Source organism: Anoplopoma fimbria, chromosome 21, assembly GCF_027596085.1.
Source record: "Anoplopoma fimbria isolate UVic2021 breed Golden Eagle Sablefish chromosome 21, Afim_UVic_2022, whole genome shotgun sequence".
NCBI lineage: Eukaryota > Metazoa > Chordata > Actinopteri > Perciformes > Anoplopomatidae > Anoplopoma > Anoplopoma fimbria.
The window spans coordinates 16,295,035-16,439,213 of NC_072469.1; the positions used below are offsets into that span (position 1 = coordinate 16,295,035).

At 39.5% G+C, this 144,179-nt stretch overlaps 2 protein-coding genes and 1 long non-coding RNA gene across 5 annotated transcripts; 2 read left to right on the forward strand and 1 right to left on the reverse strand.

Moving 5' to 3' along the window:
• Positions 1-313: 313 nt before the first annotated feature.
• col11a1a (collagen, type XI, alpha 1a) lies at positions 314-77,754 on the reverse strand. Its single transcript, XM_054623281.1, has 67 exons — positions 77,640-77,754; positions 72,504-72,665; positions 71,996-72,209; positions 69,468-69,630; positions 61,889-62,014; positions 60,436-60,528; positions 59,087-59,182; positions 56,866-57,147; positions 55,406-55,471; positions 55,113-55,154; positions 54,931-54,993; positions 53,334-53,408; positions 53,101-53,184; positions 51,669-51,725; positions 50,379-50,432; positions 50,208-50,261; positions 49,478-49,531; positions 49,255-49,308; positions 48,235-48,288; positions 47,760-47,804; positions 47,495-47,548; positions 47,348-47,392; positions 46,723-46,776; positions 45,586-45,630; positions 44,979-45,032; positions 43,304-43,348; positions 43,074-43,127; positions 42,867-42,911; positions 41,171-41,224; positions 40,943-41,050; positions 40,747-40,800; positions 39,384-39,437; positions 38,349-38,393; positions 38,097-38,150; positions 37,868-37,912; positions 34,950-35,003; positions 34,317-34,370; positions 29,312-29,365; positions 28,760-28,867; positions 26,061-26,150; positions 24,829-24,882; positions 21,853-21,960; positions 21,613-21,720; positions 21,027-21,080; positions 20,753-20,806; positions 20,396-20,503; positions 16,953-17,006; positions 16,818-16,871; positions 16,552-16,605; positions 15,938-15,991; positions 13,848-13,955; positions 13,503-13,556; positions 13,292-13,345; positions 12,207-12,260; positions 9,478-9,531; positions 7,978-8,085; positions 7,611-7,664; positions 7,248-7,301; positions 6,333-6,440; positions 5,240-5,293; positions 5,124-5,159; positions 4,978-5,031; positions 4,595-4,835; positions 3,823-3,935; positions 3,299-3,367; positions 1,010-1,243; positions 314-460 (listed from the first exon to the last, which is right to left on the reverse strand). The coding sequence occupies exons 1-67, from the start codon at positions 77,752-77,754 to the stop codon at positions 314-316; spliced, it is 5,421 nt and encodes a 1,806-aa protein (XP_054479256.1).
• A 19,511-nt stretch (positions 77,755-97,265) lies between these two features.
• Positions 97,266-111,998, forward strand: rnpc3 (RNA-binding region (RNP1, RRM) containing 3). 3 transcript variants are annotated; one of them, XM_054622810.1, is made up of 16 exons: positions 97,266-97,656; positions 97,949-98,105; positions 98,200-98,247; positions 98,356-98,465; positions 98,905-98,994; positions 100,906-101,017; positions 101,671-101,739; positions 102,508-102,650; positions 102,900-103,025; positions 103,419-103,558; positions 105,763-105,948; positions 108,117-108,211; positions 108,439-108,497; positions 109,159-109,291; positions 111,397-111,474; positions 111,956-111,998. In XM_054622810.1, the coding sequence occupies exons 2-15, from the start codon at positions 97,953-97,955 to the stop codon at positions 111,463-111,465; spliced, it is 1,533 nt and encodes a 510-aa protein (XP_054478785.1). In that variant the 5' UTR covers positions 97,266-97,656; positions 97,949-97,952; the 3' UTR covers positions 111,466-111,474; positions 111,956-111,998. The 3 variants fall into 3 exon arrangements, with proteins under 3 accessions (XP_054478785.1, XP_054478784.1, XP_054478786.1); XM_054622809.1 differs by having other exon boundaries at positions 111,650-111,994; XM_054622811.1 differs by having other exon boundaries at positions 97,266-97,410; positions 111,650-111,994.
• Positions 111,999-135,101: 23,103 nt separating this feature from the next.
• On the forward strand, positions 135,102-138,195 carry LOC129110446 (uncharacterized). Its single transcript, XR_008532269.1, has 3 exons — positions 135,102-135,154; positions 135,558-135,659; positions 138,122-138,195. It is a non-coding gene; the product is annotated as an uncharacterized LOC129110446 (long non-coding RNA).
• Positions 138,196-144,179: the final 5,984 nt, after the last annotated feature.

The window sequence follows — 144,179 nt, forward strand, 5'->3', positions numbered from 1 at the left end:
TGTCCCCTTCTGTCGCCTGACCTCCTCTTGGTTACCTCCGATTCACCCTCCTCTGCCACGCGTTCAAATGTCCTTCACATTTGCTCCATAACGTGGTTAAGTCATGTGGTTCGAGCCCTACAAGGGCAACAAGTATTTTCCTGGGTTACACGTACATACATGGAAAGACATGTTTGCTACACCATCTCTTATTCAAAACTTGCATGTGGCATAGAAAAGGGTGGGGGGCTAGAAATGGGGTTGGGTGGTGCCCAAAACGTCTCAACTTGACTTTCTTTGCTGGCCCCATCAAGTCCTTTTTTTTCATTTTAATTTAGCCAAGGAAGCAGATGGGCCCAACTTCAAACCCAAACTTCTGGTTGGGATCCCCAAAGTCAGTCAACATGACATCGATGATGGGAACCTGATCGATTTTGGGAGTGTTAATCTCCATCACAGTCTTTCCATAGCCCTTCCTCGTCTGAAACAAGAGAGACACAATCACAGAGATTAGACAGGCAAATGTAAAAGCACACACACTGTCACATGTTTCTGACTGAACAAAACCTTTTACTGTGTTCATGCTGATCATGAGTTCAGTCCACTACCTTTAGACCTGAGCTACTGGGAAAACTTTGTTAATATGTGTCTGAGAAGAGTCAGGATTTTCACAGGCATTAGCTGTCATCAGCTTCAATAATAGCTTCCCACTCTTCCTTGTTTCACCACTAATGTGATACCATTTCAGCAAGAATCGTTCCGTTTAGCAAGTGTCAAATGGATGAGAAAGTGAATCAAACCATTCAAGGCTTTGCAATTCTTCCACTTCTATTTGAGACCCCACAGGAGTATAAAACCTGCTGGATTTTTACTGCAAAAAAGTTTTTAGCAGCTAAACTAATCCAAAAAAATCAAACTTCAAAAACAAATTTAGAGCAGAAAAAATTGCGTATTAAGTGTTGCCTGAAACAGACTGTCTTCCTCTACTCTCTGCTCTTTTAGACAAACAGTATCTCTAGATAGGGCTTACCGCACAACTGTCAGAGAGGGCCTTGATGTAAGGGTTATTGTCATAGGACATCTCCTCATCGTTGGCGCCAAGGAAGCGCAGCGCCTTGTCGTAGCTGTCGCTGGTGGCGTCGTGCCACGCTACAGACTGGTGGCAGCTGTATGTGAAGTTTTGCCTGGCAGAGGCTGTCAGTAGTCTGAGGAAGGTCATCTGTACCATGTTTATAGAGTTTCCATCCGCGTCAACATAGGAAAACTGTTGGATGGCAAAGAGAGAGTAGGAGGTCAAAGGAAGGATGACCTGCTGGTGACCCCACAGATGTTTTTTTGTTTTTGTTGCAATTGTGACACGCAACACATTCAATAATATTAATAAACTCAATTTTGTCTCGCTGGCAGCTTAAGCGGGCCCGGCCCATGAGTCTGTGAGTCCTTTAGCTGTGTTCAATATTTTAAGTATGATTTTACCAACAGCGACAGGCCGATTTCAAGGCACCAAGTAGTGGCTCTCAAATCTCCTAAACTTTCTCGCATGAAAACATATTAAAACATTATTTAAAATGTTTTATTAACAGTCAGATTTTTAAAGCTATTAACTTTTAATAGCAAAACTCCTAATACTGCACAGTAAAAGTAAAAACATCATATTTGAATTGTTATATTTTTTCAGTCAATTTGAATCTGCAAAGTAACGAGTAACATTTCTCTGTCACGTACATGTAGTACTACAATGTTGTCCTCTGAAATAGAATTACCGGTACACACCAACTAGTATTCAGTTGAGTTGCATATTTTTTTAGTGCCTAAAGTTATTTGGGTGTACAATGAGATAGAAAAATAACATATTTCAATATTTGACACATCTAAAAATCATTAGACACATTAATATTAACATCACCACAGGCAGTTGCTTACCTTGCCTAATTGTAATGTCTGAACCAGTGTGTATTCCACTGATGTTTCTGACCGTGAGTGGCTACCTTGGTCATATTAGGTATATTGCTGAGGACCGAAGGAAGAGCAGTGTCGAGTGTGAGGTTGTTTGTATGAGCGCTTCTCGAGAAAGTTGCAAACAACAACACTACAGGCCAAGCATTGAGCCCGTTCTGAACACGCATGTCTTAAACGGGAACTGCACTAGTTTTTTTCATTTTTAAAAATAATAGACAATGCATTTGTTAGATCTCCAAAAGCCAGCTTTGTATCTATATAACCATTCGGCCTCATTACTGAAAGATAAAACAAGGTGAAGATACTTAGAATGTCTGGTAGGGTTTATGTGAATAACTGAAATTGTGTAAATAAATTCTGAAGGATTTTGGGTGCCAGGGAGAATTTAAATATAAATTTGTAAATACGATTAAGTCTTCAGTTTATTAATGCTGAAGGCAATTAAAAGATTACAACGTTATTTATATGAGAAGAAGCAGAAGGCTGTGAAAAGTTGCGCACAATACACAGCAAGCTAGATACATTTATGCATCATTACAACAGTTCAATAAATGTCAACGTCTTTTCATCTCTTTTAACAAAGTTTAAGTCTAGAGTAACATGAGGTCAACAGATCACATGTGATCCTGACTGAACATTAACTTTGTGTGAACCTTGTCTGAATGTTTACATTGAAAGAGCTACAAGGAGATGTACTGTACTGTGTAACGATCTGTCACAGTCATTCTTTTAAAGTCTTCTCTCTGGTGAAATACATCAGCATGACACCAGTTTGATGGAGCAGGGTAAACTTGTTTCTTTCATTTCTGACTACAAGAAATAGCAGCTGATGTTTACTGAGATGGTTTTAACTGTTCAAGGGCAGACAGAGGGCTACTGGAATGTTAAAATACTGAGGCATTCTGCTTAAATCCTCTGTAATGTTTTATTGATGCTCTCTCCTTTATATAGAACAGGCTAAGAATTGTAATGAGTTGTCATGACAATTACTGAAAATGAGGCACTAGTTCAAAAGGATGTAGATTATTTCTACTAAAAGCCAATCCTGTTCATGGTAAAAGCTTATCCCCTGCACTATGAATTCTCTCTGCTCTGGCTTTGCCTAAAATATGGACACACTCTAACCATTAGGCAGTTTGGGATTTCTTTATAGGGAGCAACTTTGGGTCACTGCCTCACAATTTCATGGGTTGTGCTGCTATTTGAGCCTATTAGCAGCTGCTTGCCATTTTGCAGTGTCCCTGCACAGGTACATAAGAGAGATGAAGCAATCCATTAAGTTTAGCAGAGAGTGAAGGAGCTTCTGTTTTGTGCGGTAAACTGAAGGATGTGGATGAAAGAAGAGGAAAAAGAGACTTACTATTTTACCACGCTTAAATTCACTGAACCATGCCCCAGGGACTTCCTTGGGCCATGAAGATATTCTGACCTGTGGAAAACAAAACCAGACAGATTAATACCATTATCCCTAATATAATCATGGGGTTCATATTTTGTTTATGAATTATGATGTGAACATTCAAATGTGGTAGAAAGCTAAGCCTAAAGGGAAGTATCAAAGTATGTCATCTGGGAGCAGAAGATAAACCTGTATGTTATTTTAATATCTTTGAAATATCGTTTTCAAAAACTTCATAGAGTCAAATCATTCTATAGTATTTGCCTTTTGGTGTTTTTTATGTTGTTTGCACAAAAACTGAATATCAGATGTGTACAAGCTTAGCCCTGAAGCAAATCAAAGTGGCTGCCTTTGACAACTTCAGCCTCGTGCTGTGCCATTTGTTGATGTGTTGGTTGAACATGATGGTTTAATATTTGATGAGAAATTATGATTAGAAAACAGGCAGTTATGAATCTTGTGGGTACAAATCCAAAGTCACTTACTCCATTAGACTTCTTATCTGGATAGATGCAGGTTTCGCCCCCGGCGGTGAAGTTACAGTAGACTTTGAAGGAATCCCCAGAGCAGCCTTGGTTTGGATCAATCCAGTATTCGCCTACGGAGAACCAAGCACACTCAAACAGCCTGTTCTACTAGCGTCCACAGAAAATGGATTAAAGCTCCTTTTCAGAATAAAGTGTGATAGAATTTATTTAGCCTATGTGAAATTCTGCTTTAAAGTAATTTACTGATGATTGTTATGGCTTATATACAGCTAGATAAAATGTCAATTTTTTTCTCAACTGAAGTGATATCCATACTGCTGTAAATGAAAACCTTTTATCAGTCTCATTTATCCATTTTGCATGTTGATTGCCCTTAATGGTACTGAGAAAACTGTCAAATTACAATCAATTTGCAAACAGTAGGCACATATTTACCAAAATAGACAAACCAAAAGGCATCAAAGGTAAAACGGTTAAAGTTCTAACAATGATGAATCCAATCTTCTATAAGCATTGTTCTCACTCACTGTTTTCAACAAAAGTTAGTTATTTCACTTGAGTATCAGTTAGAAAAACAGGTGTCTTGCCGAGAACAAACTGTGCCAAAAATGGAGGGAATCTCAAGTGTCTCAATTACAGAGGGTTATGACGCCAGGCTATAGCCTGACTTTTTGATTTACACTGACAAGAGGGTTGTGTTTTTATATAAAATTATCTTTCAGCATGTCTATACTTTAACCTCTAACACTCCGGCTTAGATTGATCTTACCATCAGGGAACTCTGGGTGGGAGAGCTGCAGATCTTTGCATGTCCTGGCAGGGTTGTTTTGTGTGCCCATGGGGTATTTCATGCGTTCAATGTCCTGTTTGAGGTTGTTGAGTGAGCCGAAGATGTCCTCCATGCCCTCGCCGTAGTCCATCATTCCAGCGTCTGACTGCATGTCACTGGAGCGCTTTGTCTTCTTTGGTGACTGGATGGGCAGGGGCTGGATTACTTCACCTGGTGGGCCCTGTAGGGTGTGATGGGAAAAGCTGTTTAAGATTTCATACCAAAAGACTGACCTAGACCTTAGATCTTGTACATTGCTACAGTATATTGACAATTTTAACTTAGTGGTAAAATAGGCATCAGTAGTGGTCTTGAATACTCACAGGAGGACCAGGAGGACCAATTGAACCAGTGTCTCCTTTTGTACCAGCAGGCCCCTGGGAGAAACATGAATAGAAACATGTCATCTCAGATAAATCTAACATACACACAGTGACAAAATGCCTTTTAAAACACGGATAGTACTCACACTTGAACCCTTGGATCCTTTGGGACCTTGAGGACCCTACATGGGATAGGACATAATTTGTCATTCAACCATCAGTGTAGAATCTGAATGAATGACTGAATCAGTAAAAGACTTACAGGCAGACCAGGGGGACCTGCGGGACCGAGAGGACCAGAGGATCCACTGATACCCTGTGAAAAGATGAGATGTCGGATATATATCAAAGAGTCATCGGAGACAAAAGTGTTATTCTGAGGCTTGAATAATGAGTGAAATGAAAAAGCTAGACTAAACTGTCAAAGGACCAGTGATGTGTATACATAGTGTATGAGCTGAACAAATGAATAATGAGCTTTCATATGGATGTCTTTATTTTAGCCATCAAGAAAAGGCCAAACACTGTGCCTGTGTTATGCCTTTTCGTTGAACCCAGCAATTCACAATCTTATGGCTCAATTTTGTGAGGAAATGAAGACAAACAATATGAGGCCTATTTTCAGTCCTTAAATTAGAAATGGTACACTGAGTCAAAACTTTTTTGTAGCCCTTGTGCTCAGAGGAAAGGGGATGTTACGATTTCATTAGGCTTAATGTCCAGATACTTAATCTAACCCATCATCTTAAATCACTAAGCCAGGGCAGAACAAGGGCCAGAGCAGGACAGATAGCACATTTAGTCGTTCTGCAGTGTTTATTTAAAATGGATGAAGGCTGTCATAAGTCCTTAATTGAGACTGAGCTTCAACCGTCTGTCAGTACTGATTCCTGTTTTAGTGGAGGGCTCAATTGTTGAGAAATTTTAATCAAAAGAAAACTCTTTTCAGTGTATTCCACAATGCAGGTATACTATCACAGCAGGCATCAGATACACAGACATGGATCACAATGAAACAGAGTTTTAAAATTAAACTCTGTGTTAACAGTGAAGGGGAGACCAAAAGTTCAACAAGATGCCACAAAGCCTTGGTAATATTTTGATTTCTAACCACCCTTTTAGCAATATGAACGAGTAATCCAATCAAAAGCTACAACCAACAGAATGTTTGCTCTTTGTGGATATTGTGGGGAAGAGATGGGCATTTCTGAGCAGGTGGGTTCTGCACTGCATTGCCTTTTTCAGTGGGTTTTAGTCAACAGCAAGTGGCTGTGCTAAGACTGTTGGCCACAGTGGAAGGGCAGGATGTGGAGGGCAAATGGCCAATGTGGGAATGGAGCATATAAATGACTTACACCGTCGCCTTTGCCACCGGGAGAACCTTGGGGCCCGGGCAAACCTCGGTCTCCCTTCTCTCCTTGCTCACCAGAGGGTCCGATTAGGCCAATCAAACCTGGATGACCCTGTAGGACAAAAACAGTTAAAGATAACAGCAATGTCCCTTTGTTTACTCAAACTTTAAAGCTATTTCCCACATGTCTGACAAACTCCAATGGTTTTCTTCCCAAAAATGTCATGCACATGGGAGGCTGTGAAGAGTGAAGTTTCATTACAATACAAATCCTCAGGCTTTATAATTGAAATGTCTCTCCTGAAAGAGACACACAAAAAGAAAATACTCACAAACAATTCACAACACAAAGATGATGACTTCGAAAGAGGCAAGCTCTCTAACCAGGGCCAATGATTTGACAGTATTAGAAACGCACAACTTGCAACACGGTACCTCTATTGTGTGCTTTTAAAATGCTCTCTCTCAAGCCATCATGTCAGTGTGTGGGAGGCAATTTAGATAGAGTAATGTGTGCTGTCTGAATATCCTTTGCAGTTATATTTCACCAGCGAATTTGACAGTGGCAGCAAAGAAAAGAGCAAGATTAGACAGATGAGAGTGATACATCACATTTAGCTGCATATTCAATCCTATTGAGAGTTTTTCTCTTACAGCAGCTATGGCAAAAACATGTTTCCTAAATGTTAACATAAGCGCTATTAGAAACGCTGCTTTGTAATTCTAAAAGGTGTCTTGCTTTTGATCAATTGCAGCCTACGAGGCTTTGTGCTTGTGGTGGGCAGCCTTGACTGGAGTCTGAACCTAGATCACCATCTCAAGGTTCCTTTCACTGCTTTCATGTTTGTCTTCCAGCCTATTTGGAAAGTGGGAAATGAAACTGCTTGCAGTCAGACACAATAAAACAGTCTACGCTCACCTTTTCTCCTTTAGAACCGGGGTCACCTTTCAGGCCAGGAAGACCAGGAGGACCCTAAACAACGATACCAGAAGGTCAAAATCAATTTTGCGAAATAAAATAAAAAACGTAGTTAGGACAGGGTGCTAAAAATAAGGATAGGAGAATAAAGGCAGAGAAAAATGATAAGGAAAATGATAAGAGGCATGAAAATCTGAAATGATATAGTGATAAACAGATGAAAACCATTCATGTATTACAGATATGACTTATAGTGACAGTCCAGCTTTCTTTGTTTAACCTGACTGAAAGTACTCCAACTCTAGCTGGATGGGTAAATGTGAGAAAGAGGGAGAGAGGCAGATATATATTACAAATACTAACCATGGGACCGGGTGGGCCATCTTGTCCTGGGGCACCGGGCAGTCCTTGTTCACCCTGTGGAAAATCATTCAATTGCAGTGAGCATTATAGCCAGCTGTATTTTCTCTGGCCTGCCATTGATTTGCTGTGCTCAGCATGATGATTAATAGCCCAAAGAGGGAAAAAAACAGTGCTGGAATAAACAAGCGAAACTAATGTATAAGCCAAATGGGTGTATTGATTATTCCATGAAGTCTATCATCATACCTTTTTATGTCTGTACACTGTGGGTGTGTGTACGTGTTGGAGCATGCATGTGTGTGGGAGTGGAGCTGCATGCATATGCAGTGTATCACAGGGATAGATCATTGTTCTAGCTCAGACTTACGACAGGACCAGGGATTCCTCGCAGACCCTCTGGACCGGGCTTTCCTGAAGGTCCCTGGGGTCCAACCGGTCCGGTTCTTCCCGCAGGACCCTCGGAACCTGCCTCCCCCTGTATACAAATGTGGTTAAAGCATGACTCAGGCTGAAAAACATACATTTTTAAGCTTACTCTATCCTGCTGAAAGTATTGTTCACACAATTATAATATTATAATATAATAATATTATTATTATAATATACTTGTTTCAAAGCTGATTTATTTTGAGTAGCATTGAAATACATATCTAGTGATAAATTTCATTTTGTAAGACATTACGAAATTGAAACAAAACATCAATCAAATAAACAAGCTAAACACCTAAACATTCTAGAGGTAGATGCGGTATATCTGGTTCTTTACAAAAATCTAGATAATAAAATAATTTGTAAAGTTTGTAGTAAGTCTGTATCACATAAAGAACGCTTAATATGTTGTTGTGAGGTTTTCTTTGGAGCCTATGTTGGTATCTTAGAGTATTCGTATCAGAATTCAGCTGCAGGCTGCTTTTAGTTTTAAGTTATGCTGAGACAGTATGCAGTGTGTAGATCGGGGACAAGTAAACAAGTAAACAAGAGTCTGAGTTATCAAATGTGCAAAAATGCTCCTGTTCCTCAAAATAAGGTTCGGAACAGGCACAACAGTATACGCGCTACATCCTGCTAAGTTTTCATTCGATGTTCATGATAAAATGAATATGGCTTCAAGATCATAGTGTGCCACGGCTGAATGTTATCAGAAATACGTCAACATCCACAGACTAGACAGAGCTCATGAAAATAAGTTTTTTACAGGGAACATGATTTTTGCAAAGAGGTCAGAACTACTTTACTGAGATTATTACAACCGCAGCTGTAATTCTTTCTTTTGTAATTTCAAGATTCTGATTTTAAAGCACAAGTTCAAGGCTGTTTCATTAAGGTAAATGGTTCATAATACTAATATACCATAGCAGTATAGTGTACTGAAAAATTAAGTTATTATATAAAATTAACCAGATTTGTGAAAAGAGAGGTAGGTTTTTGTAGTATATGTCATTTATATTCAGCGTGCACATGCTGAAGGTGATTGATTCCACCCATCCACAAAGCAACAGATCATATGTATAGATTTAGACACTGATGAAACAAGGTGATTGGTGTAAAATAAGTGCTAACTCAGAGAAATTCAATTTGGGTCTTATTCAGACTAAAGAAAAAAGCATGATGACTCTGAATACCTGGGAACATGGTTGTTTTTGTCTGTCTGTAAATTATGCCACAGCCCAATGCAAGAAACAAGTAAATGTTATTTTTACTCAAATGATCTGCATCCATACATTTCCATCTCATTTAGTGTGGAAATTGAATTACTTCTGCTTTTTTTCCCTTTTAATTCAAAGGTAGGAACAACGGGGGTATGTTGAGCATCCAAAGGACTTGCTTAGAGGACTCTTCTGAGAATAGGATGATGTGATTTTGTTACCTTTGCGCCCTTCTCTCCTTGCCTGCCCTCTGCACCAGCAGCCCCAGGAGGTCCCTGAGGAAGATGAGAGGACACTGCTTTAGCATTTCAACACAGCATCAACACACACTAGCTGTACAACAACACTGTACACACAAAACAAAAGTCAATGTTCCTCGTTGATCTTCCACAGTATTTCAGAGGCTAACATTAACAGCACTAATGAAGCACCTTGGTACCCCAGTGGTTACAGGGCATGCTATAAAACCGCAACTTCCTTCGTTCAATTCCGGCCTTGGGACCTTTGTTGCCTGTTATACCCCTCTCTCTCCCCAATATCTAAACTGTCCTCTGTCAAATTAAGGTGGAAATGTCCAAAAAATCACTCAAGCGCCTCTTGGCATTTCAGTTAAATTTTTATTAGATTTCATATTGAACAATTGTCTTGCCTGATAAGTACTCGGTAATCCGCTGCCCTTGAATCTGCAGTACTTCAGTTATTAAGATCTGTTTGAGTGACTTGGACATCGTGCAGTGTAGTAATGTGCTAATACACACAGAAAACACACAGTTTTTTGTTTTTTTTCAGTCATGCCAAGGGTGGGAGGTCATCTTTTCTGACTGGTCAGGAGCTCTCAGGCCCTCAACGATTTTTTTTCAACTCCACCTCCAGTCGTCCCTCTTCAAAACCATTCTCCATCCAAATTCCACTCTCATGTTAGCTGATGGAAGCCTGAGTGCTATTGACTGAGAGGCTATGATGTGAGCTTGCCCCCTTGCTTGGAGCTTTCATCTTCTCCTGATGTGTGCCTCTTACTGGTGGGGAAGAGGCAGGCTCTTGATCAGCACAAAGAGCCATTTCAATTGAAGCACGATATACAGCAGCTAGAGTCAATGTGTAGGTGTGTTCATCGTGTTCAGGTTGCCACGGCACCTTTTGTTGGTCCTGCATCACCAGGTGTATGAGACACACTTTATTGCTCTTCTTAATGGCATAAAATGACCAGTTTCTTAGATCAGATAAAAGGTAAAAAATTAAGTAGTGACCTTAACCGCCCAAAATAATTAAAGCCAAATGAGGTTAATAACTTTTAGACATTTATTTTTTCAAGAAGGAAAGTTGAATGCATATCCAGAATTCAGATTAATATAAAAGGTGCCTGCCATGCTTAATGGACTTATTCAGCATCAGAGGCTGTGCAGGAGAGATTTAAGGATTGTTGCAATTTTCTACAGGCAAAATGATGAGAAGACACAAAAAAGGGCCAACAGATCCTAAACAGCTCTTGCTGCGGAAATATGTATTCAAAAGAGCAACCTGTTGGGTAGCAGCCGGGATCATCTTAGGTCCCTTTCTTTCTCACAGCGTTTAAAGACCTATGAGTGATGAAATAGCCCTTTTCCTAACCATAATCCCTAGGCCATTTGGTGCACCAGATGCTGATAACATGCTAAATACTCAGAATGTAAATTTCATTGGGCACATTAGAAAAAGCAATCAACCCTGGTTTAAAAATGCACGACATGTCGCTCTTTGAAATGCAGTCAGTCACTTGAGATTGTGACTTTTCTTTCAAATTCAGGAGAATAGCTGCTCATTTTCATGTGGACTTTGAGCTTCACATCATATTGGAAATATGTTAATGTTCCACATCAGATGTGTGCATTCAAAGAGTAGCTTACTGGCTTTGATATTTCACTCAGTTATCTCAGCCTCATACTGTAGGATTCTAGATTGAGGGAGAACGGACATCATAGAAACATTGCTGTGTCCAAAAACAGTATGCGTTCACGCTGCTGTTGTCAATTTGGGGCAAATTTTCCCAAATGAATAATTCCAAAATATTTTGTGGCTGTTTGTGTTGTGATGCTCTGCTCACATTAAATATATTGTTTTCGCTATAAGAGAAAATCTTTGTATTCAGATTCATAACCTTGACAAGTTTACCCAGTTCCTCTGGTAGGGGCAGACACAAACTCAGTGATGATAATCACATCACAATCGACACATTAAATGTTTTATTTTATTTCATTCTCTTTTTGGTGGGCACTGCTAAAGCCCAACCTTCTGCTCTCATAACCTCTTAACAACTTTACCACGTCCATGTTATGCCTTTGTTTTGCTCTGACTGTCAGTGAAGCAGCCATGGATCAATAATGTGTCAGACTTGCTATATCTCTATCGCTTTCTTCCCTGCCGTCAATGAGTTTGGAACCCATGGCTCCTTTTTCCAGCTATTTTTCGGTAAGCCTTTTCAATTTCTTGCTATAAAACTAAAAAAAGACTCATGATTTTCACATCCTGCCATTCATTTCTCAATAGGCTTTGAGGGAGATTTATTTGCAGACAGCACAACGGCTTGACCCCTGAAATCTCTCACTTTGTTTTCCCCATTCTACTTTTAATGAAAATGAATCTCTCCTGCTTTACTGCCAAGATTGAGTTGTTGAGGAGGAGTCGTTGCAAAGCGAGGGCGGGATACTGGTCTGTTGGCTATGATGCCAGAGTACAAGGCCAACAGATGCACACTCCCTTCATCTATTTTGAAATAGGTCTGAGACATTTCACATGGGCTTGTTGAGTAATGATTTTAACACTAACAAAAGCTTTGGTCAGTAAGCGATTTCATATCAAAACAGATCACTCTTGCATGATAAAATGCCAATAATGGGGACCATCAGACTTGCTGATCTTGGGATGTACAAATAAAATGCTGCAGTACTCCTAGTTTTAATGGACACAGACTTACTCTCTTGCCAGGTGGTCCGGGTGGGCCAGCTTCTCCTGATGGACCTGGAGGTCCCTGAAAACAAGCAAGGAGACAGGAGATGCAGGATGCTATTATAGACAATAAAATAAGTTGTATTAACAAATGAGTCCGTGCTGGTAAGAATTTTGATGAGAGAGCAGCATGCTTCACTAAATCTCTCATTATGTCTGCCAAAAGGACAATAACGCAGAGAGCATATTGACATTTAGGGAACATTCAACCCTGGGATAGTCCAGAAGAGTTAAGCCAAAACCCAAAGTTGGCTGAGTCACTGCACCGCCTGTAATAATTCTGACACACTCTCATCCAATCATTTCTGAGTTAATTGCAAGCAATCAAACCATTTTTTTTATCATTTGCATTGGTAAATATTTGGCAGTACTGAAAAGTGAAGGTAGAGTTATTGAGCTGTTTTATAGGTTGATTACACAGATACAAGGAAATATGAATAACGGGAGGAAAGATATGTTTTCCTTTCAAACAACACTGAGCTATTGTATAAAGTTAAACATATTTTAATATACCTTCCAAGCAAAATTTTCAACTGTACGTTTCAGCATGCAATCATAAACATTCATTCATTCATTCAAAATTCAAATATGCAACTTTCATCTAGATTCTTTGGTATTCTTTGGCAATGGCAAAGGCTCATTTACATTCATAAATGTTAATAAGATGTGATTCATTGAGCTCCACACAGGGCTAGAACATTATTGTTTGGCTTTTATTTCTTATCAAACTTAATGAATCTACAAAGCAGATAAGTCCATTTACCCTACATCTAAGAGTATGGAGTAAATAGAATGAATTACAATGCTGCAGTGTAAATAATTTACTGACTAGATGTAATTACAGCTTTTACTGCAGGCGACTACTATTATATAAAATAAACGTTAAGAAGACAAATTCATACTAATTTGTAAAATCAGCTGATTGTTATGCTAATTACACTTTATTAGGTGCTTGGAAAATGTCCCTCAAGTGAACCGTATAGGGCACATAAAATATACTTTATATGGAGTCATTTGTTCCGTCCGAAATAATGGGAAAATACAACCACTCACCGCCTGACCGGATTCACCATCCTCTCCTTTCTCTCCTGATTCTCCATCAGTGCCCTGTAAACAACGGATGTGCTGGTTAGATAATGTCTGCCACTTAAAATATTTATCCTATACTTTAACGATCATACTGTTTAATTTATGGATGATTTACAATACAAAAACCTAAACAGGCCTATATGGAGTGAATATTGCTTAAAGATTTCATACTTACAGCAACACCCGGCTCGCCAGGAGGACCAGGGTCCCCAGGGAATCCAACAGGTCCCTTTAAGAGAGATAAATTACATGTTTCAGTGTAGCAAAAGAAACAGGATACAGGTATTAAAAACAGGTGTACCTGGTAACAAGCGTTGAAGGCAATTTGATGGACTTAATGATGATGTTGCAAATCCATGAGAAAAAGCATCACTGCGTGCCATTACCACGCAGGCATAAAATATAATCCCCTTCAATAAAAAGGCTTTCAAGTTCTTGAATATTTGCTAGGATAAAATTGCCTGCCTAACCACCGGTGGGAGACATTTCCTTTAAAGCAGTACATTTGAGCCAGACTTACAGGGTTGCCCTTTGGACCGTCATCTCCAGGTGGTCCTTTGGCACCCGCAGGTCCAGCAGCTCCAGGGGGGCCACCTTCTCCTTTCTCTCCTCTCTCGCCTTTAGGTCCCTATAGTGTCGGGGGATGGGCATTTATTACAACAGTACAGTACAACAGGGTGCAGCCATAACTGTCTACATTGAACTGAATGGGGGATAAACATTGATGTGTGGACAAATGCTGCTGAGACCAATTGGATCCAAAGCTGATCTCAGTGTGTGTAACAAAGGACAACTCTGGATGGTCAACAGTGCTGATGTGGAAAAGTTATTCCCAGCACCATGAGCCCTTGGATATGATGTTAATCTCTACTTTTTATTTACTTATGATAAAGAATCTTTCTTTGTGGCATGATGAATTCAGTCAATTCTCTGATATGTGATTTGGAGGAAAATCATCAGATGGTTTGAAAAAGAGATTGTCCTTATGTCACCATTTCCTGCCCTTATTTTAGGCTGTTAGCGTATTCTGTTCCACTTGTTAGAAACTCCTTACAGGATGACAAACACAGCTGCAGTTTTTCTACTGTATTGCTTTCCAAACACATTAAATATCTGGCTAAAAGCAACATTTAATCACTGTTTAAGCATTGTATTTTAAGTTTTTTTACGACACAAACACTTTGAAACAGTGTTTTATCACTTATTGTATAATTATCATGTATGTTGCTTAATGCATGTTTCATGTCTGTTTGTTTAGTGTTTTTCAGTATTGTGTGCAGTTTTCAAATGGACAATGGATGACAATAAACATCAACTTTTAGCTATATTAAATGAAAAAGAACCATTTTTGCGCAATTGTGCTGAATATTTAACATGGTGCCTTACAAAATAAAGTAAAAGATATTTAACTCAATTATTGTTTTTGTTAATTCGTTTTATTTTTGTAAGTAGTAAGTAATACAAAAAGATGTCTCCACTGTATTGTAGTAATTAGTTATTATTGAGTTTGTATTGTCCCAATGCTATCAGTACTAAATGTAAAACTTGTAAAAAGACAAAAGAATAACTGAAAGGCACTGGCTTCAAATGGGCTTATGATGACGGGCTTAAGCTGCACATTGACTTTGGAAATAGCAATGACACCAGCAGTTTGATGGGAATTAGCAGGGGACATTATGAATGCTTGTAATAACGCTGCTCCCACTGGAGATGGGCCATCTTTTCAATCTGCTGTTGTACCTCGATCATGATAAATGAGGCAACAGAGCTAATAGAGCTATCAATGATGGGTGTTTGGTAAATGTTAAAAAAGCTAATCAAACTGTCATAAATCTCTCTGGCAATGACACCGGAAAGCTTATGGATATGGTAAATTTACATAAAATCTTTCAGAATCTTTGAAAATGAAGCTTGACATTCATCATAACAAACACTATAGTATATCAGAACAATCTTTATGCCTGGTATTAAAGAGGAGTTACAAAACTTTTAAAGTCTTTCACTTCTGCACCTTTGTAGCCATCAAAACAGAGCAAATCACAGCTAAAAGCTGTACTCAGCAAAGTGGGTTTCTGGTGTTTTGATGCCAACTTGCTTGATGGTGGCTGCAATGATTGCTCTTTAGGACAGAAGCACCATGCCGTATCCTCTGTGTAATTATGTCTTAAGAGTCCTGGGAGAAACTCAATTTGGCAGACCATGTGGACATGGGGTGCAAAGCAGAAGAGCCATGCTGAGATGAACTACCAGCCTCAATGTGAGGGGCAATTACTTCCAGTGTGATGAATACAAAGTGTCACACTGAAGAAAAAAGACATTTTTTTCCACTATATTGGCCTTAAGCTATCCATTAAGCAACTGTTTTCCTGGCAATAATCTACAAAAATAAATTGCTGATTCCTTATACTATCACCTACCTTGCATTGCAACAAGGTTTTCACGTGAGGCCCTACGAATATTAATGTTAAGGCTGTGTGGTATGCTAAACACATATGTAATGTGTGTTGATAAGCAAGATGTGCTGCACACACAAACGTGACAATTCTGCAACACATATTTAGTTGCCAAACATTAGACAAACATGCAAAAACAAAATCAGAGCTCACTTACCCCGGTTCCAGCCTCTCCGGGTGGTCCTGGGTTTCCAGCCTCACCTTGTTCACCCTGCGGTTAGACAAATGTCAGTGTCCGGACAGATAAACCTTCACCCTCACACATGGAGGGCCTGCAAATTTAGATGCAGCATTTAAAAAAAACCACACCTCCTAAAGCAAAATAGTTCTTACATACTAACACTTAATGATGTTGTCAACAAAAGTCAGACAAGTAACTTAACTAAGTCTATAACTCTAGTTGATACAAGGGGGTTTAAAGTTACTGTATAACAAGTGCCCCACTAAAGAGTTGGTAGCCCTTCATTTTTCATACATTTCATAGTCTTTTAACTGCCGTGGTACAGCATTAAGCATTTATAGTGCAGCCGTCTGCCAAATGGCAGTAAAATGGGAGAATCTTGTTGGAAGCGTTGTAAAACAGACATTAATAGTGTCAAGGCACTAACTCAGACAAAAAGCCTTGGCATATGAATGAATGGACTGCATGTGGTAACAAAAGGGGGCAGCTGGATGGTCTGGAGTGGGCTAGACCAGCAATGTCTCAGTCCTTATACCCAACATCATGAAATGCAGGCAGAACACCCTGTGGTGCCAAGTTGTGACTCTTACCTTCTCACCCACGGATCCCATGGGGCCCACACCACCTGGAGGGCCTTGTGGACCCTGCATAGCGAAATAAAGAAAGAGATGAGTCATCATCCATCACCTTAGGAGAGGACACCTGATGGTGTCCAGACATTGCATTGTAAGATAGATAAGATAATGCCACTAAAGATGAAGTTAACTTGATGTTACAGTCTTACATTGACCAGGTCCTTTTTATTTCATGCAGGTTATTAGATTTGTGTAAACACATTGTCATTAGCCATACGTACATCAGCTCCACTAGGACCCTGAGGACCTCTGGGACCAGGAGGACCAGGAGGGCCCTGTACAAAAGAAACACAGTGTTGTTAAAGTGCATTAAACTTATTATAAGAGTGCTTACAAGAAGTAGGTGTGTCTCTTACCATGGGGCCCACATCACCGTTCTCTCCCTTCTCACCAGGAGGTCCAGGAAGCCCCTGAGGAAAACAAAAATGAATAAATAAGTATATTATCAGAAAAGAAAATAATTATGTTAAAAGCACAAGGTGTTTTCGAATTAATAAGTAATGGTGTTTTTCATTATTTTAATTTGTTTGTGCTGTTAAATGCATTCCCAACAGCTGTTCCTGCTTGATACTTAATTTTTCAATTTGATTTGACTGCTGGGATACATTGCAGTGAAGCACTGAAATATTAAACATATCTGTGGGCCAGAACATGCATCAATGAATCACTTGAATCCATGTTTTAAGTGCAGTCTAGTCCTACTCTCTGTTAAATGAAATAGTCAATGAATATGCTGAGCAAGTTAAGAACAAGTATTCTACCAGATTAACCACATACCTTAAATAACAGTTAGTCTTATGCAAACAAACTGAATAGAGAACTAACAGAATCACATGCAATTTAGTGGAATCATTTCAACTCTTATCCATAGATATTATACCAAATATTTCAAACTGCTCTTTGAATGAGGTAGGCAACATGGTAGGGCAAGTATGCCATACATTGAAAACACCTAGCTTAGCTTGCCTTTCTGAAATAGCTATTGGTAGTGAAGATCTCAATGCTGTATCAGATATCTCCACACAACAGGGCTTTAAAATTCATGATAAATACTCAGGCAAAGGGGAGATGATTTTGTCCTACAACTCTGTCCCTGGATCCACTAACATGTAAGACAAGACTCCCCTCTTGTTTGCTGTCCCCTTTGTAGTCCGTGACAGCTTCATCTGAACTCAAAGGTACAGACATAGATCCAGCTCACTCATGCATGGTAAATGAGCAGTGTGGTCAAGACCTTGTATGTGCGTTTGATCCCTGACATTTCTACTGGTAATTGCTGTGATTAAATTGCTGTACCCTGCTTCGCCTTCTGCGTGCGTGTCTGCTCTTGATTCAGAGGCAGTTTGTCATCAGTATAAGGTGTAAGGTTGCAAGGGAGGGGATCAAAGAATGCATTCTTCTACATGTTCTTACACCATGAGCTGATTATTTGTGTATGTATACAGCGCCCTACATCTAAGCTTCTGTCTGTATATGTCCTTGTTTGCAAGAATTTTCTTTGGGTCCTAAAAAGTGTGTGTCGCTGCATGCTGATTCCTGCCGTGCTGAGAAATCTCATCTGTGTAAAGGTCTCCTCCAGTCTGAGATCATTAGCGGTGCTACTAATTATGCAGCATGGTAAATGTGCTCGATGAGGAACCGACTATCAAGCAGGTCAGTCCACGCAATTAATGGAATGGAGATGGGAAGTGAATTACTCCCAATTAAAAGTCCATTGAATACAATCCTGCAGAGATAGGATAGTACCTTGGAACGATGAGTAGTAGTCTGTGTAATTTCATCAAGACAATGACCCCAATCTCTGCAGTAAACTCTTAACTTGTTTATCTTAAGGAGTTGATTACTAATAAAAAAAAAGATCATTACTAACAAATAGGCTACTACAGAGGGGAAGGTCCTATCTCATTAAATTATTATCCTGGTGGTACAAAACATAATTATGCCTGGTTGTAGTATAGATTGGTTTATGTTCATTTGTATCAAGCTGATCTGGATTTTTTTTACCTTAATAGTCACCCTTTTATTTTCAGTCTGGCTTAAACTATGTCCTTGGATGGGTAGAGTCTTTACTACATGCCTATGAATAACATAAATTGCTGCATATTAAAAAGCTAAATGTAGCACAGATTATAAAGTATTTTTCTAAAGTGGTGATGGAGAATGGATGTTGCCATGGAATAAAGGTGAAAGGTGTTAATATTGCAGGTCACAGCTTGGTCACCATACAATACCCACCACAAATCCAATTTAAGCCGTGTATACTGCAGAGGCCACTGTGTGAGTGTGAGTTGGTGTGTCTTCTTTTGTTTGTACTGTAGCATGTTGTGAAATGCATGTTACACTGTGTTGTAGCCCCCCACAGTTTAGTACGGTAGTTGAGGGATTCCACAATGTCATCACTAGACACTGCTACTACTACTACAGGCAGAATTGGTGAGTAAATTATAACTCATTTTATTGCAGACTCTTTGTAAATAGCAATAAAATATAAGAGAAGTATGAGAGAAAATAATAAATAAATACAGTGAGTGGTTATTCCTACTCTAAATACTAAAACAAACAAAAAAAGATGAATTCCTAATTGTTTTAAATTCAGCTTGTTGTAGTCCTCTCTATTTTTCCTCTTCCCAACCCTTATGCATGCTTAATCAGCTCTTACTTGCCCAGCTATAGGGGATTATTGTACAGAAAGGTATTGCGAAGCAGTTAATAGAATGTCCCTAAAAACTCTCTTATGTCTTCAGAAAAAGAGTTTAGACAATGTTACTTAAGAGTTTAAAACACACCGCCATGTCCTATGACACATGTCATGTGTCACTCATAGCACAAAACAAATGCATGGCATATCATGTCAACAGGACCAAACTGAATTTGACCCACAAAAAAAAGCATGTAAAATGAATATGCCCTGCATTCAGGATTCTGCAATACGATATTTCAAGGTAATTCCTCACCTGAGGAGCCAATCTCTCCAGCCATGCATGGCTAAACAGAAAATGCATTTTCTAATACTATCTTTATGAAGCCAGGGCTGAGGCTCATAGAGGAATAGATATTTTTATACCACAACGATGAGTTTTTGTGAGGGATACAAGACCGCAGAAAACAGTGCTATCACCAAACTATCAAGGTACACTGGCAGTACAGTTGGGATCAGGTCTGAGTCACAGGGGTAAGAAGTCCACCCGGGCCAATGTCTGCTAAACCTTTGTGTATGTGTTGGACTAAATATGACAGAAAATATTGAGTACAGACTAAATGTATCAACGTTGTAGCTTTCACTGATGCTCATTCTAGAATGAAACTTCATCAGAAACAAGTGGCATTACCAAAGCTAGATAGCAGAACTTATATTCATGACTTTTAACTTATAATATACTCTATATTGTAGAGTAAGTCTTAAGAACTGAATATGGCACTAAAAGCTTTGGGAAGACATGTTTTTTAAAGTGTTTTCATCAGCACAGAGCTAATGGGGTTGTTAACAGTGCTGCCTTTCTGTTCATACTGTGTGACTTAACACAATGACTTTAATCCTTATCTGAAACTATTGAAATTCCTACAGTAAATTAATTATTTCATTTTCATTGACTGAAGGCCTTAATGTACCCATAACATTTACACAAATAGCACTACTGCAAAAGAAATACTTGTAGAAAATATGAACTCTATTATGACTTTGTATTAACAGCATGCTATGTAAAATACAGAATAGCAATACTTAGAGAGTTGTTCACGATAGCCGTTTACATGACACAAACAGGATTACTGTTAAATGTCATGTGTGAATGGTACTAACCTGCAGACCGATGGGACCAGGGGGTCCAGGGAAACCTCTGGAGCCTTCATCTCCCTTCTGTCCAAACATACCCTGCTGACCTCTGGGACCAGGCTCTCCATCCGCTCCCTGTGAAGACACACACACGCAGCATATTTTAATAATGAATTTATGTCCGCCCAGAGAAGAACGTAGAAAGGACAAAAATATTAAAAGTGCCGTTGAATACATTCATGAAATCATGGACCAGTGACATAGATCTTCACAAAATAAAACATCGTAGGCTTCAAGGATATAAACAGCAGCTATAGACATCACATATTCGCAAGTGGTCCATGTAAATCTGTTTCAATAGTCTTTTAAGGCAATTGTACTCACAGCAGGGCCTGGGGCACCTATGGGACCTTGGAGACCAGCTGGGCCAGGAGGACCCTAAACACAAACAGGAAAAAGTTACACACATGTAAAAGTATCGCTTTGTGATTTGAAAAATTAAAAAAAACGACCACTGTTGTTTTTTTAATGATGTTAATGTGTGGTTCTGTAAATGAGAAAATAAATTATGCACAGTAACATAACCAACTCCTAAATGAATGTGAAAAAAATATATATATGCGCGTGCAATGAATGGACTTGGATTCCTATAGTGTACCTGTTCTCCCTTGTCGGCTTTGCTTCCTTTCTGGCCAGGCTCGCCAACCTCTCCCTGGGAAAGAGAAACACACACACACACACAAAAAACATCTCAGCTTTGCTTCACTTCTCTCAATATCAACAGTATATGAAAAGATCTTTGGCAATCTTCCCCCTTACATTAACATAAACCAGCATTATCTGCATTTATACTCTGTATGGATGCTGAAATATGGGGATGCAAGTTTTTTACTCTCTTCTTTGTTGCATTGTAAACCTCTGCAGGGACAAATGTTTGGCTGCTCGATAGAATGCCTGATAGTCACCTCAAGGGGCATAATGATTGCAGGAAGTGGAACAAGCAAACGTTTTTCACTTTTACATCTCCTCTAATTGCGTTTGCTGGTGCATTTGGTTATGAAGATGGATAAGCAACAGTGATGGAAAGAGAGACATATTTTCCATGCAGATGGCCTAAGTGTGAACATGGGGAGGAAGATTGATTTGCAATCTGGTTCAAACCCAAAACATCCATCCCAGTTTGGGAATGGAAAAGCAGTTGTAACTGGGCCAACGGGATGAGATGGTGAGTGTGGATGACTGACCTTGTCACCATCCTCTCCAGGTGGACCCTGAGGTCCAGCAGGCCCGGGCAGACCAACAGGACCCTGGACCCCGTCACGACCAGCAGGACCTTGAGGTCCTTTCTCACCCTAGAAGAGGTAAGACATTAGTTTTAATTATATTTAGAAAACTAGAAACAGCAGAAGTGAAGGTCAAAGTAAGGAAAAGGAAGAAATAAACTATTTAGGTAACAGATAGATTGAAAAGAATGAAATACTTACAGGTGCTCCCTTCTCTCCAGAGGGACCTGGGGGACCCTGAGGGCCAGGTCTACCAGACAGGCCTATTGGACCAGCTGAGCCAGCAGAACCTCTTTCACCAGGTGAACCCTGAGAGTGTGAAAAGGAGAAGGAGATGATGAGTGAAAAATAAAAGACAGAAGCCATGTTGTGTTTGTTGTGAAGAGAAGGAACCATATTTCATAGTTTTGTTAGCCTAAACCTAAAAATAACCAAGTATGCTGAACAATAACCGTTGCCATTAAGACATCTACAAAGCAAGACCCAACAGAGTCCCACTGCTAATGGATCAACACACACAAACACACCTACACACATAAAAAACCCTTTCAGAGGAAAAGTAAGAAAACATCAGGAGCAACACACAGTAACAGGTGGCTTTTAAGTTCTCACAAAGCAGTGCTGCACCTTGTGAGCAGCCAGCATTATCTGCTGTCGGAGAGCTGACGTCTCGGCTCCGAGCAGCTCTACCCTGCTGCTGAAAATGCTTTCATGAGTGAAAGAGGCCTCGCTGTGTATCAGTGCTCATATACAAGAAACTAGTGTTCACCTTAATCGATATTGACATTTTGATATATCTTTGCTGCACAGAATTAATTCAATGTGTCTTTACAGATACACATACACACATTTGTACATCCATGTCAATGTATTGAAAATACTCTTAATTGTTTGCATTTATTTAATTATTCATCATAATAAATACATTTTCCTCACAATAAGTCTGTGATGTATTGTTATCATTAATAATGAGTCCCACTGCTATCCTATAACAGTTTAAGTTTTAGTGTCCCATGTTAATTGTTGGAGGCTTTTCTATTGTGTTAAGAATATAAATCCTGTAGGAAATACAATAAATGTTAATGTTGAACATGAAAACAGCCATCCAAAATCAATGCTGGTGGAACCCTGTGTTTTTCTATTCTACAGTGTGAAGTAAGTAATGCTTAAATCATAATATCTGCTGACATTTTTTATAATCCTTCTCACCACTTCTGAAAAAGTAATGAAAACAATTGTTGTTGGTAAACATTGTCATGGAGGAGAGTGATGGGGGTAAGGAACACGATGTCTCAATAACACCACATCTAGAACTTTGACAGTTTCAGACCATTATGCAACCTTAAAGCTTGATAAGGTAAAGTGTGCAGACATAAGGCAACTTGAATTTGTGTTCACTGCAGGTTGCAATATTATACATTTTTGGCCTTGAGTAGGAAGTTACAAATGTATCCATTTTCCAGGGCTGTAATTACTGTGACAGAGTCACATTGCTGCTCGATAATTGTAAACAATTTCAATCAACATGTCCATGCTTACATACGTAATCATAGGTATCTCCTGAGCAGAACATTATATTCATGAGGAAAAGCAGTGGCACAACTCACATTGTTTCCCATGAGCATGACTTTAAACTGCAATCAATAACAAAACATGTGCAACTTCCACAGTGTATGTCAAATGTCTTGAGAGACAATGATAAGGGCCAATTAGATGATTTAACATGTTTTTACTTAAATGTCTCATTTTATAGCAGCTGGATTTTTGTGATTTTGTTGGTTGAATACAAATGCATGAGGTGATGCAAATTGTGAAAGCAACAGCCCATCACGTCAACCTTACCACTGAGTTTTGTGACAAAGCTCTAGAGTCTCTGTGACAATCTGAGAAGAATGAGCACAGCTGGCGTAAAGTGCCAAGACGCAACCTTTGGGACTGATGAGGCATGTGTAGGAGCAATGACTAGACACTGTGAATCACTATATGGAGGCTCTCCTGGCTGCGTGGTTTCGTTGTGTGTGTGTGTTTGTTTGTTTGTTTGTTTGTGTCTGATTCTGTGTGCCAGGAGGCAATGATGCAAACAGTTTTAATACCACATTCTGAAGCACATGATTGCGCAAAAGACAAATCACTGTCTGCAGTGGGAGAAGATGATCTTGACGCTTTCATTGGAATATGAATAAATAAAACCCTGAACAAGTGACCATGATGGCATTACTGTATGTTACATTACAGCAGACGCTTTTATCCAAAGCGACTTACAATCAGTAGTATATTACATATCATTCACCCATTCACACACTGATGACAGGCTACCATGCAAGGTGCCACCATCAGACTCTAACTAACATTCATCATCCAGTCCACACCGATGGCAAGCCTTCAGGAGCAACTTGGGGTTAAGTGTCTTGCCCAAGGACACATCGACTGCCGAAGCCGGGTATCGAACCACCGATCCTCTGATTGGAGAACTACCTTGCTCTCCACTACACCACAGCCGGCGTATGTGTATCACACATGTACTCATTACACACATCACAACTGAATTAATTTACTATGTTTGATTTTCTCTGATGTCTGCCTTTAATGTCACTGTGGCTGCAGTTCCACAGCTCATATTCACCTTCAGCACGTCCTATTCCTGCTTTAAGACTCTCCTTTATCTGTAGCTACAGTTATGATGTCCTTGAGAAAGGCACTTAACCTAGCTGCTCCAGTGGATTTACACAGAGACAGGACTATAAATTCATGTATTTGCAACACTGCTGAGCTGAAAAATAACATACTGCTCACCAAATGTTATATATTATGGTTAAAAGGAATAAATAGTAGTGTAATGTAGTGCAGTCAAAAATAATAAATAAATAGGTATAACTGTCATTCATAAGTTCGCCTTAAATGTCCTGCCTCCATAGTGGTGATGTCAAAAGAAAAGCAATGATGAAGGGGGCCTAGCCGTTAGACTAGGGAAATGGAAGCCACTTTTGAAGCTTTTCCTGTCCAAGTGATGTAAACTGCCCTCTGGTACTTGGCATATGCCGGCCTCACTAAAACATGAAATATACTGTACAGGCCTTCATGCGCAGCAATAACAGAAATCTAATTTTAAATGTCAGAAAAAAATCCAATACAATGATGAAAGAAAGTCACATTGATTTCAGGTAACAGTGTACTTACAACGGGACCAGGTGGACCTTGGGGCCCCTCTCCTCCCTTCAGACCTGCTGGGCCCTGAGGAAAAGAAGCAAAAAACACATTAGGTCCATCTTGACATAACAGTGTGTAACTTTACATTAGCCTATGCTTTCTCTCTACAGCCCTGTATTTCAAGACCTCCACTGTTAGATGCCAATCCAGCCAGGACAGTCTACCTTTGTTTACTGATTTGTCGCTTCAGACAGACACCACTAGAAAAGTGCTTTGAGTGCATTTAAGCTCAGAGCCTTACTCCAAGAAATATAACATTTTCGTCCTTACAGACAACCAGCATGAATCAAAAATAACAACAAAAATAAAAAATAAAATGCGCGTTAAAAAAAATCTATGGCACTGGTATGAAAATATAATTCATTCATCATTTGGATGCATAAGTCATGAATACACATGACTGTGTGTGCTCATTTGGGTATATACAATTATCTCAATTTACACATTCAATATTTTGAGTTGCAATTTTCACATGCCAGGTTATGTGTAATACGTTGTATGCGTGTTTGTCAAAGCCCATAATTTGTGCATGTGTCTGTGTGTGTAGCTCCCTAGTGGGCCACGAAAGAGCACATGGCAGTCTGGGTAATGAGTCTCAGTTGGCTCTGGCTGGGTGCTGGAGTAAATTACAATGGCAGAAAACAATCAGCAGTGCTGCTGGCCTGCAGAGTCTGACTGACCTTGAAGATACAGGCAGCACACCACTTCCTCTCCCCACAGCATATCCATTACTATCCACCACAGTCTAATTGCTAACATTCCCTCTTAATAGTTTATTAAGTAAATACTGCATACAGAGAAAAACTTTGCTGTCCCCTAAAAAATGCTGGCACTAAAACATGAAAAAGCAACTCAGGTCCTTGAGTTACACCAGGGAAAGATTTTGCAAATGGATGCCTTACAAACATTCCCTACTACTATAATAGAGGTCCATGATGCATTGCGGCGGTTAAAACATTGGTGTCAGTGGCGGTGGAGCGAAGCAGAGGCACGCCTGTTCATTTGTAAGATGTCGCTTTGGATTTCCTCTGCACCGATTGACTGCTAAGAGTGAATTCCAGGGCTGGTGTCTCTAATGAAGTGAATGGCTCTAGATAGATGCTGGTTCATTTGTTATGTAGCAATGTTCTGTCACTTTGTACTAGCAAACACATGTAAAGAGAGGCTATGATGAATAGGTGCAGGTGGAGTTTAGCTCTTACCGTGGCGCCAGGTAGACCTCTCTCTCCAGGGAAGCCTCGAAGGCCGGGAGGACCGTCTTTACCAGAGGATCCCTGTGGTCCAGGGTCTCCCTATACACACATTCACAAAGGTTTCTGTTACAAGTTGTGTACTTCCTTTATTCCTTGAGTGATTCTTATTAAATTAAATTAAACAATATTGATTGCTGGGCATTTCTTTCCTGCTAGAAGACCAAAATACCAACCCCAAAAACCCTGACTATATCTAGATCTACAAGATCTAGAAAACACCTTTCAAGGACTGATTTAGACTGCCAGATACTTTTGAACAGAACTATAGTTAGTGTCTCTTATCAACTACCAAAACCTGAATATTCAAAATTGCCATTAGAATGTTGCAGAAAATGAAGCTTGATGCTGCCCGGCCTGTTGCAAGTGGTGCATTCGTCCAATCAGGTGTGAGAAGGGTGTCTGGGTTTCATCCATTCTGCTGCCTAACTGAAATGATGCCAACTGGGCCTTGCCAGACAATGAGCAAAAATTGAAAGCAATGCCTGACTACCGAGGTAATTAGCATTTAAAGATCAAAATGCTAGACTCGTTCCCAAGGTGGATTGTTACACTGAGTAAGTGTCCACATGGCAATCAGCTTTAGCTGTTTATATATTTAATAGCTGTTTTATATACGAAACTGGTGTATGATATGCTTTACTGAACAAGTGCTCAACCTTTGACCCTTTCCTATGTCTGTCTCCCATTAATACCTGTTCGCCATTTACAGAGATTCAAGAATGAAATTGTTCAATTTATTTCACTGTTTAAATTAGTGCTTTACATTGAAAAGTACATAATAAATGTAACTAGAGCCCCTGTCCTCAGTGTCAGTGTCTAAAAGGGCCTTTAGTCTTCAGTCATTGCTTTAACAGCAGTGAGGCCATGTAGTGAAACAGGCTGAGAACAAAGAGTCACAGAGTTGGATTATATCACAGTAATTTAGGAGCTTGGAACTTTTATATTTTACATGACTTAAGATGACCTTATTCTTTTATTTAAAATTGAGTTATCCACATAGTGAAGTGTTGAATTGGTGTTGGCGTTGTAGAGAATCGTTTGGAGATGCAAAGCACATGACAGCTACATCTTAGCCATCCTACTTAAAGAATCATCCTCCAACTTTGAGCCCTCTGGTGAAATGTGCACATGCAGGTTTGTAGTAATACGCTACACAGCTTGCAACTGAGCAAGAGAGAGCTCTAGAAAAAGTGAATATAGATTGAAAAGCATACGACAAGCAAAAATATACTAACGGATTTGTACATCCCACCAGGAACAGTGGTATTCTTGGTTTGTAGCTGACATCAATCTTAAAGGCCTGTTTACCCCGATTAGTTTAAAGTGATTTTGTTTTCTGTGGGTTCATGACAGAGTCACCACACAGTCAATAATAGGTCCCAACCAATGCAGTATTGTTTTCCCATAATCAGCAAAAACATGAAACATAAAGATTTGCTAACCCTTACCTAAGACACTGCACTAACCTCATTTACTTCCTGTTTGATTTTGTAAACTGTATCTCTAAGATAAGGACATTTGACATCAGAAAAAGTTTCTTCTGGCTTTGTTTGCTTTTCTTTTGTATTGGCAAGCTGACTTTATCTGCAAACAGGGAGACACGGAAGAGTGGGCTTGAGAGGTATAAGAGGATTTGGGCTCTGCTGCCAAGACCTCTGCAAAGTGTCCCTGGCATAGTGATGCACAGGCCTGAGCAGAGAGGGGAGGAAAATGGGCTTGTGGGCTGCAGAGGGTTTGGAGTTAGCTGACGAACTTGATTAAACTGTCTGCTTGGCAAAGACAGGAATAAAATAAAAAGCAGAAGACATGGATGTGTGAGGGAGGGTTTGGGGGGCAGGTGGTGCTCAGTGGTCCTGGGAGTCAGGGGTTTGGTTTGGAGCAGCCCATACTTCTACAAAATGGCTACTCCCTGCTACTAATGGACACTCAATTGCCGGCCAGGGAGAGCCAGGGAGGGAATGTACCCCCAAATCTCAACTACTGTATCTTCAGCAGTCTCAGAGTCTCATGTAGCACCGATAGTACTGGTGAGACTTTGGTGTTGGCTGGGGTGTGTTTCTGGGGGAATGTATTGCAAACTGCATAAGTTCAATTTGCTGCCAACTTTGAATGTGTTGTATCTCTGTTATGCTGCTCATTCTGTACACATGACATCTATTGCATTCTGTCCATCCTGGGAGAAGGATCCCTCCTCTGTCGTTCTCCCATAGGTTTCTTCCTTTTTTTTCTCCCTGTTAAAGGGGTTTTTTAGGGGAGTTTTTCCTGTGCTGATGTGAGGGAAGGACAGAGGATGCCGCATGTGTACAGATTGTAAAGCCCTCTGAGGCAAATTTGTAATTTGTGATTCTGGGCTAAACAAAATAAACTGAATTGAATTGAATTGAACTTCTAAACTGTTGATCTCTCTATCAACCTCACTGGCTTCCTCACGAATCTAATCTAATCAAATAAAGTCAATCAGGAAATCTGAGCTCACTCTTTTGAACAAATCACTATGTATACATTATCTGTTACCATAAGAGAGAAGGGGAGCAATGGGACCATATCCTGCATTATGATGCTACTGTATACTATATAGGAAAACAGATGAGAAGACTAGTTGTAAGGAGTACTTCTCCCCCCTAAAGTACACTATACTGGACACATACCTTCGCTCCCTCCTTGCCAGCAGCACCTGGAAGACCCTGCTCACCGGGTGGGCCAGGGGGTCCAGGGTGGCCTCTCTCACCAACAGGACCAGTCTCTCCAGTTGGTCCCTACAGTGCATCACACAGTTTGATATTATTTTCAGTTCAACATAGCAATGATACAATATGGAGAATACAGGTATAAAAGGCTTATTTCAATGATAATGTACATCAATACTTTAGACCATTAGTCAGTGGCTGTCCAAAATCCAAATAAAAAGTTTAGTTGCCTAGAGTATTTCTTTTTCTAATAATAATAATTATACTAGTCAGTGAAGAAGGGGATCCACAATACCACTGACACATTGTTTGCTTTAAAAAGCGTTGTTTTGAAAAGATGTTGTTTTTACTAATCAGAAAAATCTGTCAGATAGCTAACTTACTACTGCTGTATTGCCTTTTTCCCAAATGATAAGCTTTTATGGAGGGGTATTACAGTACCCTCCAGATGCCACTTTCAAAAATATATTCTTTAATAATAAATGTATTCTTTTAATAAATAATGTATCTTACCTGTGGGCCAACAACACCTCCTGGGCCTGGTGGACCAGTTTTTCCTTGGAAACCCTGAAGAAAACATTACAAAATGTTTTATATGATAAACTTGGATTAAGGTTTTGGCTTGGTATTACCTTGATGTAGGAAACAGTGAGTTTTCAGGTTATATTCACAATATCAAGGATTGATTCTATTAAATCACAATGCTGGTTAGTTTTTTATATATATATATATATATATATATATATATATATATACATTGTACCTTGATCTCTTCATTGAGAAAATAATAATATTATATGGAAATATTTTGTAGATTTTAGCCCTTACTGACAGTAAAAAGTAGATGAACAGGAAACAGAGAGGGAGATGACATGCAACAAAGGTCTCTGGCTGGAATAGAACCAGGCTATTAGAATGGATCCTGTACCTTACACAGTATTTGGGAAAAAACATTACAATGAACCTTTCACTTTATGTTTCTAATTCTAATGTCGTGCCAGAAATGCTAGACCCATTAATGGTGAATCTATCTCTATGGTCTTTTGCATCACATCACTGCTAGATGAAGTATGACATGACTTCAGAGTTTGGCAGTTGCAATTCAGATTCACTAAGCAGACAGGCAAAAGAAGGACGCAAAGCAGACGAAGGACACATGATACCGTTTACACGTAATTATGAACCCCACTGCTTTTCTTGTCAAGACACACCCTGTTTAGCTGGTTGAGGTTAGAAATTGACCCTGAGTGGGTAGGGTCAGGATAGCCCATTGGTCAGGGAATAGGACCTGAAAACCTCACACGAGCATGGACACCTTGCGTGTCTTGCCAAGAAAAGCAGTGGTATTCATAATAACGCATTGAGGATGATAAGAAGCAGATTACCCTTTAAGTAGTATACCAGGTAGCAGAGTTGCATTGATATTCAGATGCTTACAATGAGTCACTCTTATCAAGAGTTCTTACATGAAGACACAAACAAAGAGTTTGGTTATTTTATCATGGAAGATTTCTATGTTTATGTTTTTGTCCTTGTCACTGGTTGGAGGTGGATCAGTTAGATAGGTGGTATCAGAAATTTATGTCCGTACACCAATCAGAGTCTAACAAAATTTGATTCAAAATGTGTGGACGATTAAGGGGTTGTTTGCTTATAATGCCATGTCACTCAATTAAATCTGATCACACAGTCCCAGAGAAGCCAATAATTATAAGCAAATGTTTTTTGGAGCATTAAACTAACATTCATTAAATTTGTTTGCCTGTTTTATCATGAATATTTAATGTTGATTGACATACTTTAAGATACGGGATCTGAAACCAAGATATCACAGGCTTTGAAGTTTGACTTAAAAAACCTTTATATGAACATTGGTATGTGTTTGATATCAGGTGTTATGTGAATGCCATTCATCCCAACAACTGAGAATTTGTACACAAACTCTACAGTTCTGAGTTTATTTAAGATTTTCTACTTTAAAGGCATTTTTGATGTTCTGGCTTGCAAATAAGAAATGTGATATGGTTCGATTTCAAACAGTTCACATTAAACTGCAAGTATTTGTTTCCATCAAACAAGGTCTTGCAAACAGATTGTACACAACCTGCGCTGCACCATCTGATAAGGAGCCAAAGCAAATAAGTAGCTGGGGCCATATTACACAAACTTGTGTTATGTCTGAAATCCATTCTATCTCAGTTTTGGAAGTCATTTAGCATTTTTTTGTATAACAAAAACATGTTTCCTAACAGCAAGTTAACTAGTCAGTGACAAATGAGAGCAATTAATATTATGGCTTGGCCATCTCGAGTGTCAATTTTTCTTATCTTAAAAACGTAAGTTAAGATAGGAGCAGCAGTTAGGATATTTTTCTGTAATGAGGCCCCTGTTGATAAAGTAGTGTGTCTAACATCAAAAGACCCCTTTTAAGTTTCTATGAGAGTTGATGAGCCAAACCAGAGCTAAAATTCTAGTGCATATTGTGCTTACTTTAGTCTGTAGCAAGACACCTGACCCCAATGGGATGATAAAGTTGCTCTAAGTCTGTGGTGGAATGAACTCCCCACTGACGTCAGGACAGCAGAGTCGCTGCCCATCTTTCGGCGCAGGCTGAAAACTCACCTCTTCAAGAAGTACCCTGAGCCTTCCTCGAGCACTTATTGCATTCGTATTAGTTTGTTGCACTTATTGTACTTCGCTGCACTTATTTCGTATTCGTTTACTGCACTTATCCTATTCGTATTAGTTTGTATTAGTTTGTTGCACTTATTGTTTTCGTAGTAATTTGCCTCTGCACTATACTTTTGCTCTGGTTTATGCTTTAAGATGCTTGTTTAAGAAAGGAGATGCACTTATGGCTTCTGGTGACTAGTAGTTCTCTTGAATACCTATGTTGAATACACTTCCTGTAAGTCGCTTTGGATAAAAGCGTCTGCTAAATGACTGTAATGTAATGTAATGTAATGTCTGCTGAATGTGTAATTAGGTAGCTATCACATTAGCCACAACTTCACAAGCCGATGGCGTTATCATTCCGCCAATGTGTTGTGGAGTTTTCCTGATCCTAAGATGTCAACAATTGCAAGCAGCTTTAAATTTACAAATCTGAGTAAACTATAAAAAAAGAAAAATAACAAGTTGTCCTGATGAAAATATATAAATAAGCAATTGCTTCATTTTGCTGTTCCCTGCACAAAATCCATAGCACTTTGCCATGCATTGTTTGTTGCACAAGTTTACATTCACAGTATGTGGTTGATTTGCAATGCAGCATTCCCTGTGGACATGCTTAAGCAGATTCAAACAGCAGAACAGGACAAGAAAAAAAAAAGTTCAACATCTCAACCATCGACTCCAAAACTGCAGCATAAATCAGATGAATTCTGCCAGGAGAGTAACAATCCAATCTGCATTTGATTGAGTCTTCTTCCAAGTACTCTATATCCCCAAATATGAACCTCTTGTGATGCATGGAGGCCAGCTATTAAATGAGTTAATACAGCAGGATGAAGATAAAGAATGTCTGATATCTTTAACATACATTTCATAATAGAAACATTTATGCCATCTATGTGTGAGTTGCTAAATGCTTCCCAGACATATAAACATGTAATGTTTGAAGAGAGAATGTCATGAATGAAACAGTAAGACTCTAATAGTGCCAGGGAGTGATTAGCATAAAGCAAATGTATCAAACTCCGAGGGCAGAGTGTCGGGTGCCCACTGACTTTTCCACTTTGACTTTGAATTTTTCATTGATTTCCATTTGATCTTTGAATCCCTCAGTCATCAAACTCCAAACATAACCAATTTTCACCGAGGTATTGCGTTTTCAAATAATTTCAATTGTAACTTATTATCTGACAACCAAACAAAGTTTTTAAATCCAAGATCTTAGAATCCTGGCTGACTTATGACTCCAGGCTTATTGATCACTGTGTTGTGATTTATGGTGATGTTATTCAACGGAAACCCTGCGGCCATGCTGTTACAGCATCAGCCCTGATTCTGAGACACTGATTCAAATCTTTATTTGCACTTCCTCAGATGCAAGTTGTGTTGCTGTGACTGGCTGCCTATAAGCATCTTTATTGCTGTGATCTATTCTCATATTGGATGCTTGTGGAGTATGATCATCAAAACATAAATCTACAGCCATAAACACCTTAATGAAGACTCTATCGGTGTAGCTTGAATAGCAGCAAAGGCAGGGAAGCACTCATGCGTGGTGTATTACATTATCTATAGAAAAGAGGCAGGCGGAAAGGGAAGCTTTAATGATAGTGGCGATGATCTGTCAAGCTTTTAGTGGAATTTATTGGCCTCTGAGCCTCGTCAAACCAAGGTGCACTGATGCATAGCAAGTACGGAGGAATCGAAGTTGAAAGCAGGGATTGATACTAGATCAAGTCAAAGTTTGCTTTGTTTTTGTTTATTGTCAGATAAATCTTATGTCCCATGGGATACGCCATCCACGCATCGATACATCTTCAGTGCAGATTTAGTACAGCCATTTCTCATTAAGCTCATAACTGACTAATTAACTAATCATTCAGTGCTGATGCAACAAATTATATTCTGCTGGTTTTGTATATGTATATTATACCTCAGTTACAGTATTATTGCTCAATTATTTTAGAACAGGCAATGCGACCTAAGGACAGCTTGTTGCAACTGGACAATCTCTGTTCAGCATCCTTCCATTGCATATTTGTAAACTTCAAAAAGTAACAAGATAGGAGCTGCATCAGAGTGGGATGGTTGCCCAGCTCCCTGGTGTCCATTTTTATGAGATAGGAGTCCGAGCCATCTGTATTTACTCAGACAGAATGAAGTGAGCGTGTGTGTGTGTGTGTGTGTGTGTGTGTGTGTGTGTGTGTGTGTGTGTGTGTGTGTGTACATGTGTAAATAGAGACGAGACCAGCAGACAGACTCAGACAATGTTCGCAAGGGCTTTGTTTTTAAAGTTCTGCTTTAAGAGACATGTCTGTGCCTTCAGCATCCCACTGAGATGTTGTTTCACTGATTGTAATCCCCCGCATACAAGGGCAATAGAGATAAGATTTGGAGGAGGAAGAGTAGGGAGATTCAATTGAAGTGCAGCCCACTGATTGGGAGGATCAGATCCGTCCTTCAATCGAAAAGCAATTTGAAGAATGAGAGCTAAAAAGCTCTCGTTGGCAACTTTAACCTTAAAGGCAATGAGTAACTTAGTACCAGCCATTAACACAACAAAAGCAATTTTTGCAGGATTAAAACAATATTAGCCTAAACACTGAGAGGATATTCCTGATTAAACATTTTCTGAGAAACTGAAAAAGCTGTGAAATGTCACACATTGTATTAGCTCTTGCAGTGGAAATATGCCAACTCAGGCCAAGTGTGAGAAATAAGGGTATATAGTGTATCATGGTCGATGTGAGATCTTTAGTTTCTACACTCAGCAGGAAGTTAGAGGCTGATCCTAATACGAGCCACACAGGTGAGTGAATGCTCTAACAGAATCTTTAGGACTCACCGTCTCACCACGCTGACCAGGGTGTCCGGGCAGTCCGTCCTTTCCAGGTGGTCCCTGATAGAAATCAAGAACATACGTCATAATCACATTCACACCTGGAGTGAATAATTGCACTACGACATTGGCCCTATTTTTTTCAAAGCATTGACATGTTAATATTGCAGTATTGTGTAAATTCTTTGTAGGCACAATGTATGATACAAACATATTTTCCAGACAGTAAAGTCATAGTTAGACTAGTACAACATTCATGAAAAAAGAACAGCATCAGTCGCTGAGGGCTAAGAGCCAGCTATGAATCTAAACCCAATCGATAGGTGGAAATTACCACTTGTCTCCTGCCTAGACTGTGGAGTGAGAAAATGGGTTCTGCTTCAGTAACAGTTAGACTAATGATCCCTGCACATAATTAGGGATATTGCTATGTATTGCTGCACCCCTGAACTGTTCAAATTGAATCAATTCTGACTTATAATGTTTGCAAACTAGGCTAATTTGCCACTGAAACAGTATTAAGAGGAGAGTAGACATTGAACATCAGGAGCTAGCAGCAAACCCTACAGCCTTACTGTTGTATTTACACTACATTGAGTTATGAAGTGTGAACAGAGTGCAGGAAGGAGAATTACTTACAGGGGGGCCTTTTGGTCCAGAGAAGCCCACTGGTCCCTGAGGTCCTTGAGGCCCCTGCAGTAGACAAACAAAAAGTCAGATTAATGAGAGATGCACAAAGAATAAAGTCATGAGGTGGCTTACTGCATCATGCAGAAAGAAGAGAACAAGCTGAATAACTGTGAAGGATATAGGCCTGTCAGAAAATATCAGATTTTCACTATCAGTCATGCCAAAATAATTAACAATAACAATTGATCATATTGTCTACAGAAAATGTGCAAATAATAATGCTATCAATTAGATTAATCTCTAACTTTGTTTATTGTGTGATATGTCTCATTTTCGGCGAGAGTCCATATTTTTATGTGTATTATTAACATGATTCATTTTTTTAAATATCACGGTTATCTTTATTTCACACTGGTATATTGCAACACACCTAGAAGGATATCAAGTGGACTATTACATATAACAGTTTCAGAGCAGCTTGAGAAAGCAAATTAAAGCTATTAAGTACAAAAAGTTTTTCTAAAATGATTGCTGTCGAGTGAGTCATTGCTCACCAGGTCATTGTAGTGAGCACACTGAAGTTGCAAAATGCTTCAAAAAGCTGTTTTTCCAACTAGGCTTAATGTTAGATGATATAAAGGAGAATGCCTGGGTGGAATATTTAAAAAGACAGATTCTGTATATAATGTTTGGTAAAATAAGGTCACTTCCTGTGAAATGCCAAACAATGATATTGCAGGGAAAAGCTAAAATAATTTGAAATGGGATGTTTTTAAATGACTGTTTGTTCCCCACTGAAGGCTTTAGCTGGAGACATTAGACAACTTAGAATTAAAACATATTGTGTCCCTTACTGTACAGAGTGAAGTATGTTGATCAGCTAACAAAACACATTTAATTACATATTTTGTTCAATATATGTACTCCTTTCAATTGAAGTGCATATACATATTCATTTGACTGATATATTTAATGACGCAATGATGGTTGAATGGAGCAGAAATACGCAAAAAGTGATACATTTGAAGATGAAGAGAGCAAAGTAGGACCCACATCATCACACAAACAGTGAAAAACTGGAATGTGAGGAAAAGAGGTCAGTGTGCCACTTACACAATGTTAAGGAGATGATCCTATTATAACATTGTGTGCTGAAGTGTGTTAAAGTGAATTATGTTGATGAACTGAAAAACTGGTTTTGGAAAGCTACTTAACGGTACATTGTTGAGGTAGCATGATGTCTTTGGATTCAGGGATATTAAATAATTTACATAAATAGTATCCAGTACAAATTGATTCAATCTTTTGCATTTTTATATGAACATGCCTCAAAGCTGACTTGTTAATTTAAAGTTTATCGTTTAATGATATGCATGCATCACACTAGTTTACTTTACCTCTCTTTTGGGACTGATTAAGAGATTCAATTTCCATAAAAACATGGAGAAGCTGTTAAACAGTGGAGACAGAGTTTATGACATTTTGTGACAGTTTGTCCAGATAGAATTTCACACCTTTGACTCTGTCAGGATCTCACAGCAACCACATTGTATAATACATTTCAAAAGGCAAAGGCGAAAAAATTTAGTAGATTGAATTGATTCTAATCAACCCAAGTACTAACCTACAGCTTCACGGTTGAGAATTAGTCAAACTTGGGGCCTTTATCAAATGATGCTCATGATTCAGACTTCAGTGTGACAATGGAAATATAGAATGTGACTATGTTAGGCAATGATTAAGTAAAGATTCTGAACTTAACTGCTGCCTTTAAACTCCTACATTCTTGTTTTTGCCTTCATCTTGCAGAGATGATCTGTTTTCTGATGAACTTGCCTACATCATGCTTTTTCACAGTTATAAACATCCATTTGTCCCCCTGTAGTGTTAAGAAAATGTCTATGCAAACTGAGCAATTGCTCCAGCTGTCTTTTTTGTTTCATGCCTTCTTTGGACTTCACTAGATTCCAATCAATGTTTCACATTTGCTTTGTTATACACCAAAATGAAATTCCACTAAAACACCACTGGAAATCTAACAAATCTAATGAAAGGTTTTTCATTAGATGCCACTGCTGGAAGTCTTTTATTGTGAAGCAACTGCGGAGATTATTGACTTTGCCACTGAGTTAGAAACCGATACAACTAACTCATTGCTCAATAAGAATTCCGATAAATCATTTGGACTTTTTCTTTCTTCTTCTTTTGGAGCTTCAGTTTGAAATACTGTAAATAAGAAATGCACTGTATTCCACCTCTAAGGAACAATGGCAAAGCAAAGGGATAAAAAAAAATAAAAAATGCTGCTGTCTGTTGAATGAAGGTAGGAACAGGAACGTGGCATTAACGCAAAACCCAAATGTCAGCAGCTGTTCTACATAGCAGTGTGTCCGGTGCAAGGCCTAAGCTGCCCTTACCAGTAAACGTACTAATTTGTTTTGGGGCAAGTAAGACTTCATAGAGTAAAGTATTCCTTTATGTTGATTAAATGGAAGACACAAACACACATTAAATGAAAGTTAATTAAACCAAAGAGTCATTGATTTTGAATGACTCTGAATATATCACTTCTTAATTATTTTCACTTAACCCTAATTGATCTTCTTTCCTTTCTACGAAAACTGTTCCAGTAAGTAAAACACTGTCTTCTGCTTTAGTGACCTTTCAGAACTACTTGTGGGAACAAAAAAAGTAGACAAAGTATGCCCTACTATATATTATTTGATGCAAATCTGTATTTAATCATTGTGCTTAGAACTCTGGAGGGTTTGACCAGCGTGACAAGATTTAATGGTCAATACTGACTAACTCTTACATAAAAAAAAATAACATTAAGGATTTAAGTTTACAGAAATACGTCTAAGTCTTATATCATCATATTGCAGGTGGATGACACTGAATGGCCTGAGACAATATAATAGACTTACTCTCTCACCAGGACCACCTGGAGGGCCGTCGTTGCCTGCTGTGCCCTGCAACACACAATCACAAATCATCAGTTGTAGTTAGGTAAGTTTTAAACTATTTATATTTGGCACGGGGCTTGATTGGAGCAGTAGAAGGCAGAATTGTTCAGAAATCTATCATGTTTTAATTGGTCAAGTGAGTAAAAAGCCCAGTAAAAAGCTGTAAATCAGTTTAGGGTAGCTGGTGTACCTTGGCACCGGGTTTTCCTGTTGGACCTCTGGCTCCTCGACCTCCCCGAGGACCCTACAGAGAGAGAAAAAACTCAAGAGTCAAACAGAAAGCCTGGTAATACTATGGACAAGTTACAACAGTCTGATGTGTTTATGTCAAATCCTAAAACTGTTAGAATGCTTATAATTCAGTTGTATACAAGATAATTTGATGCTATTTAATTACAGTTATTTCATTAAACATGGAAATCATGGAGTTATATATACGTACCGTTGGACCTCTTTGTCCTCTTGGACCAGATTTGCCTGCAATGCCCTGTTTGATAACAAAGGCAAAACATTTTAGGCATCCACACATACCTCATGTTTGTCATTATTCAACATGAATCCAGTGTAACAGTACTCTAACATCTGTCCTACAGAAAAGGGCTAAATTTAGTTAATTATTGCCAAACAGCCACAGAACTATTTGTTTTTCTGTTCTACATTTGTAGCCTCAGACTCCTTCATTTTAAGAGATTAACTATATTAGTTTAAATGAATATAATTTTCCTGATTTTCCAGTGCATTGATGAACATCTTAACTGAGTCTAGCAAAAAAAGATAGAAAAAAGATTTCATTTAAATGAAAACATTGACAAAAAGTAGAGGAGCAACATGCGCTTCTAAAATAACAACAAAGAATTGACTAAGTAATATTATTTTGGTTGGCTGACTAAAGCAGCAGAAACAGCCTGGCAACAAATGCAGCAATATTTCGACAATAGCATAAAAAGTTTTTGGGGGTTTTAAGACCACACTGGACAACGTTTGACTTTATGGAAAAAGTATTAAGAGTTTAATTTTGGCAGCTAGTTTTGGCATAAGTGAGATAATGTGTCCATTAAATGATTCTGATGTACTCAACATAGCTTATTTCTTACCACCGCCACTATATTTATTTAAAATGGATACATTTTCAAACTTAAACTCTATGAATCATTTTTTTTGTTAAGGTGAATTAAGCCAGGAATATTTTGGCCATCTCATACTTACCTGTTGAAATTTAAACCTGTACCATGAATTCTATCTCAGCCAATCATTTTTTTAGAAATGGGGAGAGGGGCTCAATGAAAGCACGATTGTTTCCACGTCTTTTGTTCTCTCCCCAACATTGATTTTGCTGCTGTTATTTTTTTTGGTGCCAAGTCACCATACAGATGCCTTTATAATAGGAATCAATCTTCTTTTGTTTTTGATGGTGTGGTGATTTTAATACACAAACAGGAAAAGGGTGTATTCTCAGAGAATGTGTGTGTGTTCTTACCCTGGCTCCTTTCTCGCCGTTGGCTCCAGGGAACCCAGGGAAACCACTCGAGCCCTGTCAATAGAGAGAGGGAGATATCATGGAGGGGAAACAAGAGAGATGCTGGATGGGTCAGGGCATGCATGATAATGAGGGCTCATCATTTATCTGCACTACTGTTTGATAAAATCTACAGTTAGACACTGTAGTTTCACACAGTTAACACCTGGCCCTTTTATAAAACTGATCACTTCCATGACCTTAACACTTTGTTCCTTTATGGGTTGTTATTGTTGTTTTTCTAATAAATATTGCGCTATTTCACAAATTCAACACCTCTATTTAATTCAATGAACATTTTTAAACTGTTAAACACATTCTCAATATTCCTGTGAAGTGAAAGTTTTACCTAAAAATAACACAACATGTCCCGCCTTCCCAAGAGAATATATCAAACTCACAAACTCTTCCCACTCTGGTATCTCTACAATGTTTATAACGCTGGCAGAGAAGAGGATGTTTCTCGGGCAAATGCTCTCAACTTAAATGATTATGTGGGGAACACATGCACATACACAAAGAGAGGAAGACTTTAAAACAAAACAAAACGCTTAGCACAAGACCCATGTAAACACAAGACAAGGTGAGGTGATTTTTTTATTTAGTCAAAACTCTGTTATTAGGGGATTAAAAAGCAGCTTACCCATTCTGCACCACCTCACCACACGTTGCATTGGGGACATTCAATAAAAATTGAATCAATGAAAACCATAACATCTTCCCAATGGGAGATTTCTACAAATCACTACTGCTCGGTCATGTTTAATACCTTATTTACTATGAGCTTTTGTAGAACTTTGATACAATCTTAGCATGAACATTTAGTTCATTATGTTTTCAGAATTCTGGAGGATAAACACAAGCTACATTTTTTAGAAAGTGGTACGAACATTTCTGCAGGTACCAAATTTAAAAACGGTGCATGCTTCATTTTCAGAATGGTCACTTCCTAAATGTTGTTTCATCAAAGCAGCGTGTTTAACATGTATTGAACAAATGATCAGCTCTAAAGCCCTCATGCACCCCAGGAATGCAGGTAACACTTATCTCCTCTGACTGTCACGCTCTAATGGTTCTGCACTAAAATGGGTTATCTTCAAAATCGACGTGTTTTCACGATGAACAGTTTCTAATAATTCTATTTATGGTAAACCAATTTCATGCAAAACCATCAGACTTTCCAGTGTAGACGTTTTGGTTTGTTGTGTTATGCCAGTGTGCAGTGATCACTGTGATGTCTTCACAGTTCTGATAACAGGGCATACTGGTGCAGATTCGGTAAATAAAAAACCTGTTTATTGCTGTGAGAGTGGGGCTTAGTTACCTTAGGTCCTTGTCTTCCTGGATAACCTGGCAATCCTGGAACACCCAGTTTACCCTGAGAGACATTAACAGCACAAGACATCAGCCCAGCAACAAAACTATAGCACATAAGAGATTTATTAAAAAACACAACTGAGATGAAAACATATGATTCTTGTAGCGGCTTTTCAACACCCTCGGTCATTGAGCCCTATTACCTTTTCTCCAGCAGGACCAATGGGACCTGAGTCTCCGTTGGGGCCAGATCGGCCTTTGGGACCCTCAGGACCATCCTCTCCACGGGACCCAATCATGCCAAGCTCACCCTACAACCCAAGCACATACAGATACTATCACAATGATGCACAACAATTTCCTCCATGTAAAGACTAAAGATGTGACTGGACATGTAGGAAGTTATTTGTATGATAGATGGTGCTCCTCACCCGGTCTCCTTTGATTCCCATGTCTCCCTTGAAACCTGGGAAACCATCCTCGCCCTAAAAAAAGAGTTAAAAAGACGTTATTGCATTTGCAAGCAATTGTTCCTTTAAATCATTATATTGTTATTTAAGTCATTTGTGTATTTCTGATGAAGAGCCATTAAAATTGACTATTTTCTTCATTTCACTGGGGATAATATAATGTCTGAGATTTTCTGTTAAAAATTCAGCCTGCATACGTTCACTCTGTGGATCACAGGATTGATGCTGCTATCTGCTGGCCAGATAGTGGAACAGCAGAAGCAAGGAACTCTGTTCAGCTGTTGAGCTGTGTTTTGTTTACATATGTTTTATGTTTAGCACCTGCACCAACTGATTTAAGGTATTTGGTGTAATGAATTTAATATGATGGACATTTTAGAACTTTTCAGCAAAACATTGAATGGAGACTTTGTACAATGAAACCATATAGCAATAGTGTAACATTTGTGATTGAACCAAAGTTTCATAAACATAATCAAATGGACACTATTGACTTCAGCAGGACCTCTGTCTCTCTTCTTTGACACTTTCTCTCTCTGGTCTGTTACTTGTCCATGTTTTCAACCCTATCTGATGCATAATGCAGCACTGAGCATGTCTGTTGCCAGCAACACGCATCACAAAGACCACACACACACACACACACACACACACACACACACACACACACACACACACACACACACACACACACACACACACACACACACACACACACACACACACACACACACACACTTGAGGTAAAGAGCATCCTTTATTCATAACAAACCCCTTCTCCTCAAGGTTTGGCTTTGGAATCTCTTGCTACAGTATAAATAATTCAATGGTTCCACGGAAATAAAAACAATGATATGAATACTTTCATTGAGAACAATACCCCTCAGTCAGATTATGGATTTTATACAGCTGAATAACTGTATTGATCTTAAATAAATGTCATGCATATTAAAAGGAAGCTTAGTTTAAATTCTACATGATGACACACACAGCCACACACTTCAAAAGTGCTTGAGATGGATTGCAGTGTTCTTTGAAACCAAAAAGCCTTGAGCATGACAGCTTTTTCCACAACTGATTGCGAGTATCTCCAAGAAAGGCTCTGTCTCCACTGAAGATGGCTATCGACTGACCTGCGTGGTACTTTTAGGCTGCAGCAGCCGTCCACTCCAGCTCAAAAGAGCCAAAACAAAGTTGGAAGGACAGGTAGACAGCAAGTTACAGACAGAATATCTGTGACGCTAATTTATTTACAGGCTGGTCCCAAACTTTATGTAGCTGTCTTCACCTTCATCACAAAGTGAGTGAAGTTTAGACAAACACTCTGACATACGGTATTTTAAAAGCCCCTTTAAACTTTAGCCTGCTGATTCCCCTTGTCAAAGTCATTTTTAAACAGCCCTTCCAACACAAGATAGAGATCTTATGTGGATGGCTATGCTATCGTGGATTGGGAAGAGCAGATTTTAGCACAGCAGTTGAAATAAATAGCTTCCAGTGGCGTCAATACTTTGTTGACAGAAATATTTTTTGACATTTTGTATTTACATTAACATACACCATATGATTCATATCCTGTTTTGGCTGCTCAGTGGATATTATTTGGGAGGTAAATTAAAAATGATGTGAAAACAATTTAGCTTTTAAGAGTTTTTACCTTCTCTCCCTTTCCACCCTTGAGACCACGGACACCATCAGCACCCTGTTGGACAGGAAAAAGAGATCATTAACATTACAATCATAACAGAATGCAATACGATACCATTATGTGCAATATATTAAAAGGGAGGACTTTCTTAGCTGGTGAGGAATAGTAAATACCGCTGATCATGTGGGCATTTGATTGACCAAACTGAATGCGTACCTTGACACCACGAGGGCCGGGATAACCAATAGGACCCTGTGGACCTGAGGGACCCTGGAGAGTAAAATAGTGCATGGTTATGATAGTAACTGCGTTACAGTGTGGAAGGTAGAAGTGTTCACCGATGGGATGTAGCACATTAGCTTATAAATAAATTAAATTATAAATGAAACAAATATGAAAATACATATCTCACCCAAATGACAAAAATCCTTCATAAATACACTTACCAGGGCTCCTTTCTCTCCAGGTGGACCCTCCTTACCAGGATGACCCTGTGAAATGATCAGTCAGCATAAGTGGTTAAAGGTTCTTGTTACAATTCTGCTTTTCAAAGTAAACACTCAACACAGTGAATGGTGTCAACAAATGTTTGCAATTCAGCTAGCTGATGCAACAATTTAAGATGTTGAAGCATCTTTACAAACAAGAAGCGCAGTATGTGTGAATTGTCATTAGCATCATTATCTACATGGGGTCAGGCCTTTGTGTTGTCCTAAATGCTCTAGAAGGCACTGCAAAGCACCAAACAGATATGAGAATTAGAGCAAAGGGATGAACTAACTGCTCAAACGCTCCTGCCAACTTATGAGCATGTCATAAATGAAACTCACGCAGAGTAACCTGTATATGCCTTTTCAATCCAAAGCTGAGCATTGTGGAACCCATATAAATCATTGTCAATAACTTCAGCCTTTTGTCTGATTCACACAAACAACACAGGTTTTTCCCCGTTTCTCTATGTCAAAGACATGTCAGTCTGCATGGTGTTTTTTCTACTGCACAAATTCAGTTCTGTGCCTTAATAGCCCCTTGTGTGGTGGCCAATGGTGGTGTCAGAGTGATGGGGCAGGTAGACATGCCCATGAAAACGGCTCGATACACACCTTTACACACACACATATGGAAACCTTTAGCTGCAAACACCTGGCACTTCCAATTTGAGGTGTGAGGTTGAGGCAGAAGGCTGTAAATCACCAGGCTCTGGGGCCTAAGGGCAACTAAGGGCTGCCTGCTTCTTGAATTTACACACCTCTCCTAGCGAGGGCAGAAAGGGAGGAATGGCATGAGCTACTGCAGGTCTAGAATAACAAAACTCAAAGGCACATTTCTTATATGTCTTTGCCTTGAGAGGTTTCTGAGGCACAGTTCTGCAGTACTTCACAAGAAGGCTCTGTGAGTGTGTGTCATACACCAAAAGGGTAAACCCATCAAAAAAGGGTATCTACTTTTACTGCTGAATAGTAACTTTATTTTTGAAGAAGATACAAATGTTGAAATTTTGAAATGCATTATCATGCAGCTGCTTACATATTTAGATGAAGATTGGTAGTTAGGCCAAGATCTTGACTAAACTAAATAAAAACAAAATTATTATAATCATTATTATTTTTGTTTATAAACATGGCTGTTCCCTTTATAATAGCCATTATTAACATTTTACACAAAGTGTCCAGCAACTAGAATGCTGAGAATGGTTTTAAGATAAAGGACTGGCTGTAGAGTAAACGATGTCAGATACCACCTGACCGGCATCAAATACCCATATTTTTATTTGGGTATTTTATTATTATTCAGTTTTATGAGGATCACAGGTTATCAGCTCTGGTTTAAAAGGGTAATTTACAGGTCAGCTCTGTGTTAAGGCCATTAGGAGTCTCCACCTCCACCACTTTACTAATTCACTCAAAACTGCTTTATATTATGTTGAGTTCTCGGAGTGTCTAGGTGTACTATCAATACTGTACTATCAAATATATCTTTAAGTGCAAACAAAAGAGTTTCCAAAACAATAGTGTTAGCAGTGAGGTTTTGGAGGAGTAAAGTGGCATTCACATTACTGTTTGTGTGTGTGTGTATTACTAATATACTCTATGTACGTATATAGGTGATAAGAGTACGCACAGGAGGCCCATCAGCTCCAGGTAATCCAGGCAACCCCGACCTGCCGTGAGGTCCCTGTATGAAGAAAAAAAAGATCCGAGGTTACAAACAAGAATTATTTTTTACCAAGGCGACAGCGCAGTGTTCATTCAGAACATAAAACATTTTATGACCTTTCATTTGCTAACTGAAGTTGGTATAATAGAGCAGACTGTCCCTGATTAAACATGGCTAATCAAATTAGTTTCACTACACATGTTCAGTTTAGGTTCAAAAGCAGAAAAAAAGACAAAACGACCAGCTCTGTTTGGTAGAATAGATAGGTTACAAATGAGTGATTAGTGATTTTGGACATTATAAATAACATTGACTTGACTTAACTAAAGCTATTACATTTTGTCTTGATACTTAACAAGAAAAGGCTAAAGTTAGCCCAATCTTATAACTACAGTATATAGGATTTTTTTCCATCCCAAACCAAAATGACTGTTTTTAAATGTAGATTATCGATAAACTTTGGCTAATCAAGGATTTCTTGCAATTGACTGATTTAATTTGATGACATTCTTATTGTGCTTAAATTTTACAAGTACGCTTTCCACAAAAACAATACAAAAAGGTTACATACTTTTTCACCAGGTGGTCCAATAGGGCCTTGAGGACCAGGAAGACCCTATGAGACAGAGTCACATATAAATGAGAGTGTGTTGCTGTGGCAATGCTCAAACACACACATACACACATAGACACACACAAGCTGGATCAACTGAAGAGTTTGTTGGAGTTGTAAATAGTTGAGCGAGTGAGGGATTTGTAAAGCTGGTACCTTTGTGTGTGTGTGTGTGTGTGTGTGTGTGTGTGTGTGTGTGTGTGTGTGTGTGTGTGTGTGTGTGTGTGTGTGTGTGTGTGTGTGTGTGTGTGTGTCCTTGTACAGCTGTGTTTGCGAGAACCCATTTGAACTTTAAACCTTGAGAGTGAGGACATTTTTGAAAGTGAAGACATTTCAGATGGTCTTCTCCTTCCAAAGGCCCATTTCAGGGTTCAGACTTGGTTTTAAGGTTTAGGATACAATTTGGTGTGGGTGTAGGTATATGTTAGAGTTAGGGTACTGGTTGGGGTTTGGTACTAACTTGTGTTGTTTAAAGTTAGGGTAAGGGACTAGGGAATTGACATGCATTATGTCAATGAGTGTCCTCACAAATGTAGAAGTTCAGGGTTGTGTGTGTGTAACGAGAGGGGTATGTAGGCATATTAGCTTCTAGCAGGCTTGTGGTACTGCATGCACTAAAATATTTGTGCATGTGTTACTATATGTGCCTTTCAAAGTGTGTATGTGAGGATGTGTGTGTGTGTGTGTGTGTGTGTGTGTGTGTGTGTGAGGGTGTATGTGTATTTGTGTTTCAGGGGTAATTTGAGGCACCGAAGCTTGCTCCAACAAGTGTGGAAGCTTTGCAGGAATTCCACTGACATGAATAAGATGCTTTCAACTGCACCAACCACGAAACATTCACCTTTCCAAGATAAACCTCTGAAAAATATATATGTGAGAAATGTTTGTGAAGTGTGCTCGTGTGAATCTCATTTAAATCAGCTTTTCTCTGTGTGTGGAGTTTGTGGTGGGTGATACAGGCAGCAATAAGGCCTAAAACAAGTGTGTCTGTAGCCACTTCATTGTATGAACACATCATGATGCATGCATCAACACTGCACTCTGTCTTTGCTGCTGTCATCAGGCTGTGTATGGGTGTATGATTGATTTGTTCACCTGTGTTCCAGGGATTCCCTGCTGCCCGGGTGGGCCTGGTTCTCCTTGTGGTCCCTGTAAAACATGGAGGCTGTCAAAACTAAACACTACTCCCTGAAATACGAATACTTGAACTACACAAATGATTGTTATTGTCAAAAATCAGGTGGGTTACAACTATCCTTTTGCCTATCAACAGCATAAACTACTATTGCATGTAAGCATGCTTCATTTTATCAGTGCCAATTGGAATCATAACTTTAATTTGTAGATAAGACAGACTGTTCTGAATGACTAATTATACTAAACATTATACATTAAATTGAAATATATATATCTTTGATATTGGATATATCTTTAAAATGTAAAAGATTGGGAAGTAGCACAGACATGGTAGTGCTGTACCTGCCACAACCACACTTTAAGATAAAATGCATACTCTTACTATATTTAGCATCATCAAGCTGTTTGAGGATCAACTCATTCCACAAGTGATTTGATTAAGTAGTTATAGGTTGATGAAGTGCTTCAGTGCTCCTTCTCCAACTAACCTGCCACATCTACTCATCTCACCTCCTAAAACTCTGCAGCCTTAGGAGCTGAGCAACATTTAATTCAGTTTAGTAGGAGAAAGTTTTGTTCATACCATGTTTCCTTTGGCACCAGGAGGCCCGTCAACCCCAGCAACACCCTGAGAAGGACAAGTCAGAAAAGACCCATGTTACCTTATATCTATTTTTTTCATACAGAAAATAATATCAGAGATAAGTGTAATAGAGGTTATGGTACGTACAGGAGATCCAGGGGGTCCAGGAGAACCACGGGGTCCCAGCAAACCTCTAGGACCCTATGAAGAATGAGAAGCAATGGTTTATATCCTATGCTCAGAACAATGATGTATTATTTTGTATCGTGTCCTCTGGTGGATACTTTTGTCAAAGAAAGATCCGACATCAGACATCACTTGCAAAGCAAGAATTAGGAAGATCTTGTTGCAACATGTTGGAATCCCATATGTTTGGGATATCCTGAAGAAACAAAACCAACAGCAGCCTTACACTCTCGCCAGCTAATCCTCTGGGCCCGATCTCTCCGTCCTCGCCCTAAGGGAAGAGAAAGACATAAGTCAGAGTCTTCACTGGAGAGGTTCACTGTTTCATGCTCTGTAATTTCAACAAATACTATCTGAGGTAAATACCGGCATCTTGTATTGAAAGATTAAATATCTATCACTACCTATAATCTTGAGGCCTCGAAAGCCTGTATTAGCCAGTGCTTACTCTCAACCTAACCAAATATTGTTGCATGTAGTAACCGCCTGGGGGCGGAGCTGGAGGGTAGAGTGGGGTAGTTAGTTTCATGGGGAGCAAACCCTCCTCCTTCCCAGTTGATAAGTTTACGCCCTGCTGACGCCCCCTGAGGGCTGAGTTGACAGTCCACCGCTGATGTAACTGAATGTTAGTGGTTTACCTCAGTTGAGTGCAATTATCTTAAAGTTCATTCAGGGTTTTGGTTGAAAGAGGAAGTACTTACTCTCTGTCCATCCTCTCCAGAGGCACCTGTGGGTCCCATTGGCCCTAGCTCCCCCTGAGATAGAAGAGAAAAGAAAGAGATACAGATTTGGGTTATTCATCATTTTTATGAACTGACATTAATGTTTCACTTTTTAGCCATAGGCTTGTTACATGTGTGATGTGTAAAATACATTTTCATACTGGACATTTTCTGAATCATTCTGACTGGTATGCTGTTTTCCTTATGCTGTATTTCATGCTTTATTATTACATTTCGATCATTAAGATTGGAAAATTGTTGGTTACTTTTAAAACTTTCTTTTTTGTCATTCTTGTATATCACTTTATTGTTTTTGTTATATTATGATGTTTTTATGATTTTCTCCCGCATGTTAAGAGGCATCTAAAACGCATGATTTGGAAAAACAGTAGAGTTAATCAGGCTCATGCAGTTTATAATAAAATGACACATGTTGATTTCCATTTCTTATCTTCCACATTGAAGTGATCTCTGCTTCCAAGTCTACTTCATAAACTGCAGCTCATTCTGCAAACCTTGAATACATCAAATATGGCTACCCGGCTTCAGTGCAACGCTACGATTACATTTTTCCTTGTCAGTCTTAATAATGCACATTAGTGGACTAAAACAAATTACAATTTCTTGTTCAGTTATTCCCCCCGTGACATTGCAGTTATTCACTCATCACATTGAAATTTGTGATAGTCACTCAATGTGATCTCTGACAGCAGCCAAATATATTTCATCCAAAGCATTTACCATCTAAAAGATACCCAACCCTTCAGTAAAGAGTAATCTGAGAAGACTAATCCCCAAGAACTACAGGATTTTTTTTAATGCCAGTTTTGTGAAGAGTTATCAAATGAAGAAACGGTATTTTGCTCTTCTGATATCTGATATGTAGTCATCTGCAACAGTAAAGGACTAAAAAGCTGATTTTAAGGACTTCAAATCTTGTATACTTTGAGAAATGATTTTGTCAAATTGAACTGCTGACAATGACCATACTGTACTCACCCTGTGTCCCTTTTCACCAGGCAGTCCGGGCAGACCATCAAAGCCTCTGTCACCCTGTATAGAAACAAAGCAGAGGATGTCAACAGACCACACAATATCACCAGGCATCAAATTCTTTATGGGCTGCATTATGCTCGTAGCAAAGCTTTATGAAAATAATACTCAAGTACTCATTTGTACTTAGTCAAATGAACATGAAAAGTCGTGTAATGGCATACGATACCTTGGAGCCTGGCTCTCCAGGCATTCCGCGGGACCCGTCAGCTCCGGCACGGCCCTTAGAAACAGAGCAGAAAAATTAAGTATATACATAAAGACTTATGTATTGTAGAAGTCAGTTAGAAAGATGAGTTATAGGCAAAACAACCTTGAAATTCTAGAAAATCTATGTATGTTTAAGATCAGTAGAAGTGGCTTTTGTCGTTTTGTTGTGTTATTGTGTTATATTTTTGGTCTTGTTCAGGTGGTTTGTTGGATGGTGCAAAGTTTTGACAGTAATGAGATAAAGATATCTGGAAAAAAATATTTAAATATTTCTTGAACCAGTAAACAAGTAGACAGTGTTGGCCCCAGATAAGGCAGTATAGCAAAAATAATGCTGACTTACAAAAAAAACACTCGTTGACAAAATATTAAGCAGCAATATACAAAATAAATTATTTAAGAAACCTAGAGGTCGAACTAAGGAAGACTGGAAATCATCTCTAAAGCCTGTATCCATAGCCTGTTTTAACATTTTGGCATTTTCAGACAGATTTACTGCCTGCCCATTGATCCAAGGATTGGAAGCAGCGCAGGCTTTTAAGCACATATCAAGCAATTGTTTGTTGGTCTGGAAATAAGCTTCTCAGCATTTGAGCAGTGACCACAAGTACAAACAATCAAACAACAACAAACACAGACATGTGAGCACACACACACTGAGAGTGGACTGGGTCATTGAGTTCACTCACCCTCTTGCCAGCCTTGCCAACTTGTCCTGGAGACCCTTGGATGCCACGGGGACCCTGTACAGACACATGAGGCCCGCTCAGTGACAAAGAGCTAATAACCTGGGAGGTGGTCTTCATTCACCGGTCAGGGATATTTTATATGCATTATTATCATCATCGCTTCATATTCACCTGAGGACCAGGGTCTCCAGCTTCACCTTTCAGTCCAATACCACCAGGGAGACCCTGAGGAGAGAACACAAACCTCACATAAATACTTCGTTCAGCCTGTTACACAAGCAGCTTGCTTATGAGAGAGGAGTAAAAACATTATGTAAAGTAAACAGCAGATGGCGATGTTGAGCTCAAGAAATACATTCTTTTTGTGTGTTCATCTGAAGAAAAATGAATCCACACGTTCCTGTTAGTACAGATGCATGAGGACCTACCTAGGAAATGAGGACAGTCCAAAACAATAACATCCTTTACATTCTTATGAATTCTAGCATGACTCTATGACAAATCATATTTAATAATTGGATTATGTGCAACTGGCACTCACTGCTGTTCATTTGGATGGTAAAGGCATATTAATTATTCGCTTTAAAATGTATGTAAAATGATCCTGATCGCGTTAATGTTAAAAGGCATGCAAGCACATTAACACAACTGGGTGTCTTTTTGCATTTACTCTGCTTAATTCTAAAAATGCACTGCTAAACTGTTAGTCAAGCCAGAGATTTGGGGCATATACTGTAATCTGGTGATTTGGTGATTACAGAGAGACATTTTAGAATCATGAAATAGGTTGAATGTCTGAAAAGCTGGGTTTAAATCAATCAAGATGTAAAACATTTCATTAAGGTACCGATACAGATAAAAGCAGAGCAGTCCTTATCTCATCCACAGCTCTTTTCATCTCCTTATTGCAACATGATTTCTGATCATTTTGCTTGGCCTTTAGCCTGAGAAGAGCAGATTAAACAGAGGGTAATTCTTTGTGTTTTTCGCAGGGCCCTTTACTGCTGATAAATAGTGGATCGTGTATCAACAAGCCCAAGAGAACTGATGGGGGGGTGGGAAATGAAATTTTCTTGGCAGCTGGTAGCACCGAACAGTCAAGCAGTGTGGCCACTGAGCCACCAACTGCTGATGCAACAACATTTCTAAACAAGCAACCAGGTGTCTGGTCTCCCTCCAATTCATTTTTCCTTAAAAAAAACACTAAGATGATTTTTGTTGGACAATGCAGAGCTGTCAAGAGCATTGAATTCCAAATCTATTCATGAAATATTGGTGAAATACCTTTACCATCAAGCTTTGAGTAATTGTAACTTTAAGTGTCATAGTATTGATCTGAAAGGATGTCTTGTAATATTATAGGAATAGGAAGAATAATAAGCAAGTGCTGGAAATCACAACAGGTAAATTGCCAAATTCCTGCAAACAACCACAGAAAGCAAACAAAAAAAGGAGACTCACCACTGGTCCTGATCTTCCTGTCAACCCCATTGGCCCTGAGGGTCCCCTCATAGCCAGCTGCAGGGCAGAAACACAGGCAAGAACAAGGTCAAATTCCACTTAGTGAAATCCATTCAAATTATGTTCAGTAAATCCATTGTTGAGGAACAAAGTCTACATTCTGTACAAAGAGCATATATTGAGTCTGCATTTTTTCACACTTAAATGTTTTCAACTAATGTCATGCTTCAATTTTATAATTAACACCTTGTTTCTCTCATACGCTTCATATTTTCTATATTAATTGCATGTTTCTTCTTGCAGGTCCATGTTCCATGCTCAATTAAGTCTGTGTTTTCTTTATTTTTATTTAGTTAATGTAAATGTTAATCAACTTTATATTCACACACATTGTATTGTACACACCACAGCAGAAAGGTGAAACTGAGCCTCTGCATTTAACCCATCCTAGTACAGGGGGCAGTGGGGGGGCAGCAACTTTATAGCACCTAGAATCCAGTTTGGGGTCCTGTGCCTTGCCCAGGAGGCAAACTGACACCTGTCAGCTACTGTGTGGGGACTTGAACAGACAACCTACTGGTTCCCAAGCCAAGGCCCCACAGACTGAGCTAGTTTCCCCAGACAAGAGTTATTGTTTTGTTTATGTTGTTGTTTGACAGAATCATTCAAATCAATAAAATGTATGACTATTATAAAATGGTGTCAAATTTGGTTGTGTCCACCAGCAAAATGTTTATATTTTCCTCAACAATTAATACATTTTATTTTTCTACAGTAGATCTTTTTACAAAAAAAAAATCCCCTATTGCATATCTGGGCAATTTCTGGGCATATCTTGCTCAATGTGCTCACAAACTGTATAAGAAATGTGTCATAGCAAAACATGCAAGACAATAATTTCACCACATTTCATTATAATGTATATGATGTCTTTGTACACATTCTGGATAATTATCTGACTGCTTTCTTATTCTGTTGTCTCACAGTAAAGCAAACTCAAAGATTTGTTTCCACACTTAATTTCTTTGTTCACTCTGGTCACTGACTGTGTAATTAATGTGGGATATTGTGCAGAAATTCAAAATACAAAGTGCAGATTTGGTCTTTTCCTCTATCCACCCAAATCCTCTCCAACATATATACAACAAAGATATTTTCTACACCTGTTGGTTCAGCCCACCCACAGGACGAGAGCCCCTAAAGTATTTTTAACGGTCTCTTCTGTCTGTCCATCTGTTCAAAGTGGCCTTTTTATGTTGTTGCTCTTCAACCTGCTTGGTATGTCTCCTTTTAGCCTTGCAAGGCCAACAAAATGCAGCCCCCCAATCCCTCCCCTACTTTTTCCCTACAGCTGTGTGCAGGGAGCAGGGTGGGGGTTGGTCAACAACCTTTGGGTTACCACTGTCTTTTTTAAATGACCTTTTCTACTTACTCTGGCCTGGGACAGGATGGCCTGAGCTTGGGCTTCTTGGGCAGAAACCACTGGACCCTTCTCACCATCCCCACCAAAACGGAACTGTTGAATAAACACACACACAGACATTAAAAACGTTCTTCATTCTGTATGTCTGCACTATTCAATACCCTAGAAATGAGTAAAACTATGGAATTATATGATAAAAGGTGGCTTTCATGTACTTCTGTTGAGTTATTCTGAGCACTTACTGGCAGCATCAGCATGGTACCAGGGGGTCCTGCCAAACCATCAGCACCAGGCAGACCAGCACGACCAGTAGGACCCTGCAATACAGAATGGAAGCCACCAGATTTGTAAAATGATCAACTTTGTAAGATTTACTGTAACATGTGGAGGAAAAGAAAATTATAAAAGGACAGAGTGATCATAGAGATTTGGATTTTCTATTCCTTCGTTTCATCCTCAGTGGTTAATAAAAAAATACAAGATCACATAGCTATTTGTATGTATATAATGTTTATCTATTATCATATCAAAATATATAAATTAATAAGTAACATTGTTTAAAGCTGCCTAATTATCTTCTCTACTCTGTTGTCTTTGACACATGTCCAACATGTGCATTTTAAGAATTTATGATGGTGTAGATCACTGAAAATTGCAGTAAGATGGTACAACAAAGTGTAGACAAAACGCTTAAAATATAAGCATATGTATGCAATGATGTTGCTTCAAATGTTCCTGACCCTGAATCCTTTCGGTTTAGACACATAATTTGTGCCATTACATATGCTGTTATGGCAGTAATATGGATGGAAACACAAACACAGCCACACACTTTCACAAGCACACACACATACACACACACCACACATGAGGAAACACACAGATGGAGCAGTACATGCTGGAGGTGTGCTGTTTGTTATTTTGATCAACATTAGCTCCTCCTCCTCCAGCACACATAGACTAGGCCTGTCCATCTGTAAACCACACTACTGTCTACAGTCCAAAACCAACATCCTTTTCCATTCATTCTTGTTTGCATGTGTGTGTGTGAGAGTTTGTGTTACAAATTTGTGGAACAGGGAGTCTAAAGAGCAAATCGTTAAATATGGACACTTCTAACCAAGGGAAACAGGACAAATGTTCCACATCTTCTAATCTTACACAGGCCAATGTAATTTATGTGTGATGGGTTAAATCTCACTTGCTTTTCACATCTATAAGGTCCTACTGTGTTTGGGGAATATGCGATGTTTGTTGCTAATGCTACTGCTGTTTAGTTTACTTTCCACACTGATTTTTACTGAAGGTTGAACTGTTGAGTAATATTTGAGACCTAATATATAGTTTTATTGGTCACCTGCCAACCAGAAACATATCTTATGTGGCCATGGTACATAAAAGCTTCCTAAAATGGTTCTATACAGCAACAAAATTATTTTAAAGTGGCATAATAACACATTCTCTTATAGGTCACCTTACCAATGATGTGATAAATACATATACACTCAACCTTTTGTTGTTTATTTGAACATTATCTGTCATGTTGCATGCTAACACTTGATAGTAAGCTATTAGCATGATCTCAGTAGACAGAAAATATACTCTTAAGCAGCACTTAAATGTCATTCATAAAAGAAAATGCAGCTAAGAAAGGGAGAAACTTTTAGAATTAATTTACACAAATATCAATTAACACAAGAGGTGCTGCAATGCGTAGTTGAGTCAATGACCTTCAGTTGTACTTTGGTTTGATCATTCGATGTCCATATTTTAAGATAGTACAAACCCACTTTATATTAACAGTATACGGCTGGTTTGGGGGCATAAATGACAACTCACCCTGTCACCAGGATCTCCAGACGGGCCTGGGGGTCCTTGGAGCCCTGAGGGACCTGGAAGACCCTAAAAAGAGAAAGCTCAGTCAGCACACCACAAGCAGGCAAGCTCAATAAATTCTGACAACGTGGTGTATAATTATTCTCAGGTGCACTACACTGACATATTTTTAACAATATACTCACAGCTGGGCCATGGGGTCCTGGTGGTCCTTCAATCAGCATGCCCTTTGAAAAACAAACACATTGATTCACACCACAACCACTGTCCTGTGCTACAGCAGGTTCAGGGTAAGTCAACAAATTTTGGGGGAATTTTTTTTGGGGGGGGTTTTGATCAATGCTTTATAAAGGGTCTTTAAAGCAGTTAAAATGTAGTTCAGGAGTTGACTTCATGTCAATTGGTTTTGAGAAAAACTAGGCAGCTCACTAAGTAAATGTAATAATTTGAACAAAAATGACATGATTTTATCACTCACAGGCTCAATGACAGCCGGCTCGCCCTTATCTCCCTTCTGGCCGAAGGCTCCTCCAGCCCCAGCAACCTGTAGTTACAAAGCAAGCACAGAGGTGACATTCACACAGCAGCTAAAGTCCACAGGTGAATAAATAGCAATGAGGAGCAAGGGGAAGGCCGTTCCGCCAGAGAAAATAATGTGTTATTGCTTGACCAATCACATATTCAGTGGCAACTACTGTAGCTATAGAGGCAGTGAATCAGGAAGACAGAAAGTGAGATAACATGATGGAACCAAACCAGCAAAAAGTTAGTTGTAATGGACCTCTATGTGCTTGAAATGGAGCAATGCTGTCATTGCATTGCCACTGTGCTGTCATGCAAACCTCACAAAAAAAACAAATCAATACATAAATAGAGAAAGAGACAAAGATACTGCCCTACAATGTAGTTTCACATTCAAATGAAGTTAAGCATCCTCTTTTCTAATCTTTGTGCAACATTGCAAAGAACTATATCTAAATAAATTGCCAAACACAACTGCATTTCATTAGAGGTAGTGAATTAGTTCAGCTGAATTGTGTATTAATGCGTGTTTGAGGGTGAAGGTGGAGAAGTAGGGGTTGGGATTAGGAGTGTGTGCCTAGAGGGGTACTATATAGGTGTATAAGACCGCTGAAGTCTTTGTCCTCACATGGTAAAAATACCCACAGGTACACAGACACAAAATTATGTGTGATGATGTCCTGACAGTGGGTACATTTTAACAGCACTGGGGCCACAATGACTAAATATAAAGACAAAGTGAAGAGAAGGATGCATGTTAAATAATTAGCTGTGACTGTTGGTTGGTTGGAGAGGGCAGAGTTCAAAACTTTGGGAGGGAAGTGAAAAGAAGCAAAAGCATCTTGATTACAATTGTGTTTGAGTGTGTGTGCACTGTGCAGACAGCTGCCTATGAGTTATGGGCTTATTGCTAAGCATACAGGGAGGGATATGTCACTGACAGGCTGCTCGTTTAAATGGCAGAGGAAGAGAGGGAGGGATCCGCTCCGACTTCTGGTATGAGTGGGTGGGGAGGGGGCGGTGTGTATGGATGGTGTGCAGGCTTGGCCGACACTCTGACTGAATGCTTTGTACGGAGAAAGAAGAAGTTTGAAGAAAGAAGACAAACATGTGTGAGTTTGAATAATGTCAAAATTTGATACACTAAATTAAAAAGTAATCAGTAACTCCCTCTCTAAGAAAACACAGTTGCATGCATTTTCCCTATCATAACTGTCAATCATTAAATCACCAATCACACCCCAGTGAGACAGCAGCAAGACTCCACACTTAACATGACAATGACACATTGCCAAGCAACCAACTAGGAAGACGTGCACTGGAAGACAGAGTGAGTCCATAACACAGACGGAGACGTTTAATGCGTGCCGATCATGCTCACACCCGTCAGTCACCAGGCCAGGGTGTGGTACTTACGGTGCTCTCAGAAACGTCAGTTTCAGCAGCAACCCCAGGCCCCACCTCATCATCTTCGGTTGCCGTGGGTTTGGGCTGGGCCCTGCCATACTCATCATATTCCCCGTAATCATACAACCTGTTGTCAACCTCGCCCAAGTCATACTCCTTTAGGTCATATTCCTTAAAGTTATATGCTTCCGCACCAGTGTCCAAGTTGTCCACCGTTTCTGGGACAACGGGCTCCGTAGCAATGGGAGTGGCCTCGGTAACATATGCACCAACAACATCCTCCTCCACAGCCTTCCAGGTGTTACCCAGGCGAAGAAGGGGGGAAGTGATGGTGAGCAACCAAGGAAATAAGGATGTTAGTTAAGCAAAGGAGGCAAAAAGTCTACTTTTAGATGTTATTAAAGCAAATTGAAAATAAATTCAGCATGATATGCAGAAAACAGTATTCTAAATAACAACGGTAACACCTTATTTATTCAAACAACAATAATAATCTTAAGGAATGAAGAGAATATCTGTCAATTACTGGGCTGGCAGTATTGTGCTATAGTAATTTGAATATGTCCAAAAAAGGGCTAAACTATACACTTTTATGTACTGAATTGTGTTACTAATTATGTACTGGAGTAAGTATCTCCATTAACAATCCTAGAAAACTGGTATCAAATTTTTCCAAGATGGATATGTTACAAATACTGTATGTTCTGTTAAATCACACAGTCATGAAATAAAGTGGTGCAGTAATCCCTACAACACACTTCATGTTATAATACAAAGGAATAAAGTGTTACCGTAATGACTGAATAAAATCAAAAGTTTGTTAACCCTTCATGTCAAGAAAGACTTGATTGCAGCCTTCCTTTCTTTCTCATCATACTACTGATACAGACAGTAAAGAAAGGCTGAAATAGATGTCTGAAATGACACGAGTAGGGATTTTTCATGGAGATATCATGAATCATCAGATTATAGCAGCTGTGCAGATATACAGAGTGCATCAAGAGACATATAAGTCAAATTTACATCTGTTATTAAACAAATCCATTTGGATGGAAAATGTTTTGAGCCGCCTGTGAGATTACCCTGATACACTCTGTATTTGGCACAAGTACTGCAACCACAATCACCATTCATTCCAAACTATTCATTGTTTAGCTGTAGCTTTGCAGAGCAACAGAATAGATGTAATTACACAGTTATTATTAGCTGTACTCAATTTTGCCAAATTATATATTTAAAATTACATGTAGAATCACATCCACTTTGTCAAACACTGAGGTGGCACATTCATGGCTGGCTGTGAGGAGATTCCAGACTTGGTGATCATAGTTCTTTTAGAAGTAATTAGCAGAACTAGTGATCAAAACCAAGCTCAAGATGTGATGGACAGAGCATATATTGTTTAAAAGATAATCTCAACTATCATTTACAGTAAGTGGCATTGGCTGAGCCAGGCTCTGCCATCATTAACTTCTTTTAATCCTGAATAAGGCTGCAAATCTTGTCATCTCTCCACTCTTAGTGTGGGTAATAAAAGAAGACAAGCAAAAGTGACTGAGGTAACAAGTCTGAGCAAATGGCACTATCTCTAAGTATCAGAGGACATGTGATTGGCTCTTGGTAATAGTGCACATGTTACTGCACTAAAAGTCTGGTGGTTTCTATTAGAAGGGTCAAATGTTTCCCAACCAAATTTCCTTTTCTAATCATAATATTAGCATACATTACAGCAAGTTTGGCATTTGCTTGTTTCTCATTTCTACTATCCAGAGAACCTCACACTTTAAAACCACAACAGTTTCCAGATGCCACACATTCTTAAACAACTAGGTTATCTTGCCATGTCTGAATGGGTCTAATGTGTTCATTTACCGAGAACTAACAAAATGTGCAGCCTTAGTCAAAAATGTATGGCATGACATAAAGCTACAAATAACCTCAGGGTCCACCGCATTATTCCTAAGCATGCAATGCATCTGTAGGATCCACATGGTGTATGCAGTGGAACAAGTGGCTTGTAGCTTTAAAGCATTAAAGAAGTCATTCCCTATCCATCATTTCTGCAACACTCCAAAATCTTAGTAAAGTCAAAAGACACATCCATTCATGAGTGGTTGTGTCTTTGTCATTTCATACCAGATACTTCTTGGGCAAAATCATCCTGGCTCGAATTTTCCAAAACACCTAACACTGGTTTTTAGAAGAAATTGAGAATGAAGATGAAAATTACCTCATTAGGTCCGCTCGTGGCAAAGGGGGACTGAGTTTGAGTACCATCTACAGTTCCGTAGTCATAGTCTGTATTGTAATCTCCTACATTGTTTGGCTGAGTCATGTTGAAAAAAGGAAAGAAATATAAAGCGAAGGTTAAAACAAAGGCTCAAACCAGGGGTTATTTGCTAGGGGCTCCTTTCAAGCTGGCTACTTCTACAGAAAAGTCTGTCATCATAGATTTTCCCTTCAAGGCAGGAAGATCTTGATGGGATTTGGTCTCGTCTTTACACGGACGTTTACCCTAAAATTGCCTCTGGGTCGTGCTGGCGCTGTGGCCTGGTAGCCAGGCATCTGTCGCTTCTTCTTAGCTGCAAACTTTTTAGCTGGTGATTTTTTGGCAGCAAAGAAGTTTAAGGGCTTGGCCTTAGTTTTACTGAGGGACTTTCTGGTCCTCTTCTTTTTCATGGAGACACTACGTTTCTTTCTCTGGAAGAGGTGGCGGCGACAAAGAACACCAAGACAAACATGGAACATTCAAAAGTAGAAATGATTTAAAGACACAATCCACAACTGTTTAACAGAGTCTTTTCCAACCCAACTGTCCCAAGTGGTCCACTTTCACGTTTCAGCCCTTGTTCAGTAGTTGGCCTGCATGGTGTGAATTAAAATGTTGAGCACGTACATCAACTACAAGGGCTGCAATTGTTGACAATGTTAACATTAACTTTAGATTATGTAACAGTTGGGTAGAAAGAACGCTGCACAACAATCGAGGACTGGGCCTGTCATGTGACACACAGGAGAGTTTTCAGGCACATATAGGTATCTATCTGGGACAGATACAAAACACACAGGATTTGCTTTTCAGCAACTCTTTACAGCTATTGCAATAACAAAATAGCCAAAGTGCTTCTGCTGCAGTTTCCAAACTGAAAAATAAAATGTTGCCAATATCTATTTATATATATATAATGTATACAATAGTTTTAAAGACATGCTGGAATGCAAAAAAAAATAAAAAAATAAAAGCAGATGGCATTTTCAGAGTGAAAGAAGCTAGTAGCCTCATAAAACAGATAGAAAAAGAACTGACACACTGAGTATGTTTACATGCACACATAATTATCAGAGTAGGCATATCCATTTTCATGGAAGTGGGTAAATCAATATTTTGGGCTGAAATAGTCCAATCAAAAATATTATCATTAAACTGATTACTCAAAATGATTGGCTTATTGTGTGCACATAAACATAACATTGAGACAGACAACACAAGACGAACTGAGGGATGGAATGCATGACTGACAAAAAGAGAAATTACAGGAAACACATTCTTTCATTGTTTCTTTTCCTTTTTTCATTTACCTGTGGTTCAGAATACTCATCGGTCGGAATGATGTCTGTGGCTCCCTCAGAGTAATCATAGAACTGAGAGTAATCTAAATCGTCAGTAGTGTACTAGATAGGTTGGGAGAGAGAGAGAGAAGAAAGAGAGGAACGAAGAGAGGTCTTAGTGTTAGCATTAGTGCTCTTTCAGCAGGATGATGATACATATGGTACATATCATCATGGCCATGCTACATGTTCAAAAAGTTAAAACCAAGATGTAATACTAAAACGTATTATAATGTATAATTTATAACACAGTAACATGTTATGAGTTATCAAAACCTTTTGATAATCAAAGCCAAGTGTTAATAAATTAGATAATGGTTCTAATATGGTGAACAAAGGAGTAAAAAAAGATGAAACTAGCCATGTGCGCCTACAAACATGTAAGCAGATGGGATGTTTAAAAGCCCATAAAACACGGGAAAACAACAGTGAAAACCTCAAAGACAAAAATACCAGCTGCATTGTGGGGATTTCGTAATGGAACTTTCTCACTGCAATGACTTAGAAGTTCAGCAAGATTAAAGGGTCTGATTTATGTAGTTCTCTTGCAGTTTCTTAACAAGGACAGAAACAAATGAATACAATATAATCATACTGAAGTGCAGGGGGAAACCTAACTTCTAGTCATAAAGGTTTATCACTTCATGCTGCAACATGGAAGGGACGTTTGAACATGAAACCAGGCTTAACTGATTTAAAATGATGGGTCATGGTATTTGGCAGTATGTGTATTTCCTATGATCAAATTCACTAAAAAAAGATGGATCTCTGGGGTTGGGCTGGCATTGACTTAGGTTCAGACTCCACCTTGCTATCTTATAGCTGGGAAGTGTCAGTGATTGTTTCACCTTGCCCCTTGTAATCATCTTTATGATTAATGGGCAAATAAAAAAAAAAGGGTTAGCTAGTTAAAATGTTCCACTTTGTCCGTGGATGCTGCTTGTTCTTGTTTCCAACTCTTACTCACCGGAATAAGAATTATAAGTAAACAATTGTGGTTAATAGGCATTTATGAATTGCAGGAAAAGATCAGAAAACAGAATAGTTAGCGCTATCTGGCTATCAGCTGCTTTCATTATTTTGAAGCTCTAATAAAACCTTGCCAAGCAGTATATATTTTAACATTAATCAGTTACTTTAATTAATTAACTAAAAACTCATCCCCTTTTGAAGTAAATATACGAGGTCACTTAGGCTGCAAAATGTCTTCCTCCAAATTGAGACTAAATATCATCATATGCGAATACAACCTGACAGCTTTGGTTTCCTTGCATGTCAAAGACATCAGCAGGCCATGAATACGAACAATAAGCAATACACAGGTTAATGTGAAGCTCTTCAATATCTCCTGTTAAAAAACAGAAATGAATAAGTGCCCCCCATTGATGTATCGAATCTCCCCCACCCTCCCTGGATGGCTGACCTCTTCCTCTGGCTCCTGGGCCTGCAGAGAATCACTGTGGGGAGTGTCACAGTCCGGGCTGTAATGTTCACAGTAGTCGTATGCTGCTTTGGGATCAGCCACAATCAGGAGCTGCTGGATGTCGCCCTGCAGAAAACCGAAAAAAGAAACTTGTTACTTTTATTTGACCCACATGTAATCTTCCATGACAGTTTAAAAAAATCTATCGTTAATAGTAGAAATCACTATTTTGAATTAGATGCATTTACTTTTATTTGACACACACACACACACACACACACACACACACACACACACACACACACACACACACACACACACACACACACACACACACAGAAACAAGAGGGTCATGTCTCGTCTTGCTCACACACGCATACATACTGTGGCATAAATGTAAATCTCAAATTGCAGATGTGATCTCTTTGGTCCCATACACTTATAAAGTCTGGCAGAGTAAATCCCCCCCTGGTATGATTAGACAGCTTGACACACACCCTACAGAGTCCACCCTCACATGGTGAAGGGAGGAAACTAAGTTCAGACGATAGGAAGATTATTATTATTATTATTATCAGCACCAGGGTTTACCTCAGGAAATAAAATAAACATGTAGAATCAAGACACAAGCAACACCTGGCATGCCCAAGTGCTACAGTAAAATACCTATTCAGCGGTTTACTCTTCAGCATTTACCATAAATTTAGTGTTGCAGTACTTTTAGATTAAGTTTTAGTAAAATAATCTGCCACATTATATAATTGTTTCCTAACTATTTAACTTTTTTTTTCTTGCCTAAAAACGTTATGCAATAAAAAAAAAAAATTGTTAGAGGCCACAAAATCAGACGAGCTCCAAATCAAACCTAACCTGTCAACAGCTTTTAATTTGAAGCCTGAGCTCAAAAGTCCACATAGTTACTGATGGTGTTCCGTGCACTGAGTATCAAATTAAGAAAATTAAGCCATCTCAAAAAATGTGACCTGAAAAAAAAAAAAAAAAAAAATCACAATGGCTTTGAATGAAACCATGGCACACAGGGAAGAGTTAAAACTCAGATATGGTTGGGGAAAGTTGCTCAAACCACAATGTTCTCTATAGTTGGTACTGAAGACACCACAATGCTTGACACCCCTCCAGCAATGTCTCGCCTTGTTATCAGTCCTACAGCCAAAGCACACAGCTAACTGCAAGACAGCAAACATTGGCGAAAACATCTGGATTTTTCTGGTTTTTGAGCCTTTATAGCTGAGGGGGGGGTTCTTTGGAGGTGGAAAAAGGGGCATGTCTTTGGTTAGGATGTTTGGCAGGCATGAGATGCCAGAGCCCAGAGGTAAAATCCTGATGCACTTGTGTGAGCAGGGACAATAGACATTGAAGAGCAGAACAGACGATTGGCAGAAAAACACGAGAGAAATGAAGCAGGCTGCAACTTGTCAAGAGAATGTGTGTGAGTGTGTGTATCCTCCCTGTGTTAAAACTAGATCTATGGATCCCTAACATGTACCTTAGTATATACAAGCATGTGCTAAGGCTTGTCCTATGGGAAAACAAGAAGTGCTTCTCCTTGAAACTTTCTCTGCGTAACCATCCATCAATATCTGGCAGCACAGCTTCAGTTCGACAGTGCAGAGATCCCTCCATGTGTGACTTTGGGTGGGTGGAATGCTACTTTACCTTGATTTCTCTCACTGGTCAAATCAGTGCAACTCTAGTCATCTCTTGTCAGTCAATTACAGGTAAGACATCACACACACCAAACTTGAAATAAGAACAAGCAACCAATCCTGCCTTGCTTAGTCTGCCACTACATTTAAGGTTTTTTGGCCCATTCCTCAGATTGCCAAATATCTGATCCTATCCGAATGTTATGCTTCATTCCAGCCTTCTGATTTAATGAGTAAATCACAGTACATCTGCTAATACAAGTTATTACACTGCAGGTATTACATTTGTTATGGCTACAATCCTTGATCATGTAGTGTAAGCAGAGCATCATCTCACTTCAACAGTGTGAAACATCAGCTGAGATACATTTCCTATTGAAATGCACAATAGTTATGTATTTAAGTGTCTGAGTTGTTGACCAAGAAAACACAAAAGTAACCTGTTAAGTGGACATGGGACAGCAGTAAACCTAGGTGTCAAGTCTGGAGAGGCCTCAGCTGAGTGTGTGTCGGTGTGTATGTGTGTTTGTGAAGACTCGACGGAGAAAGAGAGATCAAGCATTGCCCTGAGTTAAGTTGACATGTATTACCTCATGTGTCACCCTAAGACCAACAGTAAATGCTTGAACCCTGCCTACAGTCAGCTCTAATTAGTCCATGTCTGAGAGCCACCCGTCTGCACACAAATAGGCTGTGGAGACTTGGTGTTCAACACGAAAAGACAAAATGAGCCTGTACCTGTAGGTTATACCATAAAACACTCTTATTAAATCAGATAATCATCTAAATCCTTGCCAAGGTAACTACAGTAATACAACTTTTCTGGTAGAAATTGTACTCCTATGGACAAGTTTCTTCCTTTAACTGTGCAATAACTTTACAGTTGAACATAACAAACAAGCCCTAATCCACGAAGCCAAGCCAAGTCAAGTGAGAAACTGATGTCAACTCAGGAAGGGAACACCAATAGGGATCCAGAGACAGACAGGCAGGGATTTAGAGAGAGCAGCTGGGATGGTAAGAGATGTTTTGTGCTGGGAAACACCTGGGGAGAGTTATGCTGAGGCTCGGGACCTGTCTTCCATTGTGGACTGCTGAGATAAAAGACCCTGGCAACTTGGAGCAAAGCCAGAGCTGCAAAATATGCCCCTCCTGGCTACAGCACAGCATAGTACAGAGCAGAAACAGGCCCACGAGGCTGTGCGCTAATGACTATGTTGTCAGAGGTCAACGAGAATAGAGAGAGGCTGGAAGAGAGAAGCGGGGTCAAGACCAAGGTGAAACTTGTGAATCCTTGTGGAAATCCGTTTACTACTCCATACCTGTTATTTCCTCTGTTTTGTCATGCATTTTTGGCAGTGTTCCCCCTTCAAGTGGAGCTTATTAAGTACTTAACTGCATCATTAGAATGACAGCGGATGATTTTATTCTTTGTGTCTATTTTTATCTTGTATATTGTTGTTAGGCTAGGTGAGAGCTGCCAAACGGAATTTCGTTGTATCACTACAATGACAATAAAAACCTCTTTATCTTATCTTAATCTTAATTCTTACTATCAGAGGATGATAGAGTTTGATTTTTACTGAGATGTCTAAGTTCTCTGTTTTTGATTGTAAAGCTGATTGATCACTCAAAGAGCCGCTCTGACACTGTGTTGTCTGTTCAGAACTATATGTAATTTTAACTACATCACTACTAAATCTGAAATGTGTGAACTGAATTTTTTCTTTCTTCATTTAATTAACAATGATCAGATAACAATTTCCTTTACCTCCTCTGTGTTGCAGTGAAACAATGAGAGAGAAATGGCAGATAAATAAAATCAAAGCATTTTCAACCTTGACCTCAGCCTGGCCACAAGGCACCATGGGATATAAATACACATGGAGGTTACAGGAGTGCATATTAACTAATTAAATATGTGACAACCCATACTACCATAATTATTTAGAATGCCAGAAGAGCATTAGTATGTCAACTGCAGTATGCACCAGGCTTTCCTACAGCATCTAGTCGCATTTAGCACTGTACAAGCCAGCATGCTATTCTGGCCATTCTGACCAACAATCCTCTGCTCAGCGGATATATGAGGACAAGGGTCAAAGTTCAAAGTGCAAATGTTATGACTATGAAGTAGATCCAAATTGAACACATACTGCATGCAACAGTGCATACTTTGTGTAGGAAGCTGCAGCAAACTAAAAGTTAAAAGTAAAAAAAAATGCGATTTGGAACGCAGCTAGTGTTCCCACAGAGGTGCTGCATGAAGAGAACCTCCATGTTGTGAAAGGTCAGTATACAGCTCTGTTAAGATTTGTTGTGGTAATTACAGGGCGAGTGCAGGGCATCACCAGCCAAATCAAAAGTAGTCGTCACCATCGGTCCTTTGACATACCTTTGCCCAGGGCAACATACCTTTGGTCCAGCCATAGCTAACTGTAATTAGACAACCCCTTACAACAATTAGTCACTTCCCAAAAGCCTATACAGTAAGGTTCTCTAGGATGGGAGGAGAACTAAGAGACCAAGAAAGGCATAGGAGTTTCCACATCAGACAGTTGTAGGATCAACTCTCCAAAACACAGACAGACGGAAAAGAGATAATTTCAAACATAACAGTTTAGAGGGCTGAAATATGGCTGTTGTGTTTTATTTGCATGTTATTATAATACATCGGCAGTTATAAAAACAAATTTTGTGTGCAAAGCAAAGTTAGAATGCTGTCCTAAATAACGCTTCTTTTGCTATTGGCTATCCAGGCTAGCAGACCCGCTATGAAAATATCCAACACAAACCAAAGTTATCTTTAGACAAGAGCATCTTCTGGCTACACTGGTGGTGTGGCATAGAGACATAGAGCACCTCAGCTCCACCAGGGCAGATATGTATGAGTGTGCTCGATTCAGACAGGTCATGTCAGCGAGGCATGAATAGACGGTCTCTTTGCTTTGGCAAAGTAGGGGGGCCTCAAGGTGGGTTGGGTGGGGAGGGATGACTAGGTGGTGGGCAGGGGAGAATATGCGACGGAGGGGGGGGAGGAAATGAGGAAGGCCTGACGGGGCAATGAAAGACTCCCATTCATCTAAATCCCTTTGCAACGGTGGTCGCCTCCAACCTGGGGCAGGTATGGCATGAATAGACGTTTATGAAAAATGTGGGTCAGATACTAAAAAACGATGTCCAAGTTTGAATAATGGAGCAAAGATTTTATTATTAATTTAATATCAAATATTCCCCTTAAAATCAATAAATACTATTGTGGTATAAAGGGGAGTAATAACTTAACTTTGGAAGAAACTTTGTTGTTCAATCAAATCAAATATAATGACTAACAAAAATGATAAAAAAAGAGGTAAGACAGAGAATCTGCTGTGGTGCAACATTTGCTGCCATATCTTTCAGCAAAACTGATTTTAACATTTAATTTATTTGTTCATTGGCTTGAATGCAGAAAGCCAAGGTATTTCCTTCCCTTGTATATCCCAGCATGTATCGGGCCCTGTGGATCTCTGAGGAGAGCAGGGACAGAGAACAGACAGGAGACCTGTTCCAAAAACCACACAGAGAAGACCCTGTTAACGGACTTATGGCTCCTATTTTCAGCCCTTCCACTTGCCCGACCTCTGACTGGACACACTGTTTCATACAAATGCTGGTTTCAGTGCCCTCTCATAAATCTAATCAAAACTGACAGGAGATATGAAAGCAGATCTGCTTATAAAACTTTGCATCTCAGAAAAACTGTTTTTAGCTCTTGAGCTTTAGATGTCAGTAACATCATACAGCAAATTGATTCAATATTTTCCCTAATGAAGGTCAATTAAAAATAAACACTGTTGTCAGTCTACTATACTATATTTTAACATCATTCTGTGTACTATCAAACTGATGTAACTTTAATGTACTGTATGTTGGCAGCATATTTAAAAAAAAAAAATCAAAATCAAATGCTTTTCCAATGAATGCAATTTGTATTTCCTTCATTTGGGCATCCAAAATGATGACAATACCCATATTTTAATTTGACTCTTTATCGGTGAACACCTGCATTAACCAAATTACCTCAGTGTAGCACTAGGTCATACAGAGCAAATACCACAAGACAAAAATCCAAAGTATGATATGAAGAGCAACACAAAATAATTAGAAAATCGTTGTGGACACAAGTAACATGGCTTTAAATATGCAGGGCCCTTTGTCCCCATGGCATTGGGAAGGTATGCTAAATATATAATATGGCTTTAAATCAAGAGCAACAGCATTAATCATTCATGGCATCAGAATAATGAATAGTCATTCCTGCAGCCCAGAAACAATCAGCACTCACAATCACAAGACTGTGTGACCCCATACAGACTTTTTAGTGATGCTTTCTTCCAACGAGAGAAGACCATGGGTCATAACAATTCAGTCACTGTCATCATTTACATCCGCCTTACCCCCTGCCAGCATCCAGCTCTGGATGAACTGTGCCTCAAAGCAATAATGTCATTTTACTGATATTGTGAATCATCAGTAAAAAATTATCACAATTAGTTTTGTTTTGTTTTCAAAACGCTCCGTTGTATCCTCATCAAAACAAGGTCTCTTAGTATATACATCCTTGGTACCTTAAACCTTACAACTGACTTTCTTGTTAAAGCAGCAGTCTTTCTCCTTTAGAGCCAAGTAACATGTACTTACATGACAGAATCAAATCATCAATTTTTCTAACCAATAACTATATCAACCTCAACAAATAATAACACCATAACTGCTATTGCACTTAAAACTTTGTATTAATAGGACACGTTTTTTGCAAAAGAAGGGACTAAAAAACTCCACCTCAGTTTAGTGCACTTATCTTCTCTAAATCAACACAATTCTATCATGGCTGCAATCAATCTCATCAAGTTATAAATTGGTGGGTCACTTCACCACCTAATTTCAAGTTGATGCAAACCATCGGATTCAAAGCCAATCCAAGAGAACCTTCAACAAGGCAAGTTAGTTATGGCAAACCTATTACACATGAAACTCCCATTGCACCAAATGCATCTAATTACAAGGTAAAGAGAAGGTTTAACAAAGGATCTGAGAAGTCAGAGGAGTTAACCGAGAGCCTGTGTGTGGATTACAGAAAAACAAAACAAACAAGCAACAATGATGTACAAAGGTGGCCACGATCAACTGCTTAGACATGGCCAAGTTCCAAATCTCACCAAATATGACAAAATGCAGTCACCAGGTAAGGACCATTGTTAATTGTGTTTCACTTAGCCTAGAAGCCATTGTATCACCCTCTACAGTTTGTGTCCGCTGGGACTTTTTGGGTAGAAGGCCAGCTGATGAGTAACAGTCAACCATTGTTGATTGTTTGTCGTTAATTTGATTCTTTAGTTCTTGCTTCCATTCTGTATGAATTGTTATTTTTATAGGCTGCCTATTGTATGTACCTATTTGATCACTAAATACAGTATAACCTGAGCTTCTCACACAAAAATAGTAAGAACAACACTGTGACAACACAGTTGGTCAAAAACAAGGAAAGAAAACTCCTCTGCTCTTGATCAAACTAGAGCCCTCACAGCCTAGTGACAAGGCCTCAGATAGTACATATGCATGTATGATATTGATTAAATAAAATCTCAAGAATTGAACAGAACCAGACCCGGCCTGGTTTCTATCAGCTACAGGATTGCCTCGATGGGATATTGATTAAAACTTCCTGAGGCAAAGCAAAGCAACATTTGAAATCTGGACACACAATAGATACCACTTCTTTTTGGGGACATTTTTGTTGCAGATGGTTGCTACCTCATTTCGGATCAATATGCCAATAACACAAGCAACAGCAATGGCGGCAGCATGCAGCAGAAGCAAATCAATCACAGTGGACATTATCGCAAAGTCCGCCACGTTGAAAACTTTACCTGGAAAACCTCCTCATCCAGGATCCTGGTGCCGAACACGGTAATGCCATTGGTGTTGATGGAACCATGGTCACTCCTGAGGAGAGGCTTGGTGATCTTCTTCTTACAGTCTACAATAATGGTGACTGTGTTCTTCTCCACACTGATGGCCACACGATGCCACCTAGTAAAGGACAAAACAAGGAGAGATGAGGAATAAAAGAGGCCATGGTCAGTCAGTCAACAACATGCATGAACTAGGACAATGAATACTCTGTGGTGTTTAGTCAACAACATGAAATTCGTTTGTAGACTATTTTGTTGTGGTTGATTACATTCTAAGGAAATCTTATCAGCACTTTTAATAGGATTATCAACCACCTTTTATACATCACAACACACCTCAAGGCGAGAGAAATTCTGAATGCCCAAAGAAACAAACGCTCTTAGAAACATGAACCTCAAGAGAAATGTAAGATATATTGCGTTCAACAACACCCATAGATGCAAAGGGTCAACCAAGGTCACACGTGAGTCTGACACCTCCCTCTCCTCTGGACCATTTTGCCACTGCACTTAAGGGCTATTGCATACCAGGCAGCAGTGGACCACATTCTTGCCCCCACACTCTGGCCCTGTTTAACACGGGATTACACTCATTAAACTCAAAACTTAATCCTCCTTCTGGGTTACTCGGCATGACAGACATGGTGAACATTGTGGAAAGTGTGTGTCAGAATCAAGGAAGGCCTGCCTTGCCAGAGCAGGAGACACACAGTCAAAACATTGTTCTGAGGTGGATGATGAGACCTGGCACCACTGTAGCTCAAGAAGGCAATATAAGAAGAGTTTATCAGCGGTACAGATATAAATATATCTGATATTATATTAATATATGTGTATGGTAAATCTAGTCATCAGAAGAGGAAAAATGTCCAATTCATCTGAACATTCCACATTCCATGGCAGGCAATAGAGCTTAAAAGGAAAACAAACGTGCAACACTCTCTGGATTTAGCAGTACAGCAGGAAGGATTACTTGTCACCTTATATGGCAAAAAATAAAAAGGTTGACTTTAATAGGTTTAAATAGTTTCTCTAACTTTTGATAATGATGCATAATTATCAAAATAAGAAGACTAACATTTTTTTGATAACGCAAATCGATTTAAATGCAATCTTTTGAAAAGCCTGTAAAAATATATTAAATAAGCTCAGACTGAGGATGTACTGTGTAACAGCTCACTATAAAGCCTCCTATTCACCCCCCCCTTCTCTTTAGAAGAAAGGATAATGCTCTTTTTCACCTCATCAATATCATCATTGTGATTCTCTTTTCAAGCTTGGCAAATGCTTCTTAGTAACAATGAATACATCTACAGGGATTGCAGACTGTACACAGCCTGAGCTGCACTCAAAGAAGATTTAGACAAAGCCTGGAGCTGGAATGGATCCAGACCAAGTAGCAGTAAAAATCCACTACCGAGAACACTGCACCTTAGACATTGGGTCACAAAACTACACACTGGACAAAACAGCCCTACAAGACTTAGACAAAGCTGGCTAGGAGTGTTAACTCCTTCTCTTTGTGCAACCTGCACACAAGTGACATGAGACTTTTGAAGAGCCAAGCTTCGTCTATCATGTTAACTGTGTGCACAATAAATCTCATTAAAGCCAATTTGATTCACGTAAATATTGGGACCGAGTTTTGTAGCTTCGGTAGCTCCAAAAACTAACTATCCTCAAATAGCATGTTCAGCGAGCGAAAGCAAATTTTAATAACACTGAAAGACAAAAAATATACTATTTCAAATTATGCATTTTCCCAACAGCCTCTCTGTTTATCTATTCCCCCTTGCCCTTGCACACAGGCTCATGTCAGCTAAGCTGCAGCTCTGAGTGAGAATCCTGGGATTTCTGAACCTGGGAGCAGATAATCAGGTTTATGCTAAAAGGTTAGGAGCGCTGTTTCTGGTTGGGTGAGGTAATCTAAGGGGGTAAAAAGGAAGTTTATGACTGCCCCTTTCCCCTCCTCCTTTCCCCCTTCTCTAAAATAACAGAGGCACTGAGTTCATGGATGAGGTCAGGTTGCCCACAGCAGTCCCTGCTGTGCCCCAATAATCCAGTGTCTCCCTGTCTCTGACCTGTCTCTGTGCCCATGGACCCCCGATGAGACGGATAATCCGGTCAAGAGCACCTGTGGTGCAAAAATGGGAAGAGCTGGGTTGTTTTCTTGCTCGCTTGCATCTGTCTTACAGTTACATGGTCAAATTGTATCGGCTGCATGTAATATAAATTCTGTATCAAGTCAGTCAGTGTTATAAATTGGCACAGACTGGATGGTATTGACAAGTCAATTTGGATGACATGTTCCTCTTGCACCATTTAGCATTTTTATCCCAGACACTCAGTTACCTACAACAACTGCACTCCCCTTCCTGCACACTGCAACACCGATTCCTTCTTAATCAGCTTCAACCGTGAGCCTGAGGGTGGGTGTGTTTGAGGGTGTTATTATGTGGGTGGAGGTTTTAGATTTGACGTACTTTCCGTCAGCAAGATTGAGAGTACGGAACAAAGGGTAGTCCTCCGGCGCTGGCTTGCCAGTCTCATCCTCATACAGGAAGACAGGTGAACGTCCCACTTCCACGCCCAGCTGCTGGACTCCTTGCTTGTTGTAAATGGACAGCAAGAAGGACTGGAGGCCGGACTTGGGGCGCACTGTGGACAGGATGGAGAAGTCCTCAGGAAAAACGCCTCCTGCACGACCAAAAGAAGAGGGATGGAAAAGACAGGTCAATGGGTTATGAGTAATTGTGACAGAAGACACTATTCCAATATGACTGCCTTGTTTAAAACTATAGTATAATATATTGGTATTGATGTTCTTTGCATTTTTGTCAACCATTTTATGTTAAAAAAAAAATGTGTAGACATTTCTTTTGCCTTGCCTCTTATTTAACAATACTCATCAAATAATCCACTGTCAAAAGACTAACCAGTTTAATCCCTCTCAACTCCAAACTGGTAAAAAGGTTGAATAGTTTATCTTACCAGGGAATAGCTGTGTGGTGGGGGCACTGATCTGGACCTGCTTGGTAACTCTGTAAGCTGAGTCCGGCTTTGATGCTCTTCGGTTTGTGCAAAGTCCTGATGTTTTCGTCACTCCTTCTGGGTAATTTTGAAATTCTAATACTTGTAGCACGTCCACTGGCTCTGCTGATCAGGGGAGCAGAGAAAACATCAGTTAAGTCATAGCACTGGTTTCTGAAAGCTACATTTGGTTCAGCACATGGAACATTTAATGCATACTGTATTCAAGTTTTTTACTTTCAGTTGGTTATATTGAAGGTTTTCATTTCAATTCCATTTCAAATACATGTGTCCTGTCCTGGATGAATTAAAATCGGGCAGTGAGACACTGCATGATTCAGGTCAATATAGACGGGGAAGATTAACCAAGGCTGTGGAGCAATTCACATATTCCTTTATCACGACCATCTCAGTACCTCTGTCGTCAAAATGGCGCTATGACACATTTGTCACAGTCTCATGGACACAATATACTCTATCTATGATTAACTTAGCCTTAAATAACAACACATGTCTGAAAAGTTAAATGTTGTCTTCCTGTGGTTCTGCAGGCTCATCTGACAGGAAATGTCTCTGTCAAGGCCAACCAAAGAGCATAATGAACAATGTGCCAACAGAGATCTAGTTCTATAACACCTGGATAGGTTTACCTTGATAACGGTCACCAGAGGCTCTCTGGGTTTTCCATTCTCTTCAATCTGATGCACTTTATATAAAGGAGCCTGTGTGGCGATGGTGCCCATTGAGACCCATGGGAAAGCATTATAATTATGCATCTTCATAAAAACAGTCAGTGTAAAAAAACATTGGCTCGATGAACAAGATAAGGGACAAATCAAGCTGCTGCAGTATATTGACCATCTGTTATGTGGGCTGTTTGTGCGTGGGAGATGTTTTACTATGCAAGGTCCAATAAAAATAAAATTCATGCAAAATGAGACAATAAACATAATTTACAAACCGCATTGTCTAACAATACAATCCATACTCGACAAAGTGAATGTTATTCTATTGTTGTAGACCACATCTTGAGAGAGTTTGATGGGCATATAGTATGTGGGTACAATAAATAAAGCCCATATCAAAATAAAAACAGGTGCTCACTTCACTCCACAGAGTGTAGCAATATCCGACTAAACCAGGCAGTACAATGGCAGACTGTTAAAAAGAATAACACTAATCTGTTTTTGTGGGGTAAATAAGCATGCCAAGGTGTCTGAAGGCATCAGCAAGCACCTTTTCTGACAGCTCTAAAGCCACTGTTTTGGTTGGCAAGTAGAGTTCAAATCACTCTGAAAGTTTCTTTAACTTCTTGATACAAGGGGGACCTTTTAAAAAAATGTCTGATGTGTCGCTCAACTCTGGCTGGTCCACATTCCATCTGTGGCAAGAAAACCTGGTTCATTCTCTTCAGAAAAGCGTGTGGTTTCAACACAAATCTATACTTCCTGAATATGAAGCTGCTGCAAGCACTTATCGAACAGATGATATGCACAAGATCTTCAGATGGTCAGTGCTCATTATACTGCTATTTGAGCACACTATTCAGAACAAGTAGACAACAATTTCTCAAATGCTGTGAGTTTATTCCACTCAAGGCCTTTATTTTTATGGAAGACCCTGAATTAATATGTTGAGTTTATCATGCTGAAGGTATTTTCACATAAAGGGCCTGGCCTACATCTGGTCTCTTTATCTTCTAGAACCTTATATAATACCTGCGATGGACCGGAACAGATGAACATCATGATGAAGGCAAAGAGAGCTAGTTTGCTTCAATTCATAGTACACAACTCTAACACTGTAAACAGTCGAATGAAGAAAACGCTATGATTGAAAAAAATAAATCAGTGTCAACTTAAAATCAAACTCACTACGTTTTCAACAGAGGACACAGAGGAAACAAAGACAAGCAAAACTATGTAAAAACATCAGAGAAATGTGAAGTTGAATCAAAATCAGCAACATTTTATTTTTTTTAAGCTTGTGAGGATGAACCAGTTGCTTACTTTGGAGATTGAACTGAGGACCTCATTGTGAGTTCCTGCAGAGCTGCTCTCAGTTCAAACTCCAGTACTCATATGTTCCAGATGTGACCAGGCTACGACCCTCACACAGAGGTGCTGAGAAAACGTCAATACTGGCCAATCCATTAAGGTGGCCAAATGAGTGTGCACAGGTTTTAAAAGAGTGCATCTGATGAGCTGGTGTGAGTTTGCCCTCAGGGCTGAGCAAACAGGCCATGTAGCTACCAGCAGAACTCATGCCATGAAGGGATGGACATTCTTTAGTCTAGAGGAGTGATACAAATCTAGCAAAGCCAGCCCTATATTGCTCATATATTGGATCATCTGAACATCAATATGCAAATTGCAGAGGCATGCCTTGATGGGAGGAGCAGTAGGCCTCATTTCCATAAGACATAAATGGAGTAATTTGCTATCATCTCCATCACGTTCACAGGTATACGTCAATGTAAACAGTGTGTTCCAAGAGATAACATACAACCTGTCTTAGGACAGAGGCCAAAAACGTCTGTGTGAGCTCTTCCTTTATCACATAGTATGTAAGGCTTGAGCAAACTAATATCATATATCCACCTCCTGTTATGTCATTTTCAAAGCTCACCTTGTTACACAAATGGGAAATTGTCTAATTAACAGCGGCGGACCTTTTCACCTGCAGCTCCCTGCGACTCTAATAATATCTTCAGCCAGAATCTCTCGCTATATGTCCCCCCCACACCCACCTTGCCACCCCTACCCCCCTACCCCACCTTCTCTCTCCCACTCTCACTCTCTCCTTCCCTTAACTTCCACCATGCTGCCGGCTAAAACAAGACAGCTTTATGCTGGTGTCATACCAAAGAAACTTCACTTAGACCTACCCAGTTTTTCAAAGCATCCCCACCCCCTTGCTTTTCCTATCATTAACTCATTTTACTGTATGCCTCCATATGGTATTAGAACAAGTCATAACATAGTGTTTTTCTAAATCCAAACAGGTCAAGAAAAAGAGATCTCTTGTGATCACCCTCTATTTCAGAATTTTAGTGTACATGTGCAGTTAAAGCACAAATAAGCTGTGGCTTTATGAGGAGAGGCTTGTCTCTCAATGTGATTCTGCAATGACTATAAATATGTGACAGCTACATATGACAAAGGTCCAGCAAGGAGCCGATTAACTGACACTCTTGGTTAAGCATATAAGGGAGAGGTCTCTGAAAATGCTAGCTTTGTCTGCTGGAATGCACATGCCTGCGCCCTGGGGGCTGAGAAAACGTGTCTGTACACTGCTAGATGAAGAGGGCACCCTGCAGAAACAGCTTTGACTGACTGAGACCCTGGAACACACAGCCTGCAGCAGAATGTTTAAGATTTTTTAAAAAGAGGCAGAAGTTGATGTGATTGGAAAAGTGAGATTTTCATTCAAAAATAAAATTAGAGGCCAGTATCTTCTGAACTGGCAGGTTGTATTCCTTTAAGTGAACAAACGACTGTAAAACGAGGAAATGTTAAGTTTGTAAATGAATAAAAAGCAACATTTATTGATGCAATAACTGATTTTTTTTTTAGATGTCTTACTTTAACTTCACAATTTTTGGAGTTTAAAGGTATGAAACCTTTTCAGAACACATTGCATAAGCTATTTAAGATAATGTTTAAACCAACCTAGGTATCCTAAGTCTCTACCTGTATCTATATGCAACAATACATCTTTAGACAGTTGTCCATAGGCCAAGGTGTGAGGCCTATGTAATCCTGAACCCTGTGACTTGTGACCATTGTGACTGCAGGCTATGCCAATATGCTGGCTTGCTCTTTGAAGGCTCTGGAATCATAGAGAAGGGCAACAAGGACCATCATCAAATAACTGCTCAGTACTTAAAGGGGAAGCATTCCCACCGCTCACACAACACAGCCTTGTCCTGCAGCCGACAAAACATCTAAGTGCAAAGTTGCGGGGAAGAGCTGGGCAGCGAGGGGGGGGAGGGGGGTGAACAAGTCAGCTTTTGGGCTTCAGTGTGGACCAGGGCAGTGTGGAGATAGGGTGAACCTGCCTGACCACTTAGCCCCCTGCAGACCCAGAGGGGCTTTACACTCTGCACTGACAGATCTGAGATCCACTAAAGGCCTTTGTGAAAATGTACTTCACTATCGCTTCATTTATCATCACACTAATGCTTGTACCCGACCGGGACATCCTTATGTCTGCAAAAATCAGTGCTGTGAGCCTCATGACCTTTAATCAACCATCTAACCTGGATAGTCCATCCTCCTCTTCACAAAGGATTAGGTGCCCTAAATTCATTTATCTAGAGTTACAATCAGTTCAACATATAAACATAACTACTCCACACTAAGACACAAGTCAATATCCCATCAGCCTGAAATGAAATGTAAGAGCACTTTGTCAGTTCCATTCAATGTGTGTAAGTAGCAAGTTATCAAAGTCCAGGGTGGCTGAGGAAATCCACCCTGCTAACCGTGTCCACATCCACCTCGCGGACCAAAGTCCTAACAAAGAGCTTTCTTTCAGCCTTGGTGAATGTTAAAAAGCAGTGGACGCCGCTCTGTTTCCCCCAAGCTCTATATGCACATACCAGCTGCTTAGGGTGGATTTAATTGGGCGAGGCGTCTCATCTCCGGAGCGGACGCTTCCCATTCATGCGTAAAAGTAGCGCGCAGCAAATGAAGTGATAATGAATATAGTGTTTGAGCCAACAACATATGTGCACGTCAGTACTGTATAAGAGTGCTCTCAGGGTTAAACCGTCCACTTCACTACAGGAGTGATGTTTCCTGTACCTTAGCGTCTGTATTGCTTAGTGTTAGTTGGAGACGTTCACATAACGCTCATTTACACAGGTATATATGGGGACATCTCGCTTCAATGTCACTACTCAGGTTGTGGAACGTTGGAAAAAAACAATATATAACTGATTAAGAATCAAACGCTACGCCACTGTGTCCAGGTAAATCTGGTAATCCCCCAATCTCCATCATCAGTTAGCGATTTTATTTCCCCCGAGGCGGTCCCCTTACCCTTTCGGCCGGATAAAGTTCACTAGAGACGCTTGGTTCTTAAGAATCTTACCTGCTCTGACATTGGTCGCTTGTAGAACCAAGGTTAAAGTGATGAATGCAGTTAGGGTGGAATCCATAAACCACCTTTTCGTTTTCCACCTTGTGGACCACCTTTGCATCTCCATGGTCGGGCGCCCACAAATGAATACTTTTGAGCGACTTGAGGTGAATTTCTATTGACGTCCCTTCCAAAAAATCCAAATTTTGATGGAAAATGTCCTACAAAAAAGCCATAAGTGAGAAGTTCAGCCTCTTCTCTCAGCCACACCAAGGGCCCCGATCCTCCTTCCCAGTGCCCAGCCTTCACAGTGAAGGTAGTCGGGCTTTAACCAAAACGCACAGAGTGCAGTCGGTACACTTGGTGCGTCCACGGACAGGAGGGCTGGGCGAGCTCCACAAACCAGAGCCACGATTACAGGGAAACGACAAGGAGCCAGCCCCCGATTAGCAAATCACGGGGCTGGAAATTCTCCTTCGGGTCCACCCATTAGCTTTGTAATGCACCCTCAGTGGTCTGAGAAAAGAGAAGCGGAATAAAACCGTGACAAAGTTGGTAACGACCTGGGAAGGATGAAACGGCAGAGCTGTACATGCAGGGTGTTTCTGTAATAGACTACTGATAATATCCTATGTTACACCACCAGATAAATGCTGTTATTTGCAGCATGAATACAGTATTTACTGAGTAAAAGGAGGAATTGTTTGAGCATAGCCCACTCTTCAACCAGTCCTTCTTGACAGATAAACATAGGCCTACATCAATTCATAAATTTAAAAAAAAGAAAAGATTTAACCTTGACAAATTGAAAATAGTAGCCATATACCAAAAATACAGAAGGCTAAATATAGGAATAAACATGGATCATATCATATAATTACAACTTGCCATCAGTGTGGTGTGAGGAAATCACTGGTGTACCACTGTGCAAACACTGGATAATCCAGTTAGTTGAGAATGAGTATCAATTGTAAATCTGTCACTATTCCAAACCCTAATGCAAATGTTAATTTAATATAAATTTCACAGAAATAACAAAGAATAGGGAAAGGTGAAATTTGATCGTGCTGGGTCTGCGTGACAAATTAAAAGCAAACACCTGAATGAATCGGGATAGGATAGGAGAATAGAATACACTTAACTTCATTATTACCCAAAAGAGGAAACTGGTATGCCTCCATTGACATAATATACACAATCATCTACACAACAGATAACACCGGGCAGGATCATTGAAGGGAAATGCAACAAAAGCAGATACTTCCATTCAGGTCATGAGGGATCACTAAATGTTTGGAGTATGAACATGATGCCAATTTGGCCTTCCCTTTCACCAGGGGCCAGATGTATAAAAGATATGGTGGAACACAAACCGTGCATACATCATCTCCCACACATTACCGGTGAAAGATACATTTTCAGCGAGAATAGGCCTACTTCAGATTAGGAGTCCACAATTTCTCGAGATAGCTGCGGATTAAATAAATATATCCACATGAAACACAAGGTGAGAGACTTTGTTTAGGTTGTTTGGTCAGTTTCACTGATTAAATGATTATTTTGCAGGTTAAAGTGTTTTCTGGGAAATTTCAATCAAAGGCGAATTTATAAACTTAATTTTAAATTGTCTATGAATGATTCATTACTTTTCTTATTTACATTTGAGCCAATATTCATCTATCAATAATCTTTTAATTCTATCCTTTATTAAGAAACATCATATATCGGCTTTATGACATTTAATAATGATGATTGTTTGTAACACAATCAGTGAAACTGCCAGGTGTTATGAGTGGTGGAGCCGGCACAAGCATCGACATGAAAACAGATGTTTAAGGGCATTTCTACAACCACCTTAAGGCAAACTGTGGGAGTGGAAATGAGGCTTGTGCATGTGAATCCAATTCCATCAAACAGATTCAGGACAGCTTTATAAAACTGACATAATGCATGAGCATATTTCTGTCTTAGTGTGGACACGGTTTTAGTCGTGAAGAAGTTTAATGGCATATTTTGTACCAGCACGAGACAGTTCTTCTCCCCACTATCATCAAATCACCAATTGTGGGACTATATTTTTGAAAAATGGGTTTTACATTGCAAAAATGCAAAATCTTAACAAGCATATTTTCTCCAATTACTCATCAAAAAATCTCATAAAACTTAATAAAATAATGATTTTGGTGAGATATAGAGACTTGTTTTTAGACAAATGTATCTTGAATATCTTACGTGGGAAGAAATACTGCTTCTGAGCTTACAGGCTTGTTCAGTCACACAACATGTACTAATACTAGTGAAATACAGCTCAAATGAGTTTTGTTTGCTAATTGTTATGATCACTTTTTATCTTGAAAGGCCTAAATAATACATCTTATTTCAAGAAATGTTACCAAGCGAATTTTCACTTTCACAGATTGTTTTTAAACTTGTTTTTTAAGTGCACCACTCTAGTTGAGTTTCACAACCGCATCAGTATCTATGTCATGGTGTTGTTCTGGTGACTCCACACGGTGGTCTGAAAAATTTACCTTGAGGCTTCATGTTGATATTTCTTTTGGAGTGATATCAATAATGTGTACAATTGTGGATCCTCCCTGTCTGCTTTTAATAAACCATTAAACATTTATATAAAAACATTTGTACAGCTAATTGTATTATTTCCTTTTGGATTTCCACCATGTCGTCAATTCATTTCTCTAAATATAAGCAATTCCTTATAATTGAATAGGTCTACAGGGTCACTATGCCTTTAAAAGCTACCTGCACTGAGATTAATTGCGATCATCTGCCAAGAGTGTGCGATAACTCCACTTGTTCCCAGTGGTTTCCCCTGTTTCAAGAGTTTTGCGCAAATATCCTGAAACAAGACACAATAAGGCAAGTTGACCGAAATGCATTTTAAGACAACTCTAAAGAGTGATTGCAGGGGGATGAGGGACTGAAGGGTTCCTCATCTAATGGCCTTTTAGAAACAGGGGTCAGTCCAGAAGACAGTCAGCTCCTTGTATCTCTTGGCTCACTCCAGTGAAGGCATGGATCCTGACCAGGCTCTGTCTGTCAGCCAGCTCGTCCTTCCCAGCCATCCCGGCTCAGCCTGTTTCCTGCCAAACAGTATCAGATGCTCCTCCTGGATGGCCAGTGGCAAAAAGCAGAGCCATTTCTCTGGGACAAATTGGTGTCGGGCAGAGGGGGTTTTATGCTACATCTTGTCTTCTCATGGTTCAGGGAGCAGGGGCTGTCATTCTCATAGTCGGCTACGGTGTTTTCATAGGGCTCTTGTGGAGGTCCATGTTGTCCCAAAATCTCTTTACAAGACAATTATTCCAATTAAAGAATGTAGAGGTGCTTGATGGTGCTCTGACTTTTCTAGTTTTACTCACTTACTTTACTTCTATCATCTATCAATTGCGAGGCAGTCAGCAGTGGAAGATGCACTTGAAAGATGCTGCGGTGACATCAGAGATAGTGAGGTGTGCATATGATTTAAAGTAACTTGCTGGTTTGATTTCTTATATCTGAAAAATGAGTCTCATTTCTCCTCTTTTTAAGAAATACTGCCAGTACACCAAAATTCCTCTTTTCTGACTGATTAGAAGACAAGTTTACGTCATATGCAGATGCTAGAAAAACATTGTTGGTTGGATTACAATTGCTACTTTGATAAGGTTATGGGACAATCGTCATTATAACAATATTAAACACTTAGCTAATGATTAAAATAAACCAATGTTTGATAGGAAACTGATATCATTTATATATTGAAAATTGAAGGAAAGCTTTTACTGAGGAATGCCTCAAGGTTTCGACATTTGTTACCAGCGCACTGTTCCATGTTGTCTATGCATACGGCCTGGTCAGGAATGAAACAAGAGAAATAAAAATAAAAGAGCAGGCATACAATGCTCCACTGTTCAATATACTGATTACTGTATTTAGTTAACTAATATGAGGTTAAATTAATAATTGTCTCACATGACATGATATTGATTTAAAGAATGGACAATTGTGTCATCAAGAGAGTATGTTGTGTTGTCTGTGTACAAGAGGCGATATCAATATCATCAGCATCTTGAAATACATACTCCAAACCAGTAAAGCAACTACTCAAGAATATAGCTCTACTAAAATAGAGGCAAAAATGCAAATCCAGTGTGTCCAGATTTTACAGCTATTAGTTGTGTGGGTTTGAGTATTCTGGGAAGCTGTTTGGCCCTGGTACAAACCATGACAGTTAGGGCAGTGACTTTTTTTGTCAAAAAACAGACCTGCATCAAAAATCTTATATTAATTTCAAACATATCCTAGATACGTTTTATGCGTACTGCACACTTGTTAAAATGAGAATAGATCTTTAACTTGCCATGGGTTTTACCCGACATGGTGCCGAAACACAAGCACTTTTCACAGGCACACTCAAGCCAACCACCCGCCACTGTCTGTCACTGTTTACACACTGCACGAAATAGAGTATAAAGAGCTCTTTCTCCACCCTCACTCTAGTCCTCTAACACAAGCAAAGAAAAAATTCTCTCACTTCGCCAACATTATTTTTGGCTACCAAAGTATTTCAAAAGAATAAATACACTTTAGAATCTTGTATCAATTGGTAAATTTAGTCATGATGGGGACTGAAACATCCGTCTAAACGCTGCCTCCATTTTGGGAGGGCACATGCAGGCCCAAGTTATAAAGCTCTAGCGTAGGTTCAGTCAGGGAGACTATACTCTTGAATGCCTGAGCCCGTAATTTATTTCTCTTACATCTTCCATTCACTTGGCACACATGCTCACTTGTGATTCCATTGCTGTCATTGCGCGGGGCTGTTAATCATGATATCAGCTGTTTAGATCAGCTGGTTTCCTCTATCCAATAGCACAACAAAACAATTACATCCTTAGCCAATCACCTTGCTGCCATCTCTTTAAAATATGATTGACTCTCAGTTGTTACGCGCCCCTCCACCTCCCCATCTCTGCCCAGTCTTCAAATATTCATCAGCTTCATCAACTCATCATTCTATCACCCTCATCAGCCACCTCCACCACCACCCTCTGGACTCTACGGGGGGATTTATCTTGCTGCTGCTCAGGGCAGATGCCCCTCAATTACAAATCTCCCTGCAGATGCCAAGCACCAAAGACTCAATACTTTTTCATCACATATCATCTGTTAATAATAACCAATTGTCTTTTCTTCATCTGACTTGTCTCTGCTGATTGAAATACAGTTATATGGAGAGGGTGTCAGTGGAGGTTCTTGGTGCTTATTTTATTTAGACAAACAAACTGAAATATGATAAGAACAGGCCTATGCATCAGCTGCAGACCTGATTTAAAGTAGCATTCCAACTAATTTGCATTGTCAGAGAGTCATTCTTAATTTACAGATCCATTCCATTTGATTTCATAATTTTGCTCCAAACATTTAGATATTATCTAATGCCTTCTTTGATATCAGATAGTTTTATTAAATAATTATTGCCAGATTTTTATGGTTGGAGTCTCCTTAATCACCAGAAATCACAATCCCTCAAATGTAAATCAATATCTAATTTTTGTGATTTATTTGTATAATAGTGATGGCTGCAGAGTTTAATACCGATACCGCCGATACCAGTATCGCATTGGCGAGTACGCAGTCTATGCACTAATCCGATATATATATATAATGTATCTGATCATTTACGCTACACAGGAACAACAACACTTGTCACTCATTACTGCTAATCCAACCCGAATGGTACTGTATATGCGCAAACTACTACTACACACCTGTGGTTAAACACACACCCTATTTTACCCTGTTAATGCTACATTGTGAACGACAGATCCATGTTGAAATCGGCAGAGGAGAGCTGGTTAACGTTAGCTGTAAGCAGCAGGTGGGCAGTACAGTCCTGCTTGGCTAAAACTCGGAGCAAACAGCCCTTAACGGAGGTTCAGTAGAGTTACATTATTATGCGTTCATGGTCTGTTCACTAAAAAGAGTATAGCCGGCATCTATAATATAAGGTAAACTTCTCTTTAAAAAAAATGACAACATCAATCTACAGTTTTGGTTGTACCTTTTGGTTTGATATTCCTTTGGCCCTTCAACCCTTTGGAAGAACAACTCTCCATTTTGTGCTCATAAACCTCAGTCTGTCACAGTAACATAAAATGCGAAGGTGAAGGGTGTTCGCAAATTGCTGTGGAGCACAGCACAATAACTATGTGATATATTCATGGAGTGCAACACCAATTTCCCTCCCTTAAGGGAATAATATATCGTCCAGACTGCAGCTCTGCTTCAAAAAGCTTAAGGTAGCGCTGTATGTTCGCACCACCTGGTCGGGGCGGATCTCGAGTCAGCCCTCAGGACGAAAATCTAAAGTTAGGAGAAATGTATGACCTTGGTATGTGAGGCTGAGAAAAAAAAAATGGCAGACATATTCTGTCTTGCATCATCCTTATTACAGGTGGCAAGCTGAGAGTTGGAGGAGCACACTGGGACCATAATCTGTTATGAAATGATTTGGTAAAGTTGGGCACAGAAGAGAAGTTTAGCAAAAAATAATGGCAAAGTGAGCTCCGGTGGCCAGATGGAGGATGTTGACTGCTACAGGGGTGAAGAAAGCAGGGAATCACATTGGCTGAAGGGGAAGATAGAAGAGGGACTGTGAAGTGAGGGTGGGTGGCCTCAATAGGCGCTAGCTCTGCGTGTGTGTGTGTGTGTGTGTGTGTGTGTGTGTGTGTGTGTGTGTGTGTGTGTGTGTGTGTGTGTGTGTGTGTGTGTGTGTGTGTGTGTGTGTGTGTGTGTGTGCACATGTCAATTGGTGGTCTAGCACATTTGTAGAATAGCTATGGGACCCAATACACTCCATTTGACGAAAAACAGCAGTAAGTCACAAACTGTTGTTTGATTTAATATTGGCTGCAACACAAACTCAGACTTGATTTAAAACTAAATCCCAGACACACACTGCAATCATTAAGTGTTAAACAGCCCTGGAAATAAATTGTTAAAAGACTTGGAATATGTGTTAACTTAAAATCTTAGACAAGATGGTGTGTCGATAAAGTGACAGTTAACTGGATAGTATAAGGACAATTTCACATGAAGACAAAATTTACAGTAAGCTATTATGTATATAGATGTACATTCGGTTGCCAGTTCATTAGGTTCACCTAGCTAACAAAAAATGCAGTCTAATATAACGGCCCTGCAATAAACCGTACTTTTGTTGCTACTGTTTTAGAGAGGTGTTGATTCTTTTATCCACCCCATTTATAAAAATGAGGGTGGGCTGAATAACAGAATATCCTCTATGTGTAATACAATACAGTTCCACAGCACCACAAACTAAATACTCTAAAATAACTATACAGTTGAATGTAGTTAACAAACCTACCACATTAAATGCAAGCACATCTGGTATGTAACGTATGATGTGAAATATTCTAATAATGAATCTTGTTATATTGCAGTTATAAGATAATCATAATGTGCCTTAGCAGAACCCTGTTACCAATATAGAGCCGAGGTTTGCTCTTCTTAGCCAGCACTGACTAAAATCTTATTTCTCACATTTCCTGGTTTGCTCTGTGGGCAGTGGAAGTCAAGCCTCCTTGACAGAGCTCCTTTTCATATGTCTCTGTGTCTCCCTCCCACCCTGTAACTGAGTTGTTGAGAACTGCCCTGTAACAGCATGCAGTGTGCACCCACAGGGGTGGTACTAAAATACTGTGGCCTCTAAATGGAAGCCCATAGGACAGGGTTTGCAGTCTGGTTGAGTGTCGCTTTGTAGGAGGTGAACTGTATGTCCCTATTCATATTACAAAATGACAGGGCGTGTGTGCTTTTCTAAGCATTTGATGTGGTCGAGTTTGGATTCATGTTTAATGCAAGTCTGTCTTTCTGTTACTTCCATAATTATTTTGATTGTAAGGGAGCATAATAGCACTACCAAGCTTTTTTCGTTATCTCCAAAGGAACCTCACACGACCCTTCCAGTCATTTTTGCTTTTTCAGACCATATGGTATCAGACCATATGGTACCTATGGTACTGAGTCATTTTCTCAGTACCATTTTCCCCACTATAGCTACTCCAAAGACTCTTTTGAAAGATTCTGTCGTAACCAAAAAGAGCACAAAAGCACTAATTCATACAACTGTATTCATACAAGTAGCCGAATATATTATTCTGGGTTGTACGGAGATGCTTGCATTGCAAAAGTGTTAACATGCAAAGCAAAGCCCTTATGTCACCGTGAAACAACTTGCTTTACATCTTCTGGAAATGCGAAATGCAATTAATGCACAATTTTAGAAAACTGAGAACATACACCAGTATGAATAAAAGACATGAGTACAAACTCTAAGAATTCATTACTGATATCATTTAAATCTGACGACCCAATTATTTGTACAGCGTTAAGATGTGACACAAAATGTACTAAAATACAGAAATTACTCACTTTGACTTGCTCTATTTGTTTTCAATGAAACACTTTAAATCTAAGATTCAATTGAAAAAAAAAATAATTGCAGCAGACTCTAGCGTCTGGGATGTCCTAGAAGCACTTGAATGCACCAAACATTTCCATGCAGTGATGATAGATATTTGACAGAGTAAAAGTGACAGCTTCACTGTGATGGATCACCGACTGTATGTCAGGCAGGTTACATGCTTCTGCAAGTTGGTGCACATACCACAAAGACATGACTTGGTCCAGAGTGGTGGTGCTGTTTTTAGTCATTTCAATTGTCAAAAAACATATTGTTTATGCTTTCTCCATTGAACTTTATGACATCCTATTTGACCTCTGACCACTAAGGTAGTTTGTTTAAGAGGTCACAACACAAATCAAGACGAGTCATGCAGCACTCACCTCTAGCTAGAGCTGCCTGTTATGTGCTGCTTGTGCCTTCATTCACTCTGTCAGACTCAAACAATTTATCCAACACAGCCCCCCAAGGCAAGCTTCCAGTACAGACCCTTGGTGTTCAGGTATGCTGCAAAAAAGCATGTCGGAAGAATGGAGAGGGAAGGGAAGTTAAGCTTAGACAAAATGGTCTAATGGGATCACTTTATCTATTATTAGCAAATGTACTTATGAAGCATTATCAAGCCAATATCTTACCATATTCAACCATCACATAACTTCTCATAACCCATTAGTGCTATAAAAGCTCCATTAAGTAAATAATTGCTGGTATATGCAAACCAAAAACGACTTTAAGCAGCTTAAATATGTATTACAAAACACTAAGGAGTCAATTTTACTTTAAAAAAACATTTTAATGAGTACATTCCATCTAGTCATACATACCATTTTCCAGGAATGGCACAAATCTTTTTCAATAATAGCCAAATAACTTGTAATTGCAGAAAAAGTAACATTATATGTGTGAGTTATATGTTAATTATAGCTGTGTGTATTTAGATGTGCCAGTAATTCTTATCTCAGCCAATATGCACAAAACCATCATCCTCATTGTTATTGGTAAAGCCTGCTTTTTAGAAGTCAAAAATGTCTCTCATGGGAAAGGTCTATCATTTTTGTTTTAATAATTCATTATGCTATGTTTTTAGTATTAACACATGTGTAAATGAGTCTCTGTAGCATGATGCTAGTAGCTAGTTACATGCGAACCAGCTGGAAAACAGAGACCAAATAGACGTTACTTTGTACTCAATGTTAGCTAGTGAGGCAATTTTGTTTTTATGTTCTGACATTTGTGTCCAACTTAGGCAACCTGGTGTGATAAAACAATATGCTAGTTAGCCATTACAGTAGGCTAAACAACAAAACAATGCCTAGGACAATTAGCTTTACTAACTACAGTAGGTTAGCTGTTAGAAGTTAGTTAATGTTACACCAGCAACTTTAGCAATACAGAGAAAATTACATATTATTACATGAAAGAACACGCAAATAGAGGTAGTTTACAGAGGAACTTATTCAGTATTTAATTTTCTTAAACTTTCTTTTGGTTTAATTTTGAAGTACTGTCCACATCAACCATTATATCTCTGTCTTGCAGGTGATTGGCCAGCTGGTCTGACTGATGCTGCTGGGTTAAATATCACATGATGAAATATGTGGATGTAGATTATGCTGTGTCGACTGTTTTCTCACTGCTCTGACAGTTTTCAATCGTCACAAAAGCAATTCAAGCAGTAAAAAATAAGTTCAAGCTCAATTTCATTGGATTGTCCTGCTGTGACTGGATGAGAAAGTAAACAATTACAATCCTTAAAAAACATAAAGTAGGCTTTTATTTTGACTGTCAATTATTGGCAAGAATATGATCTGGTTGTACATGCTAACTATAAATGTGAGGTATAGTGGCGAATTGATAACACATTAGCCTAATGGCAGACCAGTTTCACCACTCTGGTTTTGAAGACACCATGCACTTGGAGACAGACAGGCCTTCTATAATTAAGGAATTGCAGCCAGCCATGAGAGGTGGTAGAGACTAGCAGTCGAGACACGGGAATTAACAGGCATCTTAATTTCAGATTCTTTCATCCTCCACACATTAGAATGATAGGACTGTGCTTAAATGTCCCTTCGACTTTTACCTCAGTGCATCGCAAACATCACCATGTTACTTGGTGGATTGTAGATGTCACTGTATGGTGCAGGTGGCTGCAGTAAAACGGTATATAAGGAAAAGTTAAGATAAATTACTATTTGAGGCTTGGCAGCAAGGCTAAAAGCCTCAAGCGAGAAGGGATCTCATGAGGAGAAAAGACAATCACTGAAGCACCATTGACAGTGAATCAGTGGTTTTTGACCTTGGCTGTGGCTGGAATCACTTAGAAATGTGAATGGTCTCCATATGTGCAGTCTTTTGTTAGCAATGCCAACACTCTCTCAGTGGGTAGGTCTTTAAAATGTGGCCTGCTCAGATTATGTCATAGGAATGTTGAGATTTTCTTTAACTTCATGCTACTTCAGAGATCTTGCTTGTTTGATAGAAGATTAACATGGAGGTACTCAGTGTCCCCTAGATATCCAGTTAGAGAGATGATATGAAGATGATTTGAACTGCTGGGTTTGGCTGTTTTTTGGTGTTGAAAACTCTGTAACAAATTTTAAGGGGGGGATTTTGTGTTAATGTCAGATCACCATGAAAATAAAACAAGATTATACACAACTGTTGTCTTATATGGAAAGTTCTCATCCACAGCTGCGGCTTCATCAGCAATAATCAAAACTTTTACCTGCATATGAGACTGCTGTTAAGCTATCTCTTACTTAAAACAACTTCAAAGGATTTATAATGTCCCCAGATAAAATGTATCTGATAGAAACAGTGGAAGCCTCCTGCTGTACTGCAGCTGTGTGCCTCCATTCACCATGCGGTGCAGCCAAAGCTTAGGGAAGAGCCTGTGCATTATAGAGATAATTAACTGTTTGGAGAGGCCAGTCTGGCTGAGCCGGTGGATTGGCATGAGGTGGAGAGATGAAACATCAAACAAGAAGGCAAAGTAGAACCCAGTGTACGAGACTCTGAACTAAAATTGGGAAGGTGGGATCTGTGAGCAGAATTAGAACAGCTGTTTTCCATCATATATTTATGATTCTGTGAAGAAATCTCACTTGGTAAATTGAAATGTTGAAACCAGCACCATATGAAAAAAGTTTCAAGGATGGGTATTTTTGGTCCTTATTTTCATGGCAGGAGGCTAAAAATGCACTGGATACCAGCGTACTGTATCCATGAAGCATACAATCATGGATGTTGTCTAATTTCTATTCAGAGAATGGTTATAAAATGTAATTTTCAGCCAAGTTAGCAGCGTGGCTCTGGACAAGGCAATGTCAGTCTGCCAGTCTGTCCACGTCTTTCATCCAGACTGAAATATCTCATAAAACTGTTGGATGGATAGCCAGAAATGTGGTGCAGAGATGACTTTCGTGATGCTCTGTCTCTCACCATCAATGAGTCAAAGTCTTTACTTATTCTGTGATATATCTACTTGATTCTTGGCACACAATTAAGAAGACCTAAGGACATTCATGGCTCCAGTTGTTGATTCCTAATTACTTTAGTGATCCCAACACTTACTAGCTGCAATATCTGATTATTATTTTCGGCCACTTGTGGGCAGCAGTTGATATGATCAACTTGTTCTAGCATACAGTTGCTTATTTACGTTCCAGCAGTTACAGCAACATTATCATTCATTTGGAGTTATGTTTGTGTCCACCAGTTGAATGTAAGCCAAATGTTCACTCTTTTAGCTCTGTTTTTGGTCTCCGCCAACTGCTGAAGGAAATATCTGGCTTTAAACCTGCTAAAGGCTCCACTATGTTCATCAGCCAGTCGCTAGCTTTGCCTATCTGCTGTGTGTTGTTGAGGAGGTGGCATATGGTGTACAGTACATTTTCAGATTTTTTTTGAAGAATACAGCATGCTAACACACTAGCCTAAGGTATAAGACATTAATATTATACCTGCCAAACATCAGCATGTTTATATTGTCACTGTAGGCAAGTTAGCATGCTCACATTAGCATTTAGCTCAGAAAAACGAAGCACAGCCTCACAAAGCAGCTAGCATAGCTATGGATATGCGATTTACTTTTACTTGGTTATGAGATATCATGTCTCATATCACTCATCGTGTAACTTTGACCCCGGGCCATTACTCTGCAAATCCTTAGATGGTATCTCTCTGTGGTTTCTGGTTTTCAGTGTTCGGGTCTGCAGACAGCATTCCTCGCATTCTGCCTTAACCATGAATTCCTGACTTCCTTTCACCCTTTTTCCCGAGTGGGTGACACCGTGTTTGATCCCTGCACACTTCTTACCTTTCTCCACCAAGCCTTCTCCGACGTGGCCAGGAAGAGAGCAGATAAGTAAAAAAGTGAACTGGTTTAAGCCTGAGAGCCTAAATTGCATTAACAGAGGGCCTTATTAATCACAGAGAGCAGTTAAGGCCAGAAGTGGTTGCACTGGACAGATGTAAATCTCCGGTTGGAAGTCTGTTTATGTGGATCCTACAATAGAGGAATTTGGAGTTCAGTTTTACCTGTAGAATTTCAGAAGATGCTTTGTTGTCCATCAGTTTTAGACAGTGATTGAAAACAGGATACAAGACTTTGATGGTCAACCTACACATCATGTAAACCTACCAGGCTGAACTTGCCCATTTCCTCTATTTCACTATCCATCAAATGCTCTCTGGGAAGTGCTGATTAAACAGAGACTACCCAAATTTCATATTATTTCCGTCTCTGCCTGGGCTCAGCCTGATACCCACTATGTGCCATGATTATCAACCTGAGTGCACTCCACAATATGCTGCTCTTAGTATGAACACTACTTCTAAGCAGTGTTTAGGTTTAAGGGCAAACAGAAATTATCTTTTATTACTTCCAAAGAGGTATTTCCTTTAACAAAGAGTTGTGTGTGTAACTGTGCAAATGTACAAGTGGACTTGCAAAACATGACCTGTTCACCTTTCTGTGCCTTAGAAAAAGAATCAGACAACAGCTATGCATACATTGGAATGACAATGAAATGATCAGCTTAGTTCCAAAAAACATGGCACATCTGTGGGCCACATGAATCTTCAATACTCTTTACTAGATGGGTCATACCATAAATCTGTCTGCAGGATGGCTTTGTCATGACAACAGTACATTTATGCAAGACTTTAATGGTTTAATCTAAACAGCATGTTGTGTCTGTTTGAAATATAACTAATTTGTGATTTTGGATTCATATTGGACAATTTAGCTTTGAAGACAATTTAGTAGAAGAAGACACTGGCACTATTAGTGGCTTGTTCATATTAGTTGCTCCTTCTGTCCGGCACCCTTGCTTGGACCACACCGACCTTTGATCTCTGCCTTCATTTTGATCTCAACAACACACCTGTTAAGTTGTGTGACTGCATCCTGCATAGTTGCAAGGCTATCTAAGTGATGCAATCTGTCCACAGACAGACATATAAACACCGGGCAAAGTATTAAAACCCCCCACTGTGTTCTTTTTACATTAGGTGCCTCCAGGACCACATTTTGCTATGATGAGAAACACACACACTCACAAGGAGAAAACAACCTGCACCAGCGTCACTGTCGCTGTAAATATGGAAACATATAATTGTTTTTAGGGATAGTAGGGACAGAAGTTCTAGGTCTCCAGTCGGTCGGGCGGTCCACCACTTTGGTCTAGACTGAAATATCTCTACAACTATTCGATATCTTACAATGGCATTGTCATAAATTGTTATGAAGGTGGACATTTATGGTTCAGAGTAAAATACCCAAACAACAATTGTACAGATGGCTGTGAAATTTGCTCTTGATATTTAGGGTACCTGATTGGTGAATTCTAATGACTCCATGATCTTTTGTCGAGTGATATCATCAGGTAAAAATATTAATTTCCCAAATACTTTAGTTTAAGACAAAATACCTGCAAAACTAATGCCATTCCCATCAGCTTAAGCTGTACTTTGTGTTTTGTGCTGTTCACATGCCATCACGCTAAATTAAGATGGTGAACCTGGAAAATATTATCTATTACACATCAGCATGTTAGCATTATGTAAACAATTAGCTTGGCCTGAATGCTTCTGTTATAATAATAGGCTGGACTGAAGATTCACAGTTTCTGAAGTGAAGTCTGGAAACCAGTCCCAGTTACAGTCACTGGCATTCCACACCAATCTGAGAGATGGGCTTTGTCAAACACATGCACAGTGTGTAGGAATGTTGGGCATTTTCGTTTATTTGTAGTTTCTTTTCTTGCCCAGAGTTAAATGAGACGATTGATACTTCCCTCACATCTGTCCGTTCAATGTGAAGCTGGAGCCAGAAGCAACTTAGCTTAGCATCAAGACTGAAAACACTAGTCTGGCTCTGTCTGAAGGTAACAAAATCCTCCTACACCAGCACCTTTAAAGCTCACTAATTAACGGATATATATGTTTGTTAAACAGTACAAAAACCAATGTGTAAACACAAGACATTTTTGTGCTTTTCATGGGGCTTATGTGTGGGGCTATTTCTTGGCCGGGCTTCAGAGGCAGTTGTAAAGAAAATACTGGATACTTGAAATGCAAATGCTAAAAGTAAAAGATGCCAGTAAGCCCAGACCGGTTTTCTAGTCAAATAAACCAGGTCCTGTATGTGGCATATTTGTAGAGGCACAATGGAGGCATGAAATGCTCAGGACCAAAGTTTTTCAATGCAGTTTCCATGCAGGCTGCTGGAAATACACACTATCCCACCACAGAGTCTGCCCCATTCATTGCCCCGACCATGAAAGGGTCCATTTAAAGCCTCAGAGGCTGGATATGACCTGAGTTTACTGTCTAGGCTGTATTAGCCTTCCCTCTGGGCCCGGTCAGGGAATACACAGGCCATGTGGACCTGATGAGGACTGTAGGACCCTGTTGAAGGCACAGAGTCTGAGAGATCCTCTAAACCTCTGTATGACTACACATTTTGTTCCCTAAATACCCAGTATTATTTTGTGTATATTATTTTGTGTCCAAGTATGGCTCAAGACAATAATGATCTTCCTTAAGAATTTAAATTGTATGTTTCTACTAAAAGTTTATTCATATTTGTTCATTTGAATTTCAGTTTAAATGCTGCATATTTTTGCAGTGGTTTTTATTAGTAAATCCCTCAAACTCACAAACTGGATTGGACTGTACAGGATGTGTGGAGTTGCCAAATGTTTTTCATGTGAAGCTGGAACCAAACTGGAAAGTATTTCTGTGGACAACCTGGAGGTAGAAGTTTGAGTATTGACCTTATTTCTAAGGCAGCCGTTTGAACAACCAGGTGCAAAACTGTGTACGGAAATCTTACCATCAGTATAAAAATAGTGCTAGTTCAACACTTACCTGAACACATGAATTTATAACAAAATTAAAATGTATCTTTTTAGATGTCCAGCCTTTCTTTTTTTAGGTCCAACCTCCTGCCTAGTTTCCCCAACCAACCACCATTGGAAGATCCTCACTTGCAAGTAATAATCATAGAAAAAAACATATTGGTTTTTGGTTAACACCATCTTGGTTTTTGTTTGTCACCATGTTGGTAAAACCGAACTCTGAGTAAGGCATTTTTAGGCGACAAAGAGGTTACATTTAACTTCCATGAACTGAAAACACACTGTGAAATAGTTACAGTTATAAAAAGAAAACTCATTCTACAGTAAGCTGACAAAAACAAAACAATTCTTTGTTTCATGTGATTGGTCACTGAAAACATATTTGTGAATGTATTATTCCATTTCTGCAAATAGGTCCGTCCCCCTAAAGCCAAAAACACTGGCCCTTTAAGTTTGCTTCAAGATGTGACTTTTTTAAACAAGCCTGAATTTTTCACACAATTTTTTATACTGCTGTCTCCTCTTTGAGACTTTCATCAACATGTTAAGCAGCTAACATAGGGACAAACCCACAAAAGAATTCAGCCAAATCTGCAGTTCCTCGAGGCTCAAAAGAGCATTTTAGCATCTTTACCTCACTGTTTTGTTTTTGCAGCCCGTGACTCGCTGCCATCATTAGTTTCATTTCCAGCAGCAGGCAGTTCTATCTCAACATAAAGCTCTGACAGAGGGACAGATATTTTCATCAGGAGTTGGTGCGTATCAAACAGAGCTTAAAGGAGATTGACATGTGGATTTAACAATTGCCTTGTGGACAGAACCACGACTCCAGATGAATGCTAATGTCGCTGGTCGTCTGCTGGATGTGTAATTAAGCCACTGTAGAGTGATGCTATTTCAATGTTGTGATTAAACCCCCCAGGTGGCATACAAAGGAATCAGGATTAAGCATTCAAATGATAGAAAAGATCTGCTGGTCATGTAATGTTGTCTCTGGGAAAAATACAAACATATCTGAGCACTGTTTGAATTTGTGCTTTCTTGAAAGTGCACTGCAGCCAAAGATGGAGATGGATTTAAAGAAATAGAACTTACATTTTACATTGAGTGCAAACTTTTCTCCTGTCAACTTAAGTCAGTTTGTGTTTCTAACAAAATTTCAAAAGCTGTTATAGGCCACTGGTATAAGACACTGGCTTTGTAGACATTGGATGTAAGCCTCTTTAAATTAGATCATCAGCTAAATAACTAAAAATACAAATATCAATATTAATTCTGGTGACTGCATTTTTCTTTATAATGTCTCGCTGACACAATCATTACCTCAGTTTGCCTGCAGAGGCAATAACAGTCCTTCTGACATTTCACCACCTGAAACTCTGCACTATTTCAGTTTCTACTGTTCTCCGGTACTCCTTAGTACAACCCATTTGCCTTCAGCTCTTTTTTATGGATAGTGCTGTCATTGTCAACCTCCTCTGGATATTATGTCCATCATAAAAGTCGTCAAATTTGAAGATTGTATTGGTACAAAATATCCACTAAAATATTACAGTCAGCCCAACCGATACAGTCAGAGTCGGACTGAAGTTCTTTTTTCTCTCTCCCCAGCTACCACGTTCCCAATCAGCATCTCTCTCTCTCTCTCTCTCTCTCTCTCTTTTCCTCTCCTCAGTCTGATGCGTTACGTTGGAGGGAGGAAGGAGGATCGAGTGTCTACCGTTCCTCCCATCACCTGTGAAATTTCAGAGCCAGGCCACGGTGAAAGGGGGTATTGTGTCCCCCTGATGAGGAATGCCCTTGCGTCTCTCCTCAAAGAAAGGGCTTCATTTGGCCAGGAATTTGGAGGCATCTCGAGAAGTGTAGGGGAGATTTTTCTCGGGGGTGGGGATGGGAAGCCGAAGGCCTTCCTAAACCTGGGCAGGAAAAGGACAGGCCTTCCCTAGCTGGTACCCAATCTCTGTGATACTGATACATTTGAACTGATTTAACAGAAACCTCTGGGCTAGAGGTGGAATGTTTCACTTTATGATCCCTTTAAAGCGCTTTCTATGATTAATGAACAATCAAACCAAAGATTTATAATAATGGATATTTTGATTAGTCCTCAAACACAATACAATATGATAACAGATTGTGGTTGTAGAGGGGAGCTATGTAATACTTTAAAATGTCCCATCCATAACTTTCTTATTTGTCTGTTTCTTTGTATTAGTGAGAGTCAAATTCCTTATATGCTTACATAAATGGCCAATAAAGCCGATTCTGATTCTGATCTGATTCTGATAACTGCGGCAGTAGATGTTCTTTCATATGGGAAGCCTGACACCTGCTGGTGAAAGACAAAACCAAAACTTTTAATGTGAAGGGCTGGTTATTCGAATACATGGTTCAGAGCTTTATATTGCTTCACAGTGTGCATTGTAAATGTTATTTACTAGGACTGTCACAATATCAGATTTTCACTTTCACGGTTATCAGACGAAAAATAATTCACAATAATTACGATAACAATTTTGAAAAATAATAATATTTAATGCTAGCATAAAAAGAATGCTAGCAGTGAAATACATTTATTGTATTATTGTGTATACAACATTACTGTGTATTTTGTCTTTTATCTGGCAAATGAACTACACTCAGAATAGTGGGCTAGAGTGTAGGGAGGACGGGAGAGAGTCTGACCCAGAACTGTAGAAAAGAGGTGCTGGATTATTCCCATTATATTATCATATGTGTGTTATTAACGTGATATTAATATTTCATTTTAAAAATGTTTTTTAAGTGAATCTGTGTGAGTGTAACACAAGCAGCTCGTCAGTACTTGAGGTAGCTCGGCATGTCAGTCACAAGGCCATGGTTTGACCTGGCAGTTCTTCAAGAGTCTCCTGACTTGACGATACTGCTGTTTAAAATGCATTACATGATACATGGCTTTATAGTGTTTGATAAAAAAAGTATGCATTAACAATATTTACCGTTGACATAACTAACATGAAACACACTATGAAACAACACTATGAAAGCTCTTATTGAAACCTTTAAATAATATTGATAATAAGCATTAATAATTGATCATTTCAGCTGGATGGTTATCTTTAATGGTTATTATCTTTAAAATAGTTGTTTCAGCTCTTAACTTTGACCACTGGAAGGCATCCTTGCACTATTTTACAGAACAACTACACAGAGCTAGGCTATATACAATTTTTTTTTTTCCCCCTCCATTTTCATCAAGCAATAATACAATACAAAAACAGTTTTTCGTAACAATAACAATTAAATTGAAAAATGTCTCAAAAGATATTAGCTTTCTATACTGATACAATATAATAATAGAATAGCTTAATAGTAAATATGGACTAGAGCAGCAAATCTCAAAAAACGGAGATTGTATAATACTGTAATATAAGACAAAGTATATTTTTGGGGTAAAATTTTGTCGGTATTCATTTTTTTATATTTATCTTTGATGTGACGGACGAGGCCTCATTAGGTCAAATAAATCAGCAGAGCTGTGGAATTTAAATTTATTGTATTTATATCAAGGCTGAGTAATGTGGGTATCCGGTACAAATATAATTGAATTTTAGGTTATTTACCAGAAGACCCCATTGTAACTATCACCATTATAAAGCAACTTTGTTTCAACATGTGTAGTGTCGATTGAACCAATGTAACCGGACAGAATCAGACTCCCGTCCAGAAGGTGGCGGTGCAGTTGTCTTCCGCCCTAAATCATCATTACAAGAAGAAGAAGAAGAAGAAGAAGAAGAAGAGGAGGAGGCCGGAAGTGCACATGTTTACTGACTACAGCCGCGGCACGCTCGTAATGTCGTCAAAGATATCACTTGAGCTTTGAATTATTTGCTTAAACATTACTTGACTATACAAGTGGCTGCATCTACTGTTTTGCAGTCGTAAGGTAATTCACATCTGGCCTCAGAACAGTTCTAAGGTGAAGCAAACCTGCGCGGTTGCTGCGTGTTAGCTTCGTTCAGATATAGCAGTGAGCTAAGGTTGGAGCTAGTCCTGTGTGTTGTTGCACGGTTCCCTGTTCACAGAAATAACTGTTTAATTTGCTGAATGAAAAATGTAACGATACAAGTCTGACAGACCATCACTTCGGATGATTAAGAAAGCATTAGATTGGTTCTTTAATCCGGCATAGGTAAGGACTGTATAAGCTAAGTATTTACAATACAATGATATTCAAGTTTTCAATTGGAAGCATTGTTTTGCACAAATGACCTCACCACCTCATGCATGTGTGGTCAAACGACACCAGTCACACACCAAATGACAGGATTGATGAAGTACTGTTGTCCTGATCACTTTTTAATATAATGCCAGTAATCAATCAAACTGGTAACAACGAAGAGTGTCCAACACGGTGAGTGTCCCTGACTGTACTGTTACTGTTTTCTCTTAACTGTGGCATCTCTCTGCCCGCTGTTCTGCAGGGAAATGGACAAGAACGAGGACCAGGTCCAAACAAACGTCAGTAGAACGCTGCTTATCCGCCACCTACCAGCTGAGCTCAGCCAGGATGAGAAAGAGGACCTCTTAAAGTACTTTGGAGCCGAGTCGGTCAGGGTCTTCTCCAACACGGGTCGTTTGGTAGGTTGTGCCACGTTGTGTAATACCTGGCTTTATATCTCTTGACATAATTGATTTGCGGGCCCCTTCTGAACAAGCTTTTCCATCTCCACAGAAACATGCAGCTTTTGCAACATTTAGAAGTGAGAATTCGGCAGTAAAAGTGAGTTATTTATGCAGCGTTGGTACTCGTATGACATCTAAGGAAGCCTTGCTTGCAAATGGTTAGAGCTCAAAGTGAATCTGATTTTTATCATTTCATCTGTTTCAGGCTCTTAGCAGGCTCCATCAGTTAGAGATCCTTGATCATACACTTGTTGCAGAGTTTGCGAAAGGTCAAAATCATGTGACCGTATTAAAGGACCCACCGGTGTCAGAAAGGTAAGTTGCTTGATTTATATGAATTAAGAAACGCTGTTGATCTGCACAGGCCGTGATTATGAGAAATGTGATTTTTGCACATCGCAAATATATGGGCTGTTAACCTCCATTTGAGATTTAGCTGGTGCTGGTGTTGGTTGTGTGGTCTTAGGATCCTGTCGTAAACCCCACAGACCAGAAATGATTTCCCCAAACATGGATTTTTATTTATAAGTTGGCAAAATCAACACAAATCAGTTTGATCAGAAAAATGTCATAGTTAAACATGCTGTAAACTGAAATCTATTCCTAGTGCTAGAGTGAAACTCATTCTGTTTCAGTGTGAACATATTCTCAGCATCCAGCTAAATTGATGTAGCATTTAAACACTTATTCAATACAAGATCGAGGGTGAAAGCTGCAGTTGTATCCTTTTTGTAACGTATTCCTTTTTCTGCAGTGGTAAACATGTCAAAAAAGAGAAGAAGAAACAGGAGACCAAGCAGCCAAACGTTCCCCTCATAGAGACCGGCATTGCGCCTAGCCTTGGGTAAGTTTTGAATGCATGTCTATAAACTGATATTAGCCGATCTTGATGTAGTCAGAGATCATTTCTGGATTGCTAAATGAGATGAGGCATTCTGTTTTCATGATGTGTTGTTTGGCTGATAAATCAGTAAGGCCACTTGCCCCATGTCTGAAATGACGACATTGAACTGCTTTAGTTCTACTCAGCAGGTGGTTTAGTGTGTCACTATCATCATCAGATTTGTTCTCACTGTGTCTTATGAGGATAAAACAAAAGGATTATATATCATTCTGTGATCTGCAAATTCTAAATTATGCAATTAGATATGCATTTGTAACACAAGCTTGCCAAACCTGGTGTTCGTCAGTTTATGTGCGTAGCGGCTGCCTGGAGGCTAGCTGACAATAAACCTGGACGAGAATCTGAGAGCAACAGTCAGGAGCCGTCAGCGGCCTTGTGTCCAATGAGATGGTCAGGCCGGCGTCGAGCGCCTGACAGGCCGTCTGTCCTGCCAGTTGGTGGTACCAGGTGGTCTTTGATACCGCTCGCTCCAAGACTGCCAGTCTCTCCTGCCGTGTGCTAAAATAAAATTTGGATCAGCCAGTAGCGTTCACCACCTCCTGATATGATGCAGTTTGCTTAATTATATATTTGTATCACGGGTCGTCAACACTACGCAGATTGTTTATCAGGAGCCCTTAAGGTGAATACATTTTAATGGGATATCTTGATTGGGTTCCATAAATTCTTTTAATTCTTATTGTGTATAGCAGTATATCATTCTGGTGTCCTACAGTTGAGGTACTGTTCAGAGACATTTTCATTTTGACGGAGGTTATACTCTGGGATAACAAACAACTGTCTGAATGTATTTCATTACATTAATTATAGAATTAATTACAAATCCTCTATCATGGTCTCTGTAATTGTGTGTCTCTGTAATTGTGTATCACTGCGTTGATATAAAAATATATAAAGTTTGTGGAAAATAAATTGAGAATTTGTTAAGTAATACAATAACCGGACAGGAATGCAGTTATTCCAGTGATCAAATTAATGTAAAAATCATATTAAAAATCCAGTATTATGAAGAAGTCTTGCTCATTGTAACATTGCCTACAATGGACTTATCCTGATACAGTTCCTCTTTTTAACAAGCTACATCCAAAAGTTGACCAGCAAGTTCCTCAAAAACAAGACATTAATAATTAGGTGAACAAAATGGACGACTACATGTTTGATTTTAAAACACTGGACCATATCAAATGTCATTTTCCAAACCATGGTGTTGAATCAGACGTACACTCTGGTTGAATAGACTGGCACTACGACTAGTACCACAGCTGAGACTGAAGGCTAACATCTTACAATTCAAATGATTGACATTTTTATATTTCTTTGGTTTATTTCTTCACTTTTCTTTTAAAGATTGGATTGAAATGTTAGTTTTCACCTTGCAGCAAAATCAGTGTGTTCTCCCAAGCATTATTACACATTTAACAAATGGATATAGAATTAAGGCTGTTTTCACTTCTTTTTTTTCCTCTCAGTCCCAGCAGAACTGCTAACAGATTTCTTTGTCATCTTGCCAAGTGGCAGATTAAACAACATACACTCTACCCCCCACTTGAAGTATTTGTTTATTAGGCCTCAGAGCCTAGGCTTATAAAAGTTATTATTACACGAGGACAAGCTTTGGTGCTGACATGGCATGCTGGTCCCAACGTCCCTTAATGGCTGGGTTTCACATTTTGTTGGCCGAGTGCTTCTAAAGAATGAGCTACCTAGCTAAAGTTCACCGGCTGGACCACATATTCATGTGTCTCCATTATTTTTTAAGTGAGGGGGGTATTATATTTAAGGCAGCTAGTTGCAGCTGCAGAGTTTCCTTTTAAGTAATTTTGTCTTTTCTGTTCACTCTCTCTACTACAGGTTGACATTTCAATCGAATCCCACTCTGAAATATTTATACCCACCACCCTCTAATGGCATTCTGACAAATATAACACACATCCTAATGAGTGTGCCAAAGTTTTATGTTCAAGTGAGTATATACTGCTTATTTTACATCATTTTATTCCTCGTCCAATACCTGCACATCTTTGATATGCATATGTGGTCATCTGTGCCTATTCTATTTGTGTTTCTGTTCTTGTTTTCATACTTTCCTGTTTCCAAAAGCAGGAATTTGTACAACATTTGGAGCCTTCAGATTCCCTTTTTAAATGGAAATATGAATATCCCAGAGGTTTTTGAACTGCACCCAACCTCTTAAAGATCAAACAGCAAACATTTGCCTTTTAAATTTCAATTTGGGGAGCAAGTATTAATAATAAACCATAAGTGGGAGGCATGAGTTATAGGTTTAACATTTCCCTGGGAGCCGTGGTGCTTGGGTTTTTCCTTGCTGCTACTCCCAGCGTTGGCGTCTTGGTGGTGCTGGTGTGTTGCAGAGAAGCCGCCTCCATGCTCAGCCTCACCGCTGCTATCTCCCTCCAGCCTCAATCTCACCTTGATCCTGGTATTTTAAATGAAAACGCAAAAGCCTTGCAATCTGTTTTACATATGGAGCCTGAGTTCCAGGTTGCCTGTTTGGGAGCAGCTGTATATCTATATTACCAGCTCCCACCCAGCTTTTGGTAGGAATCTTTAGACACAGCCATCACTGTGTTAATGCTTATATCTCCAATTATACAGGTACTGCATCTGATGAACAAAATGAATTTACCGTGTCCGTTTGGCCAAATCACTGCCAGGCCCCCCATGGTAAGCTTGTCACCTTTAACCATCAGTGGCTTATTTAATCTGTCTCTCTCTCTCTCTCTGTTTTTGGTGACTCTAGCAGCTATTCATTGCCTCGAAAACCTATTGTGTGTCTCCAAACATCTTTTATTTTACCAAAATCAGTGCAGCTGTAAGAGTAGCAATAACATGTGACTTACTGCACATATGTGAGTGTTGAGTAAGTACATGTAAAGTCCTGAGTACTGAAAGCAGACAGTGGACAAACTTTCTTTTTCTTGCAAATGTATAAATCTGAAATATTGCTCTGCTTGAACAAAATTTGCTGTGTCCAGCTCTTTAAAGACGAACAATTACTCTTCTGCTTTGTCTTACATGTGAGTAAAATGTCTTAATTTGTTCATTACTTCTGATTTAAAAACAAGTGGAAGACATCACCTTGGGCTCTAAGACATTTTGATGGTCATTTTCACTTTTTCTAGCATTTAATTTATCCAAAAGATTAATTTAGGAAGTCATCATCATCAGATACAGCCCCATAAACTACACCACTTAGAACAGTCAATTTTTTATTATGGGTGGGTAATATTTGAGTCTGAAAATATTGTGATTTAGTTAAAGCCTCATGTAATGGATCACCCCCACTGTGATAATAAACATGTAGCCGGCCATGCCTTTATTCTTGTATCACTTCTACTCTCTGCAAACCAGTGCACTACATACACTCCTGAAGTCTGTCTGTTGAACCCAGGGGCATTTGCAAGCTAAGCCAGGTTGTTTCGTTTCCTGCAGTATGAGCTCCTGCCTCCTGCACCACCCATCCCGATGCCTCCTCCCTTCCCTCCCGACTACCCCCCTTTACCAGAGGAGGAGATGGAGCTGTCCAGTGGAGAAGAATCAGAGTATGAGAGCGAGGACGACGAAGACAAGGAGAGGTTTGGAGCCCTATTTAAAGAGGACTTATCTCTGCGTAAACATCTTCTCGAGCCAAAGGAATTCACTTATTTTGCTTTGCATTGCCGCTGCCATTCGATGTGTGTTAATGTGTCATCCAGAAATAATGTTTCTAGAAACACAAGTGGCTTGCAACTGTCTTTAAACTCTGATGATTGGGTGAATTGTTTTTTCTTTTTAGTCCAAGGTAGACATTTTCTTACTTATTCCCTGTCCTTGCTTTATTCCAGGATTGTTCGTCTGATGGGCCTGGTCAACCAAGCGTGCAAGAGACCCTTGAGACCAAAAACAGCTTCAAAGAGAAAGAAGCCCAAGATCAAGGATCTACTCTATGCTCCCAAACCAGACTCTCAGAGGTACACCAAAGGCACTCGTGCATGTCACAGTCCTCATGCATAGACGGTATTCTTAGGCAGCTAAAAAAGGAGGACGAAAACCTCCAGACAATATGTCTTCCTCATAAAGACAGCCTTTTGTGGCTCAGAGATGTATTGTTCCGGCACCACACACACACACACACACACACACACTCACTCCCTTAATGACACACCATAAACTCTGTTTCTAAGCTACACACACACACTTACACTTCAGTGTCTCCAGGCTGCAGGTTTGTGGACTGGGAAATATCTCTGGTTGACCAGAACAAAAAATCCCAACCCATAAGCCTCTGTGGAGCCAGGTTTATTGTGGGTACTTTTTAAAAGGGTTCTGTTGAGGGGAGTGGTGATTGTCTCTGCTGTCCTTAGTGCTCCAGTGCTGCAGCCCTCCGATGTGTTTGAGCAGCCCCACCCCGCCGGGCAGAGGAAAATTGAATTCCACATTTCAGTTCCAGAAGTGGCGGACATGGCAGAAGGAAGTGGCCCAGGTCAGCCTGATGAGGAAGGCGGTAAGGGCTCGGCTTCCCTATTTTGAGCTTATGTTCACAACTAACTAGCATGTTGGTTTTATTGAGTATTAATCAATTAATCATTTTGTGACTTAGAAAAATGTCCATCATAATTTCCGAGAGCCCAAGGTAATGTTTCTGAAGTCCTTGCTTTGTCTCATCTAACAGTTCCAAACCCTAATATACTCAATTCACGATGATAAAAAAGAGAGAAAAGCAGCAGATAATTTAACTTTTAAGAAGCTTGAATATGTTTGTGGTTCGAAAGGTGAACTTTTCTTTTCTCATTTATTAACTTAGCACTAATCATGACTAAAATTCGTTTTTTCTTTAGGTTATCATAATGTCACTTTGCACGACGTAAAACCGTCAATTAAATCCCTGATCTATATTGTATTTGTAATGACTTTAATAGATGTATTTAAGTCTTTAACTAACAATTATTTTCATTCACCCAAGTGTGGGATTATTATCTCAATTAATCCATCAATCTCTTTCTATTTAATGTCAGAAAATAGGGAAAATTGCTCATTCTAAATGGAATAGAATAACTAAATATTTTGAATTTATGCTTAAATAAAAATAAATAAATTAATGAATTGTTAAATAGCTGCCGATCAATTTCCTGTCAACTGACTAAAAGATTTTTCTGCTAATTGTTCAGCTTTAATATCCACCCATTCCCGTCTTTTATCTGTTATTGATTACATGCATCTTGGGAGAACCCCTCGTGCCAATGCAGATAGGGTTAAATTGTACACGCCACCTTTTAATGTGGATGTCCAATCAGTGGAGGAGCTGCTTATCACTACAATGTGAATAGCTGGTCCGGCTGGCGGCGCGGCTTTATATAAGAAAAGTGCACCGCCTTCTCTCTATATGAGGAAGAAAGGCACCATAAGGATTTGATTATTACCATACATCATGTTTATTATCACATAGAAGCAGGAGGTGGTTTGATACTCATAAGTTAAAGCCCTTACCATGGAGCCAAGTGTTGCACAGCAGTATATCACAGCAGAAAGGTCTTACCATTATCTGTATCAGAAAATGTCATTGGGGGCCCAGCCTGTGTTACTTGTCAGCTGTGCAGTTCCCTGTTTGCCTTATCTCCCCTCTCTCTAGCTACAACTTCAGTCCCTGGCAAGCCCCTGAAAAGTAAAATAGATCTCAAAGTCAAACACAAAAGATTTCCTAAAGGCAGGGGAAAGATAAACTATGACAGGTGGCTTTTTGGATTAGTCTTGTTTTGGGGAAGGGGGGGCTGTGTGATCCGATAAACAAGCTATTTAAATGGAAAAAGGGAGTTGGGGGCAGATAAGGAGGAGGATAATTCTGAAAGCAGTGATCTAGTTCTCTGCCGAGAGTGTATCAGAAAAGCTCCCCAACACTTCTTGCTCCGGTGCACGCGCACACACACACACACACACACACACACACACACACACACACACACACACACACACACACACACACACACACACACCTGATGACAAGCTTTTCCCCCCCTTTCTCAGATTTGTACAGGCTCACTGCTCTTAGTAATTCCATCTACAACGTGTGTGTGCGCTTGCATGCGCTCCTCAAAAGTCTGCCAGAGTTATTCTTCCCGCTGCCTTTCAAACTCACGTTTGAAAAGCAGGAGTGGATTTTGATTTGATTAGGTTTCTTTATTTGACATAGACTGAATGTGCTTACGTCTAACTCTTGAGACCATCTTAATTCAATGCAACCACTTTAACTACAACATTATTTCTAGAAATGGACAGCATTCATTGCATTAAACCCAGACAAAAGAAATCCTTATTTTTGACTCAATCAGTTTATAATGAGGCCACGGTTAGACATTTTTAAACATTCAATATGTAAAACTAATTGTGACCAAGAGGATTTGCATCCACTCTGCCATCCCGAGCTTGTTTGGTTTCCTGAAGAGGATAAACATTGTGGAAGTGATTACTTCACCATCTGCTGTTGTTAGACACTTTGAAAACTTCCATCTGTATTTGCGCTGTAGGGAGAGTGTCCTCTTCCTGTTTTGCATCATAAAGCAGCCCGGCAGAGCATGTGCATACAGCGTAGTGGCACTTTATATGGTATAGAGTTTAGCTGCTGCCAGTGTTGTTACCAAAATGAAGACAGTAAGAACTCAATGAGTATGTTGTTAATGTGCTGCATCTAGTTCAACCTCTGTGTCCCTTCAGAAGTGGATGAGAGGGAGCTCACCCCCAGCAGCAGCCAGGAGGCGGCAGAGGCTGAGGGTTTCGGGAAGCTTTACCCCAGCGCACAGGCGTCCCAACAGCAAGAGGAGCTTAGCGATGACGAGCAGGATCTCCCCTCAGACGTCATCTCCAGGAAGGAGCTGGAGAAGGGACGGCTGTCAAGAGATGGTAAACACGAAGGGAGGCTCTTGGTCCACACTGCCGCAGGGCATTTTGTGTGGCGTTTAGCACGTTTCTTTACCATTTTTGTGTGGGTTTCAATCAATCCAACCCTAAAGACTTGGATGTTTTGTATGAGGGAGTTATATTGTTGCCTGTAGCTAGTAAACTGACCAACAGAACTGGTCATAAACCGGTGATTAGAGACAAGGAAGTCAATAAACTAGACCTTAGACTTTAGTTGTTTAGTTTAGTTCAAAAAAACATTGAATATCAGGACAGCATAATTATTTCAGGTTTGGGAAGTTCTAACAATAATTAATCATACATTTTTTTTCATTTAGCAAATGTTTTTTATTGATGTATACCAACTTTGACCGTATCAACTTGCTTTTTACGTTAATAACATTCTTTTCCCCTCTCAAAAGATCCTGTTCTGTGTAGAAGTGATGCAAGAAGTATGGAAGTAGCGACAGAGTTCTGTTTGAAATGCATATTAGAGAAATTTGGCTGTTAGTTTGAGCAGCGAGAGCTACGGTGGCTGAACAAAAAAGAAAAGTGCCAACCGCAGAAAATCAAACTTGACAAAAGAAACTGATTGATCCCTTAAGAGGAAGACAAGCTGAAAAGTTAAACATCAGCAATACCGTTCTAAGATTTAAATCACCCCAATATGAAGAGGACTGAGGAGAGATGTAAAATGGTTGTTTGGCTTTTGGAACGGCAAATTCTGCTGTTGGTGATTAGCTGCTGTCTAAAGCCCAATTTTAAGTGCCAAACATCAAAGATTACTTGTCACCAAAAACAATTTAAGCCATGGTCAGACATAATTATAGATGGAAGTGGAGTAATGTAATGCTACCATTAATCATTTCTATTGACGTAGTGTCACCTGAATCTGTAACATTTATATATCCAGGACAAATAATATGAACCTCAGGTGAAGTTGGGACCAAACCAACATTACTGGGATTGTTGGTCAATATTTAATTGAGATTGTCAGTGACTTTTGTTCCTCCTTGATTGTTAATGGAGTGGAGTTGAATTGGATAAAACCGCGCGCTTTGATTTTTTTATATTAGCAATGGATCAAATTACTGTGTAATACGTAAGGGTTGGCTCATGAGGACAAACTGGTGAACATAGATGAACATTTAGCAGCTAAATAGATATAGTTGGATATAATTAGATAAATACCTCAAAGAAGAGAGACTATGGGACTGACATTTGTTAGGTGACCAGAAGCACGGCTCGACGTGAATATAAATCTGCCGAATGTTCAAATATGCAGCTGTTTGCTTACAAGCTCGCAATAACAACTTAAATGGTGATAACGTGTCAAGGCTGTGTTTACAGCCCGAAGACAGCGAAAATAAGTAAATCAGGTAGTGCAGATTTAAGCATGTTAAAGTCATTTTGTAAGAAAAAAAACATAGAACTTGTTGTGTTGACAGTTAAAAAGCTTAGATATTTCCTCTCGTTAAATGCAAAAATTGAAAAAAAACTACCAGGTGCAAATCCACAATTGATACCAATATTTAAACATCCATTAAATCAATATTTTCCCTATGTTAGAAACATAATAATAGGTATTTGAAAACAAATCCTGTTTAAATAGAGCTTTGGTTCCTAAATGTAATCTCTGAAACCTTTCACCACCTGATTCCACATTTGAGGATGGGTGTATTTTTAACTTATTTCTATAATGTAAATCTAAGAGCATAATACAAAGTGAAGCAATGATCTAAATTGGTGTATGTTGAAATAATTCAAATGTTGGACCATTTCCACCAGAATTGTTTTCAGCCTATATGGATCCCTGTTCTTTACTTGGTGAGCGAGAGTGCAACCCCACCATGTGATGTTCAGACATGTTTTCCATTAAAATAGCTGCGATATGAATCGGCCAGGTCCCGTCTAGAATGAACTGGCTGGTAGGTGCTGGGACCAAACATGTAATCACTGCTTTAATGTCTGAGTTCATCTCTCAGCCTAGCTCTTCAATCCACTCCGTCTTAAATAAAACATTTCGTGGATGATATTGAGTGGCAATGACTTTGAATTTACCTTAAAATATGTACGGGCAGCTCTGTGATGATCCTTTGTACCTGTATTTTGAAATGCACCTTGCATCAAGTTTCTTTTCTTTTTTCTTCTCTTTTTTTTTTTTAAAACAGAGATAAAAAGGATGTCTGTGTTTAAAAACTATGAACCTGGTGAGCCTACCTGCAGACTGTACGTGAAGAATATTGCAAAGCAAGTGGATGAGAAAGTAGGTCCATTTATAGCACTTGACCCACTTTAGTTTACTGGATTTGATGCTCATTCTGGAGTTTTCATTTATCGCTTTAGATCATCATATGTCATTCTTTGTTATTTAATGTCAATGTTTTGTTTTACTATGAGGTGTTAACATTCATTCTGCATGAACAATAGAATCAACCATGCATTTATATTCATATTGACAATTTTTTCTGATATTCATCATTTGTCTTCCAGGAACTAAAGTACATCTATGGGAGATACGTCAACCCTTCGTCAGAAGCCGAGAGAAACATGTATGTAAACTGACCAGACCAGATGATCTTCACTGAGTTTCTTATTGACATGGCTTGTTCATGAGCTATTTTTGGCTCCGGCAATTTGTCACTTTCCTCAGAGAGTTTTTAGTAATTCATGCTGACTGTGTGTTGTGTTATTAATAAGTATCTAATCTGACATAGAGATCATGAGGGACATTTTTTATGTTTGCGCATCAGCAGTACTTCAAATGAATATTCCACTTGAGTCATCAAACCAAGCTTATGTTGAGAAGAGGGGCCAGACTCTGAACACAGATGTAGGCGATAAACAGGAAAATGCAACTCTGCCAGAGAAACAGTTTGGCCTTTGTGTCCCATCTCTAAATTATGGCTTTTTTTCCCAGTTTGAGGATGACTGCAGACCAACTTTTTCTTAAAACATTTCCTAAAACATTTACAAATTGTATGTAGTGTTCACAATTGCAAATCAGTGAAACCAATTGGTTGGAATAGAAACCGGCAGGTTCTTGGGTCTCAGGGACAATTGACAGCCACTGTTCTATTTGGTCACAGCAGCAGCTAACATTTTTCCAATTCTCTCTTATACTGAATAGCTGCAATATAATGTTGACACGGTTAGGCCGTAACCCTGGAGTGGTAATGACGTGTCCCTGCTTTATGTGTTTTTTTTCCTCAGGTTTGACATTGTGTTAATGAAGGAGGGGCGGATGAAAGGGCAGGCCTTCGTAGGACTCCCCAGTGAGCAGAGTGCAGAGAAAGCCCTGCGGGAAACCAACGGCTACGTTCTCTATGACAAGCCCCTCATCGTTGTATCCTTTTTTCCTACCTCTCGTAAGATCAAACAAGATTTTATAAAAGGAGGAAATCCAGGCTTATTTGGAGGAGTTTGAGACGTAGATTCTACCTATATCTTATCTTAACAGTTTACCTAAAATAAAACAAATAGGTTGGTGATGCACTTATTAGCAAGTCTGGGCTCATTTTGTGGTGTCATATTCACCATCCTTTTCCATATCACAAGGCCATTTTATCTTGCATATAGAAGATAAACGCAACAATATTTCAAAGTATGTGGAAAGCGTAGAAAATAAAGATATAGACCTGGTGTATACCAATGCACTGAACATACATAAAGGGGAAGCTAAGAGTCGGTGTGTCGATTATTAGGTGGACACCTCCCGTCACAGATGTGTTGTTGGCTTTGGTCCTCCATGCCTTCAGGAGGACAAGGACTAATTTTCTGGCAGCCCCGAGCCACCACCTGCTCTTCCTCAGCGCAACACCGATAATTGCACATCAACCTTTGAACTTGTCTAATGGAACAAGGCTATTGATTTTGATGGTGTTTTAATGTGCATCCCATCGCCAATTAGTTGAGCGAAGGCATATTAGTCTTCGAGTTCAAAGAATGAATGGGAGAGTCTGCAGTGTAATTTAGCTGGAGATGTTGTCTTGCATGTAAAAGCTAAATTCCAGGTCAGGTGACAGGTGTCATTTCACCATCCAGCCATTAACGAGGTGGTGAGCAGGCTGCAAATTTGCTGTGTGAATATGGTGGTTTGTAGATTTCTAGCCGTTGTATGTTGGACGCACGATCCGCTCTGTCTAGCAAATATATCGGCTTGATAAATAATCCAAAATGGTGCATCACATTGATAAAATAACGCTGGATTTCATGTCTGCTTTGTTTAATGCAGATCTCTAGCGTTTAGGTAGTCTATCTGAATTCCTGTTGGAATCAGAGTGGGAATGGCAGACTCCAATTTTACTATACAGAGAAGTAATGAGTGAATGCAAATATAGTAAATGGCTATTGCAGAAAAAATCCCAACCATAAATGGTATCAAATCTGAGGTTGGATTTCATGGACATCTTTTTGCAGGTGTTGCAATAAAAAAAACATCTGAAAATATACAACTGCAAGTGTGCTCAAGGGGGAACTAATAGAACTACTATTACTAATAGAACTCAACATGTGTTATTAGGTAGACTTGGATTGTTTTTAAGGGGTTTATTCTATTTGGAGCATCAAAAAGTCGAAAAAAAAGTTCATTTGGGTACAGATGTCTTTTTAAGCAGTCATAGGCAGAGGACAGCCGGTCCCAGTTTAGAGTCCCTATAATGTTTTTTTCAGTGCTAGCTAGAGACTGCAGCATGACACTTGCCAGAGAATCCTCAAACAGCCTGCTACTAAAATAAGTGAGCTGAAAGGAGAGAGAAAAGAAAAGAAAAAAACGGCATGAAATGCTTGTAGTTTTAAAGTGTAAGGTCTAGCACTGCAGTGACAGCCTTTTTACACATGTGGCTCCTCCCCCTTTATTTAATCCGTCACATCGGCGATATTCATCAATCTATGTGTATGACGGCAGCCTTCACTGAGGCAGTGGGCTAACCTTAACCTAACCTAGCTCTTAAAAGGTCCGGCTTTTGGTCAGTAGGCTTCTGGCATTTATGAGCAAACAGCTGCGACCTTTTCTCAAATTAAATTCATATGAGGAGGCATGTGTCACAACTAAGAGGGCCCCTGTGGCTTAAAGCTGCTGCACACAACTCTTGGAGTAAAACATGATTGTGTGTGTGTGTGTGTGTGTGTGTATATATTCTATATAAGTCTGTGATTATCCGTCTGTGAACTCGTGCAGTGAGGTTGGGGTTTTGGTGTACATTATCTGTGGTGCTATTGGTGCATTAGTTTTGTAGATATATAGGTATACATTCAAAGTAGTAGACATTACTAATGGGACCAGATGAAGGAGCAGATTTGTTGCCTGTATAGGATGATGTTTTTATCTACTTCCCATACTTAAAAGAAGCTGAAAACGCTTGCCTGAAAAAGAAGATGCTTCATCCAGTGAGAGTAAACCGTTGCCCGTTTTAATGAAAATGTTTGCAGACCTTAACCATAAACTCGCAGCAATTTGCCCGATCTGCCAGACCAAAAGAAGACAACACAGTTACCAAGAGAGGACCCAAACAACGATGAACTCAGCAGGTGAGTGAGAGACTAAAGCATCTGCAAATAGAGACTCTATATTCAATTGACAACTGATTTCTCTTTTATCATAGTGTCATCTGTTCTGAATATAAATATATATTTAGAACAAGCCTTATTATTCTTGTAATGGTGTTTTCTTTTTACGTTTGTGTTTACACTTTATTTATTCAAGATGCCAAGGCTTGATATTGTGGCCCAGCAGAACCATTTGTATCCTTATTCTGGCATATCCTTTTGGGGAAAAAAAAAGGAAAGAAAATGGGGTCAGTTTATTTGTAGTTATTGTGGCACAATTGGAACTTGAAACAGCCTGGATTGTAGTCTAAATTTAAAAAAGACTGCGTGCCACACTTTGTTTCTGTAGTCTATTGTCTCTTACAGTATGTTCTCTGAAATACTTTAAGTATAGACTGTGCTATTTTGGAGTCTCTCAAACATCTCTTTACATTTCTCTCTACCTTGTTTGACTGATTTTCAGGTGATGGTCCTCAGATGTCCTCTTCTTCTTCTTTTCTTACTGAATAAAAAAAAAAGCTATTTTATTAAGAAAACTTTTGTCATGTTTTCTTCCAACCACAACTTCAAACATATGTCACCGTTTGTCGGGAATCACTTCAGCCAAACTATGATAACTGATCATCTTTGGTCTCAAACTGAAAGTCCCGACAGCAAAGTGAACACATACTGGGGAAGGTACAGTGCCTTGCAAAAGTAATTTTACAACCTGGAAATGATATGCAGTTTATATGGATGTCATTAAATGGACCTAAACAAGAGTTCAAATTATTGAAGTGAAATAGAAAAAATGTAAAACTAATAAGCGGTGCAATCATATTTATTCTCCTTCTTTGCTATAAAGCCACTAAATAAGATCTTGTGCTACCAATTACCCTCAAGAGTCATATAATTAGTTAATGTCCACCTGTGTGCAATCTTAGTGTCACATGTTCTAAAAGAGCACCATTAAATCCATTATAACACAATAGAGAGAATATTGCACCACAACAAACCTGCCAAGAGAGGAGCATTTATTTATTTTTTGTTTCACCTTACCCTATTTTACTATTTTGTTTAGGCCTATTACATAAAATCCATTTGAATTGCAGGTTGGAATGCTACAAAATGGGGGAAAAACACCAACAAGTAAATACTTTTGCAAGGTGCTGCATGTGAGATGTAGATTGTCTCTGCAGCAGATGGTCTGCTGCCACCACAGAGGAGAAACCACATACCTGAAGAGACGACAAACAAACCAAACACACTGCAGTCTGTGGGAAATTGCTGGGACTGGGTTAGCTTACCTTTACAATCCCTGGCTGGCTCCATCTGTGTGATTACAGTGAGTAAACCTCGGAGGGTGAACTTCTCCCCTCAACAGCCATCATAACTGAAGATCTGTAAATCAAAGTGGTTTTTGGCCCTCTTTTGGTGGAAGAAATACTGTGAGCGTACTGGGTACATGCCAATCACAGCTAAATTAAAGTTTGTGATGTCTGATCTTTGAGACATCAGATGAGGGAAAACATTAAATTGTGGTGAACAGCTGGCCGAATGAATCAGAGACACTAAACTGGTATGGGTGTTTTTACTAAAATAGGATGGATGGAGCTTTCTAGTACACTTATACAAATATCTATAAAAAAGAAAATATAAATATTTTTTAGAAGAATAAAGGGCCAGGCTGATTGAATAGCTTTGTGTCCAGATTCTAAGCTGTTCTCTACATTCTCCCATTGATAGGTAACATTGCCCTTGGTGTCTCAGATTTCTTCTCCTGGTTTACTTTATTGTTGTTGACTCAGTCAAGTGTCGGTGGGTGCAACCAAGGCTCTTGGTCAAGCTAATAATGTCCTATATTAGCAAAAGAAAAACATTTAAAACTGATAAAATGAAAATTGAATAAAATGATTATTGTTGCCAAGTCTATTATTTGTCGTTTCCTCGCTCCTCGATCGCTTGAACCGGAAGTCGTTCTGCGCCGCCATTTTGCCGGCCGTTCCAAAGGCACAGAGTACCAGAGTGATGACAGATCACAGACTGAATGATTACAGTCAGAGAGAGTTAAAGAGTTGGAGAGTCTGTCTGTCTGTCTGTCTGTCTGTCTGTCGAAACACTTTTTACATCATTTATCTTCATTTCCATTCATTCATATGTGGCTAATAATTCCTGAGTGTCAGGTTGATGAGTTATGTAATTCCAATTTACCCCGAAACATTGAGCCTAATAAATTAATTCAAGTGTTTAGAAGAAACCATAATCATATTCTGGATTATTTAATAATGACATCACAATCCCAATTTCAAAACATACAGACTTAATAATTCATAAATAAGACAAACGCATTTCGCCGGTAGAAATCAGTCCTGCGCTTATGAGCAGGACACAGAACACAGTATAAATACTAAGAACACAGTATAAATACACAGAACATAGTATAAATACTAAGAACACAGTATAAATACACAGAACACAGTTTAAATACTCAGAACACAGTATAAATACTCAGAACACAGTATAAATACACAGAACACAGTTTAAATACTCAGAACACAGTATAAATACTCAGAACATAGTATAAATACTAAGAACACAGTATAAATACACAGAACACAGTATAAATACTCAGAACACAGTATAAATACTACAGAACACAGTTTAAATACACAGAACACAGTATAAATACTCAGTGCAGTTTGTTAAACAGGTAACAGGCTGCATTATTAAATAGAAATGACATTTCATTATTACTTGGCAGTGATGATGACTTTGTGTCATTATTAATATTAGTACAGTGATGATGACTTTGTGTCATTATTAATATTAGTACAGTGATGATGACTTTGTTTCATGATTAATATTAGTACAGTGATGATGACTTTGTTTCATGATTAATATTAGTACAGTGATGATGACTTTGTTTCATTATTAATATTAGGACAGTGATCATGTGTGCAGACATAAAATCAAAAGTCTCTCCAGCTGTTAAAGCCGACTGACAGCTGATCAGCCGTCATCAGAAACAGACGTCGCTTCACGTGACTCTACAGAGGAAAGGACGTCTCATGTCTCTTAAAACACATTTCCTCGTTTCCTCTCTCCTCGATTGGTTTCCTTGCGTCTCTCCATGCATCCCTGGTGGGCAGGACTAAGACGCAAGGAAACGACGCAAGTGAGGGAATCGAGGAGGCGATTTAAGAGACTTGGCATGTACCCCATGAGACAAAAGAACACTTTAGTTTCATTTTAAAGACAATTTAAGGTTAAGATTTTCTGAAATTTGATGTCTTCAATCATAATTATAACAGTCATTACCTTTGCTGAACCTCAAAATATTCCCAAAATCCCAAATAGATTTTAGGTATGTTTTAGCTCAGTGATCCCATGGCACCAAAATCAAACTAACTGCTCCATTTGTAATCTCTTTCAGAATATATGAACGGTATAACTGCCCTGAAATAATTCTGATATAACACCAATGATACCACAAACTATTTCAATGAAGTGACAAGCTAGGGCTCTGTGCCTAACCAGGAATATCATCACTGTCATGTAGCCATTGTTGTCACAGATGTCCCTGTTAAGATTTGACAGTAGGGGGGCGTTTAAAAGAAAGCTGGTCTCCTTAAGAAGAAGGCATATTGCACTGTAAAAACCTCCATAATGGATTCAATTCAACCACCAGTTGTTTCAATGTTTAAAATTGACGCACAAGATCATCCTTCCAGGAAGTGTTGTGTGGGCCGACACGACCCCTCATTGTTCATAAGTTATCTGACTGGACGCTGCAGCCGATCGTAATGATCTGATATAACTCATCATCGATGGAGTTTAATACCAGAGTGAGGACATATCACAGATCGAACAGATTGAAAAGTCAGAGAGAGAAAGAGAGAAAGTTGGAGTCTGTTTGTCAGTAGAAACACTTTATACATAATTTCTTGTCATTTCCATTCAAGACAAACGTATTTCGCCGGTAGAAATCGGTCCTGCGCATATGAGCAGGACACAGAACACAGTATAAATACTCAGAACACAGCATAAATACACAGAACACAGTATAAATACTCAGAACACAGTATAAGAACACAGTATAAATAATAGAACACAGTATAAATACACAGAACACAGTATAAATACTCAGAACACAGTATAAATACTCAGAACACAGTATAAATACTCAGAACACAGTATAAATACTCAGAACACAGTATAAATGACCAGAACACAGTATAAATACTCAGTGCAGTTTGTTAAACAGGTAACAGGCTGCGGAGAGAAATACATTTCTACTCTGGCAGTGATGATGTGCCATTATTAATATTAGTACAGTGATGATTATTTTATTTCATTATTAATATTAGTACAGTGATGATTACTTTGTGTCATTATTAATATTAGTACAGTGATGATTACTTTGTTTCATTATTAATATTAGGACAGTGATCATGTGTGCAGACACAAAATCAAAAGTCTCTCCAGCTGTTACAGCAGACTGACAGCTGATCAGCTGTGATCAGCGGCCGCCGTCATCAGAAACAGACGTCGCTTCACGTGACGCTACAGAGGAAAGGACGTCTCATGTCTCTTAAAACACATTTCCTCGTTTCCTCTCTCCTCGATTAGTAGGAAACTACGCAAGTGAGGGAATCGAGGAGGCGATTTAAGAGACTTGGGATGTACCCTTAGTTGATACAGCACAGACAATATGCATGACATCCTGTAGACATGTTTCATCACATTAACCCTTTATGTGAGAGCATTGTAGCTACCAGTTGATTTAACAGGACTGTAATCTGCATATGTAACAATGGCGGGTTAATGAGGTGTGATTGTCCTATCCTCCATAGGAGTAATCCCCATAATTAAACAATTTTCTGTGCCCCCTTTAATTTCTATATAAGAGCCAAAAGCATATTGTGTGTATTTTATACGAGACAAAAAAGCGCTGTTTGGATTCAACTTAGACCATTGATCTACTGTAATGGTTTCCAGAAACAAATCTGATTTTGTAAAATAATGTCAGATCACGGTGCATGTGAAATCCATTGCATTCCTCCTGATTTTACCTTTGTGTAACATTTTCTGTAAAATCTGTTGTAGTTCATTTAACCGCCAGCCCCCCTCATGAGTTTGGGCCTCTCCCCGGTTAAGATCCAGGCACAAGGGGTTGTTATCAATCACATGTGCTCGTCTGGTCCGACCCGCAGCTCATACGTCAACGCCAGCGCGAGGGAGGAGTTCCCATCTGTGCCCTGCTCTGCCCGCCACCTCAACGATGACAAATGTGCCACCCGCCGAGGAAATATTGAGAGTTACCAGGACATTTATCAGGTAACATTCGAGCAATATGAAAGATAACCTTTTGTAAGTGGACGCAGATAAAGATGTATGTTCTGCCTCTCCTCTGCACAGGCTCCGTCTCTGTTTAATACTGCAGCTACCCACCAGTGATATCATGATAATATGTTTCTTATTTCAGGATCAACCAGGTGTGCAGTCTGTTTGCTGCTTAGAGCAAATGAAAGTGGGGTCCATGTGCACAGTGCTGGACATTAAGCACATGTGGCCTACTTTTTTAGACACTGTGTGAATCATCCTTCACTAATGCCTTTGTGATGCATATTACTTTTACAAATCGAGTGCAATGTTTACTCATAATCTTTCTCAAACATGCCAGGAACACTCCAGGCAACATAAACATGCCCCGGGCCATAAGGTATCTCCAGACGCCCCCAATGACGACATTGATGTCTGAATTTACCTGTGGGCTTCTGCGCTCTTTTTTCAAGGTTTTGTTGGGCCTGGTGCAAAGAAGGCTTCTGTTTTTACTGAGACTGAATACTAATGCACTGCCACTGAAGCCAGTACACACCACTCCGTCAGTCAGTCAGTTAGTTAGTCAGTCAGTCAGTCAGTCCATTCCCCATGCCACTGCAGACCGTTTCTAGTCTATGAGCATGTTTGCTGTGTTGCTTTGGGTTAAGCTGTGTTGGCAAAGCATTGGTTTGTTGAATCGGGGCAACTGTTTTAGCCTTAACACACACACACACATACATGAAACTCTCCCATTGTAATCATCAATACAAAAGATTAACTGCATTAGAAAACATCTGGTTCTTTAAATAGTCAAAGGTACAAGCTTAATGCTTCATGCATAATGCTTAATGTTAGCATTTTATTAAATGCAGTACTGCTACGCCTTTGTCCCACTAAGCTATTAAATGCCATGTTAGAATTCTGCTTGCTGAAATTAAATTAGTGTAAAATTTGTTTTTTTTCACTGCAATTATGAAGATTTAGATTACATTTCCTTTTTATCAACAGTTTCTGCTTGTGTTTGTTTTTAATAGATGGCATGTGAACTCAGGGTTGTAAAAGACTTATTAAGGTGTAATGTTGTAATTATTACTCAGAAATATTTATATCCTTTATCAAATATGCTTTCTGTACACATTTGTCAGTAGAGTGAATTTGGCTCAGCCAGAGGAAGCAAAGGAGTGATTTCCTGTTCCTTAGTGTTTGAGTCAACAACACATACAAAGCGACTAATTAATTAGATTTCTCTAAAAATCCCTGTTTTAATATAATGGTTTTTATTTGTCAGATATCAATTTGAATTACATTTCCTGTTGTAGAAAGCCTGAACACTTTAATCCCGGATCATTTTACCACCAAAGAAATATCAAGCCCATACTAACCTATGACACAGCAGATGATGATTATCTCACAGTGGGCTGAGTATTGCACTGTATCACTGTATATTTTGCCATAGAGTTCAACACCAGAAAGGTGTAGCCACCACTTGGAAAAGAAACATTCAGTTAGCCTTGGTAAAAACCCTAAAGACAAAACCAAAGGCTCCTTACTTTTTACCCTGAATTAAAGATGGAGAACTAGCGCTGGCGTTGCATTATCTGTGCTGACACTTCAATGAAAACATCCTTGAAAGCATTTGGTACAAAATAATACAAACATTCTCTCTGTCTGTCAGCATATCATTACTGCAAACATTGCTGTTGGATGATATTAAAACTGACAGTGAGCGTACGTTGCCAGGGGTGAATTAACGTCAGTGATTAATGCAGTGTGTGGAGATCACTTGCTGGGAGTGATAGGCTGGGGAGAACAGGCCTTTTGTGGGCCACAGCTTGAATTGGATACATATCTAAACAAATAGGGGAGAGTAGAGGCTTTGCTCTGCTTTGTTGAAAAGCAAACAGTTGGTTTTAACCAATCAAATGGTGAGCAGTGCATTTTAACTGAGATTTTGTATATCTTGTTCAAATTTGGCACAGTTTTCCTTGGCACACATCACCCCAGTACTTTACAGAATATTTTGTTAGTGACTCCCCGACATATCTGTGCAAACTCCTAACTTTGTTTGACTTCACTTCAATCTTGTGAAAATTCCATCTCAAAGCGACCTTGTTGTAAAATCTGCAGCAATTAAAAACTACAAGGTAAAAGAAACAGCAGGGATGCACACGGTGAGCAGTTGTTGAAGGCATTTCTCGGAGCTGATAGTAAGGCACTGACAAAACCATCTCCTGTAGCATGCACTAACAAATTCCAGATGTAAAGTTTCCTATGGCTTAAAGCTTCCCATTGTGTCTCCTTTTTTGATGGTGCATATGTCATCTCTTTTTTGCACTTCTTGTTTTAAAAACAGGATGGAATAACTCTCAATTTTCAGTCTGCCTCTTCTCCGACACACATCGCTGCTCTCCTCATGTGCGTTTCTCTACACTGGTGTGCACAGTTAATAAATAAACGCTACCACCCTGCAGTGAGTATTTACAGTTTAGAAACAGTGTTTTTAAGTATTCCAGGCAATTTAGATGATTGCTGCTGCTTGCTACTTCAAAATACCCTGAACTTGAATTGTTACTTAGAATCCTACTTAGTCAACACGGTCAGTTGATGTGAGATTAAAAGTACAGCCCTAGGTAGATATATTATGTCACATTCTCTAATCCAAATTAGTTTTATTGAAATGCTTTAAATCCCCTTGACCCTTTGGGCCCTCCAGCCACACACACACACACACACACACATCAATGAGGTGACCAACACAGAATCAATGATAGCCCTAAATATTTCCCTAGAAAACCTTTTGTATTCCTCAATAGTAACATTAAAGCATGGATGTACCATGGTGCTTTGCGTCAGCATTGGTGGCCTGCTGAGATAGGATTTTCTTTCCGTCTGCCTGGACCAACTTAACTGTGAGCTTTTTGCTGACTTTGAAGGAGCAAATAGTGGGAAGACACACAGTGCTTAGTCAACTCCACAGTGTACGTATGGCCGTCAGTCTTACAAGTCTTTCCGAGAGCAAATGTGTCAATTCCAAGGTACGCTTATTCATTATGGAGAGAGTGATGGCTTGACCATGCATATTTCATGCCCTTAAACCTTGCAAGTTTCATGAAGTTGTCCGAATGAGTAGCATTTAAAACTGGAGTGAAGTGATGTGCTTGAATAATTAATCTGTAATGTCTTTGATGAAAATTACAACCAAGGTCATCAGTTTTATTAAAGCCAGGGGGTTCATTTATTAATCTTAATTGCATATTCAACTTGTTTACATTAGGAGGCTTATGGATGAAGTTTTTTTGGTACAAACACATCCAGACACTTGAGCTTTAAATGGTTCAGTTTTTTCCGTTGCAGACAACTCTCTTTGCAAGTAACGTAGTGGAAATGGTGAGGGCACAAGATGTTTTTCCGTTATTGCATAGGGTTGTAAAGCCTGTGTTGGTATGTAAAAGTACACCCAGCTTTGCTATAAAGTGCTCATCCCCAATGCGAATTCCTTCCTCCCCTTTCTGACATTACACCTCCTCTCCCATTGCTCTGCCCTGTGCTGTCCGAGTTGCCAACTAAATCTCAGCCTCATCTTGTCCGCCCGTAACCTTGTTTATTCCCAACAGTGGCATTAGCAAAGCTGTAAAAGTATTTATGGGGGTACAAATGCGGGACAGCCAATCTAAGGTAAATCTATAAATCCTGGCTGTTGATTTCTCAGGGCCAGGAGGTGCAGGCCGGTGATCATCAGTAGAGGTAGAAAGTATTCCCGGGCGGCTCTGTGTGACTAACGCGCAGAGGCCGAGCAGCATGCCAAGCAGTGTGTGGCGACACTGTTGTGCTTGCAATATGGCTAAGCTGGCCTTCGCCTCTGAAGTGAGACACCGCCTGGCTATCCATCTACCATGGGCCGGTATCATTAGCTAACACCAAACAGGGACCTGACTCAGCAAATGTGTGTGTATACAACCCTTTTTTTCTTCCTGTCCTTGGCTTGTTTATAGTTAAAGTACAAGCTAGAGCTTTATAGAAAATAAAGTGTTAAGAGCTCAAACATATCGTACATAGAGGTGCTGTTACTCTACAGTAGCTGGGACTTACTATTACAGCTGCATTCATTATTTAATGGCCACTAGGAGGCAGAAACATGTCAAAACAAGCTGATATACACAGCCACCACATATCAGCGGCTTGTTTTTATGGCTGATTTTGTCAGAAAACAGTTGCCTACTTTCACAGCATTTTTAGCAGTATTTTGAAGTCGTGTTTCTGGCCACTATACCAAATGGAAGTCCAATATTCACTCTTATAAGCTCTATTTTCTGCTTGTTTTGCTCTAGACCATCTTCTGGGAAAAACATCTGTCTTTAACTTCGGGATGCTGTAAGCCATGTCCCTGTGTTTCTTTATTTTGGTGCTGGTTGAAAGCATTCATAAGGTTTGTCAGGTGTTCTGCTGGAGACAGTTGCCTTCAGGTATTTAGGGAAGTAGTTTAGGCGCTATAGTTAACACAGGCCTTTTGACCAAAACTGTGAGCTAAAAGAGGCTAAAAAGTTAGCGTGGCAGAGTTGTAGTTCTCTACCGGCTGTAGGGCATTCATACCATTAGCACAAAATACAGAAATGTTCCTCTATTATTAAATATGGTTGCATATTTTTTTAGCTAGCTATACAGCGAGCTAGCAGAGTTCCCTAGCGCAAAAGCTAGCAGAGCTATGTAGTTTACAGTGAGCCTACTAACCAAGAGGATTTACTATAGTTAGATGAATGGCCTTTTGACATAATGTTAGCTAAGACGAGGTGCATAGCTACACGAATAAGACATATTGAGTAATATTATTGCCAGGTGATTATGGTTAGCGTTGATGCCTCAAAGCAAGAAGGGCCTTCATTTGTGACCGGAAGCTTTTGGGGCCTTTTTCTTTGTTAGCATGTTTGTTTCACACAACAAAGATGATCATTATAAAATTGCCAATTTTGGCAAAAGGTCCAGGATGTTTCCACCTTCCACTAAATGCCAATGGGACTTAGAGTGGAGATATGACTATAACAGTCATATCTCCAGTAGAAAATAATAAACAATGTGGGACAAGGGGAGGAAGGTTAGAAAGAAGCTAACATTAAACAGTTCTGGGAACAAAAAGTAATCCTGTCTGAAGAATACAAACCACTTAATGACAGCAGTTGAAATATGTTAACAGTGTTGTCTTTTTGAAATTCCCTGTTTAATCACAAGCAAAAGGCACTTGTTAAGTGTCAGTGATACAGGCATCACTCCCTCGTATGACAGAAGTAAGTTGAGCGCGCATCTTTTCAACCTCAGCCGAACTTGTTTTTTTTTTTTTTAACCTTGTGCACTCTCTCAGCATCGTGCAGGGATGGAGCTTCCATCAGCTTCCATCTCTAATAAGATTTACAGAGAGTATAGCAGTGAAAGCAGGGTGATATGTCTTGGGAGCTCTACCCTCAATATTGGCAAGGAAATCAATGTGGTAAGTAAACCTACCAGCGCAGTGTGCAATCAGCTGCTAGGCCAAAAGTAATCACTGAATTGAAATAATCCTGAAAGGTTTCCCCACAGTAGCAAAGTTAATAACAAAAGAGTCACCCAGGCCTACGCCTTGAATTAGATATTAATCCTTGTATCAAGAATAATTACCAGGAAGGTTCAGAAACAGTGACCTTGCAGAGTGAGCCTCTCTGGTTGTCCGTCTGGACTCATTTCAACATTCAACAGGCGTCTCCGTTTTTCCTGGAAGTGTATTCAGTGACACGATTTGCAATGGTACAATGCAGTTTCCAACTGCTTAATTCTTTGCACTACACTGTCAGGGAATGGTCCCTCGGCAGCCAGGAACCTCATCATCAACAATTTCTCACTTGTTTACATTAATCCTATCTCGATATCCACTCATTCCCATGGCAGCTCTTTGTAATTCTGCTCTATTGTCACGGTTTTGATAGACAGTCGGCACACACTCATTAATTAGCTGTAAATATTAGCTGTGTGCATCTCTGGAAATTCCCTTCTAATGCTCCTTAATGGGAGTCAGGTCATTTGTTAATACTTTCTAGCACGCATTGAATTGCCTTCTGTGTACGCGCTCCCATTGAGCTTTCACATAAATCCTGGTTCTTTCCTTTTTCATTAATTAGGAGCTATAGCCAGCAAAGCAAGACACTCTGTGGGGAGGACCAGTTGCGCGCTCACTTCAGGGAGGGCGATGAGGCGTCTGCTGTTCTTGAGCCTGCCTCGGTTTGGAGGAGATAAAGCATACTCTCCTGTAAAGTCTGTCTGTCAGTCAACTGTCAGACAGTTGGGTCAGCTCTCTGTCAAAGCCCCAATCATTTTGGCTCATGAGAGGTCAAGTGGAGTCGTGTTTGGCTGAACTGCAAGTCCCCCCTTGTCTGCCTCTCCAAGAGTAATTGCGATTTATTTTGCAGTGTTGAAAAGTAAACACGGACATAACTCAGAGGAACCATTTCATGAACACCATGAGCTCCCGTGTGTCTGGAATATTTTCTCACCAAAAATGTTTCTGAGCATCACATTGATCAACGAGATATTATTGGGCAAGGTATTACGACATCAGAATTTACTTCAAAACAGGATGATTCTTGATTTATTTAGCCGGTGATAATTTTCATTTTAGTTCAACATCTTGAAACATTTATGGATATATTTTTGCTTGACCTTTGATCTCTATTATAATGATTAATTAAGGGTTAATCCATTTGTGAAGAACTAACTATAATATGGCAGAGGTTAATATAATGCAATGCAAACCTTCTATTACATGGTCATAAACTTAACCTTTCTGAAGAATGGCTTGGAAAGACAAGCACCTTTTATCCCTATTATCCAGTTTTTCATGGTCATTGCAGAAAGGAAATGGTCTGAGCACAGTTCAGTATCAGTCTGTATTGGCAGTACTTGAGCTGTATTTGGTATTGTAGCATGCATAGTAAATCTCATATTATTGATCATGAAATGTATCTTTTCTTTTATATTTTTTCTTTCTACCTCATGAACCAATAGCGGCTCTGATCATAGTTATATTGTGCTTTGTCCCTCTATACCTCACCACTCGATTAAGCCTTTAAGCTGTGCATTTTAGCTGCTTAATGTCTTGAACTTGAAAAGTTAGTATTTATTAATCCATTTTTCAGTGATTGTTTGTCACCAGGTTCAACACTGATTAGTGCAAAAATCTGTCTGGCTCCGGGTACCAATTTATAATTCATACTATCACTTAGATGCTAATGCTAGCTAGCCGCCCCTGTTGTGTAACTAACACAACAGGCAGTGTGTGTCTCAGCAGGTGCTACATTAACATGAACAAAAAGTAACTTCTTGTTGGGACCAGTCCTTACTATATGGTCCTTACATTAGCGAGGGCGGCTAAATCATTTTAGCCTGTGCGTGTAGTATTTCTAAGTGCAACAGAAACTTGTCAATAGAAATTACCCTCCCGTGTTGAGTGTGGTAAAGTGGTGACGATGGCTTTAACGTTTGATAGCCAACATTATGTCGGCTTGTCAAAGAAGGGGGGGAGAACATTTTTGTATTAATGTTTATAGGCTGTACAGTATAGCGTTCTGCACTCAGTAAGGCAACACAGAAGTAGACAGCACGTGCCCTTGCAACAAATGTCAGTAAACCACTCAGAAGGGAAATGTCCACTCGGAGCATTTAAGCTGTTTCCACAAATATGTCAAATAAATGGTGTTGTGCTCTGCAAAAATGCTACAGTATCAATGTACTTCACTTCCAATGGAAAAATTATACTTGAATTTCTTCAGTTTCATCTGAGTTTCATATACATTTCTCACGTTTTAGTTTCAAAGCTGCAACAAGGTGTTATATGCACAGCACTGACCAACCAAAAATCTGCTAAACACACAGTGTTAAAGGGATAAATAGTTAGCAGTATGTAACTGCTTGTCTTCCACTGATTCCGGTTACTGACTCTGTGTGTGTGTGTGTGTGTGTGTGTGTGTGTGTGTGTGTGTGTGTGTGTGTGTGTGTGTGTGTGTGTGTGTGAGTATACGTGTGAAAGACAGAGTCCTTGTCAACCTGCGCCCCCATCACCTTCCTGCTTTAATATCGACACAGGTTTCCTATTAGTTAAATGCAGGCCTCAAGTCTATCCATCAAGCCTTCTGCTCATGGTTCTCAGTGTGTACATGTGAGTGAGTCCTCCTTGGCCCTGGGTCTATGAAGCAGCAGTAATGATCACGGAGAGCCGGGCCAAGGAGATCTATCAGGTCCACCACTGAACTACCGACACGTCAGATGAGCGGGCATATCTTACCCCCCGTTTGGCATGTTTGATACTGCGTGTGTGTGCTTAGACACTGCTGTGCGGAGGTGTGGATGCATGGTGGGGCTCTCTGCAGTAGGTCCCAGTGTGGTGTACGATAATGACCTGTCAGAAATGCAGGCCTCTGAAAACAGGGATTATCCACATAGGCTATCTGACTAAATTAATTCCAACAGGAGCCAAGCCAACCCCCCAAGACCCCTGAAAAGCATAATCTATTCCACTGGTCCCTTATCAAAACTGACAAGAAAAAAAGGAAGCTCAGCGAAATAGCACATGCTTGGCTTGAGGAGGATGACTTCTGTCGCAGACGCTACTGTAGTTTGGTACAAAATAATAATAATTTTATGAATTATTATTATAAATGATAATGATGTCTGCTTGTTTGTTTGATTTGCTTGGATAATTCCATAATCTCTTGGTTACGTTGTGTTCAGCTTTTTGCAAGATTTTGAAAGAATACCCTCTCTGTTGGAATTAGCCATTTAACAGAATTTACATTTTCATTATTTCCTGGGGGCAGCAGCACTGTTCAGTCTGGGTTTGTAAGATGAACAAGCCTCACTAACTAGAGGAAATTGCGCATTTGTACATGATGCTATCATCTTGCTTGGGAAAATAGGAAAGTCACTGTGCTATCAGTTTGTTGGTATTAAATTGAATTTGAGGGTACTGTGACAGGACAATATTATGGTTCCAACGTAGTAGTGAACCTGTGGCATGGTCCTGTTTGAACATATTATATGGACCGTAAAAAAGCTCAAGTTGTTGTTGTTGTTCGGGGAGCAGCTTTAAAGAGGCTGTTTGTGATGACAAATAATTGATTCAAATTAAAGCTGCAAAAGGCAAAGATTTGAAGTCAAAACACATCATCATACATCACAAAGTGGGAACGCAAAACCTAGACTAAAAGGGAGACACAGATATCTCTAACTTAACCTACATTTATTTCCGGTGTCGGTGTGATACAGTAAGTACTGCAAAACCGAAGTTAAATGTGTTTGTGTCAAATGGGCAAATTTGAATAATTAAAGTTATTTCCAAACTGGGTTTTGTTTCACTTGTTTGCTGTTGCCATTGTGATGGTAAAAAAAAAATTCTGAATTGAATCACTTCACTGCAGGGCTTCTCTTACCTTCAATCAGTTGTTCGAGCTGTAATCCAAACTCAAGAGCCTCTAAGACCTAACAGTTAAACCCAAAAGTAATTAAAACACTTTTTCTCTTTCATCACAATAACGGCAAATTCTGACCATATTCTACCTAAACTTGTAGACTATTAAACTGGATTCTGGCATATTGTTCTGTAAACAAAAAACTGCCAAATGGGAGAACATGTTGTAGTAGTAATTACAAGTTGGATTTTGCTGGTGGAAGATATAACACCAACCCCATTAGCAAAGAAAGTCAGCTCTGAAGTTGATTGAATATGTGTGTGTGCTGTAATGCTTTAATGGCTTTTAAATTCAACTTGAGGGTTAGACATTGGCAAAAATGAGGGAAAATAGGCTGAAATTATCCAGAATTATTTTTTAAGATTAATATATGGAAGTGCATCAAGCTGGACTCAACAACCCTGGCTGAAAGAATACGTCAAATCCACCCCCAAAAGATGTTTCTGCCCATGAAGCAAGAAGAGTGGGCAGTTTGCTTCAATGCTGAATGTGTGATTAAGTCTTTTAAATGTTCTTAAAACAGAAATTGTCATCAGTCACTGCCACTTTGGGCTGCCAAAAATGTGAATCTCCCTAACGCAGTCCAAGGAAAATGGAGAAGGAGCCCAATGCTAAATCTCCTGCGAGGTGGATATTGCCTTTAAGACGTAGCTGTCAGCTGTGTCAAAGTTGCCCCCCTGTCAGCTGTAAGTGACGTCGAATCTCAACCCTCAGGCTGCCAAAATTACTTTTTGATGGAATCTTCACCCCATAATAATCCCATTCAGTCAAATAATCAGTGTGGGTATAGCTCAAGATGTGAGTGAACCTAAACTGTCAGCATTCAATTAGGAAAAGATTTTGATCTCCCCTTGGCACAGCTCGTCAAGCCCAATAATACAGCCGTCCCCCCTGAAGGTGAAAACCGCCCGCTGCGTGGATGGAGACCTATTGTCTGGTGGATTGACAAGGGTTGATGCAACAGGCTGAAGTGAGTTAAGGCCTTCACACACGCATCTACACACTCCCTCTCTCCTCGCCGCTCGTCCTCCTTCCGTCCCCAGAGAGGGTATTTTTCATGCTTTCAAACCACCCGGCAGTGACAAGTCTCTGACAACCCCTGCTTACTGTGACACCTTTGTGGGTCCAGAGGAGGTTTCCACCACAATGCCTCCTTTGACGGGCATTCTTGAGAGGAAACACACATTATGCTGCCATAACACCCTATTTGATTGATTGGCACAGTCAAACTTATTTGAGTGAGCGATGGCACAGAGGACTTTGACGCAGATTTATTTATTTTATTCATTCCCTGGAAAAACTTTGTCGCTGAGTGGAACCCAGGAAGCAATTGCATATCCAGCAGAGCATATTTGGGAAAAACAATGAAGTAGTAAATGAGCGTAATTTAATGGAGAAGGAGTGGGAATGTATCTTCCTGTAATCGCTTTGGATAAAAGCGTCTGCTAAATGACTGTAATGTAATGTAATGTAATGTATGCCAGATGATGGGATAACGTGTAAAATTCTCAACTACTTATTTTAAGAAATCAAATACAATAACAAACCAGTAATTTAAATTTACGATGATATAACAATTCAATTAATAAACTAGCTGATTTTGAGCTACAGTATGTTGAATTTTGAAATGCATTGTCTTTTGGTTTTTATTATATTTTCCGCAATCATCTGCTATCCATTGGAATCTTCTCATTATTTTCTCTGTTCTGGCTTTCTGTTGATACTTTTTTAAAGTTTCCTGGGCCCGTCATCTGTGAGCCCGATCACTAATGTCCACAGAGAAACCTGTAGCTGCACACCGGAGTGTTGTTGTTTGTGTCAGAGGGCAGCACCTCGCCTTCACAAAGAGGCCACGTCGGTTTCAGCTGACTGCAGTTGTGGCACTCGCCATGTGTGGCTTGGAGACTGGATACCTGCTTCACAGCATCTCACTTTCTGAATCCATCCCTCCCTCTCCCTAAACCCTGCACAGGGACAGTCTCCCAAGGTCAGTCAACCCACCACACACACACACACACACACACACACACACACACACACACACACACACACACACACACACACACACACACACACACACCACACACAGACACAGACACAGACACACTACATACCTATTCTGTCTCCACTTCCCACCGCTGACAACCTTTCCCGTGAAATCAGGGATTGGTATGGCCACGAAGTCGTCGTGCACAAGAGGTAAGACAAGGGTGAGATGCCGGCATGACATCCCAATTTGTTGTCATGGCAACCTGGAGACTGGATCACACACCTGGAAGGAGAAATACAAACACTAAAGCAGAGAAAAAACAAAATGGTTATAATAAATCATCTTTTTTTTTTTTTTTTTTTTTTTTTTTACAAAATGTGGCATGAAGGGGGGGGGGGGGGGGGGGTAGAGAATCTGAGAAATGATATTAAAAGAAAGGAAAAGAAAAAGAGCACTTGCTGACAGCTGGTGCGTTTGGGGGATTCAGGTAGAAGGGAGCATGTTTCTGGACCACACAATGTGAGGCAAGTACTTTGACATTTTCCCCAAACCAACATTTGATGACTTTACCCGAAGCAGAGGACACTGCAGACATTTTAGGCGAGTCCTCCTCCTCTTCCTCGTCTACCCCCTCACCCACTGCCGACCCTCCCCCACCCCCACCCTGCCTCAACATATTGCACCTGTTCAATTATTTAGCTGCTACTCTGTGGTTGGGTCCTGAGCTGCAGTGAAAGCTGTACCTGCCGATTAGAGCGGGGCTTGTCATCGGAGCAGGCCAGATATCTCCGTCTTGTCGTTGTCTGAGAGAGAGAGAGAGAGATGCCTTTGGCCACATTACGCAGGAGGAAATGTCATTACCTCATTGCAGGCTTGTCGTCTCCAGCCTTTGGTCTCCCAGAGGCAGCGAGGATTTGTATGCGTGTGGAGGTGTGTGTGTGTGTAGCTCAGTCGCTCAACACAAATGCGTGAGGTCTACATTGTGGTGGGGGAGATTCACTCTTGGGGTTTTTGATGGTAAAACTTTTATGTTTCAGTTTTAAAAGTTGCTTTTTGTTATGACAAAAATGAAGTTCTGAGGTTTTATCGAGGTGGAGAATCCCCTGAAGCATTGAGATTTTGAGAAACTAAAACTCTCCATTCAAAACATCATTAGTATCATAACTGTGGTCATTTTACTAGCATGAAATTCAGTGTTATATCGAAATTGGTTGAAGTTAGGTTTTTTTAATAGACAGCCACTTCATCAGTACATGTAATATGTAATCAAACTGAGTTTATTGTCAGAATCTTTTATTAGACAGGCTCCATATGATTTAATATGAGGATACATTTTGTTATATTCCTTGTCAGTCTTTTTTGGTGAATAAAAATGCCAAGAAACAGAAACACACCTGGTTAAAACCTTATGTATCCTAGTTTGTGTCTGTAGCACAATAAAAAAACATGCAATTTCCACCGCTTTTTCTATACAGCTCTAATAAGTAGTATCTTAATTGACATTTAACTTGTTGATATAAACGGAAGAGTGCAATGATCTGGTGGTAAAACAGGCAGAAATCACAAGGAGCCTTTTCTCCCACTGGGGGGCACTGTTGAAGCAAATACAAGCCTCTAACACCCAATCTGCCTTCACTGTCCAAGGAACGGTTAATCCAGAGCTCTGCCTTGGTCGTCTTTTTGGGGGGAGTTGCATGTTCAACTGTTTGTAACAGGAACAGCTGGAGTAGTAAGGTCTCCATTTTCCCAGCCCTTCTGTGTTTGTCGGGGGCCAAGGGCTTAAGAAAAGGAGATGGAGAGTTGGAAAGTACCCCGTAAACCTCGTCTGTGTCTCTGTGTGAGTGTGTGTGTGTGTGTGTGTGTGTGTGTGTGTGTGTGTGTGTGTGTGTGTGTGTGTGTGTGTGTGTGATTTAACCCAAGAACATTCCTTGTTCATCCCTCTCCCCGGAGATCCCTCGTCGCACCAGTATCACATTCGGCAGTTTGTTCCTCGCTGGACTGTTTACTATGTGAATGTCTGTCCTCAATTTCAGGCATAGATATGCAAATCACACTGGAGTTATTAATCAGAGTGTCACAGGGATTATGCAAATGAATAAAGAGCGGCGAGAGACAGAGAGGAAAGAGGAGAGTCTGGATTTCTGCAAACTTGTGCTGGCATTCACCAGAGGGAGATAGTTTTGTTTGAAAGGGTTGCGTCGTGGCTGTGATCATCATCTCCTCGCTCTGACCTGACTCTGACAGTCCTGCTGAAAATGTAGCCTTTACGTTGAGGTGCATTAGGCGTTGAAGGACTCGAGGCCTGTCAGAGTAATGATGAGCCTGTTGTTTCCGGGGGGGGGGTGATCCAGGCTACACGTTAATAATGATTTCCCTTTTGAATAGCTCAGCCAACATTGCTGACGTGCAGCAGATGTCGATGTGACAGCTTGCACCAACATCAGAAATCTGTGTGAACGTAAACGCACAAATAGAAAAAACAACAACAATATAAAATATCAAATTAAATCTTGATATAGGCTTAATAGTTTACTGTCATAAAAACATTTTTTAATATGAAATTAATGCCGTACTATTTGGAATAAATTCTTTCCACCTCTTGTGTGCTACCTTGTTGGGAGAAGATGTGTCTAGGGGCCAACATTTTACATAACCAATTTTGATCACAGATCAAACATTTTCATAAAATCTTATCAGTTTCGCAGCACGACATTGATGGAATATAACAAACACTTTTATTGTATGACATAGTGGCTTTATAGAAAGTACTATTAAACAGCTCTGGAAATAACATCAGTGATATATTAGGTCCTATGGCACTATTATTTCACAGGATTTCAACACCTGTCCTATTAACACATCTTGATTGCCCAAATGTTGGCTGGGATAATCTTTTAACAAATAAGCTGGCACTACTACAATGCAGTATGTCTTCGCATTTTACATTGAAGCGCCCATAATCAATATTTTTATCTTAACAATGATTCACATGACTTTTTGTTTGCAAAATGGGTCACACTTATGAAGCCACAGAGAAATATACCCTATTTTCCTCAGCTCAGAACACTTAACATCTCTCAGCTCATTGTTTTGGTTTTCCAGCCAACACATTTTCTGTTTTGGTTCTCTCTCACTGCTCTCATTGCCGTTTTTTTTTTGTGAAAAAGTTCTAACCTGCTCATTAGCAAATGGAAGACAGAAAAAATGTACCAGCTAAAGAGCCGGATATTTTTTTATGTTTATTTAATGGAGACCCCAAAAAACATTGACCAGATAGGGTTAGGGTTAGGCCAGAAAAACAGCTCAAAATACCAATGTAGCTCTGTGTCTTCCTGCTAAATCTAGCCAAATCAACCAAATGTGTCTGATTTTCAGGATGTTGTGGAGTTCTGCCTCCCAGTGGCCATGTTTCTGATCAATGAACAAACCATTTAGAAACAGGGAAAGTTAAAACAATAGCACTTACAAGAACCATTCATGATGTCACAGCAAGCCATTTATTCTGGCAACTTGACAGAAACCAATATATATATCTGCTGGAGTATGGTGTAAATAGGTTATTATTTGTTGTCAACTTTGCAATATCAATATAAAAGGCATAATAATGTCACACGTGTGTTCACAGCTGGCTTTATGTTTTGGACTTGAAAAACTTGTAAAGGTTGTACTAGAGATCAGATTTATGAAAATACACATCAGTTCTGTTGCAACAGGGAAGCGCTTTGTTTATCTCTATATTTTCAAATATTTTTATTCAGTAAGAGAAAATGTTAAGCATTAAGTAGAAGAAGTTATTTTTTTCTTAAAAAGTAAAAGAAAAATATCCCTTCGCAACAAATATCTCCACAAGAGCCTCAGGATCCCTGCTGTTGAAAACCACCGTGGCTCCTTAAAGCCTGTTTCCACTTGTTCCTAATCTACCTGTGCGACTTTACAGATTGGAAATAGATCACATGAGGAAAACTCAGCTACCTTCAGTGATTCTTCTCCTGCCCCGGTGGACGATTATTGGCAGGTTTTGGGGCCCTGCCGCGAAGGGTGAACGAATGCATTTCTGCAGATGACTGTGAAGCGGAGAAAGATTGAATTCTCACTCCCTTCCACCTGTGCGTGTGGAGGGGGAAACGGGTGAGTCTCCTAGAAATAGGCAGTGATAGATGAGGTACATGGAGGAAGACAGCTACCCCTGCTCTCCAGCCTGGCTGAATCAGGAAACTGTCTGCCAACTAAATGCCTCTCCCTCCCTCCCTCCCTCCCTCTCTCACGCTTCTCATTATAATTTTCTCCCTTTCCTCCTGGCCTCCTCTTTTCCTCTGCTTACGAATCAATCGTTTTGTTAGTGCTTACCAGACAATAGATCTTTAGTCATTATGAGATTGTGCTTTATATCACTGCTTAATGAGCACTACACCCACTGCAAGCATTCCAGGAAGCAGCTAATGGTCAAACAAAGCTACCCTTTCTTTTACTTGCCTTTTCCCGCATGTGTGCGACACATCTGATACATCTGAGTTAATTAAAATGTTTACATACTGTAAATTATGCAACTTGATGTGATTGTTTTGGTGTCAAAAATAAGTTAAGCTGGTTCAAATGAGAAACAAGCATGGACTCAGGTCTGACAGAGTTTTCCTTACAATTGGACAGGTGTCACATCACCTTAAGGAGCTGCTGACCCTGAAAGAATTTCATTAGTGTGTATTTGAGTGGGCTGTAGAGGTCTGAATGCAATTGCGAGGCTTCCTGGAGGAAACATTCCTGCTCACACATTAAGAGTGGATATAAGATAAGATAAGATAAGATAATCCTTTATTAGTCCCGCAGCGGGGAAATTTGCGTGATGCTTGATGAAAGCACGACATATTTCCTTTCATAAAAAAATCTCTGTTAGTCACCAGTTATGGTTCACTTGGGTTGATGGCCAAAAGTTCAAGTCCCTTTAGTCAGTCCAAAAGGCAGCTATTGACAGGTGGCGGCCGTCTTTGACCTTTGACCTTTAAAAAGGCTCCTTGTTGAAACCCACTTCTCCAAAAGGAAATGTTGTTTTCTCGTCCTTCCAGCTGTGTCGCTCTACTCGGGCCTCTCATTCCAGCCTGTGGGTGATTCTTATTCATTGCTTGGATAAATGTACATGACCCCTTAAAATAACAGGAGCTGCCCCAGAGGGCACACTTGAGCGATGTGACATTCCAGCTAACCCGAGATGACTTTTAAAGAACGGATAAGTGAAGGACAGTAGGAGGATGGAAGGAAAAGATGGAGGACGAGGGGTATGCCTGAATGGACAAAATCTAATCAACGTAAGGAGATAGGTTAAGCAGAGAAGGTTAGAGACAATATGTGAGACAAAAAAATAACATGACATAAAAAACATTTCCCGTCAGGCACTGTTGGATGGAGGATTTCCGATTTTGACGTGACAGCCTATTTATTTTTTGTCTGGAAGAACCCTCGCAATTGCCTGTATGCACGCACCCAAAAGTGTTTTTACAGTAATCGAGACATACGCACTTGACTGCTCATCATTCTATAAAAACCTAAATGCAGTGTTTGAATTTTCATGCAGCAAGGGGAAGGTCTTCTGTCAAACACCCAGGCGAGCACTTATCAAGGAGTCTGTATTTAATCAGTGGAAGTTAATGCTTTACAAACAGTCTCTGTAAAATGTTAAGGAGAGCTCCTAATTAGGCTATCGTGCATAATCACTTCAGAAATAAATTAAGCTGAAGGTATTTCAGCTGGCTAATGACCTGCATTGGTCCTCACAGTCAGCCTCTTCTACTAGGCTGTCATGTTCAAAGAGGAGCAATGGATAGCACTTACTTTGTCCCTAACCTCTTGCCCTGTGGCTCTGTGGATAAATATGATGTTTTCTTTCTGCATAATACATCCACAGAACTAAGACCCAAAGGCACCCATGCTTATGTATGTTATTTGGATATTTTTTTATGCTTGCAAGTAATGCTTTGGAGAACTACCAGATTCTTTACTTGTCTGATAAGTTGAGCTCTTTGGTGGAATGTCTTTGGATTCAGTTGTTTGATTGATTTAAGATTAAGAACTTAATTTTAAATGCCCATCCCAGTGTTTTCATGAACACTTAGAATGCATTATATTTACATATATTAATATATTAATACATTTAGACATAGAGCATCTTATGATAGCAGCTAATACAATTATGATAATCAGAAAATGATTACTATAAGTATATTTATTATAATTATCACATTTGATGTGCTGCTGCTGGCTGGTGTTGTTATTTTTACCCTACAGACCTTTTTATTTCACAGCAGACACTGTCACAAAAAGCACAGACTAAAAGCCTTATTTAAATTATCAGTACTCAATACTCAGTACTGGGATTTATGGCAAATTACAGCAGTATAAAGTAAGTAATTCTGGCCCCTTACATTATATATATTACTTGGGTGAATTATTGATGCATGTGAGCCAGCTGGACGAAATAGAGTTAAATCCAACCACTCTAAGGACTGGTTGTTAGACACTGTATTAGTAAGCCTGACTCCAGTATAGTAGAGTCAAAAAGTACAATATTCGATTCGAAGTATAAAGTATTAGTAGCAGAGTAAATGTACGCACAGCTAATTGAATAACTGACCATAGGATTATATTATGTCTCTTGTTTTGCACTGTCCTCTTTGCTGCTGTAATCCTGTAAATTTCCCCGCTGCGGGACTAATAAAGGATTATCTTATTTTATTTTATAACCTGCGCTTCAACAGTCTGCCGTCAAGACGTGATGACGTCACCGCAGCCGTAGCTACCTGCCGTGACGGAGTCGAGAAGAAGCTATTTTCCCGCTGCATCTACTGTGTCTTGCAAGCTAAACAGGAATAAACACGACGTTGTTCTCTTTAAACATGTCAGTAATTGATAAGCAGTTTTGGTTGAGTTACATTTAAGTATGTAAAAAAAAAAAGTTATGAGCATTTAGCTCGTAATTGGTTCTTATTAATGTTATTCCTGAGTTCGTTAATTAGCTTAGACACGTGGCTGCTTTATTTGCTAGGTGTCAGTGTGTTGGACAGTTGTAGCTAACCTTATACTGTTAGCCACTGTACCATGTCACCTGTAATTGAAGAAAGATTTCAGTGGCAGTGCCCAGGCCCATATTACTGTTAATTGCTCATTTTGTTGAGTTAAATTTGATATATTTGAACTTTCTTTGTGTAGCTACACGGTTAACTGTTAGCAGGTTAGCGAGCTCATTTATATTGGTCCCATACAAATAATGCTTCACTTTGGGTTTTGCTCATTGTTTGCAGTGGCAGTCTGCTCTGAAGAAAGATTTCAGATGGAGAGCATCAGCTGCAGGAGGTGGCACAAGGAAGGACATGGTGGTTTTAAAAAGCCAGCTGGCTTACAAGGTGAAACTCTTATGTCGAACTAGCAACAAGCAACAAGACAGTTTTATGTTTGGTAAAAATCTGTATCTGTAATTTGGAAGGAAGAATATTGAGGTTATATAAAAGTAATATTTAATAGTAGAATAGTGTAATAAATATTGCTTATACACTTTCTTAAATTTGTTATATTTTAACATGATGGGACTGTGTTGTCCATTCACTTTATGCAGTAAGAGAAATGTTTGAATATGTGAAACATTTGTTTTCAATTCTTCATCCAGGTACATTAGAGCACAGAAGTGTGTGAGGATATGTTTTTAGACATGAGTGAGAGAATGAGAGTTTGTTATGCAATGTTATGTGTATATATATATATGCAATTGCAAGTGTTATTTTCATTATCAGTTATTATCATTATCAATAAATCTAGTCTATAGATATAGGTTATTATGGCTTAATCCAGTTTATGATTAGTCTAATAAAGGTTAGTTTATTGAATGAAAAAATAAATAAAGAAAATAGTGAAAAATGCCCCTCGAAAAACCCAAAGGCCGAGGTAACAACTTCAGATGTATTGTTTTGATGGACAAACTTCTGACATTGAGAAGCTGGAACCAGAGAATGTTTGCCATTCTGCATGCTGAATGAATTTGTTGCTGATAACTTCTGGCTATTGACAAACTGATCAATTTACTAATAATTTCAGCACTTTTAAATTTGTTAGGGAAATGTAATAATTGTTTTGAAAAGAATTCACCGAAATATTAGTTTAATTTTGCATTATGGAAACAGGGTTGACATATTAGGTTTGTTTCTTTCAGTTGTCTGTGTATTAATTGAATGTCTATGCCACAAATGTAAGGCCAATGGTGTAAGAGTTGTCAGTCCATTTTACTAATGTTTATAGCTCTTGCTTCATTTGTGATTAGACAGTTTGAACTCTTATCTGACTAGTTGCAAGCAATGCGTCTTTCTCTAGAGTGATTCTGATTGAAGAAAATGAACTTATATTGTGTTCATCAGTGACTTCTGCACCAAAATCAACGAGATACCATTATATTGCTCAAACTACTGATTAATTCTACACATCCACAGGGTTTCACAAAGGACTTGGGAAGTAAAAAAATATTTTTTGCTGAAATGATTGTTGGAAATCATGATGTCTCAGAAGATTTCAAAAGTAACATCAGAGACACATCCAAAGCGTTAGACAGAGTGGAATGAATGTGATGGCTGCACTTCCCGGAAAGGTTTTTTCCACCTTCCCTTGCTGTTCGAACACACATAATACTCACTCTTACACAGACACACACACACACTGACACACACACACACACACACACACACACACACACACACACACACACACACACACACACACACACACACACACACACAGTGGAGAAAGCTTTAATTAGTGGCACTGGCATCAACTATAGAGTATTTTGGCTTAAAAGGAAAGAGCTCTTTCGCAGCCCTTACAAGGGAACAAGTGAGAAGATGCAGCTTTGCATTTCTGTAAAAGGATTTGAAATAGCCCAATCGTTTGAACTCCGTTGATCGTGGGATCACTCCACACTGTAGTGATGTGAGCAGAAAATGCTGGTATGTTTATCACTCATATATTTGGAACGGACAGTGGGACATCCCATCCTCAATAAAGCAAAGGATGACTTGTCCACAATCTAGATTTCAAACTGCAACCCCTTTCATCATTTGTTTTAAAATATTTGATTTATTCATTTAAATATTTCACTCTGAAGGGGGTTTTGTCTAGTTTGAGGAAATGACTCAAGTGGCATCACTTAATTAATCTCAGTCTAGGTTTAGACTACATTTTTAACTGAAAGCCTGGGAACCAAACTGGGAGCATGTAGATTGACAGATGTGCATGTTTATCAGGCTGGGAATAATGAAACCCCATAATGAAACCCAGGGTTTTTGGAACTTCAACCATATTAGAGATTTCTGCATTCGACCAATGTGTCTCTCGCTTGCACTATAGCAGTGCATAATGGTTGAAGTACATTTTTAACCGTTATCTCTTTTCAAAATGCTTGAGAAAAAGTAGCTCAAACTAGACTATACAAGCCATTTCAGGCTTTGTTAGCAAATAGCAAGTAAATTACAAGCATGCCAATTTGGCAAAGTAGTTTATGAAAACATGCAATTGTTGTAGTCAATACTTATGATACCTAGAATTTCTTTATAAGGCAAAATTGATGGTTAGCTGATCAGGTACTATGGTTAGTTTGCTAGGAAAATAGATATATCACTTATGAAATTATCAATCAAAAACAGCCATATCAACTCAAACTGTTTAGGAAGTGTCTGAAGTGTAATAATGTTCAGATTAAGAACTTCTTCTTTGCCACATAAGTGTGTTTTGCGTCATCTGAAAGCCTTGTCACAATGACAGTCTCCCCTCACTCTCATGCGCTACCTACTTACCTTTCTGATAACAATTTGTGTCTTTGTTTCAGTTTGTCCATGGAAAACGTGGACAACACATCGCAAGAGGATTTGTTTCTGGGAGCAACTGAGAATGGCCACACAAGTCTGGAGTTGGTACAGTCACTTTTCATTCTTTACACACACACGCACACGAACACACACACTTCACTTCACAAACTGGTTGCATAAAAAGATCATTTAATTTACAACAAGGATTTCTATCAGCACTTGCAGCTGACCGGCACTGCCATTATGGTGCTGATGATAATCAATCTCAAATCAATTAGGCAGTAATTGCTGAGTCAATGGGGGAGGCTGGTTAAATATTGATAAGTGTCTAAAAGGCCCATCAGGCTCTATTGACAGCTCAGGGAGACAGACAGCACTGGTTCAGCTGAGAGGGGAGGGAGGGGTGATGGAGAGATGGCTTAGGGGCTCGGGTCATATTCTCTACTCGAGCTGCCCACTCTGGTAATCAATGCTCTCTCTGGCTGTAAGCTCAGCTCATAACTGTTTATATTATTGTTGAAAGTATCTAATCTACAGTTATTAAACTATTTAGATCGTAGCCTTGATAAAAGAAGAAAACAAGCTTAAGTGTATAAGAAAAGCCCTTAAAAACATTGCGCATCGTTGTCTATCTATCAACCAATTTTGTCGTTTGGTGGTATTCATCTTTTTTGTAGATCACTTTCAAATCAAATAATTAGATATTACAACCACAGTAACGTGAAAACTGTACAGCAATATGTAATAATACGAACATTTAACCCATATACTGATATAAGTTGCGTACGCGTATAACATGATTGATCTGCACATAAAATGCGAATTTATTTTAACCTACCAGGGCTCACAGGCTGCTTTCATGTGGTGTATTGTACATCTATGGTTAATTATTCTGTGTGAAGTTTGCATGTTCTCCCCCGTGTTAGCGTGGGTTCTCTCCGGGTTCTCCGGCTTCCTCCCACAGACCAAAGACATGCAGCTAAGGTTCACTGAAGACTCTAAATTGCCCGTAGGTGTGGATGTGAGTGTGAGTGGTTGTTTGTCTCTATATGTCTGCCCTGCGACAGACTGGCGACCTGTCCAGGGTGTACCCTGCCTTCGCCCATTGACAGCTGAGATCGGCTTCAGCACCCCTGTGACCCTTACCTGGATAAGCAGGTTACGGAAAATGAATGAATGAATGAATTTGTTGTCCGGTTGACCGTTTTCAAAGATCAGCTACGGGAGCAGGGCTTTTCTACATGAGGTAGCCAGCCAGTGGGAAATGTGGCCTGCTAGAGGGTCCGGCGAGAATTTGTTTTGGCCGTAAAGGTCCAAATTAGTGGCCTCTGGCTTATCTAATTCCACTATTTCACTATCGGGGCTGTATGTTAACTTTTTTTGAACATAGCACTGGTGCTAGAGAGATATAAATGTATTTAGCCATGACCACAAAATTGCAGCATGTTAAGCATTTGAAAAATACAGCTTAAAAGGTATTTTTTCATTACCTTTTTAAAGGAATATAGTACTGGAAAAAATGCAGACATTGTTTTAAATATGGAGAATATATTTAAAAAGTTTAAACTTAGTGTACAGACTAGTGTTTCCCTTTCTAACTGGGATATAGGCTATACATGTAGTACAGAAGTATTTGAGGTGGTAAAGTGGATTTGCATTGTTAATTATCATACAGGCTCTATGAGTGCATTATTAGATTCCATGAGATGCAGTCTCTATCCTGTGCAAAAACATAGATTTTTTTTACCAGGAAGTTTTTCAAGTGTCAATTGAATCCATGCACATATTCAACGATATTCGAAGAGCGAGGGAGAGAAGCTCCTTCATCAGTTGCCTCTTACGCTCCACTCTGTCACTCAGTCAGTTAGAAAAATTGATTTCAGTCAGAATTTTTTTTTTCTCTCGTGGCAGGTTGTGTCGTAGTAAAAAAACAAAATACTGACATTGCGTCGTGATGCACAAAGCATCCTGTTGCAGTCTTTGGATTTAAGCCGCGGTAAGCCCATCCTCGTGACAACACAAGCTGTCAAACTTCTGATAAACTTCAGTCATTATTTACTTGTATTTTACTTTTGCTAATTTCCTTTTTATTGAAACAAAAACGGCTACAAAATGTGCAATTATCACATCAAATAAATAACTGCCATAACACATAAAAACTAATTTGCTAATATGCATGAACAAATGAGACTGTTGAGACTGTCTGTCTATCAATCTTCTACGCTGTGTTTCAGTACCCGACACACACACACACACACACACACACACACACACACACACACACACACACACACACACACACACACACACACACACACACACACACCATCTACACACAACAAATGCATAATGAATAAGGTAAAAATATTTTTTTGGGGGTAATGTATTCATTAAAAAAAGACTAGATTCTTTGGCGAGGCATGTTGTGATGCAACAGATCATAAAACTCACGGTTCGGATCGTATCACGGATCGTATCATCACATTTCTTTTCCAGGCGCCCCCCCTCCCCTCTTCCTCTCCTTGCAGTTCTCGTAGCCTACTTATAGAACTGATGTTACATCAAGTTAATACTTTTCTTTCGTTATTATTTTTTTGTGCAGCGGCGACATGCATTTGAATCACGTAATAGACCACAACTAACAAGTAGAATAGCGATGAGCCTCACACACAAACAAGCACAGACACCCTCACCTCCTGCCTCACACATTTGAAACCCACATTAGTAGCACCAGAGTTTCTGCCATTAGCAGTTTGAGTTATATTGAGTCTGTAGCTTAAGAGAGGAGATGAGCAAGGACTTTTCCCTAATTATCATGCTGGCTAAACATGCTGTGTCGGTTAAATGGTCTTTGCAACAGGCGCAACCTCTGGTTGCTTAAAGCAGCTACTTCCTGACACTCCCAATCAACTTGATTGATTGGATCCCAAGCCACTCCCTAACTCTGATTGGCAGCTTAATGACAAGGAGGGAGGAGAATAGCTAAAGGGACAGGGCATTTAATATGGTACTTAGCTAGTCCAAAGTGAGTTTTTGTTCTTAAAATGTACGTGTGTAAGAACCTCAGTCGTCGGTCTGCAATAAAGGCAGCATCAGAAAAACATTCATCCATAATAATCTGTCTAGGCTTTTTTCTTCGGCTTTCCCAAAACTGTCTCATCTATCAATATTAGGTGACTGGTGGAGCCCAATTCTCCCTTTAAAATGAATCAATCTCACTGAATGCCTGCAACAACTGATGCGACCGTCCAAGTGACTCGTGGTTAAACCAACTCTGACAAATATTCAAGGCTCATACCAAACCACTGATTAGACAGCTAAGTGATCCATCTTCTGAAGACAATACCGACATGTCATGTTAGCTTCCATCTGCATTTGTTTCTCATAGGCAGTTAATACAATTAGCCTTTTCAAAAGGGCGGTTAGCCCATGATTTTCTATAAATCCTTTCCTCTTACAATCATAAATCAAGGCAGGGTGGTTTCTAGCTTTGGTATCTTATTTAATGCTGACTGTTCCTTGGTGTCCTTGTTTGTTTTTGACTCCACTGAGGTGTTTAAGACTTATGGTATGTATACAGAAATGCAGCCACAAAGCCGTTTTCTGAAACCATTTGGAAAGTGCTTAAAAGCTATGAACACATTGTGTGCTGTCATTTGCTGGAACTTTGCTGCCTGCTTTAAATGGTAACTGTAATGTTCTTGATTACATTATTTGAACCAGAGGCATTTGAGAGTGCACTTTGCCATCTCTCATCTTCGTGTCTCATTCTGCTCAATGTGTTGTTTTCATAAAATATCCTTTCAGTGATAAATAGGATCTTTATCATTTTTCATCTAGGTAACAGTGTACCAATGGAGTAAATTGTTTATAATCAGAGAATTAAAAGAGCATTTAATCTTAAAAGGCTTGTCATGTGGAATGGCTTTGATGTGAACTAATTCAATATGAACGTAACCTGAGGGCACTTAAGATGGAGATTGGGGTTGCGATAAGATATGCCTTTGGAATACTAGCGTAGAGTTGGCACACCCAGAGAAGACTAATCGTGTAAAGGAAATCTTTTCTTTGAACCCTTCCAGAGAATATGAATAGGATGAATTAACAGCAGCTGATTGCATGTCACCACAGCACTGGTGCCAAAGCTTGCTTGTGTGTTGTAGCAGAACTTTGGATAATATATGTTATATAAGTCAAAGTCAGTCTTTACATGACAATGTAACACAGTTAGTCAGTTCAGATGTGATTTGGCTAGCTGGGAATATCTGAGTGAAACAGTGCACAACAATTTCCCCTAGTGCTTTAGAGCTAGGCAGCTAACTCCCATTTGTTCTGCTGAGCTTGTTAGTGCCTAAGAGTAGAAGACTGTGGTTGCACAGGGCGTCCTGCAGGGTGAAAGTGTGTAACTAAGCTAGTGTGTGTGTGTGTGTGTTATACTGAAATAAGGCTGCATGCTCAGCAAACCTCTCCAAGGTATATATATATTTTAAAAATGTGTTGTGTATGTGGTTCCAGTCCGTAATTGAACAAAATGACCATAATAATTTCCTAGGATTGTAGATCAGCAACAACAATGACTCATCGATTACTTGTTTTTACAAAGGTAGGCCAATTTCTGGCCAGATTTCTTGCTTTTCCTATGGAAGAACAACTGTGTTTGAGTTGAAATTAACCTATTAACCTCCCTCTGAAAATGCTATGATTGCACTTGTGTGTTTTTCTCTAAATTAAATCTTTGTGAAAATTAAAAGCCGGAGTGAATGTGGTAGGAGGGGGCTTTGCAGAGACTTGCATAGGAGTTGAAGATCTATAGATCTATAAACCGGGGATTTAAAACAAAAACGATCTCCGTCCACATGGGCCATCCAAGGCTCATTTGATAGGGGAGTGACGAATCAGGGAAGGACACGTTGTAACTGCTGAGACCAAATCAAGTAGCGAACACGGATGTCTACGTAATTGTTTCCAAACTTATGAGCTTACGGCTGTCCACACATAGAGGTAAACATGGTGGAGTTCCAAACTTATCCGTCCTCAGGAGCTTTTTTAAACGTATCTGTTTTTGGTGCTCTAAAACTCCGGCCTAGTGTGTATGCTCAGTGAAAACGTAGCAAAAGATATTTGTTTTAAAATTGAAACATAGTATTGTGGACATGGGCACTTTAGCCTGCTGAAGTTCCAATATGCTTTTTCCACTAGCAAGCTTTCCACATGGACAAATTCAGAAAACTCTTTCACAAACTAAACAGCCATAAACATATCATACCAATATCTTTAAAATCTCTCCTGAGACCCAGACAGGTCCAGTTTTCCACAGAAAGAGACAATTGATCACATTAAGGCATTAAAACAATCACTGGACACGGGAGGCACAGGAGGAAAGGTGTCGTGAGGTAACTGGGAACAGATTGACTTCTACAAGACCGGCCGTTTTTCTAATTAATCCACCAACTCTCCATAGGACTGCTGTTAGCACCACAGCCGTTCACACAAACTAACTTGGTCAAGGACACCAGCTAAGAGAAATGTAATCAATGTGATTGATAACATTTGTCTTTACAGCTCTTGCTGCAATTCCCATGTCAACCATTCGTGGCGACAGTACTTTTCCTTCCAAATGTTTTTTTCAGCTGGCAAGTGATAAGGTAAAGCAGCTAAAGGCATTGAAAAAAGTAGAGTCACTGCCATCACAAATCATTTCTTAACAAGAAATTGTATCTCTAATGTGTTTGTGTTTTTATACTGCCTACTACATCCTTTCAAAAGCTGCTGTTTTGACACAACTGTACAATGAGGAACTTTACATACTTCCTATTAGGGAACAGTGTTGAATTATAGGCTAGGGTGAACATATTTTAAAACCCCCAGAACCAGAACCATTAGGGGGTACTGCACATCTATGCGCTTAAGCTTATGCACGCACCATAGGAGGTATCATCAGAACGGGCGACAATTATTTCAGCGCTTAACACACCTTTGGAGGGCACCTTTCAACACCATGGACAGCGCCTCAGCAGATAAAAAATATATTTTGTCTCCCAAAATCCACCAACATATGGTTTATTTGTAAACTTACTA

Excerpts from the sequence above, each read along its gene's own strand:
- col11a1a (XM_054623281.1), bottom strand. The coding sequence starts at position 77,754 with ATGGAGATGCAAAGGTGGTCCACAAGGTGGAAAACGAAAAGGTGGTTT. Across the intron at positions 46,777-47,347 it reads CTGGTGCCAAAGGAAACATG|GGACCACAAGGAGAACCAGG; the intron begins GTATGAACAAAA and ends CATGTTTTACAG. Across the intron at positions 8,086-9,477 it reads AAGGAGAGAAGGGCGCAAAG|GGGGAGGCAGGTTCCGAGGG; the intron begins GTAACAAAATCA and ends ATTTGTATACAG.
- rnpc3 (XM_054622810.1), top strand. The coding sequence starts at position 97,953 with ATGGACAAGAACGAGGACCAGGTCCAAACAAACGTCAGTAGAACGCTG. Across the intron at positions 103,026-103,418 it reads CCCAAACCAGACTCTCAGAG|TGCTCCAGTGCTGCAGCCCT; the intron begins GTACACCAAAGG and ends TGCTGTCCTTAG. Across the intron at positions 108,212-108,438 it reads CAAAGCAAGTGGATGAGAAA|GAACTAAAGTACATCTATGG; the intron begins GTAGGTCCATTT and ends TTTGTCTTCCAG.